Source organism: Astatotilapia calliptera, chromosome 20 (genome assembly GCF_964374335.1).
Source record: "Astatotilapia calliptera chromosome 20, fAstCal68.1, whole genome shotgun sequence".
Lineage (NCBI taxonomy): Eukaryota > Metazoa > Chordata > Actinopteri > Cichliformes > Cichlidae > Astatotilapia > Astatotilapia calliptera.
This window is the reverse complement of record NC_137441.1, coordinates 21,370,620-21,513,539: the sequence shown is the minus strand read 5'-3', so window position 1 is coordinate 21,513,539 and position 142,920 is coordinate 21,370,620. Positions and strand designations below refer to the sequence as shown.

General features: G+C 41.3%; 6 protein-coding genes and 2 long non-coding RNA genes across 12 annotated transcripts; 7 read left to right on the top strand and 1 right to left on the bottom strand.

Moving 5' to 3' along the window:
• The first annotated feature begins 339 nt into the window (after window positions 1-339).
• Window positions 340-2,673, top strand: LOC113014022 (uncharacterized). Its single transcript, XR_003270905.2, has 3 exons — window positions 340-799; window positions 911-959; window positions 2,524-2,673. It is a non-coding gene; the product is annotated as an uncharacterized LOC113014022 (long non-coding RNA).
• Window positions 2,674-2,767: 94 nt separating this feature from the next.
• LOC145423044 (uncharacterized) lies at window positions 2,768-5,045 on the top strand. The gene is made up of 2 exons (XR_013904163.1): window positions 2,768-2,977; window positions 3,920-5,045. It is a non-coding gene; the product is annotated as an uncharacterized LOC145423044 (long non-coding RNA).
• A 4,126-nt stretch (window positions 5,046-9,171) lies between these two features.
• Window positions 9,172-17,763, top strand: dpm1 (dolichyl-phosphate mannosyltransferase subunit 1, catalytic). The gene is made up of 9 exons (XM_026153972.2): window positions 9,172-9,399; window positions 9,612-9,711; window positions 9,900-9,933; window positions 10,021-10,097; window positions 12,305-12,330; window positions 13,375-13,470; window positions 13,587-13,655; window positions 13,808-13,922; window positions 17,308-17,763. The coding sequence occupies exons 1-9, from the start codon at window positions 9,269-9,271 to the stop codon at window positions 17,410-17,412; spliced, it is 753 nt and encodes a 250-aa protein (XP_026009757.1). The 5' UTR covers window positions 9,172-9,268; the 3' UTR covers window positions 17,413-17,763.
• A 1,818-nt stretch (window positions 17,764-19,581) lies between these two features.
• adnpb (activity-dependent neuroprotector homeobox b) lies at window positions 19,582-29,000 on the top strand. Of its 2 annotated transcripts, none has more exons than XM_026153971.2 (4): window positions 19,582-19,600; window positions 23,372-23,488; window positions 24,749-24,841; window positions 25,019-29,000. In XM_026153971.2, exons 2-4 carry the CDS (start codon window positions 23,381-23,383, stop codon window positions 27,989-27,991), a joined length of 3,174 nt encoding a protein of 1,057 aa, XP_026009756.1. In that variant the 5' UTR covers window positions 19,582-19,600; window positions 23,372-23,380; the 3' UTR covers window positions 27,992-29,000. The 2 variants fall into 2 exon arrangements, with proteins under 2 accessions (XP_026009756.1, XP_026009755.1); XM_026153970.2 differs by lacking the exon at window positions 19,582-19,600 and adding an exon at window positions 19,832-20,270.
• Window positions 29,001-40,820: 11,820 nt separating this feature from the next.
• pard6b (par-6 partitioning defective 6 homolog beta (C. elegans)) lies at window positions 40,821-60,532 on the top strand. Its single transcript, XM_026154347.2, has 3 exons — window positions 40,821-41,230; window positions 42,508-42,730; window positions 59,497-60,532. Exons 1-3 carry the CDS (start codon window positions 41,168-41,170, stop codon window positions 60,414-60,416), a joined length of 1,206 nt encoding a protein of 401 aa, XP_026010132.1. The 5' UTR covers window positions 40,821-41,167; the 3' UTR covers window positions 60,417-60,532.
• A 3,316-nt stretch (window positions 60,533-63,848) lies between these two features.
• On the top strand, window positions 63,849-88,668 carry arfgef2 (ADP-ribosylation factor guanine nucleotide-exchange factor 2 (brefeldin A-inhibited)). Of its 2 annotated transcripts, none has more exons than XM_026154156.2 (39): window positions 63,849-64,186; window positions 66,543-66,573; window positions 67,806-67,929; window positions 69,647-69,793; window positions 70,561-70,740; window positions 71,588-71,897; window positions 72,012-72,149; window positions 72,271-72,398; window positions 72,798-72,931; window positions 73,349-73,583; window positions 73,741-73,840; window positions 74,215-74,354; window positions 74,762-74,870; window positions 74,960-75,149; window positions 75,277-75,388; window positions 75,478-75,683; window positions 75,827-75,911; window positions 77,033-77,204; window positions 77,309-77,460; window positions 78,010-78,138; window positions 78,288-78,446; window positions 78,565-78,712; window positions 78,852-78,948; window positions 79,034-79,074; window positions 79,177-79,346; window positions 80,152-80,303; window positions 80,499-80,671; window positions 80,841-81,001; window positions 81,110-81,240; window positions 82,022-82,151; window positions 82,262-82,397; window positions 83,944-84,082; window positions 84,235-84,292; window positions 84,492-84,600; window positions 84,708-84,847; window positions 85,213-85,381; window positions 85,679-85,817; window positions 86,252-86,369; window positions 87,082-88,668. In XM_026154156.2, the coding sequence occupies exons 1-39, from the start codon at window positions 64,018-64,020 to the stop codon at window positions 87,250-87,252; spliced, it is 5,532 nt and encodes a 1,843-aa protein (XP_026009941.1). In that variant the 5' UTR covers window positions 63,849-64,017; the 3' UTR covers window positions 87,253-88,668. The 2 variants fall into 2 exon arrangements, with proteins under 2 accessions (XP_026009941.1, XP_080151510.1); XM_080295384.1 differs by having other exon boundaries at window positions 77,279-77,460.
• Window positions 88,669-89,387: 719 nt separating this feature from the next.
• Window positions 89,388-119,543, top strand: bcl2l1 (BCL2 like 1). Of its 2 annotated transcripts, none has more exons than XM_080295385.1 (3): window positions 89,388-89,570; window positions 93,333-94,106; window positions 118,652-119,543. In XM_080295385.1, the coding sequence occupies exons 2-3, from the start codon at window positions 93,549-93,551 to the stop codon at window positions 118,793-118,795; spliced, it is 702 nt and encodes a 233-aa protein (XP_080151511.1). In that variant the 5' UTR covers window positions 89,388-89,570; window positions 93,333-93,548; the 3' UTR covers window positions 118,796-119,543. The 2 variants fall into 2 exon arrangements, with proteins under 2 accessions (XP_080151511.1, XP_026009942.1); XM_026154157.2 differs by lacking the exon at window positions 89,388-89,570 and adding an exon at window positions 90,553-90,693.
• Window positions 119,544-125,104: 5,561 nt separating this feature from the next.
• Window positions 125,105-132,968, bottom strand: cox4i2 (cytochrome c oxidase subunit 4I2). 2 transcript variants are annotated; one of them, XM_026154662.2, is made up of 5 exons: window positions 132,717-132,968; window positions 127,040-127,133; window positions 126,108-126,272; window positions 125,883-126,014; window positions 125,105-125,504 (listed from the first exon to the last, which is right to left on the bottom strand). In XM_026154662.2, the coding sequence occupies exons 2-5, from the start codon at window positions 127,131-127,133 to the stop codon at window positions 125,371-125,373; spliced, it is 525 nt and encodes a 174-aa protein (XP_026010447.1). In that variant the 5' UTR covers window positions 132,717-132,968; the 3' UTR covers window positions 125,105-125,370. The 2 variants fall into 2 exon arrangements, with proteins under 2 accessions (XP_026010447.1, XP_026010448.1); XM_026154663.2 differs by lacking the exon at window positions 132,717-132,968 and adding an exon at window positions 127,209-127,349.
• Between the last annotated feature and the right edge of the window lie 9,952 nt (window positions 132,969-142,920).

Below are 142,920 nucleotides of genomic sequence, written 5' to 3'. Positions count from 1 at the left end.
TTGAAAGAGTAGTTCAAAAATGAAGATTCACAGGGCTTTTACTTTGAAATCCAAAATAAGATGGCCTTGATAGTGACAGGGCACAATTAGGGTACAAGGCTGTGTCATATAGATCTAACATTAGAGTTTGTAAAAAAAAAAAAAAAAAAAAAAGCCTAAATTATATGTTATTATGTTCTTAACATATCTGTTAATTCACTCGAAGTTGGCTTTTATTTTGAAATCCGGTTTCCACATCCATTCCCGTAATACTTTGAATACACAGGGAAGGTAAAACAAACTGGAGGCTGGCTTGACTGCAAGTCTCGAATTGGAGGCTGGCTTGACACAAGTTTTTATTTTAAGCATTCGGCCTCTCACAGTAATGCAAGTTAAACTAGCATGCGCGATTTGCTAAATATTAGCTGTGTCCAAATTCAGGGGCTGCATCCTTCGAATTGACTTGATCGCTAGTGCATGGGGAAAAAGAGCATAAACACGAGGTCAGAGGAAAAGGCAATGGCGGATAGTTATGAAAATTGCCTGTCGGACCTTTACCGCAACTACCAGCATCTTTATTGCATAGTGTGAAACACTGCTATTACATTTGGCAACAGATTGGATATTTATCTGTGAATTTTATATTGCAAGAGGTATTTATATGTATTTGTATTTTTTTTATACATTTGCAACAAAGTTTAAAAAAAAATCCACTGTGGAATTTTTATAAAATAATTTTGTCTGTTTTCTTTACCATAGTAACACCACAAAGAAAGCTGACCCCTTTTTCTGATTGTTTGTGCCTCCTCTTTAATACATGGTAAGCCTTTTACCATCATATATTTTTTATGATAGTTTTATGATTTAATCAAAGTGAAAAAAAGGTGCCAATAAAACTATCCTTAAAACTGCTTTTCTTTTTTTCTTTCAGTGACTTGTATGTGGCAGTGCAAGCGTTGTTCCATCAGGGAGAGTAGTAGGTACAAATTATTGAAACACTGTACAGGGCTCGCAAAATCGCTAGCCCGACGTCCCAGGGCTAGCGATTTTTCCAGTCGGGCTACCAAAATCTATCTCTGCCCTGCCCGTCGGGCTGTCATAGGAAGGAAAAATATATGTCAATGCTTCTGCATTCTTTCGGAAATGTAGCTGGGTAATTATGTCATTGGCATCGGTGAGCCACTGTCAATATGTGACATATTGAAATCGCGTTTGAATTCGCGCTTGTTTTTTGCTTTCACTTTGCAATCGCGACCTGTGTATAGAAAGCGACAGTACTGATTGGTGAGTGATGATAATTTGCGCACCAATTCCTCTGACATCGTCTTATCAATCGTTAGCTTACTATGCAAACATGACAAGTGAAATCTCCCGCAGCTTAAACATGTGAGAGGTTGATCGTGCAGAGAATCGCTGAGCGTTATGTGAGTGCGTGTGTAAAAGCAGCATTATTTGCTGAGCCAAATAAGACAGGTCAGGGTGAAGAAGTGACAGCCAAAGAAAAGCTTACCACAAAACGGAAAAGTTATGACAAATCAGACTATAAGGCAAAAAGAAAGTGCAGCTTTATGGTTTCATGGACAAAAGAATTTCTGTGGCTGCAACATGACGAGCTAAATAACCAGGGCTGCACATAAGTGGTCCGCAGGTGCGTATTTGCTGTCAAAATAAAAAACGCGCACAAGATAAGAAGTTGCAACGCGTGTTTGCATACATAAGATTTTCTGGAGGAGGACATATTTGTTTAGAACTCTTAAATATGTCGAAGAAGCTCCTTTAAGCAATTACTTTGGTTTTCCTCCACCTCCAAACAAATGTCAGAAGGAGTCCGAACCACAAAAGAAGCGCGTATTCTCGCAAAAGTGGTTGCAGGAGGTGAGCTGGCTTCAAACAAATGATGAACGCACAGATGTGGTGCAGAATGTGCCGTGAAAATCCCACTCTAGCGAACAAAAACAGTGCCTTTTATATGGATGCAAACGTGCGTTGCAACTTCTTATCTGTTGCGCGTCTTTTATTTTGACAGCGAATGCGCACATGCGGACCACTTATGTGCACCCGTGTAAATAACATGACGTTCTGCCGGGTGTGTTGTTGGTTTTCCCTCGATTTCTGAGTCGACAAGCGCCTTTGTTACTGGGACCAGTAATTTTAAGAAAGGCCCCCATTAGAAATGGATTATTGCTCAGTCTGCAATATCTTTCCCAGAACAAACACCAATTGCAAATAATATACTAAAAATAAACCTGAAAAATCTGTTTAGAACAGCATACTGTGTTGCAAAGAGTGAACTACCACTGGTGCAATTTAGCAGTCTTTGCAAACTTCAAAAAGCAAATGGCCTAGATCTTGGTTCCACTTGCCTCCTACTTGTGACTTTAGTGGAAATTTCAAATTCAGTATCTGACACAGACTGATTCATGTCCTACACAGACAGCACTGATGTCTGCATGGTCTTCTAAAAGCAGCTTTAGTCAGCTTAGATGTGAAGTGAGTGAAATATACAGTTGCGTTTTTAATCAATGTATTTGTTCTCTATTGCAGATTGAGAAGGAGTTTCTGCGAATCACCACAAAGCCTCTGCTATCTACTTTCTTTGCCGAGCTTGACCAATACGCGCCATGCTTAATGGAAATCTTTCTGACCAAAGGAGGGACACGTGGAAAGAAAATAAGAGGTCTCATGCTTGCCATCTCCAAGGTTTGTATTAGGATTGAGTAGACTTTGTCATAGGCAGCAAAAATAACTTTTATTTGGAGATGAAGTTGTCGATTTTGTTTCGGCTTAACAAGTGGTACATGCCAGGTTCTAACCTAAAGAATAATTATGCAAGTTAACTGATTACCCTAGCTTTAAGAAAAACAGACTGGTTTTGGCTCATATTATCTCCTCCTCCTCTCCAGCATGACAACATCGATACCAGACGAGCATGCATCTTGAAGTCTTTGTGCATCCACCTAAACGAAGACGTTAATAGAAGTTAATAAAGGAGGACTTGGTGAGTCATTGTGACAGCATGTTGTCTGTAACATTCTCATACAAATTGTGACGTTGCCTCAAATGCAAATCATTAAAATTAAAATTTTGAGATTAGCAACAAGACACCTGGTATTGGGGAAAGGATGTCTTGAATACCAAACAGTATTAAGCATTGCAATAAAGAATTTCTGGAATTTGGTATTGGAAGGAAAGAAATTTATGCATACTTAAACTTGATACACAAACATACAATGCATTTAACATGCATCAAGACAATATTGCTTTTGAATCTGTACTTGGATTAAAACAAGTCCTGTTGTTTTTTCATTGCTATGGCCATCAGTATTTGTAAATAGAAATGTCTATGAACTTTGAGCTGTTTAGTACTAACACTTCTATACCTGTTTTATTTTAACAGCTGAGTTAGCCTTTTCTCGAGTCCTGTCCCCCTAAGTTACTCTTGCTACGTCCGACAAACAAATGGTTTCCTTTGCGCACCAATGGGTACCCGAATGTGCGAGCAGACATGCTTCATAATGTTCGGTACATTTACCTGGGAATGGGGCCATACACACTGTTTAATCCATTCACGTTGTTTTTGACTTTGTGAATGGAAAGAACACAACTCCTCCAGACACAATCTCTCGGCGTATCGGTGGGCACACCGCTTCTCCATCTTGCTTGAGGTTAAGGTTTGTCAGACACAGTAACGATTGCTATAATGTGTAATTGGACAATGGCCCTTTCGGGGGAGGGGCCGGTGAGAGGTCAATTATGCCACCTCTTTTGACATGAGAGGTGTATTTTATAATTTATGTATTGGAGTAATTACTAACAACTACTTTAGTGGTGTAATTTTCTGTTTATTACTTTGACTACTTGGATTTTATGAACAGCATAGAAACAGTTGTTTAAACAATCTCTTAAATTTTACTTTGTTGTCTTATACTTTTTCATGTAGGATACGGACAGCGAGGCAAAAAGCTGCATGGAGCAAACTGTGATGGGGGTGTACGTCATCCAGAAGGAGGGTGCTGAACCTGAAGATGACCCAGAGGACATTGGTGTCCTGATTGAGGGTGTGGAGGCTAACACTGATTTGGGTAACATTGCACAAGCATGTGCTCTGTTGTTTGGACTCATATACTGTTTGAACCTGAGCTACCCACCAGAACTTAAATGCACCTTTGAAGTCCTCCAGAAGATACTTTTAAATTTTGATGGACAAAAGCTGTCTTCAAAGGTACAGTTTCTGAAAAACAAGCTTATGGGGTGAGAGCACTTGAAAATGACTGATAGGTCTTGAATGGTTCATTGGTGCAATGGTGATTTCCAATATATAATGTTAATATTTGAGTTGTTTATATTTTCTTTCATTTAAAAAAATTATTTTTTAAGTTTTTGGATTCTCTCTGTTGGGCAATTCACCTTTTATACAGCACTGCAGATGATTTTTGTTTGTCCTTATATAGATGGCTCAAAGTGGATCAGAAGTACTGACAGAAGTACTATGTTGTGTTTATGTATCAAGGTCCTGTAAAGTTTAAGACCACTGCCACCTGTTAAGTTCACTGTATTATTGTGTCCATTTTGCTTGCTAGCATGTTTTAAAACACAGCAAAACTATATTGCTAGCTGTGGAGGACTGCAACCAAAATTAAAAAAATAAATACAGAAATATAAAAATTGGTCAAACTAATAATTATTTCAATGAGATACACCAAACAAATATAGATTTTCATCAACTATGGAATTTTTTGTTGTTGTTGTATTGCCCCCAAAATATTTCTAATTATTTTATTTTATTTTTCCAAATTCACACAATTCTATTTTGTCACATGTTTTAACTTGCCAAGTGGGAGATGTATTTTTATCTTTTAGTTTAATTTTTTAGAATGCAGTCGATATATTGAGCAAATTTTGCATCTGTTTTTAGTTGTGGAAGCTTTGGTTCCAACATATTACCTATGTAAATAAGTATTCTAACGTTTTACCTTTTGAAGTGGCATAATGCTTGCAGGTGTACAAAAATGGTAAGCTTTTATATTGTCCACTAAATCCAGTTAATAAAGATAATGTTATCATAATCTGATTGTGACTTTTTTTTGTAAAGTAGTGGGTTTCTAAATGTGTAACAAATGTAAACAAATCTAATTGAAATAATTTGGTTGAAATGAGTGAAATCATTGCCTTGATTAACAAAGTAGTTGTTGAAACAACAAGATTTAATTCTGTTTTCCTAAACTTTTTAAATTGTGTAGAATGAATTAAAACAAATTTCACTCTACATACTTAAATAAATCACTTCAAATCAATGTAAGTATAGTATGTTGATCCAACGTAATCTGATTACATTAAACCACCAAATGCTAAATGATCGAAAAGGGTTTATTGTACTTGGTTAAATTGTGTGCAAAAAGGGTGCCATGATTAAATTGTGTTCATCCAACAACAGATTTTTTTGAGTGTATATTAGCTGTTAAATGGCATTTATTAATATGATTGGATTTGACTTTAAGGTTTGAATTATGGTATTTCAAAGCAGCAAAACATTGGATCCTGGTTAAGTTGTATTTGTTTGTCTGATTGTTGAATTGTTTCTGTATTATTTTGTGTATTTTTCTTATAAGATTCGCAAGGGAAATGGCAGGACCACTGGGTTGCTTCTCAGAAGAAGATAGTCATAATAATACTTGTTTTTGTTGTGGTATAAAACTGTATTGCCTGCTTACAGGGCCATCCTTTTTGTGAAGCAGATCGCTGATTCACATCAAGGTCCAGCGTGCTGCAACTTGTCATTTCAACTGCTACAGCAAATGAAGTCTTTTAAAAGTTAGTCGTTCTCCTGTACTTCAGAGAAGAAAACGAACACAGCAAGTACAAAAACCTTAACTCACCACTAGGTAAAGATCACCCTGAGTGGCTTTAACTTGCATTATTCAATATTACAATATTGACCAAATAAATATTATGTTTTATTGCAGCTTGAAAAACTAATGGCCTTGGCTACAAACCACTGCTGCTTTCTGGGAAGAAGAGCAAAAAAGGAGAAATCAGATGTGAAATATTAACCCCTGGCTGCAGACTTACAGCCTTTGTCAAGGAATCCCTTCAGAAGATGTGCTGATGTTATCAGTACTGTTGTGAAGGTAAGATTCAGATCCTGCATTTTTAAAGTTATGATTTATGTTTTTGGTGTAAAAAAAAAAAAAGTTTCTTATGTTTACCTGTTAGAAGACCATTTTAGTGTAAAACCAGAAATTAAATCATCAATTCTCCCGTTTTCACATAAGCCATCTTTAATGTCCTCTTCTCTGCCACTGTCACCAGAGTATCCAGCTTTATGCCAGCCACCTTGTTGATTAGTTTTTCCAGCCTGGATGAGTCCATCTTTGCTGTGCTGCTCCCCCAGCACACCACAGCATAGAATAGTACTCCAGCAACTGCCAACTGGTAAAACATCCTCAGGAGCTTCCTGCAGATGTTGAAAGACCTCAGTCTCCAGAGGAAGTACAGTCTGCTTTTTTTGCATGACCAGTCCAGTTTGTTGTCCACCCACAGCCCGAGGTATTGTACTAGTTGACCACCTCCATCTCCTCTCCCTCTATCTGAACTGGCAGTGGACCTGGTATGGACCTCCTAAAGTCCACAACCAGTGGTCTTTGAGGTGTTGAGTTGCAGGTGGTTTGTGGGACTCCATGTAACAAAATTCCTCAGAAGCCTCCTGTACTCCTCTACCTGAGCACCCTGTGGTGCTCCTGTGCTGCTGACCACAATGTCAGCCCTGATGTCCTTCAGCCTAATGTACTGTGGTCTGTTGGTGAGATTGTTGGCGATCCAAGCAACCTGGCAGGGGTCCACCTGCATCCTGTTCAGCTTTTCCTGGAGCAGACGGGGCCCTCAAAGGCACTCAAAGTCAAGAAACAGGATCCTGACCGTGCCTTTTCCCTTGTCCAGGCGTGAGCGGGCTGTGCTGCTTTCATCTCCTCTTTCACTTTGCTCCAGAAGGCCTCCTCCTTCATGTTGAGGACAGCTTTGACTTCCTGTGTTACCCACGGTTTTATTAGGATAACACCGTACCACCTTAGCAAGGGCGACCGCATCCACACAAAAGTTGACATAATAAGTATGACAGTGTGTCGCCGCCTCTGTCCTCACCATGTGGGATCAGAAGCACATCCCAGTCTGTGGTGTCATAGCAGTCTCTCAGAGCATCCTCCTTTTCTGGGGTCCATCTCCTAATGGAGCAGGTTGTGACAGGCTGCCTTTGGATGAGGAGTCCAAAGGCAATCTATCTATTGTATTGACATCATACCCTGCAGAATTAGAGACGAAGCAGCCGGGCTATGTAAAAAGCGTAAGGGGGCGTGTTCGCGGTCATGTCCAGAGACGCTCCACCACGAGTTACTACTGAGCAGACTCTGGCTCCAAAAGTGGAACATGGCAGCGCCCAGAAGCGGGATATTTTGGCTTCATTTTCCCCCAATGGGAGGAAGTGCTGTCGCATCATTCATCTTTTTATACAGTAATTGGTTAGGACCAATCAGCCAAACAGCAATCTTCTCCTTAAGGAATTTCAAAAATATACAAAACAATATATATAACTTCATAAGTCGACAAAATAAAATCCAGAAAAATCATGTCGCTTTTCAGATTCATGATTCTTTCGGTTGCGTCATGAAGATGTTTTTTTCAAGTTCAAGTTTATACATTTAACCTTAGGTTGAGGTCTTTCATGTTTCTTTAACAAAAAAAATCCGTATTCAGAAATCTCTCTTCTATATGATGGTATGTGTGTGGAAATGTGTATGCGTGTCTGTGTGTGTACAACGGATCACACAGCAAGCATTTGTTTGGCCTGCTAATATGGCGCCTCAAGCAAAAATCCTGGCCACGCCCCATCCCTTAAGATCCTGCTCCAAAGTCCTGTTAACCTACAGATCTACAAAGAAGACGCTGCACTTTTAACTCTGAGGGAGATGGAGAATGAGCCCATTTCCAAAAAAAGTGGAGTGTGTTCCTTTAAGTACTATATTGTCAAAAACTAAAGTGTACACACATACACACACATACCATCGAATGGAAGACAGATTTCTGAATGAGGATTTTGTTTTTGTTAAAGAGACATGAAAGTGTACATAAACAGTTGTATCTTGTTTACTGTATCACTGACAGATAATTAATTTCAAAGTAAAGTTAATGCTACATTATAGTGAGATATTTTGTAATGTGAAATACTGTAAGCAAATGAATAAACAACCTCATTCATGCTAGACCTTTGACTCAGATGTACATAAAACATTGTTACTTTTATTATTATTGTTATCATTATTATTATTTCACTAAATATATTTTAAATGATACTTTGATATACATTCTACTGTAAGGTTGTAAATGTATTTTCTTCGCCCTAAAATATCTTTTGAAATGTATTTTGGTCTGAAACTAATAAAGATCACACTAAAGTGATGGTTCATCATAGAAAGGAAGGCCTTCTCTGAATGAGACAAACTCAGAATCTGTGTCTTTCTTTTCTGGTTTAGAGACTTCAGGAACTTATTTTTTTCCATATATGATGATGATCATGATGAATGAATGCAGTACTGTAAGTGAAAGGCACTCTTGAGTTAAGAACACAGTATGGTATGTATTCCTCCCTCAGCTCCTTCCTCTCAGCTTGGCACCTATTCAGACACTCTTTGCACAGGAAGCTTTCTTTGACTAGGTAAAAGCTCTCTGAAATACTGACTGGTTTCTCAGTGGGTATCTTCTCAGCAATATTCCTGTCCATGTTGATACTCTCCAGCTACAAGTGGCAGCCGGGGCTGAATCTGTTATCAGAATGGCCAATGTGGCAGAGCTCCTTAATATATCTTAAGTCTATATACTGCAGAAATATACTAACCCTAAAGCTATAAAAACTATTGTTGTATGTGAAAAAAAAGAAAGAAGATCCTTCAATCACTTTACTCTCTGGCTTAATTAGATAAACTCCCCCCCCCCCCTCTCTAGCGTATGTGTATTGTATGTTCTGGCTAATGCTTGTTTGTTTGTTTGTTTGTTTGTTTGTTTCTCGTACACAATTTCTGGAAGTACAAAACCTTTAATGCAATACTGTTTAATTTTACTTTGTATTGTATTTAAAGATTAAATAAAGATCTTTAAAAAAAAACTGCACGAGATTAACGTTGCGTTTTTTGACATTTAGGTTCACACTCCACACCAGTTGGTGGCGGTAATGCACCATTTTGCTGTTTGCTAACCACCTATAAATAATATAAGGAAGAAGGAGCACAAGCTCAACGTCGCCATGGCAAGCAGGAAAACTTCCCGGCCAAACCGAGACAGCGGGGACAAATACTCAGTACTATTACCCACCTACAACGAAAGAGAAAACCTGCCTTTAATAGTGTGGCTGCTTGTCAAGTATTTCGGGGAAAGGTGAGTTACTGGGAACTAGCAAAGGCTTTCCGCTTGTGCTAGCTAACGGTGGAAGTCAATGATGAGCTGTCACTAAAGTAGTGTCAGCTGCTCGGCTTCAATGGGTCAGTGTAAGATTTCAAGAATATAAGAGCTGTAAGGGTAATGTTAAGCTTACTTATTGCTGCCGTATTCTTATATTTCATTTGCCTTTTGTTTTTGTTTTTTTGCAGTGGGTTTAACTACGAGATAATTGTTATTGACGACGGAAGCCCAGATGGGACACTGGAGGTGGCAGAACAGCTTCAGAAAGTCTATGGGGAGGACAAGATCGTAAGTATTAAAGCCGTAAAGATAGATATGTTACTTTAAGAAGTACCAACAGTACATCACGAAAGTTAGATACATTTATGAAATAAGAGCGCATTTTATATGTCATAACGTTGTTTTGCTTGGGAACTATTTGCCATAGTATTTACTGTCCATGCCAAAGGATTTACTTAAACTATTTTGTGTTTCAGCTGCTACGACCAAGAGCAAAAAAATTAGGCCTAGGTAAGTATTAAACTATGTCAAAATGAGTGTGTAAGCTTTAGTACATTTTGTTATCTGCTCATAAGAATGTTTGTCTTGCTTTCAAAGGCACTGCCTACATTCACGGCATGAAGCATGCTTCTGGGAACTTCATCATCATAATGGATGCAGATCTTTCCCATCATGTGAGTGGAGCATGTTTCAGTCATACTGTCTGTGTTCGTCTTTTAATTGCTTGACGACAGTAAGTGGTAAAATTCTACATGTCTAACTTACAGTCTCAACATCAACTCTTAAGGTTATCTTTCTGATTAAGAGGTTAATCGTATATCAGCAGTTACTTCTTTTAGATCGGCTGACAATTCGTTACCATTCCCTAAAGCAGGGGTCTCAAACTCGCAGCCCGGGAGCCACTTGCGTCCAGAGATGGGCAGTAACGCGTTACTTGTAACGTGTTACTGGTACTTCTTACTTGTAACGGGTTACAGTAATCCGATTACTTTTTTCAAGTAACGAGTAAAGGGATTACTATTGCAAAAACGGTCATTAGATTACCGTTACTTTCCCGTAGGAACGCTTCATTACTGCGTTATTAAAACGGTGATTGTTTTGCAAGAATGTCTCATGACAGTGACGTAAGCGAGTGCGACGTTCGTGACAACAGCTGTGTGCAGATCAACAATGGATAACATCGAGTGCGGGAGAGAGTATGAGCATGCAGCGTTTAAAGTGTGGAAGTACTGACCTTACTTTAAGTTTGATTCCATAAAAAGTGACAAAAACATTAGTGTCCATTGTGCATGGGAAGAAAACTTCTTTTTACAGCGAAAAAAGCCCCTAAACTTCCAAGCAAGCACTGAATGCGCTACCATGTAATGGGAAACTCACAGTGGAGATTCTTCCACTGAACGCTGCGGCACACCTGCACCAAGGCAAACCTCCGCCTAACCTACTCCTGCTTTACAGGTGAAAATGGAGCAAAAGGACCGCCAGTCTTTGACTTTATTTATTTTCTGCTGTGTTTTACTTGCATCTATTTGAAAGAATGAGTGTTAACACACAAAAAAAATTATTTTATGTGCTGGAATGTGCAGAAAATAGGTTTAAATATTAAACAAATTTCTTCCAATGTTGCATATAATTACATTTTTGCTTGATGCATAAAGTTAAAAGATTAAAACTAATAAAACAAGTTTTAAAAAGAGACTTTTCCATTTGATTACATTTTGTATGATGGATTATGTAGAAAAAGTTGAATTGGGCTGAAAGATCTATCGCTTTATCACCTATTCAGGTTCGTGTTTTTAAAAAGTAACTAAGTAATTAATTACTTTTGAAGATAAGTAATCAGTAAAGTAACGGGATTACCTTTTTGGGGGAAGTAATCAGTAGTTAGTTACTGAGTACTTTTTTCAAGTAACTTGACCAACACTGCTTGCGTCCCACGTCACCCCTATTTGCGGCCCCGTATATTGACGTGAAGAAATAGAATGCAGTTTGGCTCTTGAAGTTACTGTTTGTTGTTGAGTGTTAATATAATAAGTTTTTTAAAAAGCAAAAAACTATTGGGGCAATCGTGACTCCAGAGTTGGGAGTTCGCCTTGTAAGGTTGCCGGTTCGAGTCCCGGCTTGGACAGTCTCGGTCGTTGTGTCCTTGGGCAAGACACTTCACCCGTTGCCTACTGGTGGTGGTCAGAGGGCCCGGTGGCGCCAGTGTCCGGCAGCCTCGCCTCTGTCAGTGCGCCACAGGGTGGCTGTGGCTACAATGTAGCTTGCCATCACCAGTGTGTGAATGTGTGTGTGAATGGGTGGATGACTGGTTGTGTAAAGCGCTATACAAATACAGGCCATTTACCATTTAATATGCAGACAACAAGAGCGAGTATAAACATGTTCAGGGATTGATTGACTGTGTTAGTTCAGTGAGAGAGTTATTTGTAAAGAAAACAATTTTCACCAGCACTGAAGAACTAATGTGTGAACTTATGTCTGCTTATTTGGTAGGTCAATGAAGGGCTAAAAAAATGTGTATTCACATTTGCAGTTTTGTCTTGTTACACAATATTTGAAATTTAAAAAACAAACAAACGAAACACTACATTTTCAGAAATATTTGTGGGTGTTTTCAGGTTTGTTTGTTATTGTACTACTTGAACACTAAAGTGGCCCTCCAATGAAATGACCGTACCAGCAGTGGCCCACAGCTCATTTAAGTTTGAGACCTGCCCTGAAGCCTAAAACGTCAATTGTTCTTACCTACAAACCAGCAAGATACCAGGTTACTGGTATACATTCTGCCATTTCTAATGTGCCTAAAATGTTATGTACAACATGTTCTCTGTCTGCTATTTCTTGTCAGCAATAATCTTAATGTTTTTCTTTTCCATTTCAGCCCAAGTTTATCCCAGAGTTTATTCAGTAAGTGTCTCTGAATTCCCATTTCCTATATTTTTATTTCTGTAGAGCCAGACTTACCTGGCTGGATTTTAGGGACCAATGCCAGTGGTGATTTACAGGGAATAAAGAAAGAATCTACAATTGTGAAACCGGGGGGGGGGGAAGGCTGGGATATGGTGGACTGAAAATCAGTGGCGACAGAACTGCAAACACTGTGATGAAATATGAGGAAACTTGGATTTTTTTTTTTTTTTTTTTAAATTCTAATCATCATCAACATATGAGAAGTCAAGGTAGCGCTTGAGTGTCTACAGACACCAGTGAATCTGTGCATGGCTGCATGTTGTTTTTTTTAAGAATGCCAATGATTTTTAGGCTACATTTAAGGTGGTTACACCCAAATATTCACTTCTAAACTTCTCAGAATTGTACAAATTATGTTTTGGCACAACTCCAATAGGCACCAACAACACAAGCATGATGGAGAGGTTCAGCTGAATAACTGAAATCCATGTAGGTGTGATGTAGCAGTGAGCTGTGTGATGTAGCTGTGTGCTGCAGCAGCTACAGCATTTTGAATTTCATCACAAATTCTGCTTTAGAGTAATGTGCGCGCTGCCTTTATGTGAAGCCAATGCTCATCTACATTCTTTCTAATGGCCAGCAGGGGGCAGTTCTTTTGGATGCAAAAAGACTTGCTTTTGTACTGGGTCATAGGAAACCAAGCCTCACTGTCTGCATGTTGTGTATGAAAAGAGTAAAGTGTTGGTTCAGGTAACATATGTTGATACATACAGCACAGTCACAGAATAGCAAACAAGTGTTAATGTTAGACATAACCTGAGTAAATAAAAAAATTAATTGTTTGTTGATCTGACGGATGTAGAGAGAAAAACTTTGCACAGCACTGTTTGTCTGTCATAGCTCAGTATCAGCCAAATATTTCAGCTAACAAATACTAAATCAGCTCCAAGAGATTAATATTTGTTCAGTACCTCTGCCTCGGATGACAGTTTTTAGTGTCTTTCCTTTATTTCAAATACCTTTTTGTTTCTGTTATGTCAGGAAGCAGAAGGAAGGCAATTACGACCTGGTTTCTGGTACTCGATACCGAGGGAACGGAGGGGTTTACGGCTGGGACCTTCGCAGGAAACTCATCAGGTCACTACGGGTTAACACTTTGTAATCAGTTTCCACTCACCTAATAGGCAAGAGGCTGACGTTTTATATTTCTTCATTTTTTTTTTTTCTCCTCCCCTTCCTCCTCTTGTTCACAGTCGGGGGGCCAACTTTTTGGCTCAGGTATTGTTGAGACCTGGTGCTTCAGATCTCACAGGCAGCTTCAGGTAATTGGTGTTACTGTTGTGATGCTGTGAATTAAGTGCTACTGACTCTTACATTAGAGCTGTATTTTCTTTCACTACTGCTGTGTTTATTTTTATTTTTTTTTGTTATTGTTTATTTATTTTATTTATTTTCCTCCACTGACTGACTTCAGACTATACAAGAAAAAGGTGCTGGAGAGTCTTGTTGAGCAGTGTGTGTCCAAAGGCTACGTCTTTCAGATGGAAATGATCGTCCGAGCCAGACAACTCAACTACACAATCGGAGAGGTGAGGTTCTCTCTCTCTCTCTCTCTCTTTTTACTTTTTTTTTTTTTTTTTTTTTTTTTATTAATGTGTTTAATTTTCAGGTAGTTCAGTGTGAGAGAAATCATTTGTGTGTCATTCGTTCTCTTGTTTGTTTGTTTCTTTAAGTTGAGGATTAAAAATTGGGGATTAAAGAAAATGTGGGTTTTTTTTGTTATTCATGTCTTTTGAGTGCTTTTTTCCTCTTGATTTTATGCTAATAGAAAAATGAAAGCCAAGAAAACGATTTGATTCTCATATTTAATCAGTCTGATTTGTGTGAGCAGGAAGCTGCTGACTTGTTTAAAGGAGTAATAAGTATCTCTTCTTTTTTTTTTTTTTTTTTTTTTTAATGATTTACAGTTTTTGGCTTGCTATTGGGAGCTTTAAAACTGCATTCTGCTTCATTACTCACTTTTAGAAGTGCTGTAATAAATTTTAAAACCAGTTTTTAGGGCAATTTCACAGCTTTGTCTGTGTCCAGACCACATAGCTTCAAAACCAATATGCGTATATGGGTCATATACACACAGAAATAGACTTCATAGCATGTTTGAGACGTGTGTGTGTGTGTGTGTGTGTGGTTTTTTTTTTTTTTTTTTTTTTTTTTTTAAATATAGGATAGAGGTGCAATTTAAAAAAATAAAATAAAATCTGCATTAAATATCCTATTAGAGCAGGTGTAGCTTAAAAGCCACTACTCTTGCTAGAAGGTATACAGTGACATTTACGGGTTAGTCAGATGACAGTCGCTCTTTTTCTATGGCTCGATGACTGTGGTACTCATGCTGAAAACACTGTGTCCTCACTGATTTGTTTTACTTATAATATGCTGTAATTGTGATAGAAAGTCTCTTTATTTTATTTATTTATTTTTAGTCTGTGCTTTTGTTGTTATGTACTTTTGGCTATTTATTATTTCCCTAGGGATTTTCACAGTGGATAGAAGTGCATGAGTTCTACAGCAGAGGGGTATACTATGAAACAAGTTCAACACAGCCAGCTTTCATTGTGTTAAGTAGTGTGAAAAAAAATCTAAAACTGCTTTCAGCATGCTCACATAAAACGAGGTGTTTGACACGTCATGTGACTCTTCTGCTTACAAAGATCCCTTTGAATAACATTATTAGACGACGATGATGATGATGATGATAAATTGGTCATTTAAAATCTATAAAAACATAAGAGTGAAATGCAGCACTGTTGCAGATAATTTATGCTGTAGAAGTTATTAATCTTGGGATTTAGTGCACAGAGCAGTAAAATAAACATTTTAATTTAAGGGAATTATTTTAATGATGAGCGCGCCTTCGGTGCTGCTGTTTACTTCTGTTTTCCAGTAGCTGCAATTCCAGGAGTGTAAAATAGTTAGCAGTAGATCAGAATCAAATATAAAAACATTTAACTCCAAATTAATACATGCATTAATTCATTCCCATAACATGCACATAGGAAATGTGTTCTATATCCATAATAACTACTCTCAGCTCCTCCAATGTCAGAAAGAGTCACTGCAGCTTGTAGCTCCGCAATATGTGATTCTGCAGTTTTCTTTCCTAACACAACGAGAGAGGGATTTGAGTCTTTTGTTCAGCCTTTTTCCTGTTGAACAAGTGTGTTAACTGCTACACTGTGAAATCACCCAAGCAGAGGATCCATATTGCACTTAAAACATGACGTGAATAATAGAATCTGTGAAAATTTCCGGCAGTTTTAAACCGAAACCCTGAACACAACTCGCTCCCAAGCAGGTTGTGTGTTCAGCATAAGTTACCATGGTGATTTAGCCAGGTAAAAAGAGATCCACTTTCACCCACAGAAACCTCAGACTTTAAGCTCCAGATAGCTCGCTAAGAACTTGATTTTCCCTCTTATTACACCCCTCAAGAGTGCAGTAACTTGTACACTCCTTGAGGCTGACTTTGTGCCTCCTTCTGGTATCAAACCCATGATGTCCACACTATGGAGTCACTTCCTGTAGTTTAGGTAAAGTTAAATATTATCTCAGTGTTCATGTACCGTAAATCCCAGACTACAGAGCGCAAATGATTAAAAGCCGCATGCTCTAATTTTAGAAAGAGAATCAATTTTGTACTTGTACAGGCCGCACCGGTTTTTAAGCCGTATGCTTATTACACGTGAGGATTTTTAACATTTAATTTAATCTGTAAGGTAACATAAACATGGTAACATAAACGTTATGGTAACATACAAAAATACATACTGCAAGTGCTTTTTTTTTTTTTTTTTTTTTTTCCTCGAACAGCGCCTGTAACAGTATACGTACGTATCAGTAACGCGCTAATTACGTTGCTTATGGTTTTTTTTTTTATGGAACAGTGCACATACAACATTACAAAAATGTATACCGTATATATACTACTTATCAATTTTATTGGTCTACTGTTATCAGGCAAAATGTTTTTGGCCGCATGGAAAAAAAAAAAAAATGCATTAGCCGCACGTCAGTATAAGCCGCAGTGTTCACAGTGTGGGGGGGGGAAGTAGCGGCTTATGACCCAAAAACTACGGTAATTTCTTTTCTGAAAGCTTCATTTTTATTTCAGTTAAGATTTTTTTTTTTTTTTTTAATGCTTTTAGTTTTTGGTTCAGTTTTAGCCATCTATATTTACCATGTGCAGAGACAATTTGACACAGTTTCACATTTGTGAAGTTATTATTTTGTTATATTAAACATATAAAACAGGTCTAGGTCAAATGTGTATATGTGTATGTGTATGTATATCTATATATCTATATATCTATATATCTATATATCTATATATCTCTATATATCTATATATATATATATATATATATATATATAGATAGATAGATAGATAGATAGATAGATAGATAGATAGATAGATAGATATATATATATATATATATATATATATATATATATATATATATATATATATATATATATATATATATATATATATATATATATATATATATATATATATATATATATATATATATATATATATATATATATATATATATATATATATATGAAAAGCATACAAGAGTGAAAACACATAAGATCCCTTGAAAAATTATATAATGAAACTTGTATGTTTTGTATACTTACTAAAAAACTATATGAAAGTAATGAGAAAGTGGCCACTTTCATGAGTAAATCATATGTTTTTACTGTTTCTCTTCCATATGGGCACCTACAGACAGTTTTCTAGATATGAATAAAGTCTGCTTTTTAAGCTAAAGGAAGTGTTCAGAATAAATTAAACTAATGTTAACTCTTCTCTTAACTAGTGAATCCTCTGATTTTTTTTAATTTTATTTATTTATTTATTTATTTTTATTTTTTTCTTGTAAAACAAATCTGTTGTTCTTCCAACAGGTACCCATTTCCTTTGTGGACCGAGTTTATGGAGAGTCCAAACTAGGAGGGAATGAGATCGTATCGTACGCAAAGGGACTGCTCATGCTTTTTGCCACAACATGATCAGTTTGTAAAATCCACAGGCCTGTAGTCTTACTGTGTTTAATACAGTTCTATCAGAATTGTAATGAGGAAGGGGGGAAAAAAACTCCACTTGCCTGTGGTCAGACAGCAAATACCAAGGGAGACGTCTCTCCCTGTTAGGTGTAAATATAAAAGAAGTCCCTGTCAGTAGACCTTCAAGAATACAAAAGAAACATAGTGCTTTACATTCCCATCATCCTCTTTAATCAGTTTCTGGCAAAGCGTCTCATCACTCTGCATTAACAAGCTGTCACATGACTTAAAGTGCACACTGAAGTGCTCCACCTATGCTTGATTGTATAGAATTAAACTGTTTTTTTTATCACTGGCCTTGAGAGATTTTTTTTTTCCTTTTGGGATGCAGGCAGCTTCTCTTACTGATGTTCTTTAAGGAGTTTAAAGCCTGAAATAAACATGATTGTTTATTAATATTTTGGACACAGAACCTCCGAGATTTTTTAGTAAATTGGGTTTTTCCTGATAATTGTTGTAGTAGTGACTCTATACGGCCGTTATGGAAGTTTAACTCTGTCATTCTCAACAAATAAATATTTTTCTTCCCATTTCTTCATTGCATATTAGGGGGAAAAAAAGTTCCATTTGTAGATTGTTTACTGGTTTTCAGATTGCTGTAAATGCATTTAATCACAACACCATTAACCTTTTGGATTCCACTGTTATCACGCGAGTCTACTGACAAGTCTGCGTGTATTAGCAGAATGCTACCATTTAAAGAACAAAATGAGCTTCAGTGTGAGAAAAAGTCAAGGACATAAGTTGTTTCATTATGGAGAATGTCGCCAGTGCCCCCTGCAGGGCCCCCACTGAATTGCGACCAATTCCTGAACAACGGAGTTAACGGGAGGTGGAGTAACTACATCCAAACTTTTGGACCACCCTACAGTAACTCCGACCGTGTTCTCTTCAGAGGGTTAGGCTGATGAGGAGTTGATCAGTGATGGTGTTTGGCCACTGAGTAACCTTTTCCCTTGTGTTATTTAAATTTCAAGTAAAGGAATAATTTTGTGTTTTATTATTTTGTGTTGGTTTCTTTGTTTTACAAACATAACACTCATCATCCATATTTCCGTATACAGTTGGTCCTGTTAAAGAGGGACTATTAAAAAAAACCAAAACCTTTACCAAGTCTCTTCGAAAGTGTAGGCTTTTTTTTTATTAGTTAAAAACTCGAGTTGGGTTTCACATGCATAAAATCAAGAACTGTGTACACTGATCACAGCTCTGTGAGTGGTTCAATACTGTTGATCGCACATGTGGCTTTATTTTGAATCCGATATATAAAGAGAAGTAATTCTGGACTTCACTGATGTTTGAACCCCAGCTCTAAAACTACTTATTTAAACTGAAAACAGAAGCCAGATGTTGTGTCTCACCAGAGGCTTACCCAGACATATGGTAAGTAATAAGGTAATATGGTAAGGTTCATTGCTGGCCTTGAAACAGGAGTTTGGGGCATTCAATTATATCTCATAGTTCTCCCCCACTACGCTTTTACATACTGCTCCTGAGACTTTAATGGTCAAGCCTCTACAGCTCTGATATGCTACATGGTATAAATGTGCTTTAACTGGAAGAACACATTATTATTATTGCGTCTGCCCCTTGAAAACTAGCTCATAATGAACAACCCATTCCACAGCCTCAGCCAGTCAGGAGACTGAACATCAACACTTGACATTAAATATCACATGCAAGGCTGGCAAGCAGCTGCTGTATTGCATTGCCCTCCACAGCAAACCTGAATACAATAGAGTGGCATGAGTGTGAGTGACAGCGATGATGGGGTGAAAAGGTAGGATGTGCAAAAATCCACCCGACCTGATGGAGAACTTTTGCCTCACTTTATCCATGTGAACGCAGTGACACTCTGGACGAGTGCTGATAACAGAACTATTCTTTGGAGCAGCCTTTCTCCTGGCACTGTACAGGAAAGTAGTCCCGGCCACTTCGGTAGGCTCGGGCAGCTATAGTACAGCGCCACCTAACGTTGCCTCAGTCGTTCATGGCACTCCAGCTGAGTGCTGAGGCACTGTGTTCATCCGTCCCTCCACAAGGGAGGGGATGGGGTGGGGGACGCCAGATGTAGCCAGAATGCGCGTGCGCACTACTCCGGTGGAAACCTACTCCGGTAGGACGCCCGCTATCGGTGAGTTCCCGCAAATACTGTGTTGGGTTGTTTACCCCACACAGTCAGACACCAACACCAAATGCCTGCCGCAGGGTCTGATAGACGACACGGGTTTTCCTTTGAACATACATTTGGTTAATTGGTTAAGTTGATTGACAGACCAATCAAGAGTTTCTAATGAGCCGGCCTCGCGAGGTTCTCACAATTTATGCTAATCAAGTCGATGTCACTTCCGCCCCTTTTATTTGCGCCATTTTGGATAGGGCAGTTTCTAGGCTGAATGTGTATTGTCTGTCAGAGAAGAGAATGGGCAAAGCGTTATCGGCTAACAGGCACTCGTAGGTAGAGTTAAATGCGATTTATTTGAACGAGTAGTTGTTCCTCAAAAACAAGGCATGTGCCCACCCTCACCACTCCAGGGAATGGAGCTTTTAATTGTCTAATGAAGCTGCAAGGCTTTTCGCTCCCGTTGGCCGACCGGAGGGAAGAGGATAGCCCTTGTCGGCGAGGGACAGTCGGGTTTGGAGGATAGACTCGCGTTCGGTCGACTCGTTCTTCTGGCGAAGCAAGCTGTCACCTTAAAGGATATTGGCGGAGATATCCGAGCAAGTGAAAGTGTCTCTACATCGCCTCAGCCATCCTGAGGTGACACATTTCACTGAGACGGGAGCGCTGGATGTGAACGCAGGTAAACTTGTCTGTCTTAGTGTTCGGCGTTACCCTGAGGGAGTGAGAGTTTGCTGTTAGCCGTAGCTACCTGCGCTGATGCGGTGGGTGGCGATGAACTACAGCTAAGGTAACTTGGCTGTCGATATTCTGTTACTCCCTGTAAGGGGCGCAAGCTCAAGTTGAATTACTTGTCCAGTAGGTTTGTTTATAGCAGCCAACAAAAACTAAATGCAGATAGGTGTTGTTTGTGGTTAAATAAGGGCACAGAAGGTGGAACTATTATTATTGTTATTATTTCAGCCAGTGTTGTTAGTGCGAGTTTGGCTAGCCTAGCATGCTAACTTAGCGCGGTGTGTCCCCATTCTTTGTCAGTGACAGCATCTCCCTGCCAAATCGATTTGGATTTTGCCAGATGTTTATCACTGACACCAGCGTGGACCCAGCGCACGATTTATTTGTCTCCGTCGCTCATGACGCCGGGCTTGCTGGTCTTTGATGCGAAGAAGGCTCCTGGTGTCGAAAGTGTAGCTGTATTACTGGACACAGAGTTGTCTTCAACCCGGTATAGGCTGTGCATTTTACTTGTCTACAGCCGTACCCGAGATCATGCGGGTTTGCATTTGAAGCCTCAGAGATGATTAAAGCGTGATCAGAGGTCAGCCAGGTGAGAAGAGGGTTGTGATGCACTAGTAACGCTGAGAGGATGGCTGTCACTTGACTGGGACAAGAGTCAGGTTATGATCAGGAAATATCAGCCTTATATACATCTGTAATAGCAAGTGCTGCAGGCAAGCATCAAGTTCAATGATACAACTGTGCATTGAAAGCTTGAAAGCATCTCAAACTTTTTCTGGTGTCAGAGTGGACATGGATGTCACCAGAAGCTTCTGCCCTCATCCCTACATTGAATGTAGAAGTGTAAACAGCAGTTGGGAGACAGGTTTTTGTGTCCTGGTGAAGGACTGAGTGAGGAATTCTGTGGTTGAAGGCTTGAAGGCCTCCTGTTTTCTTCTCTTTTTTTTTTTTTACACCACCATGATTGGGTAGGGGGGCCTTTTTCTTCTCCCTGATCTGAGAAAAGCAGAGAGCTGCCTCCTATTGCCTTTCCTTCCTTTCCTCTTCCTTCTCTCCCTCCCTTCCCTCCTACTCAGCCTCTCCTGTTTCTTTCTTTTTTTTTTGTTGCTCCTTTTCTTACCCCCTTCACTTCTATCCATCGCCCACTCTCTCACCCTCTTCCATTTTCTCTCTCCCCTTTCAGCCTCTTCCCCGCCTTTCCTCACCCTCCCCTCTGAGCCTGTCTGTCCAACCTCCCTGCCTCCCCATCCCTTCCCCCTCTCCACTTCCGTCGCTCACTCTGTCCTCTCTGCTTTCCTATCATCTCTCTCCTCACACTCCTTCTACCCTCACTCACTCCCCCACCCTGCCTCTCACTCTCCCTCCTCCTTCTCCCTGCTCCCTCACCCACCACCACCTCATCCTCTCACACTCGCCCTCCCCCTTCCCTGATTTCTCTCGCTCCTTCTGTCCCTCCCCTTCCTCCCTTTCTACCCCCACCCCCCACTCCCCTTCTCCCACTGCAGACATATTGTAGAGGCTGCTGCTGACTCAATAGGAGGCGCCATTCTGTGATGGTATTGCGAGGCAGGGAGGAGAAAAAAGGGGGCAGGCAGAATATAGGGAGGCTTACATAATGGAATTCCTCTCTAGCGCCATCTACAAGTAATGGGCGGAAGCAGGATAGAGACACATAGAGGGGAAGTGGGCAGGGGTGTGTGAGGTTTGCATTCCCTTTTGCTCAGTTCCCACTGTAAGACCAATGTGAGGCAAGTAGAACTGTGGGGCTGCTGGGCGGATTGACAGAAAGGTCTCCTCACTGGACCAACAGATGGTAGAATCCACAGCCCCACTCAACTTGCGTTTTCTAGAAGGGGAAATAAGCTGAGGTGTTCACAGGAATTGTTTGGGAGTGTACTGTTTATTGTCGCTGAGCTGCCTTCATGCTGTTGTACATCAGTGACCTTTGACCTCAGTAGTTTGGAGCTTTGATTTGAGTAGATGCATCAGACTGTTTGGTAAATACATTAACAACACTTGTGTCCTTTGGCTGCCTCACTTTATTGATAAGTGATATTGATAATAACAGCTGGGAGGATCTGTGTGCTTCTGTCTTTGCATTAGCAATGACACTTCTAACTCGTTGAGCTCTGGCTCGCCTTGTGTAAGTTGTATCCTGGCATCCATGTGCATTCTTGTGCAAATGAATGAGATAAAGCAGGAACCCTGTTATGAAAAATCCCACAACTCGATGTCATTAGCTCTGCAAGGTAACATTTACATTTTGTTATTCTGGGGTCTGAAAAGGTTTTCTGGAAACATGTTTGCATCACCCTATTAACCTCTGTGAGAGAATAAAAGCTTTGCTGCTAGCTATTTCTGACAGAACTTGGTGGCATGTGTCAACGTAGAGAAAGCCCAAGTGTGAGTTATGAAAAAAAAAAAAAAATCATTACAGCCGAATTCCATTTACCTGCTCCAGTTGTGTGGTTCTTGTATTGTTTGCCCTGGCCTACTGGGGTATTTTAATAAAGCAGAGCTATTGCTCAGAGTATTGCTAACACCTCATGTGTTTTCTGCCCTGTCAAGATGAGTGTCCTCTGTGGAAACTGCCTTTGTAATTAAGACAGGGGTTAGTCTTAACTGAGTGACGAACATGCAGAAATTCCACAGGAAAAGTGAATCTTTTTAAGGACACAGGTTTAGTTGGGTCATTGAATTGTAGTGTCTTGCAGATGAGTCCATATAGTCACAATAAATCATATGAACATCTGCACAAAACTTTGCAGTCACAACTCGTTACCATGTCTCAGTAAAGTGATAATAAAGTCAAAATACAAAAAAAGACATTACTTTAACAGTTGAAAGCTGTGTTCTTCGTGTCTGAAAAGAAGTTTTGAACCCACAATCTTTTTTTAGGATTTATGAAAGGCAGGTTACATCACGTAAACTGTGCATTTCAGCTAACTGTTTATTCCCTGACCTTTGGCTTCAGTTACCAGACACCTGTCCAAAATCTGCCCTGCACCTGTTGATAGCATGGATGTGTTTGTGTTTTCTGTTCAGGCAGGCAGAATGTTCCAGCTCCCCGTCAATAACCTGGGCAGTCTGCGGAAAGCAAGGAAAAATGTCAAAAAGGTCCTCGGAGACATTGGCCTGGAGTTCTGTAGAGATCACCTAGAGGTGAGTGTGCAGGCTTTGGTGTTTTTTACAGTTACGCATGCAGCATCTATGTAGATAATTTCTTGAAGTATTAACTGGATTCTTAAAATAGTATTTGAAATAATATGATGGTAAGATTAGTTTACTCATTTTTTTTGACATGTCATTTCATTCAGGAGAAAGATGATCCTCGTCATTAAAAAAACAGTGCAGTGGTCAGAAAAACATCTCAAACTCCACATGCCTCAGTCAGTATGTTAAAGTTCATAACACTACAACTAGGAAACGATTGAGAAAGCTATGAGAAAGTCTCTTCTCTCTAAAGCAAATGCCTCACAACAGCTGTCTAGCACGGTGGTGGAGGGTTGATGATTTTGGCTTTTTTGCAACAATAGGACGTGGGCATCTTTAAGTCCCTTAGTCAGCCTTCAACTCCTCAATATATACCAACCTATTCTAGAGTCAAATCTGAGGCCTTCTGTCCAACTGTTAAAGCTAGGCAAAAACTGTGTCTTGATTCCTAGCAGATCAGGAAATCTACAGCAGAATGACTTAAAAATAATAGAATCAAGGTTCTGCAATGGCCCACTCAAAGTCTCGAGCTTAACCCAGTTTGAAATGCAGCAGTGTGACTTTTAAGAGAGCTGTGCATAAATGAATACCCACTAACTTCAGTGAATTGAAGCAACAGTGTAAAGAAGGGTGGGCGAAATTCTTCTACAAATATGTAAAAGAATGAAAAAGTCACAATGAAAACAATAAATAAAAGTGTGTGCAAACGATATCAAAAGCATCACCAACTGAGTTCTTTAGACACAGTTTGCAGTTACGTCACTAACTGCTGCATGCAGCTTGTAAGTTTAGGTGTAGGAAGCATAAAAAAACCTGCAAACTGTTGACCCTTGATTTTTTGTTTACTTTGTTTGTTAGTTCCCCCTCTAGCTACTGATGCAATACTGAGCAAGCTTTTTTCAGTCTGTACTGGACTAATATTGGGTCCAAATATCTGATTGGTAGATGATGATGATGATGAGAGACCTTAAAGTAAGTGTTTTTCAGATAACTGTAAAAGGGTGCAGTCACAGGTGTGAGTTACTTCAAATAAAATGGAAAACTCAAATCCTTCATCTAGTTAGTGTCTGATTGACATACAAGAAGGCAAAAATAACTTCTCCATATATACGTATCTGTTTCATTCTTTGTCTTGTGACAGTTTCAAGTATTGTTCTGCTGAGTGATTGAATCTTTTCACTTATTTATGTTAAATTCTTTGTTTGCTAGGACTATAAAGACTTCACTCCTCCTGAGGTGTATATAAAGCACACTAGCTGGGAGGATGTCTGTATGTGGGAACCATCGCATACCAAAGCCCAGGTGTGTGACATGTAATCACAACTTCTTTTGCACATATTGTAATATATTACTGTGATTTTTTTTTTTTTTCCTCCATTTTAAACACATGTATAATATATAATTATAATGATTTGTTTAAATCACAAAAACAACCTTTTTTTTTTTTTTTTTTTTGTCTCCTACCATCTCTCTCTCCAGGACTACCGCTCAAAACCTTTCTGCTGTTCTGGCTGCCTCTTCTCATCCAAGTACTTCTCTGCGTACAAAAGCCATTTCCGCAATGTACACAGCGAGGACTTTGAAAACAACATTCTGCTCAACTGCCCCTACTGCACTTACAATGGCAACAAAAAGACTCTGGAAACACACATTAAACTTTTCCACATGCCCAATAACACTGTGCGGCAGGGCCCCGGTGGTATGGCGGGAGCTGGTGGGATCATGATGAAGGACGGGCTGCTGAAGAGAAGCGGGGACAGTGTGGAACAGGCGGTGTACTACTGCAAAAAGTGCACCTACAGGGACCCTTTGTACAATGTAGTGCGAAAGCACATCTATCGGGAACACTTTCAGCAGGTGGCCCAGCCCTACATTGTGAAACCAGGAGACAAGGCTAATGCTCACAACGGTGGCACAGACGGTACTAACACGAACAACGTGAGCAGCAACCAGATTCACTGCAAGAAGTGTCTGTTTGTTCCACGGACCTATGAGGCACTAGTCCAACATGTCATTGAGGACCACGAGAGGATTGGTTACCAGGTCACTGCAATGATTGGACACACCAGCGTGATCGTCCCCCGTCCCAAACCCATCATCATGATGCCCCCAAAAACCCAAGGAGACAAAACCATCATTGGGATGGGCCCTAAAGGTGCAGTAATGGCTTCTACCAGGTCTCCTAGCTCACAGCAGCTGGGTCGACTTGTCATGGCATCAAAGACTGGTTTCAACTCTCAGAGTCTTCTGTCGGGATTGAAACACGATGCTATAGGATTAAAGGCTGGTACCACGCAGCCGTTCTCTATTGGCAGCCAGCAAGTTCGAGTTACTTTGCCTGGTAACGCCCAGGTTTCTGTGCCACAGCAGTCACACGCAGCAAAGCAGCTTATTTCTGGTGGCAGCCTACGGAGCCCAGTTATGCTCGGTGCTTCTTCCTCACTCAAATCAAACCCTCTTGGTTCACGTGTTCAAGCAGCAGCTACTACTGTAGCCTCTGTTACGGCTAAGAAAGGTGGCTCATCTGTCCTTGGCACATCCTATACCCAGAAGTGGAAAATCTGCACCATCTGCAATGAGCTCTTCCCGGAGAATGTATACAGTTCTCATTTTGAGAAGGAGCACAAAGCAGAGAAGGTGCCTGCTGTGGCCAACTACATCATGAAAATTCACAATTTCACCAGCAAGTGTCTGTACTGTAACCGCTATCTCCCCAGTGACACATTGTTAAACCACATGTTGATCCACGGTCTGTCTTGTCCACATTGCCGTGCAACCTTCAATGACGTTGAGAAGATGGTGGCCCACATGCGGCTGTCGCACCCAGATGAGAGAGTTGGCCCACGCACAGATTCTCCTCTGACTTTTGACCTCACTTTGCAGCAGGGTAATCCCAAAAACGTTCAGTTGATTGTTACTACATACAACATGAGAGATGCCCCTGAGGAGTCAGTGGCATTTCATGCTCAAAATAGCTCCTCTGTATCATCAGCCTTGTCTGCCTCGCTAATATCAGGTAAGAGGTTAATGCCTCAGCACCCACCCAAAACACCTTCAGGGGCTGCTGACAGTGTACCAGCAAAGATTGCCCCACAGGCATCTGTACCATACAAGAGGGATGTGGGCAAGACTTTATGTCCTCTTTGCTTCTCTATCCTTAAGGGCCCAATCTCAGACTCACTGGCCCACCATCTGAGAGAGAGGCATCAGGTCATACAAACAGTTCACCCAGTAGAAAAGAAACTGACTTACAAGTGTATTCACTGCTTGGGAGTTTATACAAGTAACATGACTGCCTCCACCATCACACTACATTTGGTGCACTGTCGAGGTGTAGGGAAGTCCCAGAATGGGCAAGATAGCCGGGCAGCCCATTCTTCTCGGGTCAGTCCGGCTCAGAGCAGTGCCCTCAAACGGGCCAGCTTTGATAGCTCTGAGGCTAGTGCACCAAAACGAAGGAGGCCAGGACCGCCTGGGGAAAGGGCCCACCCCAGGGATATCAATGGTCCGTCTGGATTTGTAGAAAACCCGGATGAACCTGTAGTCCTGGCACTTGACCCCAAAGGACACGAAAACCTGTCATACGAATCCAAGAAGGCATTTCTAACGCAGTATTTCAGTCGAGCACCATATCCTACACAAAGGGAGGTGGAGAAGCTGGCAGCCAGCCTGTGGCTGTGGAAGTCTGACATTGCCAGCCACTTTGTCAACACAAGGAGGAAGTGCGTACAGGAATGTGAAACCCAGGGCGCCAGCGTGTTGCTTGGGTTCAGTATGCATGAGCTCAGCAAAGTTAGCCACGAGCTGGCATTCGGTCAGGATGGCGTGTGCGAGGGCAGACGTGGCAAACGGCGGACATCTAGGATGCATATGGGACTATCGGAGCAGGCTCTGCAGAGACACAGGGAGCTTATAGCTGCTAATGGTGGCATAACTCCACTACCAAAAAGAAAGCCAGCTGCGAATGTGGAAGATACTAAAGCAAAGCCATCTGCCCCAAATCCCAACAGTGCCAGCAAAGACCAACCCAAGACAATCAACAGCACCTTACCACAGAAAATGCCTCTAGACCTCTCCGAACCTATAGCTATCGACTCTGACAGTGAGGAGGAAGAGCAGCAGGAGGATAACAAGGAAGCAGAGGGAGAGGTACATCTCCATGGTAACCAGCAGCTTACTGGAGCTAAGGAAAGAATGGAGCCAAGGACAAGGGCCAAGATTGTTTCAGATCTAGATGATCTCTCAGACGACGACGACGATGATGATGACGATGAGGATGACGACGATGAAGACGAAGGGGCGCACGTCGAGAATGGTTTTGGACCCACAGAGGGCTCAGGAAGACAGAGTGCTAAAGCAAGAGACACTCTACCCATCATCATTCCCAAGTTTGTCCCATCATCAGCAAGAAGCAGGAGAGACGCAGCCCAGCTGGGCAAGCAGCAGGTGTGACTGATAAAAAATCAAAAGACTCGCACACTCAAGAGAGGCACTTAAGATTTGATCGCCTCGCCTGAACTGAAGGACACTGCACAGCAACACTAGGCATCTGTGAAGGAGGGAGCGACAAGGAAACTCAAACACAAGCCATCCAATGACTTCTAAGGGCAGCAGCTAGGACTCATGTAAAGATTTGTGAACAAAGTTTAAATGTTGTTTTTTTTTTTTTGTTTGTTTTGTTTTCCCCCCAGAGCAGGGGAGGGAAGGTGTAAAGATACTGACGTTACACCAAACAAAGTTTTTTGCCTTCTATATACTTTAGTACTTTGGGGTGGAGTCCTAACGGTGATGTAGCCATTGAGCTTGGCTTAAAATACTGAGATGTTTTGAGGTCAGGCTTTGAAGCTGACCAACTAATCCATCATTTTTCATGTAGTTCTCCTCACATAGGTAGTGTAAATTTGTACAGTCTTTTAGACATGTTTGGACACATGATGCTGTACATGTACTCTTAAATATTTGCTATTACCTGTGTGTAAGGTAGCCTCATATGTTCTACATTGGTATGCTTAACATACAATAGGTGTTGCTTTGGTGGCTGGTATTTTCTGGTATGTTTATTTTTTAACCAAAACTAGTTTCTTTGCAAAATAATATATCTATAAATAAACGAACAGTTTTTTTGTTTGGATTTTAGATATTATTTTAATTTTTAATGAATTCTTTTGTGGAATGATAGTGGAAAGCAGCATTTCAGCCACTTTTTGCAGCCTCTTGCTCCTTATCCCTGACTGTACTGTACTTGCCTTCTATTTTCACAATTTTCACTCGATGTTTTGCTCCCCCTTCAAGACTGGACAGTAATCAGCAAATTGACATCCACAATAGTGAAAGCATTTTTTTTCCAAAAAAGATATTGTGTTTTATATGTGTTCTTTGAATTGTGTGTATTTGTTTTCATTTTCCACTTTAGCATTTATGAACAATAAAGTGCTGTAATTGTGCTTCTCAGACAGTCAAAGCGACACTGGTTTCTTTTTTCACATACTCGAGACTTTGAAGCTTTGAATGCATTTCTTCTTAAAAGGGATTTATTAAGCTTTATTTTCTGCCATATAATCTGACTGATGTAGAATTTTTAAGACCGATACCAGTATTTGTTACCAGTGGATATATGATTTTTCTTTAAGACAAATAATGTATCAAGTCTTACTGCATTGCATTTGTGTTATTTAGGAGTCCTTACCAAGGACTTGTGGCAAGAAGGATTGATTGTTGTGTTCCAAATATGTGTTACCAATGGAGAATTTGCTGAATGCCCTCTGCTGGACAAATTATGCAGTCACTAATAACATGGGTGAAGGGTGTTTCTCCCATCTTTATTTTTTAATTTTTTAATTCTTATTTATTGGTCAATTTAAAATTTCCAATAATGACACACTGGCACATGGCTAATATCAGCACGGCTGATGTATCAGTCAGGCTCTAAAATATACTGTTACAGTGGTGGAGCCTCATATTTAACATTGTTAAATTTTGAAATAATGGAGTCAGTGAGGCACAAGTGATCCCTGTGTTTCAGTATTTTTTTCTGCTGTTGGCTTAGTATGTCAGAGGGGATCTACCTGCTGTTCAAAGCTTTTGTTTTACAGGGGGCTTAAAGGGAGGAGATCCTAAGAGCTTGCATCAGGGCCTGCTATAACATAAGTAAGGCTTGTTTGAAACGGAAACTACTCCATGAATGAAAGTATGACGCTTCACTTCCTGTCTGATTTCTTAAAACTGACACAGGTGCTTCTTCCCGTGTGCTGTACTCTGCAATGTTTGGTGAGTTAGGGGGAAGAACTGGAGACACATCTTATTTTACTCAAGTTTCTGAACTTCCTTTGACAAATAGTTGGTATTTAACTCATGTAGCGGTCAAATCTTTGATTTAAAAAGGTGCTGTAGATGGACCATTATCAATACTAGCTAAAGGTCTGATGGTTAATGATGGATAAAATACTGTTAATGGTGCATTGATGGCTGTTTAGAAAAGCTGTTATGGGTATGGAACCCAGCAGGTTCAGCTGACATCAATCTGAATGGCCACTGGATTATTAGAGATAGAGAAAATTGTTCATTTTGTTTTCTTTTACCACTTCAGCCTGTCCATAAATGCAGTCTGGAAAGAAAATCGCTGCCAGTTCCCACAGTAAAACTGTAAGCTGGCATAAGTATCACTCTGTTCACTTGTACAGGCCACAAGCCACATATTACCCACTACTGAAATATATTGACCACACTGGACCAGGATTTAGGTCTCAATAAGAAATGTGAACTTGTGGTACATTTATAACGCACCAACATTTATGTACATTGCTCTATTGCTCTTTGGGTCGCTGTAACTTAATCAGATTTTCAATTGATTTGATTATGTTGTTATAATTCAGTGTTCTTCAAGGAAACTCCGGGTCATGACCACCTACTTAAACATGGTTGCAGACAAAGCATACCTACTCAGCAGGGCACTGTGCCCCAAAATGGTTCGGAGCCAGCGGCTCTGTGTCTATGCCTCAGTGGGCCAGAGCAGCTTTGGTGTGAACATGCTCAATAAATATACCAGTTTCCGGATGATTTTGGATATGAAGCACACGTACATATCACCTATGGTTGTGAGTTTCCTGATAAAGTAAGGTAACAGCAGACAATATATTCAGGCTAGCAGCTAAAGAAAAAAAATCCTTATTACACTAGCACAAAATATGACTGCCATGTTTTTATCCATTTCTAAATTTGTGGGTTACTGTCATGTGCTGACATCCTCTACATTAAGTTATCTAAAAAATAAATAAAGTGTGCAAGCTCCAGTGATAACAGTGAGACATCTGTCCACATAAACTGGATCTTATTTCAAAACATTTATCCAGTAAATATTTCTTTAGTCAGATCTTAAATATCTTAGTATATCCATTATCTTAATGAGGTTTGAATTCTGCTGTAATTTGAGAAAACAGTGGGGGTAATGTCATCCTAAAATAAAATCTTGTGGAAGAAACAGATTTATCCTCTGCATAGCATAAAGGGTGAGCACCTTGAAGTTAAGACAGGCTTTTTTTCTGGTGTGTTGCCAGAAATAGTTCCAGGAATATCCAGCATTGCTTGGTAACCATAAAATAATAATACAAAAAAATAAAATCACCAACAGAACCAGAGCTTTTTCTCTGGTGTCATAGGTGCAGTCAAACAATGATGTCATCAGTATGTTGTTGATTATAAAAACAAAACTGGGGCAGTTAGTGGTGTCATATCAAAGGATTTAACTGTGTTTTGATGGTAGGGTGACCCGGGGTGATGCCTCGTCACACAACTTAAGGGTATTGAATGTTCACCACTGGAAGAAAAAGATGAAACACAGTTCTCCATGTGAGGTGTTTGACAGCTACAATATACCTGTGTGCTCAGGCTGTACCAAGTAGATCCAGTCTGCATGTTACCATTAACTTGTTGTGGAAAAGCACTGGGAGCATTGCATTATTAACCCTCTGCACATTGGATGAGAGTTCTGCCAAAGCAGGGATCAATCAGATGGGACTTATTTAAATGTAGTGGGTCACAGTGCTCTACCAGTGCAGGCAAACTGAGGGAGATCAGATACATATATTCCCCCTCCCAAGTATTTCATTAAAATCCTATCCTTGATGCCCTGGGATGAGGAATCTAAAATGGAGGGAAATTACCCCAGTGCAAGAGGGAGAGAGAGACAAGACTCTCCTTGGCTGGCTAGTCAGTGTTGCTATGCTGTTGTAAGGAGTGAGGGAGAGGGAGGGAAGGAGAGGTGGTGGTGGGTTGGGGGGGGTCTGAAGGAGAGAGTAGAGAGAGAGGCCTAGCAGACTGTGGGGGAGGCGGAGGCCTCATCTGCAGTGCTGTGTGCAGAAGGAGCGTTTAACAGCCTTTCAGAGGGGGGAAGGGGAGGGGAAGGGAGGCGAGAGGGAGAAGAAGGGAATGGAAGGGGTGGGTGAAGGAGCTGGGGGGAGGGGATGTGAAGAAGAAAAAGAGAGTCACAGAGGGAGGAGAGGAAGGGCGAGGGTGATGGAGAAGTGGGAAGTAGAAACAGGGTAGGAAGTACTACGGGGGACGGGGGGGTAGCAAGGCAAGGTTATGCTGGTGGTGGTGGCGGTGTAGTGACTGGCGCCCCCTACAGCTGGAAGAGAAAGAGAGGGAGACCCTGTCTCTCTTCTCCAGCTGTCAGACACAAAGAGGTACTGGCTTCTGAGACAAAAAGAGCCCATCTACTTAACAGGAGGGAGGCGAATTGGCTGAACTGGCCACAGGTCAGTGGAACATTTTCTCCTACCTGACCTGCTGCCCATATCCACCTGAGCGGTGAGAGCATGAGAGACAGGAGAGAGAAGGAGGGAAAGGTGGGACAGGTTAGAGGTGGTGAGGTGAGGAGCAGAGGAGAAGGAACACGTGGGCAGGTTGGACTATAACAATAACTGCAATGAAGTTGTTAATGGCGCACCCTGTGGGAAACCTGCAGGAGCCAGTATGAGTTTCCCGACAATGAAAACAACATAGAAAAAGAAAAAGAGGTGGGCTGCTAAATAAGAGCAAAATATGTGAATATGCCAGTGGAAGTGATGCTCTTGATGTCGTGGGTGCAAGGTTTCATCTCGTTCATCCTCTGAATATTGCATGTCGCTAGAGGTCATCTGGAGCAAGGTGCCACACAAACTGGGACAATAACACCAGCAGATACAGAAAGAGAAAGAGAGAGAGGAGGCGGTGGAGTTGTGTAGATGGGAGGGGGGGCAGGCTCAAGAAAGGCCTTGCAGACTGCGGGGGAGACAAGAGGCCTCTTCTGCAGTGCTGGGTGATGGAGGCAGGGATGCGGGTGGGGGCTGGGGGGAGGACTGTGGGGTGTGAGAGACACAGAGAGATGCTTGCAGACTTGGCCCACGACTAGCGCCTTCTGCAGTCAGAACAGTTGTGCTACACACACACACACACACACACACACACACACACACACACACACACACACACACACACACACACGTGTACTGTAAGAGATTCAGGGAAAGAATACAGTGAAGTTATTGAGTAAGCAATGAGAAAAAAAATCAGACGAAAGCTCCCTGTTAATGAGGGAGAGAGGTCATCTACGCTGAGGCTGAGATCTGGAGTGACACGGATACAGGTGGCAAAAGAACAGCGAGTCAGCTTATATCTCATCTTGTTTTCCACTCTCTCTGTTGGATTTTCTCTCTTCTACGGTGGCCCTGAAAGGTCAAAGGTACTCTAACTTAAAAAAACACCCAGCAAACAGAAAAACATTGAAAAAAGGGACACAAAACACAGTGGAAGTGAATTTGGGGAGACAGCTGTGGTAAACAGCTAATAGCGTGCATCTACAGTAAAATATCAATGGTGCAATTAAAACAGATTATTTTGCGTCGTCTTCTCCCTCCCAACACTTCTTCTTCTGTAATCCTTCATGTGTTTCACCTCCATAGCTTTTCCATCATGTTAAAATCACTTCCATTGTGTTTTGCATGCTTTTGTGGTGTTTTTCTGTTTGCCAGTGTTTCATCCCTGTCACAGCTACAGTACTTTCCCCTGTTGTGTCCCCTTGTGTCTTGTCCCTTTAAATCAGATATGTCAAAAGCACTTCACACACTTTGATCTTAAATGGACTGAACCAGAGACACTTCCCTTTCTGTTAGTGGAAATGCTTTTAACTACGCATTTAACACCAATTAATAAAGTAAAAATCCAACAGTACTTCTCAGTTTTTTCTACACAATAAAGAAATGTTGCTGTAGTAAATGAAAGAAATATTTTAGCAAAAATAAAGGTTTAGAATTACGTTTCTCATTGCTCAAACTCCTGGAATATCAAAAGAGAACATTTTTGTTAGTTCACAGTCTCTTTGTTTTTCTACTGTGGACACATTGTAAAAAACTGAAATTTATATAGTCCATCACGGTGTCGTATGAATGGCTGTGGGGAGGTTCTTACTGAAATCTATGCAGTCTTTCACATATTCCAAATCCATCAAGTGGGACATAATGGTGTCCTTCCCAGGCCAATTCTGGCCCATGGGCCTCATGTTTGACACCCCTGCTTCAAATGAACCTTTTGATAATAAAAGTTCACCATCGTTTTTTCCCCCATGGAGTTACTCTTGTCTCCTTTTGGCTTCTCTTTTAACCTTATGAATAGTACTTTACAAAGCCTGCACCACCGAAGGCCCAAGGATATTTAATCATTAGTTATGTATAACTTTAAGGATTTATAGAAGGCTGAAGAGGTGAAAAATCTATATCACATAAAAATGAGAAAACAGAAATCTTTTTTTCCTCATACCTTTAATCACCTGTAACAAACTGAAGTTGATGCTCTATGACATCACAGTTGTTTGTATGAAGAGAGTGAAGAAAAATGTGCAAAACAGTGATTGTTTTTTTCTTCATAATTTCACCTCTGCCCAATAATAATGGTTATCAACAGTCCACAGTGGGCATATCAGGATTTTACATGTTTACATGACTCGTAGACACAAAGCAATCATAAATTCCATTCCCACTCAGAGTAAATGAATCCAAACTGTTCCTATATTAAGGAAGAAGGAATGTTCCTGGAGTGTTGGGCAGATTATTGCAGTATATTGCAAACAGCCTCCAATTTGCCTGTCAAAACATGAATGAAACTTTGCAGGATGTTGCATGAATGCGGCTGCAGAAACTCAGCGGATGACATCATCATCTCCCCTGAGAGAGGGAGAGAGAATCAGAGAAACCCAGCAGGCTGAGGGTCTACTGCTCTGCGGTGGCGTGTGCACTGAAGAGACTGAGAATGCCCTTGCTCGTCTGTGGGCCTCCTGCACAGTAAGACTTAAGTGGAGGAGCGGTGAGGAGCTTTTCTGCTCAGCGACAATGAGGCAGCTGCTGGCGCTGCTCGGTGGTGTAAAAAGGATGTCGGCTGCATCGCATGGCACATGTAGGTGCACGGGAGGGAGATGGTCTTTTGGGAGGTCTGACACAAAGATCTGTACACAGCTGGCAGGGGAGAGGGAGGTCCAAAAGGAGAGGGGTGATAAATAGGGCAACAGTCTACTGCTGAGTGTCTAGGGATTGAATTTTCTTAGCAAATGGGCAAGAAAATGCCTCCTTTTTTTAATTGTAAAGATGACATTGATTTCTTTGTTTGGTAACCAACAGTAAAAAGGTCAGAGGTCACAGCTTCCGGTCCTTATAGCAAGCAGCAGCAGAGTACAAAAAAGGGACAGGGTTAGAAATCTGTAGGTCAGCTCAGGTTTGGAGAAAAAATTAAGATAGGAACGTGAGCAGAGGATAGAAAGTGGTTATATGAAACAATAAAAGCTGAACATGGAGCTGCCAGGCATGAGGAGAAGAGGAAGAGCTCAGAGTAAAAGAGGATATGGAGAGAGTTGGTGTGACAGAGGATGACGTTAGGGGTCAGGGTGAGATGGAGACAAATAATCTGCTGTGGCAAACCCTAAAGGGATCGTCTGATCGAAGAAGAAAAAGAAGAAGCCTGTCAACGTTACTATCAGCTGTATGAATATTTTTTAACATCTTTTTTCTACTACTCAGTAGTAGGCCAATCGCTTGGTAATTTGCCTTTGTATTTATGAACCTTTGTATTTATGAAAAGATTAATCATTAAATTACATTAAGAAAGGCCATTTAAAAATGAGGTTTAAATGAAAATTAAATTAAATGGAAAAGTTTGTCAAGAGTTTGGGCTAGACCGCAGAGATATACCACAGTTAACATACTGCCACAGCAGGCGAAGACCTTGTTCCTAGCAGCAGGCTGTAATCCGTTGTTTGCATCCTTAAGAGCGATCCTGTGGTGCCTTTGAAGAGTCAGATCTTTTTTGTTGATGGCATTATGTGCTGTAGATGATAACATATTAAAAGTCTTCACAATTTTACATTGAGGAGCATTATTCTGAAACTGTTTCACAGTTTGTACAATTTTTGTTTGTTTGTTTGATGAACCTGTGCCCAGCTTCAATTTGAGTTGTTTTTTCATTGATATTAACGATAAGCTAATAATGGCACATCTTGTTAGCTCAAGATGATATGTTTTCTGTTCTATTATGAATTAAATCGGAAATTATTACTGTAAATCAGTGTGTTCTGTTTTATTTACATTTTTAACTATTAATTTTAACTAAACGTTAACCAAATAAATAACTCAATAAGGTAAAACTAATCCAAACCAAAACAAATACAGTAAAATACAATAAGCCCAGTACTGTGCAAAAGATCTGAGCCACCCCTCATTTCCCCACTTGTTTGGAAAGCCAGAAATATCAGTATTGACTCTACTGAAGCGTCAAAACCTCACAAACAACTGTATGTGTCAAATATGATACTGTAGGCGTCAAAGGCATTACGAGATGAAATAACAGATTCTATGTTATGGGTTGCAATGTAGAGAGTTATTGCACAAGGTATAGAAATTTTCCTGTATCTGTCCTTGTTGCAGTCAGTCAGTTAGAGAAAGTGCAGCACTAACTGTCCAGTATAGGTGCAGAGGGTGGCCAGGATTGTCCATTATGGACAGTTTGTTTGCTGACTGCCTCTGCACCATACCTGTCCAGTTTGCAGAAATAAACAGTGGCTGAAATACACGTTGATTTTTTTTTAAATTCTTTACAGTTAACAGTAAATTCTGAATTGCTTTTCTCTTTGTTTAACAGTAATTTAACTGATCTCTTCTTGGTTTGACCTTTTTAGCAGGTCAGAGCTAAAACCCTAACAGGGAGTGATTCCCTGGTTGCTCATTCCTCCTGATCTCCAACAATAAAGTCAATGTTGAACTGGTATCAGCAGGTGTACGATGGGTCAGGCAGTGAAACTCCTGCTGTCCTCCTCTCTGTCCCAACACGCACACGGGTTGACCTGTCCCCTCATAGCCTGCAGATGTCGCTGTTGAGACTACTTTCCAAAAAACAGAGAAATATTATTTAATAAATTAAATATTTAGTATTCCTCTTGTCTCTTCAAAGATAGCAGAATAGTAACTTCCTGCACCTTGTTGGACCCATCAAAGTGTTACATCATTTACTGTTTATTGGCTAAAAACGAGATATTTTGACCTAATAGCTATGCTAATATCAGCTAATATGATATGACAATATAACAGGTAAGAATGCTTTCTACTTCTTGTCAGTAATCTTGTTCTTACCAATAGCAACAGCAACAAAAAAAGAAGGAAAAAAAAAAGTACCTGACATCATATTTGTCTGTAGTAGTTGTATTTATGCAGGATCTTGATTGTCTTTAAAAATATATTTTCACCTATAAGAGAAAATGTTTTGTGTGACTTGCAAAACAGTCATGATAATCAGGAGTGTAGCACAACCCTGGGCTCTGGTCTTCATATGCTCTCTATTTTTATTCATATTCAGCCATGCATCTCTCTCAAACAAATAATTGAGCATGTACAACAATCTGTAATGGTCCTTAACGTAGCCAGAAGTGAACTTTTTACTGTCATGAACTGCAGGACTGACAACCCACATACAGACATTTAGAGGCAGAATGTAATAATTAAAATAAGCCTTTGTTATGGCTGGTAAAATTCCACCGGGAAAATAAACTAACACAAAACACAGATGGGAGGTGAACAGACACACAAGGGCTGAGGAGAAGACAGCGGTGTTTATGTGCGAAACTTATGAAAAGATAATCAGGGAATTGGAGCTGGAGGGTAGCAGGACACAGGTGAAAATAATCATAGACAATAAGATAGGGGGCAGGAAGTCAAATTAAACACAAAACACTAAAGTTAAGCAACTATTAAAAAAAACAAACCAAAACAGGGTTATACAGATACATGACAAAACTTAGAGGGAACTGACAGGAGGGTGAGAGGGAACAATGAGGGGAAAATGCAAACTGGAACTAACACTTAAAAGCTCTGCATAAATAAAAATCAAGGAATAACCTTTTTTTTAAAAAATGAATCAGTTATTTTTAGATGTTCATTCTTTGATTCTCAAAGTCCAAGAAAATCAGGGACCGTGACATCTACAATATGCTCAGAAGTGAGAAGACTTCTCTCCACATTTGTCATCAGATTGAAGCCTACAATTACTTTACTCTCCTCATTCTCCTCATCACCCTCAGGGTAACCTCCATTATGTTCTCTCTCTCTTTTCACTTCCATCATCCTCTATCACATCTTCTTGTTACACAGACAGACCCTCTACAAGAAGGAAGCACAAAGGACTGTTATTAGTCTTGTAACCTGCTCATGGCTTCATCCCGTTTTCAATCTTTTTGGTGCTAAAACATCAGAGGTCAAACCAGGTCATCAGAACACATGTAGCCACACAGTATTTCAGTAATACAGTGTGACTCAGTGGCTAGGAATACATTTAAATAACCTAAATGGTCTCTTTGAGACCCAAGACACAGCACAGCACTATTTCAAGGTGGTAGGAAGGAGATAGGAACTTAAATATAACCACTTGTTACAACCAAAGTTTGCAGAAGAGCATCTATGAATGCACAACACATTGGACCTTTCTGGACTATTGCAGCAAAAGACCACAAACTCATGTAAGCTAAGAACAGGTAATGGAGGCTACAGTTTGCATGTTTTCATTGTTAAAAAACAAACATTATCTGGTCTAATGAACCATGATTTCTGGTGAAAGGTTCAGATGATAGGATCACAAATGTGGTGTAAATGACACGAAAGCATGGATCCATCGTGATGTGGATCAGTCAGTCTGCTAACTGAGCATTGTTTAAATACCACAGCCTCACTGAGGGTTGTTGATGACCATCCCTTCACGACCACAGTGTACCCATCTTCTGGTGACTGGTTCCAGAAGGATAGTGGTCCACATCACAAAGTTTAAGTCATATCAAACTGGCTTGTTGAACCTGGCAGTGAGTTCACTGTACTCAAATGGCCTCGGCAGTCACCAGTTCCCAGTCCAATAGACCACATTAAACTGGGATGTGCTGAGTTTAATGTGGACCAATATCTCTGAGGAATTTTTCTGGACCTTTTTGAACCAAAGACACAAAGAATTAAGGCAAAATGAGGCTGCAGCACTACTAACAAGATATACAGACAATGTGGGAGTAAAACTTAGGTAGCTGCTCTCTGTTGTGTGGGAATATGTATATGGTTAAACCTATGATGGGTCCAATGAGGTTACAAGTGTGTAAAAGAAGAAAACCCATGTTTCAATAATTTTGATTTACAATTTTTTGTTGTTTTTAGTGGAACACCATCTGTACTGAAAAGCACATGACTGTATCATCACAAGCTACCCTGTATTTGCCTTCTGTTTTCCAGTCATGTGAAGAATCCTTTACCTACATGAAGCAGGTATTATACAGAAGGAGGAACTCCAACTATTTCTTACACACATATAAGCCTTGAAAAAAAAAGTTGTGTTTTGTGTCTTTCGGAGGACGATAAATCATTGCTGCTTTTTCCACTTAGTCAAATATGTGTATATTTCAGCTTCAAATCGAGACATTTGTAGTTTTAAAAACAAGGACATGCATCTCCCTTCGCAGTCTCTGTCTCCCTCTAGTGTCTACATGTAATATAGGAGCAAACGTCGAGATGCAAGTTTGTTATATGCTTAGTACAACTGTGCAAGTTATCATTTTTTTAATTTTCTGAACTAAAGTGAGTGCTTTTAGCTGAAAGCAGAATAGCAGAGGGAGGCATTTTTTCTTGTTATTTGATCAAGTACATGTGACTTCTAAAGTTGTTGTTGCTTTTTTGTTTGTTTGTTTGTTTGTTTGTTTGTTTTGAAATAGAGATGGATTTTAGGATTTTATTCATAGTCAAAATGTTACTCTGTAAAGTAACTTTAAAGGAATACTTTAGTCGTTTTCACTCACTGATAATAATCCTGCTAAGAATCATTTTGCTGTATTCAGCTAAAATAGTTCTTTAACTGTTTATACAATAAATTCCAAAAGTTCCAGAATGCCAGTTTCACTTTCAATTAAATATTTATTTCTAATACGTTTTTATGTCTTATGTAAAAAAAAAAAAAAAAGGGTGATGGCATTGCGTGATAATAGATGTCCTTCTCCAAAGATGAATGTTGTATAATGTAAAAGCTATGCTTTGTCTCGGAAACAATAATTAAGCATCACTAAGCCATGTAATAACGTCAGATGGGCTGTTTATACATTGTAAATTAATATGTCTACAACAACAAAACCTTGTAGACATTTATTATGATGGAATTCTTGGTCTGGGTCAAAACGGACCCGAAACATACCAGGCATGTATTTGCATTTACCGGGCAGGTAGCCAGCAGCTGCAGCAGGTACATATTGCTTTTGGCCATAAGATGTCACTATAAAATTAAAACAATCACAAGCCAGTGGCAGGAACTACAGTTTATTTTTTGTACCCATACTAATTTTACATACGCAGGTAACACTTCATTCAACTATCATAAAATCTCTGTTACACACTATCTATTAGTTTTTACCGAGTATAGTATAACTGTTTAAATGATTAATGCACACGATTTTAATTTAGGGTTTTTAGAGATATGGTCATCATTACGTTAATAGAGTGAGAAAGTGCAACATCAGTGCTTCAGTTAACATGATGGCAAAAAACCACGTAAAATGGGTATTTTGTTTATGAATGACATTAAAAACAAAAAATGAGGCATTACTGTTCATTATTGTTCGAGCTATTTGGAGCATGGTTGGCACACCGTGCCAGGACAGAGTGGGCTATTCCTGGTGAGGTGGAAGGTGCTCTTATTTTGAAGCCACAGAGTATTATAGAAACCATGCCTTTTATTTTGAAGTTCCGTATCTCCGGCTCTCCGGGCACGGGCAGGGAGAGAGAGTCGCAGGCAGAGGTAAGCCAGAGACGGTACGGTGTGGGGCTGTAGCTACGGTGTCAGCGGCAAGTATGAGAGGAGACAAGTTTACGAGCTGAAGCTGGCTGATTGACAGCCTCTGTCGCATTCTGTGGAGGGACCACTTGTACCGGCGGACGTCGAGAAGACGCGGTGTAGCCTGTGCGACTAAAAAAACCTAAACTAAACCTTTAAAAACAACTGGTGGACACACGGGGTTTGTGGATAGACGTTGGCAGCGGCGGCGGCAGGAGCAGGGAGAGAGTGTGAGTGCTTTGGCGGCGTTCCCGCTGCTAGAGAAACATGAACAAAAACCACCGAGTGCCGAGCAGCCGTTCTCTGAATGCAGTGGAGGTGAAGAGCAAGGTGGGTACGGACACTTATTTGTCAGGTATCCTTCCAGTGTTTGTACTCCAGACAACCTTCGTCCTCATTAAATCCACTCTTGCTAATTTAGCCTGCTAAAGAGGCTTGATAGCGGGTTATTATGAAGCAAGGCTTATAAACTTTAAGAGGAGCTAACAGTTTTGGTTTTTTTCCACTGTGACCACCCGAGAATTTGGTTACAATTCTTAAAACTTTATTGGTAACCGTGGCGTAGTTTTTTGGTCGTTTTACGTCTAAAGGCTAGCTAGTTTGTGACAAGGTGGAAGGTTTTTGTCAGCTGACTGCGCAGTGAGCCAGTGTCACCTGTCACAGCCTTCTCCGCCGTACTCTCCTGCTCGTTTACCGAGTACTGACTTCAAGTTTGACCCAACTCTTTAACTTAATCAAATCTGCGTGAAAAGTTTACTCAAATTACCAAAAGTTTATGTCAAATTACCTCGGTTAAAGGTGATAGTCGTTGCCTGTCGCGTTATTTGCCTGCGGTTACAGGTGTCACACGGCCTGCGTCAGGCTCGTGGCTCCATCCGCGCCCTGCTGAGGCTTGACCACACATAAGTGTAATGAATAATGACTATATTGTTCTAGAAGTTTTTGCACGCGTCGACACAAGCTGTCAAATATTTTCAGCTACAGCACTAATTTTGCCTCCCTACAGTAGTGCAATAACTATTGTTATTATTTACTCAGCTATCCCGGGTTATTTAAATTCTTTTGACTCTTCTGAGTTAAGATTGTCTTCCTTATGTCCCCAACCACTTATTAAATTAACTCTGCTTTGCACTGATGCATAAAATAACTGATTAAGCTGGGAGATCATCTTTTGTCAGCGCTGAGCAACAGTAACCACAACAGCTGGTACCTCTCACTAACGCTACCAATGAGGCATTGTGCTCTGTCTCAGCTACAGAGCTGCCTAAAGATTAGGCGTCCAGAGCCATTGATCCAGTCAGTCCACAGGCTTAAACAGGTAAACCAGCAACATGTTTGTGGGGATTGCTGAAAGCACACTGTCTTTGTAATAGCTGCAGGATAAATATTCTGTGAGGTAGCTTGATAAAAGCTTTATCTGCAAACCTAGAGATACACAAAACACGTGAATAATTTACCACACGTGGTGTGCTTTGGCTTACGCATCAGTACAAAGTAGGCTTATCAGGCACTGTTTCATACCCTGGTTTCGGCCATACGTCACACCTGTGTGTGTATTTGTGTGTTCATTTGCAATCACATGTGAACGCCTTTCTGCCCCATCCCAGTTTGGTGCAGAGTTTCGTCGGTTCTCTCTGGAACGGTCCAAGCCAGGCCGCTTCGATGAGTTCTACGGTCTCCTGCAGCACGTGCATCGCATCCCCAATGTGGAGCTGTTGGTGGGCTACGCTGACGTGCACGGTGACCTACTGCCCATCAACAATGACGACAATTACCACAAGGCCATCTCCACAGCCAACCCTCTACTCAGGCTGTTCCTCCAGAGGAAAGGTATGCACAGAGGAAGTGTTTGGACAAAGTGTCCCAAGTTTTCATTTGTTTGCTTGGTTACACCTGCTTTGCATTGGAAATGCAAATACAGTCATTAGCATTGAAAAGCACAGCTTAGAAATATGTGATAGGCTATTGACTATAGCTGTGACAGAGTTATAAAAACTTAAGTGTCACTTTACATTGTCAGTTTTTAGGCTACTTGTTGTATGTTTCCATGTTCAGCTAAACAAACTACTAAACCGCTGGCCTCTATTTTTTTCCTTATTGATTTCTAGTTAACTAAGGTTAGGGGCCTTTTCAATTCAATTCAATTTTATTTATATAGCGCCAAATCACAACAAAAGTTGAGAGGAAGAATGCACTTGAAATGAGGAGCTGAGCAAAACAACAAGAGTAGACGAATGGAGTTCACTTTGAGTTTGTCCAGTAGACTGTTCTGTATTGCAGCTTGGTAGCTGCATGGCAATTATTTTTTTACGTGTCTGACTGTTTTGGAAATACGGGTTTCAAGTATTTCGAGCAGTGTTTCTGTAAACACTGCTGCTGTAGTTTCTAACTTCCTTTGCTGGCTCTGGTGTAATCATTGCCAATATTTCTGCCATAATTGCTCTGCTTTTGCAGTTCCCCTTGTAGATAAGTTTTTTATCTTTTAGCTAATAAAGGAAGAAGTTGTGGCTGCTCTAAATTCATGCTCTCAAGTATGGCTTACCTTTATTTCATGTGTATGATTACTGCAGGTCTTACTATATCAACCTTGGTGTCTGATATTGGCATATTGCCAATTAACATGGCATTTACTGATGTCAGTGGTCGACATTAATATGTTCTGTCTCCAAGATTTCACACGAGCTAAGTGATTGTGTTACAAAAAACTGAAAGGGTCAGGGTTTTTTTTTTGTTGTTGTTATCATGGAGTAAATGAGGTATAAGCAAGAGCAAAAGTAAAGTAAATAGATTTGAAAACAAAATGCTGCTGTTGGCCCATAATTTCACAATCAGTGTATCCATAGTGATTACATAAACATGTTTCTGTCAGAGTATGCGTACAAAGGTTTAACCTCTCCTTTGATTTTGGAGTGTATTCCTAATCACTAAGTTGCTAAATGTGACCTGTTGAATGTGGGGAGGACCACAGGGTCTGCCTGTGCCTGTTGTGTTTAAGCCTGTGCCATATGACCCTATAGAAGCTAAGCCACTTTGTCAGAAGAAGATTAGTGGGGTCAGTGTGTATCGCTGCATGGGACTGTGTTTCAATTACATGCTCCAGACACTAGCCCCACACTGGGCTCACTGCTGCTCACATGAAAAACGCATGAAAACACCGCCTCGGCAGGAATCCCAGCCAGAACAAAAACAGAAGACAGACGCATTAATGCAGTCATAACCCCCCGCAGACCCCCTGACCTGAAACCCTGGTTTCCCTCCTGATTTGTCAGCAGGGAAACCCCCTTACTTTACCGTTAAGCACCAGTTGGTCTGAACATATAAAGCCGTGCATTGTGTGGAAGCAGCAAATTCGCAGCTTATAGATAATTTATTAAATCATATATCTGCAGGCACTGGATCTCATCTCTGATGATGGCTCTATAACAGGTTAATGGCTTGTCCATGTTGGGGCCAATGCGGAAGCTTTTTAACACTCAGTGCTTGTTTACCTGGAAAGCTTCTTACATCTTTTAGAACCCCGATCTTTTTGAAATGAGATGTCTTGTGTTCCATTTTGGATAAATAGTATTACTGAACTTAATGATCTTGTTACCATATCTGCATGTGACCCAACAGCCAAATGAAAAATCTTCATATGAACAGGTAGTTATAAATAGCATAAGGATCATGAGGTCATGATCCCTACCACAGTGTTTAGTTGTGTTTGTGTTTAGTGTACCTCACTGCATCAGTTCAGAAGTTTAGCAGTCCAGTCATCAGTTCAATTCGAATGCTATTAGACTTCCGTGTCCTTTAAGACTGCAACTGAGTAATTATGTAAATGTCTCAGTCAGATGTGATGTGATTGGTCATTATTGCATAAGAGCAAGGCTTCAGACAAAGTAGCAGTGGGGGCCAAATTATGTTCCAACTAGGCTGGTGTGGAATAGTGCAGTGAAATCCTGCTGAACTTGGACTGGGAAAGAAAACTTGGAGCTAAAAGAACAAAAAACTGCCCACAATCTCCACATTCAGGGATTTGGATGATTTGTGTGTTTATTTTAAAAGTGTGTCTAGTCTGTGCACTGTAGAGCTCATGCGTATAATGAGGGTTATTTTTGGCACTGAATTTTATTTGTCTCAGAGACTAAATCTAGGCTGTGTATACCCTAGGCTGGGCGCTTTAGGTTTCATCCACTCGTCAGCGTGCAGATGGTTCGATGGATACTAGGCTGCAACTGTATGTTGTTGTCTGGTTGTTAAATAATGGCTACATTGTTGTTTTTCTGCCTCTGTGCTATTCAGCCATTAATGTCTTATTGTTCACTGCTGAGAAATGGCTGAAATGTTTGTGCCTCTGTTTTTGACTACTGGTCATTTTTGAAATCGCTTCAACGCATAACAAATACAACCCAGCAGCACTGGGTATTCCCTGACACCCTCCACCCCCACCCCTCCATCTGTGAACAATGTGTTGATGACTGTTGGGCTGGCAGTGAGTTGTCCACTGTTTACTGGTTGTCATGGCACCCCTAAAGAGGCCTGCTCATAGGTGGATTAATGCTGCAAAGCATGCTGGGAGCATGATTGCTAGCATTTGCAAAGACTGTCTTTGTTGAGGTTTTTTGACGACTTCACTTGTTATTAATATATCTCATACAGTTGTAACTACTTAGAGGTGTGTCTCTCTCTCTCAGAGACTATGTATAAATGATAATGGGTAAAGTTGGGTTAAAGTGAGTGAGTTAGTGATTAATGCTATTAGTTGTTCTCATGTAAGCACTTTCTGTCTTGGTTGCTGACAAAGTGCAGCTTTTGGTTTCATTTAGGCTTTTTGTAGCATGTGCAGCCATGTAGGATGGTGCACTGTTCTGCTGGAGGAGACAGCTGCCATCAAGGAGTGTTGCTGCCATAAACAGGTGTGCCTGGTATGCACAATAATTAGATGGGTTGTATGTGCCAAATTAACAGTTTTATGAATGCCAGATTTCCCAGCAGAAACATTACACTCCAACCAGATAAGCAACAAGATAATCAGCCTGTTTCACATCACCTCTTAGTGGTTTTAATTCAGTGTGTAGCCTAGCCTGTACTACATTATTAACCTAATACCACCACTCTTATAAAGTAGTAAAACAAATTGTGCACTGATGTAGGTGTATTTGCAGTAAGACCGTTTTAGCCAGTACATCTGCCTGGATGCCTCATTATTGTAGCTCTGTTTTACATTTTCAGAAGCCCCAGGATGTTTCAGTCTTGAACTGCTCCAGTTTATAGTTGGGTTGCAACTTGCTCAACAAAATGATGTGCTATTTCAGTGGTTTTGTTGGCCTGTGTATATTGAGTTAGCATTATTATTAAATACTTCTTTTCAGGGAAACAGGAAAATGAGACACACGTTCAGCCTTGTGTTTAATTGTCTTTAAACATGGCTGACAGAAGAAGTTCTCCCTCAGTTTGACAACATGTTTGTCTGTATCAGTCATCCAGAACGCCTTTTGTGCTTGTATGCACACAACTTTCAGAGTGTCCAGGTCGTCATCCATGTAGCAGTAGCAGCTTTCAGGCAATCCCAGGGTGTGTGTTTGTTCAGTGATGTTGCTCACTGCTCTCACAGTTTCAGCTCCTAACTCTTATCCATTAACGTAAAGGGGAAAGGTATAGGGAGGGACAGAAATGACTGTATTTGTGTTTCCCAGCAGGGATTGCCTTTTAATTAGTAACCAGTGAATGAGTCACCCAGCCAGAGATGGAATATGTTCAGTGTGAAAGTACACCTAGCCTGCAAAACATGCAAAGTCTCTGAATATGATAAGAACTTGAACCTGAATCTGCTCGGCACTGACAGGGAGTGATAATGAAAGTGCACTGAGACAGACATGGAGTGGGAATGTGACATTCACAGAAGAAGAAAGGAGAGATAGACTAAGCATAGGATTTCAGATTAAGTAAGGACACCGCAACTAAAGAGATGCACTTTTACTGTGGGTTTGAATAGAAAGGATATGCTGAAGAGAGATATGGTGGCAGGTGTGAAGGATGCCATTTCCCTGAGGAGCTCTTTCTGTAAAAATAACAGAAATTAGCCACCCTTGATCTGGATGTGAGGTTTTCTACAGTGCATGATGTATTCCCCAGGATGCTGTCTGTGATGAGTGAGGGGATGATGAATTTGTAGATCTTAAGGAAGAATGTGTGGAGGAGGAGCAGAACTTGAGCTTAATAAGAGATTGGAGGATGAAAGAGAGAGGGACAGTAAACAGTACTAAAGAGGGAGTAATGTATAAGGCTTTGTTTGGGCAATGCATGTAATTAGAGATGTGGGGAGATGAGAGGGAGTAGTGTTAGTGCGATCGGAATGCAACAAGAGGTAGCAAGAGAGGGAATAAGTGAGTGAGGGAAGAGGATAGCGGGAATAGTATTAGTGAGGGAGGAATGTAGAGTGAGGCCCACGCTGGGGAGGGTGGGCGAGAGAGAAAGAAATGGAAAGGAAGAAGGGAGGAAGATTGAACGGAGGGGGGTTTGGTGGAATGTGGCCAGCTTCTGATCACGTCTGCTGGCTAGATTAGACAGGACAGCAGGCCAGGCTGGACCCTCAGCTCCACAGCTCAGCTCAGTCAACAAGGTAGACAGAGGAAGAGCAGAGAAAGGATAAGGAGATCAAATAAAAGTAAGCAGGGACATGGAGGACAGAAATGAGAGAGGTGAGCCAGATCCCTGCTCGGTCTCTCCTTTGAAACCTGACTGAATGAGACTATGCAGGCTGCAAGCAGATGGAGGAAGAGCAGTGGTGACAGCAGGAGGCCAGGCTCTGTTATATAGAGGCTGTCAGAATTCTCAGCTTAGGGTTGGTTAAGGAAGATGAATGAATAAATGAATGGGTAGAAGGAGGGAAGGAAATGTGTTGACTGCATGAGAAATATGAAGAAGGGAGAAACCGCACATTCAATTAGGAGAAGGAGTTGGATGACGGGGAGGGTGAGGGTTGGGGAGTTGGGAAAAGTGGACTGTTTACTGTTACAAACCACAAAGAGTAAACTGATATGGAGAGGTTATAACTGAACTGTACTAGTCGGAGAAAAGATCAGGGAGATACGCACACTGTGTTATGAGATGTGATTGAACTTTGTCGGCTTGGCACATTTTAGAAGTACGTGATGATATGTTGTAGTTGTTCTCATGAGTTGAAACAGAAACTTCAGACACGCGTGTTTGTTTATGGTTTTCAAATAATTTACACAAAGAGAGAGCAGTTATTTTTGTTATAATGTGAATACCATGGATGTACTATGAAATATGTTGTTTTCCACTCAATGTCAAGATAATTTCCCGGATAATTTATGATTTTTAGACTTTTAGTTTCACTTGCAAGCAGAAAGATGTGCTTTCCCGATTTTTAATTAAGCCATGTGTCCCCCTGGGCTTTAAACTACAGAGATATTGATCTGAAGCGTGATAACCAATATGCTTATCTGTGATTATTATTATTATTATTTAAAATCTCACCATTGTAGCATATTTACCCTGGCTATGTTCTGACATGCAGCTCCCAAAAGCTGTTGCCTAACCACCTTCACTGTTTGTATTCTTTCTTTCTTTCTTTCTTTCTTTCTTTCTTTCTTTCTTTCTTTCTTTCTTTCTTTCTTTCTTTCTTTCTTTCTTTCTTTCTTTCTAACAGAGTTATATGGAAGTGTTGATATTATAGGATAGGTATGAGTTAGGGGTGGGCGATATAAACGATATACGATAGAAACGATATAAATTTGGCCAACGATAGAGATTTTGACTATATCGCTCTATCGCGATAGCGCATGTTGATGATGTCATCAAGCTTCGCCTGTTTTGGCCGAAAGCATCGCAGCGGCTACAACCATTATCATCTGCAAATTATGGCGGGCGACAGTCATAGCAAAGAGATGAAGCACTTTTGAAATATGGGGAAAGCCAAAAACTGCGCTTCCTCCACTTCCGTAACATTGATTCATTAATGTTGAATTCTCTCGCAGCTGTTCTATTTCCATGTTGTTGCAGTATATTAATAACTAACCTCGTATTGTGGATGAATAATCTCAGTTGTTCTCCTGACTGAAGTTTGGCCCGTGTATAGCATCCTGCTATGCGATTGCATTTGTCCCTAACCACCAGAATCCCTCACGTTAACTTTTAATGAGTGGAAAAAAAGTTGGCGTTCATCCTCCAGCTTCACTGTGCTAATGTTATACTAACATAGCTGTGTCGCAAGCAATCACGTAGCACAACATTATATACCAGGTAGTCCAACTTCAGTAACCCTGCAAATGCCACTGCTGTTTAGTTTTCTGTCTTCATTTATGTTGGAAGTGGTAGCAGAGCTGTACGTTTTATTTAGGTTCAAAAATCTCTCAGTCAGAACATAGCGAGCTAACTTCCTGTTAACTTTAACTCCGTTAAATGTAATAAATTCTGTTTTCATGGATGACTGGATGTTAAACTTAATTGTTACACCCGATAAAGCAGCAACACTGATCATTTTATTAAAGATGAAAGACTTTAGACCGTTTTTAACTCTCGGTGTTCGTTTGACTTTGGGACCTGAAGATGACGGAGTTTTGGACCCAGATTACTCCGCGAAGCTCCTCACTACGGCAGCCGTAATGCTCTGACAATCCATCAAAACATTTTTAACAGATTTCTGCACGCCAAAATCGGTTTGAGGTCAGTAAGCACAACCAGAATTCATACATAAGGCACACTCTCGATTTTTGAGGTTTTAAGTGTGCCTTATAGTGTGGAAAATACGTTATACAGAAGAAAAGAATATATCGTGCTATATATCGTTACCGCACATGCTTCAAATTATATCGCGATATGAATTTTAGGTAATATCGCCCAGCCCTAGTATGAGTCTATCCTAAAATAACACTTGAATGACCATAACATAATGGAAGATTACATGTCATTTTTTCCCTGCACATGCTGACTGTAATGAGATCCCTTTGTAACATGATTCCAGCACAAACAATATTTCCCACAGATTGACTTTGAAAGGAGGTAGACTCACTTTTTTTATGTTATGAAATCATTCCATTTTTAAGTTTCTCTTTTAAGTAAATAGTCGCTAGATAACACTTTGTGAAACAACGAGCAGTGCAATCATCTGCTTCTCCAGTGAGTCTCTGACAAGCAAATTCCAAATCTCCACGTTTTGTCCTTGAAATGGTTTGTACTTTGTCACAGCATAGATTTTTGGCTTGTCATAGTAGAGAAAGTCAAATCATGACTAAAATTATTTGTGATTGGTCCCTTATTTTCATTTGAGCCAGCATAAACAGTCCCCAGACTCTGAAAGTGAATCAGCTGAATTCGTCACTTGTATTTTTCCTACAGTGAGATCTAAAACAGTCATCTGTAGAAAAAAGTCCCGTTTGAGGCCCTTATCTAATTTGATTCTAAGAATATATCCTGTTTATATGTTTATATATCCGGAACAGTCTGGACCTCCTCCACCCCACACCATTGAGGAACGCCGGTGGGGGAGGCGGCGGTGTCGGTCAGGACCGTATCCCAGCTGCCAGCTTCTCAATATGACGCTCAGTCTGGTCCTGCTTTTCTTCCCGCCGGCGACGTGACACCACCGCCTGCTCCTGTTGTGTGGCCGCGAGTTCAGCCACCATTCAGGCCAGCACCTTCCCTGGCTGACCCAGTCCTGGGTCTGCCGTGCCCCCTTTCTATGTTTCGGCACCACTGTAACAATCACACGGCAGACATATCCATAGTTTCATGCTTTTCAGTGTCTTGCTTTTATTATCACTCACGGTTGCTTGTTTACACACTGGCTGTAGCTTTTTAGCTCACAGCCACACACTCCAACAACAACAATAACCAGACCTTTTATGCTGGTGAGGCACGTTTGCAGATGCCGTGCAGGTGTGTCCATCGCCCCTGCAGCAGCACCATGGCCCGCCACAGAGACAAAGAAGGACTCAAGCTGAGAGATGGGCCGCAGTGACTAAGAGACATGTTGAGTGAGGGTAACAGGAATAACATCTGGAGGACAAGGTCAGGAGGTATTACAGGAAAGAGAGAGGCATCTGTGCCAGCACAAAATAAATTGATGGAATTGCTGAATGCTGCAGGAACAAGACCAAAGCACGCATACATGCATACTGAGAGTGTGTGAGCTGGCAAATAAAGTGTGTTAATTCTGCATTAAACCTATTAGTTGTACAGGGTGTGGGCCATTTATATGGATACACCGTAATAACATGGGAATGGTTGGTGATATTAAAGTCCTGTTTGTGGCACATTAGTATATGTGAGGGGGCAAACTCCTCAAGATGGGCGGTGACCATGGTGGCCATTTAGAAGTCGGCCATCTTGGATACAACTTTTGTTTTTTTCAATAGGAAGAGGGCCATGTGACACATCAAACTTACTGGTAATGTCACAAGACAAACAATGGTGTGCTTGGTTTCAATGTAACTTTATTCTTTCATGAGTTATTTACAAGTTTATAAAATGTGTTCAATGTGCTGCCCATTGTGTTGGATTGTCAATGCAACCCTCTTCTCCCACTCTTCACACACTGATAGCAACACCGCAGGAGAAATGCCAGCACAGGCCATTCCCATTTTATTACGGTGTATCCATATAAATGGCCCACCCTGTACATTGCTTCATTACAGCTGATTCCCCCTCCAGTTTTGGTCTTTTTGATAAATGGCTGCTGTCAAGACAGGGTAATAAAGCAGGGCTGATGTGTGTAATGGAGAATTCATGACAGATCGTATGAAAAGGCTTAGGAGCAGGCAGTCATGTTCATGACCGGAGTCTTTTAAATAATGGATCTAATAAGCAATTACTCAAATTGACAACTCAATTCTACATGAAGACTTCCTTTGCTCAAGCTCGCCTCATACCTCTACAAGTCTGCACAGCCTCCCTCCTTCTATTTCTTTCTCCTTCCCTATCAGCAGAATTAAGGCACTTTTTATCTGAGCTGTGCCAGGAAGGTATGCTCACCACACCAGGAATAGCAACCCTCTGGGAATTTACTCCTTTGAAAGTATTTTTTTTATCACCTCCTGTCCTCTTTGTGTTTTTTCTTCTCTTTTTCTGCATTTTGTGTCTCTCCTTCCTGCTTCTTTTTTCTGTTTTTGGCACCATCCCTGTTTTTTCTCATCTGTCCAAGTTCACACTGACACACACATCATGTACTCCCCCTCTCCTCCCCCTCTCTTGTATCGTTCTGTGTCGGGAACAACGCAGCACCAGCTGTGTGGTGAACATCCAGGCTTGTCATCAACAAACCTGACTGTTTCCAGAACACCACAACCTTCACCTGCTCGTCTTTTTCTTTGCGCTATTCTTACTCCTATCCTTGAGACATGCCATACGTTTTATATGGAGGGTTGGCTTGATGGACAGCACTTGTTAAACAGTTTTACTCTCATCTGAACCACTGATGAGTGCACAACTATCCTTTTAAAAGAATATAAACATAGAGCCAAAAGTGTTGGCTACAGTAACTGGACTGATGATGGCAGCTCTTGTAGCTCCTTCCTGATCTTGTTCTTCCACCCGAACATGGTGTCAGGTTTCCCTGACGCTGCACCTGGGACAACTAATACAAGGAAGTAATGGATTTAATGTCACTGTTGTAGCAGGGAAAGCCTCTTGTCCTCCAATAATGCTGGATAATCATAAGTATAGTCACTACTGAACAGGTCAGTATCATTAGAATAAATGCAGTAATGCTTTACTAAAGACAGAAGTACATTAATGTCCATAGAAAAAGGTGCAGCTCAACAGATGCACCGATGCATAATTGTGTAATATAGCCTATTGTTTTTCACCTGTTAGAGTCTATAATAACAATAATAATAAAGCTGGAAATTCTGGTGTGAGCGGATATGGCATGTTGTGATTGCCCACACATATCACTTCTGTGCGAGTAATACGGTCAATTTGAGAGTACAAAGGTGGAGCATGATAGATCCAGGGCATTTAAAAGTAGAGTGTTAGGGCAATGATGCAGTTGACCTGTGCGTGCCATTTGAAATGAGTGACCTCCTCTCCGTAGGCAGAGATGTCATAGTTCTTTCAGTGTCAGGATGAAGATGCATTCGTTGTTCACCCTGTGCGTGCTTGTGTGCGTTAGTTACATGCTACGGAGAGGGGTGACTGAGCATCACTGCATGTGTCCTCACTTGTGGCTATGTGCTGCTGGGTTGTCATTTTCTCCTCCACTGCTTCGCTTCCTTTGCTCCTCACTAACTCCATTCAGAGTGTGGGAAATCAAAGCAGCCACTGCATATTTGAAATACCTAACCTGTTCAGAGCCATGCCAAGTGTGGGGATAGTGATTATGCTTTCTATTCAGAGTTTGTGAATCATATCTCAAATATGAGCGCTGATACCAGTTAAACTGCATGATTACTGAGCAAGGAATAAAGCTAGGATAGCACCGGTTTGAAATTCTGGACCGACACTTGTCATACATTTCTAGTTTTGAGCCAGGGGAAGCAAAGAAGCTAGTAAAGAGCTGTTTTAAAATCTTGAACTTGTCTATTTATTGTTTTTTGTTTTTGTTTTTTTTAATCATGTGTGACGAACCCAACTGTTACCTTATGTTATGGAGAGAAGCAAAAAGGACTTGGGAGGACATTAAAAGAAACATTTTGATAGCTTAGCGTTAGGGACTCAGTGATGACTTAACTGGAAGTCGACAAGCCTTCACAAAGCTTTGAGCTGATATTTTTCATAATGGAACCATAAGCAGCTATAACTGACATCTTCCAAACATTTTCCCAGTATGGTTAGTGTTGGAGTCTGTCTGTGTAGTTCTTTGGCTGAGAATAGGAGATTGTGGGAAACCAACCAGTGGAGAGGCTACAGAAGCCCATTTACACACAAAATCTTCCAAAATCTAATGGTGCAGCTCAGTGGCCATAATGTTAAGTGGAATGTTGATTGGTTTAAATGGCTGGCTTGAACAGAAAGTGGAGTTTACCACAAAAATGAAGAGTGTCCTCTCTGCCTACAGGACCACCAAATCACAAACATCCGAGTAGCTCACATTACTGGTTGTTCCATGTATTTGTCACACGGCCACAGATGACAGCACACAGCTGCGCATGTTGATGTGGGTCTGTATGGCTTTGTGTTGCACTATGTTGCAAGGACCTCAACTTGATGCAAAAAAGAGTGTAGTGCCTAGAATATCCTCGTAGTTGAAAGATCATTCAGTAAAAAGCTAATATTCCTAGAGCATGACTGATATCAAAGATTTTTATGCTCCATAATGATATCTGACGATTTAATAATCACCAAAATATGTCTTTGGGCAAAGTACTGAACCCTGAGTTGTCCCTGATGCATCTGTCAGAGCGTTTGAACGTTAAGTTAAAGGTGCTTAGTGTTGTATGAATGCGTGTGAATAGATGAAATTTGAAATCTAAGGCTCAAACCAAGAACCCAAATATTCAAAGTTTTGACTGCCAAATCATCTTTTCTCATCATTTTAAAAATGCATACCCGTGGTATGTGAAGACTGAAAACTTGATCAACTTGGCAATGAATATACTAGCATGTGTTTCTCATTCCTGGCTGCACTGATTTATTGCCAATGTGTCCATAAATTTTATGAGTTTAAACAGCAGCCTTGTGATAAATATCTTCAGAAATCTGAACATTATAAAATATTTCTGTTTCCTGCCCTTATAGTCCACCTCCAATGGTTTAATCATTAGCCAAATCAGTCACATACCTCTACGCACTGGACCACTGTCAAGCTCAAAGTGTTTACCAAGGACTGAGGGAATAAAAGTGATGTATGCTCAACATATCGTTAGCTTCATAGCATAATTGCCTAAGTCATTTGACTAAGTCAATGACTTAGGCACTTATGCTATGAAGCTAACGATATGCAAACACACTCAACAGCAAACACAGAACTACCCTTCTGAATTTCTTAAATAAAGGAAGGAATGGAGAACTTTGGGATATGGGCGACAGACCCAAAATAGACCCAAACCCTTTGAAGCAGCTGTTCTAGACGTTGTCCTTCTTTAGGTATGCTCTAAATATTTAACTATACACTATTCCCCAAGCTCTGTGGTGAGTTGTTCTGGGCTAGCCAGTTGTAATTGTCGCTCAAGCTAATTATTATTATTTAAATTATTTCAACAGACATAAATATGATAATGCATTAGATTTTTAGATTTTTAATATACACCATATAACCCACTTAATATATGTATATACATAACATAATTTATTTTTTTTAAAAGTGTGGACATTTTGTAAAAAATGATTATTATGTTGACGTTATATCGGTATCTATGAGCTTATTTCCGAAGAATGCTCATTACCAGCTTTTTTTTCTTGAGCTCACAGTTAAAAACTATTCTTATATTTCTTATATGAGGGGAGTTATTATTTCATGTCAGTGCAAGCCTTAAAACATCAAACCCATCTGAGCCTAAACAGTAACACAGGAAATCACACACAATATTTTTTAAATACTTTTTAATAGTATTTTTTAATACTAATATCTGTACTTCTACTTAAGTACAGAATCTCTGTACTTTTTCCACCTCCGGTGACCTAATAATTTTAAAACTTGGTCATGTTTATTATAAACATCCACCTAATTGCTCGATTGAACAGTCTAAAACATGTTTTACCAAATCCTGATTTCTTGTTTTTTTTGCATATTTGTCACAATGAAACTTTCATGAAACTTAATTTTTTTTTAATATTAGATAGAGAACCTAAATAATACAAAATATGTTTTTTAAATGATGATTTCATTTTCATTTAAGTCGACAGGTTCTTTTTAAGTGATTTCTTGATACAGCAGGTCTGGCAGTAATCAGGCCTAGATCTGGCTAGTGAAATTGGTGGATAAGCTTTCCAAAAATATAGTTAATGACAGGTAATTCATCATTTAATAAAAGGGGGGAAATTACTTCTTTCACACAGAGCCATGTAGGTTTGGATAAAAACAAAATAGGACCTCCTTTTACCCCCATTACCTTATATATTATTGGTTTAGCAATACTCTATTAAAATTTGTTTTGATACCATCCATGTGGCATCAGGAAGTTTGTTCTTTTGAGTATTAAATTAGACTAATCTGGGAGTTTTACTCTAAAAATAAAAAGAACAATAGAAGATAAATTCCGTAAACATGAAATGCTGTGTAGTATATTGTCTTGCCTTTTGTGCCTGCTTGTGTTTTTGCAGATTCTTGCATATGTTGCATACTGGTGATCTCAGAAAGCGGTATGAGTGTCCACCATTTGATACCAAAATAGCGTTTCTTAGTTGTTCTGAGGGCCTGTGAGTGGCCCCGAGGGACCGCCATATTCTTTTTACTCAAATATAACTCTATTGTCAGGTCTGGTCCTTTCATATGGTGCAGATGGAGAGATGGTTTAGATGAAAAGAAGTCTAGAGAGAGTGAAATGAGATGTGGAGCTGCGCATGACTGCACTGCAAGAACAACCTCTGTGTCGGCTGTGCAGGGACGTGCATATATGCGCATGTGCAAGTGTTTCAAAACATCCATCTGTGCACTATTTGCATATTGCTCTTTGGAACAAGAACCTAGCACGCATGATGAAATGTGTTTTAGCATTTACCTAGTTCTTCGAAGAAAGCTGTATTTCTTCTTCATGTGGAAATGAGCCATAAGATCAAGCCTGGCAAAGATATAGTAAAAGTGTATACACTAACTCTTGCCTCATGGGAACTGAAACATAAGACAGCCACTCTTTCTCGGGACAGTCGATCCTTTGTTTTGGCTTTCGGGATGGAGAGGGGAGTGGTGAGGTGTGTACCTGTCAGAACCTGAGAAGCTGAATCCTTATCAGACACCCGAGTGGATTTTTTTCCCAGATTACTCAAATACATGTTCAGAGGGAGAAACAAACTGTGAGGGGAGAGGTATTCAGTGTAAGACTGACAGTTTTTTTCCCTTTTTTTTCTTTTCTTTTATTAATAGCGCTCTTTTATCTAAAAGCAGAGTTTACAAAGTGCTGTCAAAACAGGAAAAAATTATGAATTTGGAAAAGGTGGGCAAGTTAAAGACTCATTCAAAATAGAGATGATAAAAATATCACCAGAAACAGACAAAAATAGGGACTGGAGAAGAGGCGAAAGAAGAGTATGAAAGATGTTAATGTTTAGCTTCTTGTATACTGGTTAACTATTCGAGAGCCAAGGGTCATATTTTTCCCTCTGTTACCTTGGCCAGCCTTGGGCCTTGTTGTAATGCCACCCATGTCGGGACTTTTACGAAAAGGCAAGCATAAATAGTGCCATTAATGTTATTGTTTGTATTGTTTTTATTTTAAAAAATAAAGCCTAAAATATTTTTTTGCCATCTTTTGCTCCCCACGGCATTCAAAATGGTACTGAGTATTTTACTGGTTATCAAGTTTGAAATTATAGTACTGTTAAAAAAAACCCTACTCCACAGATGCCAAACTTATTTTACATAGAGGTTCACATGCAACCCACTTTGATCTTAAGTGGGCCAGACCTTTTAGTCTGTCACAAAGTTTAACCATGCATTTAACTCATTCACTGCCAGGGTTTTTGAGCATTTTTACTCATTTTTGAAGAGCCACAGAAAACTGTGTGTTATGATCACATAAACGCTGAACCTACCAAAATGAAGAACAGACTCTCTTCTTCCATCCAAAAAAAAAAGCTTGTTTCTACCATTTTCCGTTCTTTAGTAATCAGCTGTAGAAGAGAGGTGGGTTCCACCAAAAATGCCTGTTTTGACCAAAAAAAGGGAGAAAACGAGCTTTTTGTGAAAAATACATTTCAAGCAGTCTGATGTTCACTGACAAGCTGCCCGAGGTTGTATTCTAGCCCCTCCTATTGAAAACGTAATTGACGTCTATAGACATCAATGGCAGTGAATGAGTTAACTACCCATTGTAAAAAATAAAACGACAACAAAAAAACAAACCTGAAATTTCTATTTCTTAATTGTTTTCTGTTATATAATATATTATTTACTTTTTAATTACTTTGGTGATTCTGGCCCCTGGGTCTTGTATTTAGCATCCCTGCCCTACTCATTCCTGGTTGTGATTTTAAAAGTGATAACTTACCAAATTGTATCAAAAGAAAAAAAAAATTAATCTAGAGCTTGTCTAACATGCTAGTCTCCCATCAGTGTCCTTTCAAAGATCACAAGCATTTGCAGACAACCAGAAAAAGCTGCTGGCCTCAAAGCAAAGTTAAGCCTTCTTCCAAAGATAGTAGCTGACTGCAGTTACAGAATGGCAGTAGTTTAATGGATGGCACAAACAGGCAGAAAGGGAAGCTTATAGGTTGTAATGCTGTTTGCAATGCAAGGACAGTGATTGCTTTCACTTTGGTTTTAATTGAGCTCTGTTTTTAGATTTCATGAGGCAAGCAGTGCCTGTCTTGCTTGCCGTGGTGGAATTGTACTGCATTGTATGATGGTGACAGCCAAAACACAACAGTGTTTTTGTTTCAAATGTGACCTTTGTGTGATGTAAAAAGTTAGACGGTCAGCATTTGCTTTTTTGTAAGTGACATGATAACATTGATATAATTTAAGCCAGGAGATGCTTAGCTCGTCTTAGCTCAGCCTTGCTTAGCTTAATAGTTAAATATGCAACCTAACAAAAATTTGCCTACTAGCACTTTTAAAGTTTGTTAATTAAGATGTAATATTTTTTAAATTTATTTTTTGAACTTTGGTATGGATTGGATGGAGTCCAGGAAGTCACCACAGCAAGTAATCCATAGTGTAGCACCCCATACAAATGTGTACTACAACTTTAAGTCCCCAGCCTTTGTTCTAAACTCGCTGTGGATCAGGGCCTAGCCTACTGCAGTGCACTGACAGGGTCATGGCTGCTATGACTCCTAAAGCATCTTTATCATAGCAGTGGTGTGTGCATAATGAAATTAATGCATCCATTAATATTATAATTATAATTTAGAATTGCATGTTCTCTTTGCAAATTAATACAATAATTATTACATTACTATGAAAATTAAATTTCTTCCCTCCACTGGTGATAACAGCATAACTGAATGTAATGCTTTGTTGTATGCCTGTACTCTTCTTTGCTCATTTTAATAAGGGCACTCTATTTATTTATTTATTTTCAATGAAGATGCATATCCAAGGCTGAGAAAACAGATGCATGTTGACGATCTGATACCAAGAATATGCCGATTAAAATCTTGTGTGTAATATATTTTATCTACTCGGTTCATGAGATTGTATGCAGCATAAGTAAGCTCATTTGTGGGTGGCTGTGTGTCAGAGAGAGCTGATGGGAGTTGACTTGAGGTAGCTGCTGTGCCATTTTGCATCAGTACAACCTGAGGGGAGCTATAGGGATCAGTGTCTTGTGTATGTTTAGCACAGACGCCCTGCAGGTATGCCTCAGGCTGAGAGCAAATCATTATTCATTCTTCTAAACTGCATGATGCAACACTGTGTCAGCTTGAATAACAATTTGATGTGTAATGAGCCTAGTGTGGTATTACTGAAAAAATTAACCAGCTTTTATTAACATCCTCTTTGTTTCTCTGTTCCTCTTCTATTTCTCTACTTCCTGTCTTCTACTTAACAGAGGAAGCTGATCATGGAACATTTGGTACCGATTCCCTGACCAGGAAGAAGAACACTGTGCTTTCTGCGGTTCTTCTGCGGCCTGATCACAACAAGAAAAAACCTCCAGTGATAATCAGCCTCCCTAAAGACTTCCGGCCTGTATCGTCCATCATCGACGTCGACATCCTCCCAGAGACGCACCGACGTGTTCGTCTGTACAAGCACGGCCAGGAAAAACCACTGGGTTTCTACATCCGCGATGGTTCCAGTGTACGGGTCACCCCACAGGGCTTGGAGAAAGTCCCAGGAATATTCATCTCTCGCTTGGTGCCAGGCGGGCTTGCGGAGAGCACCGGCCTACTGGCGGTTAATGACGAAGTGCTGGAAGTGAATGGTATCGAGGTTGCTGGGAAGTCGCTGGATCAGGTGACAGACATGATGATCGCCAACAGCCACAACCTCATCATCACCGTAAAGCCTGCCAACCAGCGGAACAATATCGTTCGTAGTGGAGTAGGCGGAGGAGGGGGTGCAGCATCTGGTAGTTCAGGACGCTCATCAGACAGCGGCGCCAGTTACTACGGCTACTCGTCACACAGTGCTGCAGCCTCCATACCACCACACATCATCCAGAACTTCCCTGTTGGGGAGTTGGAGAGCGATGAAGATGAAGAGGACTTGGTAATCGAGGCTGGAGGCGAGGCTGAGCCAATCAGACATGTGGCCTCCAACCACAGCATGAGCTCACTGCCTCGTTACGAACCACACCTCAACCTCCGCACCGCCACCACTTCCACCTTCTCCATTAACACCAATGGGACCCTGCCCACCAGCGGCAGCAGTAGTTCCCTAAGCAACATCAAGGCTACAACGCCGTCCCCAGACAGAGCCATGGAGAGGGGGAGTTTGGAGGAGGACGGTACTGTTATAACGCTGTAGACTGGACATTCTGGACATTTTACACACTACACACTGGAGACCAGAGAAATAAACACTCTTGTACTTTAACACACATGGAGGGTTGATGGAGAAATCAAATAAAACCCAGGAACGTACAGTTCCATCTCACAGTGACTAAACCTGAGAAGCACAAACATACGTCTGCGTATTACATCTCGACCTACTAAATTTGTCCTTTCACATCAAACACTACACCCCCATACTTTGCTCTTCTGAATGCCAATGACCACATATTTGTGCCATAGCAGTGACAGCCCCCATTCCTGGTTCTGCAGCCACAAAAACAACAACAGAAAACCCCCCTGAAAATGTCCACTGTTTCTGTTTATTCTAAACGCACCTGTTTTTAATCCCATAACTGTTATTCCGCCGAACTTCCTTTAGCGGGCAGAGATAGGAAGCCCATCCATACCCATTACATATTTCCTCTTTTTAAGTCGTGCTAACAAGCTAATATCACCCGTAAAGCAAAAACACTGTTTTTTCTTTTTCTCTTGTCACTCTGAAGCATGCTTTGATCGCCTGCCTTCTCCCAGGTAACCACAGCATGAGTGCAGAATTTTCCCTCACAAGGCACAGCAAACAACTATGCTGAGCGCTGGAAAAAAAATACACACACACACACACATATATACACATAAAAAAAGACACCCAGCACGCCCCTGCGGGCGGTTTATCCTTCAAGCTCGGGTCCTCTACCAGAGGCCTGGGAGCTTGAGGGTCCTGCGCAGTATCTTAGCTGTTCCCAGGACTGCGCTCTTCTGGACAGAGATCTCATATATATATATATATATATATATATATATATATATATATATATATATATATATATATATATATATATATATATATATATAAAAATTATTTTTTTTGGGAGGAGAATCCCATATAGAAGAAGTATTGTTTTCTTTGTGCTGGCTCGGATGGCATTAAACACTGCTGTCTATACTTGATGTGACAATGACTGATAATGAAAGATTGGTGATTTTGATAAATATTTGCACATCTTGTCCTTGGGCTTTTCCTATCCTGTCTTTATTATTATTATTATTATTATTATTATTAATACTTGGATCCCGCAAGTGACAGTGCTGTTTTTTATTTGACCAGTTAGAAGTTGTTGGACTAGGAAATCTTCTAGTTAATTTCCCTGTTGTATTTCATTCATATTGAACTTTTGCTTATCACGACAAGGGCTATTTCCCCTGCTGCATGTATACAGAAGAAACGATGTGAATGGGATTTTTAATTTAGTTTGCAATAGTGTTCCCCTCTTCCTTCTTTTTGGACCATAACTCAGTACATCTAATCTCAGTGCCGTCTCATTGCAACATGTCTTGCTTTTCATTGTATTATTATTGAATTCAGTTAATCACTTAAGATAATGTAACTTAACAACTGTCTTTACAGTGGCTACTAAGGACCCCAAAGCACTTTACACAACCAGTCATCCACCCATTCACACACACATTCACACACTGGTGATGGCAAGCTACATTGTAGCCGCAGCTGCCCTGGGGCGCACTGACAGAGGCTGACATGAAGGAGTGGGTTAAAATGAATGGCTCACATAGTCAGAAGTGAAAAACTTCCTGGTTCCAAAGTACGCCCTTGTAGGACTGAGTCACGGTGAAACAAACACACACGCAAGGCAAAAGCTGATTCACTCTCTGTATTTGATAAAGGTGAGGCAGGGCTGGCTTGTGTACAGAATATCTTGGCCCTGACCTGCATTTTTGTGGTTTCAGTAGGATGATTTCTTGTCTGTAATGAACGTCCGTTTACTTTGATTTTTTTCTACCATTCAGTTTGAATTCACTCAGACATTTCACAATGTCTGAGTGAAGAAGTAACTCTCACAGTTCCTGTTCATAAAGCAGATCCACAACATTTATTGAAAGCACACTATAGATCCACCATTACCATTACAAGCTGCTGCCTCCCTGAAGTGAGAGCAGATGGTCTATTATTTCTTTCATTGATTTTTTTTTTTCCTGTTAAAAGTTTTAACCCTGACTTTAGCATGGATTTTATCTCACCCACAATATCATGGCTGGCACACACTGCACTTCCAGTGAAACACCACTGCACTAATGTTTATCATTTATAGCTCTGTTTATTGTTTATTACACAGTGAATCATTGACTAGAAACCTTCACACAGGTTGTGTATAACCACCCACTTGTTTATTGTAACTTATATGTGTAAGGTACTGTGTTTTGGGCCTTTTTATGGTACAGCACATGCTGGTGGGACTTGTCTTCTTTCATTCCCGATCTTAAAGCACAGCGATGAGTCGTACTTTGGATGGAAGGCTTTTAGAAGTCACTGTTAATTTATTTCCTCTACTTTTACCACAGGACACTGGGATTGTAACCACAGCAACATTTTTATTTATTCTCTAATCAGATGTCTGCATATTTTTCTTTCTTTGTACACATTTTATGACTTTATTTTTATAACTGATATATTGTTTATCTGTGATTGTTGTTTTTGGTCATAAATCTCACGGTACAGTAGATTTTTATTGTCCATTAGAGATGATTTCAGTAGGTGATTTTACGGTTCTGGCTGAAGCAACAGGAGAGTCTGTGCAAGACATGACACCATTATTGTTTTTGTTTTTTTTCATACTGTGAATTATGATTTCTGTGGAATAAAAACATGTATTAAAGCAACCTTGAAACAGGCTAAATGTTTTACTCTGTCAGAAATTTTTTAAGTGATCGAGCAATGATTGTTGCTTGCCAGATAAATTCTATGTTTTAGACTTGTAATGAAGATTGTCTGTCAGTATTTTCATATTGATGCTTTTATTTATCTATATATATACCTGTAACTGCTGATTGGAGGAACTGGATAAAATATAAAATAAACTAATATGTAGCAATAGTCAGTGGTTGGATTTTGTTGCGGCCTAAATCAAGGTTATGGAAGCTGGGGGGTCTGTCTACAAATAAAAACTGTTACAAGTGGCTGAATTTTTAACCAATTTGCAAGCAGGTCTTATTAAAAATTCAGTTGCTGTTACATCCTGCTTGGTTCTTGTTCCCTCCTGTGCTGCTCCAATTTAAAAAAAAAAAAAAAAAAAAAATCCTGAAGATGCCACTGACCTGCTTTTCAGGTAGTATGTGCGGTAGATGAACTGAGTAGCATTCATATAAATACTTTGTGGAGTTTGGGCGCCATCTGCAGGATATTCCAGGACGTGAGCGAGCTTAATATTCAACATTAAAATGAGTATTTTAACTTAAGTTACAGAACTCGAAGTCTTTGAAAACGGAATGTTTATCATTTATTATGTCTGATTCGAACAATATACATTTTTCTTCCATTGATATAACTCTATTTAACTAGGTTTGAGCGATTACCTGAGGTGCCGTTGTCAAAATCCACACAGCTGAGAATCACGTGATGTGACATGACGTGTACCCAGCATGGCGGCGCTGAGTTGAGGTAGCAGCTCTACTGGACGTACTGTGATAGCCTGGTTTTCATTAGCTTTTCCTTGTCACCTGCTAATTCGCAGGACCAGGCCGAAGATGACGGCCTGAGAGAGGAGCGGCAACAAGATCGAGAGATGCAACAACACCGGCCACCGCAGCAGCAGCAGTACTCGCAGTCGAAGGCAGAAAACAGCAAAACCAAGAGCATGTTTCTGTCCAGGGCGCTGGAGAAAATCCTCTCGGATAAGGAGGTGAAGAGGAGCCAGCACAGCCAGCTGCGTAAAGCCTGCCAGGTGGCGCTAGGTAAGTGGGTTTGTTATGAACATTGGCTCGCCGAGCCTTATGTTTCTGTCGCGTTTCATTGAAACATTTCGCTCTGAGGTCTGCCTTTATGGTAGAGATACCCAGTTAGCTAGCGTTAGCAACTGAATGGCCTTTATCGCCTGTTTGGTTCCCCGTTGATGTTTACAGACATATAATTATGTGTTGACACCATTCTCACTCCCAATTATAACCTTTGTTATGTTGATATCCGGCCACAGCCGCATTCTAAACGGGCATCGGCAGGGTAACATGCTAACGTAGCTAACTGACGTTAGCTAGTTGTAGCTAGGTTAGCTAGTTAAACAGACCAATCCCTGTGTTGTACGTAGCACTGTCAACTAGCCAGACAGCCTGGTCCGGCTCTACACGCACACACGCTACCTAACTCCAGGATATTCTGACGTTCGTTCTTTTCCATTCAACCCAGTCACAGATAGTGTTGCACACGCCGAGCTGTTTACTTAATTACGGCACTGCTGTGTGTATTTCAGCTCAGACTGCTCTGCCTGTTTGTGTGACAGTCAGCGACCAGTGTCTTATTGGACTTAAAGACATTAAAAGCTGCCCGGAGTGTGGTGTTGCTTTCTAAGGTGCTTGTCTCTGTCGGGTTTTTTTTTTGTTAGATCATTGAGAAATTGGGGAAACAACTTGTGCCACAATATTAGGGTGCAGGCAGTTTAAGGACGTGTTTGAGTGGTGGTGGGCGAGGCGGGGCTGCTCTGTGTGCTCTCTGTCCGTGTTTGACTCTCATATGTGACACTTGAACACAACACGTGTTCCCTCAACGCCTCACGGCTGTGTTTAGTGTGTTCCCGATATTCAGTCAATGTGGCCTTAGGCAAGTCTCATGAATACCTCAGTTTATTCTCCCTCACTGCCACAAATACCTTGTTCAGAAAGCTAAGCTGTCTTGCATTAGTTTATACAGTACTGTGCAAAAGTCTCGAGCCACCCCTCATTTCTTTATGTTTTGCATGGGAAATGGGTGCAGCAATTTATTTAAACTTACACAAACATAAATAAAAACTACAGGATATAAGGTGGAAACAGAGTTTGTGCAACTCTCATGAGCTTAAAAGTCACTATTTGCTATGACCATCTTTATTTTTCCACGCTCTCTCAACTCTCTTAGACGAGCTTTCTTGGCATTTCTCTAACCAGTCTTTGGGAATAATTGTCCAGGCTTCTTGAAGCGTATTCCTAAGCTCTTCTTTGGATGTTGGCTGCCTTTTGATCTCTTCTCTGTCAAGATCATCCCACATTCCGAAAATAATGTTTAGGTCGGGTTTTGTGGAGGCCAGTCTGTGACTGATAGTGTTCCATTGTTTGTTTTTCTGTCCTGATATGGGTAATTTGGCAGCCTTTTCCACTTAAACCAATTCTAATGAGGCTTCAGCAAACAGTAGGTGGATTAACTGAAGGGTTGGGGTCAGGTGTATCTCTCAGGTCTTGTGTCAGGTCTGTGCTGCAATTTCTCATTTTCTTAAGGACATTATTGTCAGATACTGTTTATTTTTTAGCCCTCCCACTTCTTTTGTCCTCTACTTGTCAACTTTCCTCAAATCCTTTAAGGACACAATGCACAACATGGTGAAATATGCAAAGTTTTTGGGTTATAGTTCTGTGGGAATTCCATTGTTGGTGCAATAATTCTTTATGTCTGTCAAACTGTGGTATCATTGGCATTTTTCATAGATTCCCCTAAAGAAATGAAAACAAATTGTGTTTTTGGTCCAATTTAAAACCGGTTCTTTGCTAAGTTGTCATGTGTAGACAAAAAGCTAGTTCATCCCTTGAGTTAGGTGCCTTCTTATGCTTGAATAAGTCACTGGTCAGTGTTAAGTGTCTTAACAAACAAAGGGTTCAGTGGTGGCTCAAAACTTTTGCACGGTACTGTATTTAATGATGAACTAGGTATGCTGAAAGAGACGAACGTTGTCAGCAGCAGCCACGTGACTAAAAAAGCGTGTGAGTATTATTCATACCTTTTTATATATTTATGTGTAGTACTAATTTATACACTTTGGAGGAATGAACTGGCCTCACATCACATTCTTACTGTGTGAAAAGGAAGGAGAATCACATGTTTTTGTCACCATTTAAAGTATATTAGTCTAGAATAGTGATTATGACATTTGTAGTGAGTGTTGCACATACTAATTTCCTGTGTGTAGCATATAATGCTACTACAATTTATGCTCAACTTAGTAACCCCTGGATCAAGAGTCACACTTATGTGCTGCGGCACGCAGCGGTGTGGTGTGGTGTGGCAGCAGTGTGCTGCAGAGCGTTCAGACCTCAGTAACATTTAATCTCCTGTGCTTTCCTCTAACAGATGAAATCAAGGAAGAATTGGAGAAACAAAAGTGAGTATTCCTAAATACAAAGCTTTCTTTTTCTCTGAAAGTTTTTTTCCTTCTTCTTGGTATTTTGGGTAAGAACTTGAAATAAGGATTGCTTGTGAATTTCATTGTGATTTGACTGCAATAGTAGGACTGCTTGTAAACAATGTATTTAAAAAATCTATTCCTTATGGTAAAAAGGCAACACATCAAATGTTAAAAGATGACATTTTATTGAAAGAAATATGGGAAGTGACCAGTTGTTTTCCAGTTTTTGCTTGGTACAGACTTTCAGCTCCTCAGTTGTTCAGGATTAATCCAACTGCACTCCATCATTTTGAAAAATAACCTCCACATTGATTGATCAGATCACAGGATGGTTTACTATTTTGTCCTGTTTGTCTCAAAGTAGCTCAGCCAACATTTCTGTTTTACTTTCTGGAAAAGCCTGCAGCCATGTTCATTTTCAAAAAGAGTCCATGTTGTGATTTCCACTGCAGGATTTCTGACCTACAAGGTCACAGCAATTTAATATTGTTGCTAACAGACTTCTTTGGATTCTTTGAATCTGTTGTTAATATTTTGCACTGTAGACGAGAAAATCCATAAAGAAACGTTTACTTTAATTTAGCAGTAAATACGTGGAGCATTGGATCTCCCTCTGTATTTACTTTTAAATGAATCAGCCTTTGTGGGATCCTGTCTTTATACCTAATCAGTTTACTTATTGCAGTTAACACAATTACTCCATCAGGGAAGTTTTTTTCTAAAGATCTGTGGAACTTGTCCAGTCCTTTAATGGCTCCGTCTCAGTTTATTGAAACATATTGCTGACATGAAATTCAGAGCAAGGGTGTGTTGGGACAACAAATAAAATCCTTGTTGTGTGTTTGATATGATGTCTTTTTTGCAGCTTTTTTTAAATATAGAGTTTGAATGATTTAGAAATCATTGCATTCTATTTTTATTTAGATTATGGGATAGTGTTTGCAATGCAATGTGCCTTCTGCCGTAGACGAGCCACCTGTTCGACTGAATGTCGTTGTGCTGTGAGAGTTCTGGACTATGATAATAGGACTGCAGAATAAGAGATTTGACATAACATTTGAATTATTCACATAATCTGTGTCATTATCATGAAGTTGAGGATCTCCAGCTTACACAGCTTACACTCTATACATTGCTTGTATAGAAATCTGCTCTTGATGCAGCTTTGCCAGGTCTCTCAGCTGTTTGCTCTCCTTTCCTTCCTCCAGGGATGGTACCGTGGTCCCGCCCAGAGCCAACTACATCGAGGCTGATAAATATGTGCTGCCTTTTGAGTTGGCGTGTCAGTCTAAGTCCCCCCGGATAGTTAGCACCTCTTTGGATTGTCTGCAGGTTAAAGTTCACTCTCTCTCGCACACTCACACACACAAACACCTGTCACTCTCACTCTTCTTGTGCTTATGCATTCAGTAAGTAAAACACAGCAAGGTTTTTTTAATGATTATATAACCCAACTGGAGGTTGCAAGGTAAAATCTTGAAACACCTGTCTGACATTTACGCAGAACAATGGCTCTGCATTCCACGCACACATGCACATGTGCCACGGAGATGGCATGGTATTTGTATAGCGCTTTTACTAGTCTCTAAGGACCCCAAAGCGCTTTACAGAACCAGTCATCCACCCATTCACACATACATTCACACACTGGTGATGGCAAGCTACATTGTAGCCACAGCCACCCTGGCTACAATGGCGAGGCTGCCGGACACTGGCGCCACCGGGCCCTCTGACCACCAGTAGGCAACGGGTGAAGTGTCTCGCCCAAGGACACAACGACCGAGACTGTCCAAGCCGGGGCTCGAACTCCCAAGGCGAACTCCCAACTCTTGAGCCACAATCAGAGATGTCAGGAGATTTTCATAGTAGCTACACTTGTATTGTTGTGCCAGCTGTAACCTGTGAAGTACGTTTACTCTGCTTTTGTGGAACAAAGGTACTGACTTGCAACAGCCTAAGCAAGCAAACACAGACTTCCTTTCTTTTTCTTTTTCTTTAAACTTGTTATGTGCTCTGAGTTATTGAGGTGCTAACATCATGTGAGGTATTTGGGCTCATGGTTGTGTCCAAAATATGACCCTTCACTCGTACACTGCTCGTACATACTGAGGTTTACTGCTTATTGATCAGTAACACAGGTTCTTAATTGCTACATTCAAATTAAATTGTGGACAGTAACGTGTAGATATAGAAGTGCTTAATGAACACAGACAGATTTTGAGAGAGAAAGGCATTTTGCTAGATAAACTGGTACTTTATTGATCCCAGGGGAAATTCCAGATTCTCCACAGCTCACATTTGACACAGGATCTCTGATCTATATTTATATATAGTTTAGAGTTCAAAGTGTGTGTAGATCTCTTTCAGTTGTAAACATTCATAGCTTCAGTCATTTTCAAATGTATTTGGAGCGTTACTGAGGAAAGGATGAACAGACCTGGGTTGATGTCTGTTCATCCGTCCATATACCAGTGGTTTGTATAAAGAGGTGGCTACATAAAGGTCCATATAGGGATCGAACTGTTCAATTCATGATAAATTAATGGTTAAATGAGAGATGGATAGATGGATATGTCTGCATTACAGAGCGACGCGCTATATCTACCTATTGGCAACCCAATTGATGGGGTAACGTTGTAGTTTTGGTGTTTTTGGTATTTAGAAAAAAAAGACAGTAGGAAAAAAGTAGATTTTGAAAACAAATAATTATCATTTCTAGCACAACTGCACTTCGTGCTTTCATAATAAATGATTAAATCCGTTTGTGAATATTTTAATCATTTAGCAAAAGAAAAACTACATTCGTTTGTGCCCCGCTGTCAGGATAGATTTTTAAATTCCACAATTTTCTTTTTTTTTTCTTTTATTTGTCTTTAGTTCAGTTTTTCATTTATATTTGCATACTATTTCAATGAGTCCTTGCACCCATTTCCCAATGAGGGGTGGCTCAAGACTTTTGGACAACACTGTATCCAAAAGGGGAATAACACTAACTCTAGCATTCCACACCCTGCCGCCCTGACCCACACACTCTCTCTCGCCACTGCAGAAGCTGATTGCTTACGGCCACATCACAGGCAACGCTCCGGACAGCAGAACTCCTGGGAAGAGGCTGATCGACCGACTGGTGGAAACCATCTGCAACTGCTTCCAGGGACCACAAACCGATGAGGGAGTCCAGCTACAGATCATCAAGGTATACCCAGTGCTTCACCTCACATCTGGCAGCCTTCAGATCATCCAGCTGTCGTTTTTGTTGTTTACTAACATGTCAGAGCCCAGACCGCCAAGCTCAAAGGCTTCTTTCTCTATGCTGTGTCTCTAATGTGAGTTAGGAGTAAGAGAGGATTGGTTATTGAGGTAAAACTGCAGACACATTTGTGTCTTCATCATTTCAGGATCAAAGAAAAGACAAAGATGAATAGAATACCTGCTGTTCCAAGTTTCCCCTAGCTTATTTAAACACTGTCAGATGTCTGTCATTATATTTTTTAAACTTATGTATCTGGACCGTTGTTATAGGAAAGATGATGTCAGCTCACCCATGATATGTCACACATCATTTTATATTTTCTCATCTTTCTTAATATTTGCGTTTTAGATGGTAGGTTATCATTGCTGCTGCTTGTTGAGGTTCCGCCCACCTCCTGAAATAAACATCCTGGTTGGTCATAAAGGACAAAGTCTACTGTAAGAAGGAATCTGTTTCATCACTGTTGACAAAAGGTTTATAGGACAGATTATCAGCATCTGTTTGCATAAACTGTAGAAGGAGCCTTGACCGTCATTACAGCCCATTTACACTGATCAAGTGAAACTGCCTTTAAAGATTTTAATTCTGCACCAAATATGGAGGAGACGAGTAGAGAAGCTGTAGTAGGGAAGTCCAGCGATGATTCAGCAGCATGGTCTGAATAAGACATCCTGTGTGATAAGTCTCAACTTCCTCTTCTGTCTGTGCAGGCCCTGCTGACAACGGTCACCTCCCCGCACATTGAGATCCACGAGGGCACAGTCCTCCTCACCGTCAGGACCTGCTACAACATCTACCTGGCCAGCCGCAACCTCATCAACCAGACCACGGCCAAGGCCACCCTCACCCAGATGCTCAACGTTATCTTCACCCGCATGGAAAACCAGGCTGTCAGTCTAACACTGTTACAAAGCGCTGCTGCTCATCATAAAACAGTTGCAGCCTGAAGTTCTAATCTTATTGTTCAAAAAGTAAAGTCTCTGTTAAACAGTGTAGGGCACTGTGTGCTTGCTTAAAGGATCACTGTACTGATTAGTGTTGGATTCACTGAAAATAAGTCATCATCACAGTTTTAATTATAGAAGCCTCAGCCTTACCTGCAGTAGTAACCAGAGTCCGTACAGTTAAGCCATGTGTACCTAATGAGCTGTAAACAGCTGTAACCTTGTCCTGTCTCAGGCAGGAACAGTAATTAGTCTGTAATAATTAGCTTCCAATTAGCTGCTCATTGGACAGGAAATTATATAGCACTTTTCTGGCCTTATTGACCACTCAAAGCACTTCAGACTACAAGCCACAGTGTAGAGTATTTTATTTATCCACTTTAACTACCTCAGATCCATTAAACTGCAGTCACAGGGAGAACATGAAAACTGAGCGCAGCCAGGAGATTTGAACATGGTCGCTGTGAGGGGACGGCGCAAACCGCTACACCACTGTACTGGCCAGAAAAACACGACCAAGACTTATACCATTACCCAAGCATTCATTTGTCCTACTTGTGGCAGACAGACAAAATAAACAATAAATATGAATATTAAATATATATATATAAATAAATAAAATGTCACATCTACTTTGATAACACTACATTCAATGCATTTAGACTCGACCACCTGAGACTGTTGCAACAGTTACTCTGTGTCAAAATGTCTAAATGTCTTAGCTTATCCAACCCGAGGATTGATAAGCTTGTGTAACTATAGGGAGTCCCTTCATCGTCTCCCTCCTCCACAGGCTTTGGAGGCTCAGGAGCAGGAGAAGGAGCGCCTACGTTTGCCCCAGCAAAATCCATCTCCTGTCCCAAGCAGCCGGAGGTCTGGCTCCCCCCGGTCTGACCATACGTCAACTCCTGAGCCACAGAACTCCCCATCCCCGGCAGCGAGTACTCCAGATCTCACCACCAATACCAGCAGCTCCACACACCCATCTCCAGCCCCTGATCTGGACCAGGACCAAGAGCCAGACACACCGTCAGTCAATGGAGAAGTCGAGAGTGAAAATACTCCACCTAATGGAGAAGCAGAGCAGGTCACACCATCAACAGGTTTGTGTAATAAAAGTCAAATCTAAGAAGCACTTCAAGAAAATCCTCAATGATTCAAACAGATTAGCTTCTTGAACCTTTGAATCTATAAATTCAGTTATCTCTTTATGTCAGATTCAGTGTTTGAGGAGGAGGGTGCTGAGACTTCTCCCACAGCAGCTCAGCAAGGTGACGAAGGGGACAAACCAGAGAGCAACTCGAACCCAGCAGAGAAGGGAGAGCAACAGCCAACACAGACCCATGTTGGAGCAGGTGGGATACTCCTCTAATATTCCTATTCTCTTTTTAGTGTATCCTGCATCTTCTGTTCTTCACAGTCTGCTCAGTTGTCATTGCAATGACCTGAAAACGTCTGTTCTGGCTTCTTCTCCAGGAGGCGAGCACCCACCGCACCCTGCCACCGAGCAGACAGAGGTGGCTCCCCCCAGAGTCAGAACAGAAGGTCAGCAGATGAATGGTATCATCGAGGACCGGTCTTCACTGTCCTCCACAGACATGCTGGTGAGCAGTGTCAGTGTCATCAGATGTTCATTAGTAGTGTGCAGTCTCGCTTAAAATCCGAGTGAATAGCATATTTCTTAATTCAGGAAAAAAAGTTAAGCAGTGTGACTGAAACAAACTAAATCGGAACCTCCATGTGTGCATTTACATCTTCTTAAAGCTTCTTGGGCCCTTTTCTCGACTTTGGGATTTTATTATGTTTCAGTTCGATTCTGCTTTTGGAGCTTTGTTTTAAAGTTGTTCCCTAAATGAAGCTATCATTTAAAACATTAATGTAGCATCTTGTGCTCTGCTTTGAGCCTCTTTTAGTATATAAAGGCTTGAGGCTAGACCAATTAGAGATTTTGTTGCCTTTAAGGTATGGTATAGAGTGTGATTAACTCTCTTCATCTGTCTCAGGATGCTGAGGGCCTGCAGGGACCCCACAACGCTGCTCGCTTCTCTCACATCCTGCAAAAAGATGCATTTCTGGTGTTCCGCTCTCTGTGTAAGCTTTCCATGAAGCCCCTTGCTGATGGCCCTCCAGACCCAAAGTGAGTCATTTTTATGACTTGACTGACATTGTCACATAATATTTTAACTTAACCTGGATGCTTGATTATGAATTTTAAGTTTATGTAATCCCCATGATGATATCATTAGATCCCCTGCCCTGACACTTTATTTAGCATCTACTTGCCACACTGTAGTTTGCCCAGAAAAATATCACCGCCTCTGGCTTCTGCAGAGTGAACTTACCCTTTTCCATCCTGCTGTGACCCTGTCTTCTCTAATTACTGTAACATTAGTTGCTGGGCCAGTCAGTGTGAATAGGGCAGAGTAAAATGAGCCCAGGTAGATTAAAGAGAAGGCGTCCTAGCCTTTATCAAATACCAGGTTGAGATGAACCCCTAAACTATACATCGTTTACGTGTATGAACTTGTGTCTTTACCCTTCCTCTAATCTGCAGGTCTCATGAGTTGCGGTCCAAGATTGTCTCCTTGCAGCTGCTGCTCTCCGTGCTGCAGGGCGCCGGGCCAGTGTTTCGCACCCACGAGATGTTTGTGAATGCCATCAAGCAGTATCTGTGTGTGGCACTGTCCAAAAATGGCGTCTCCTCTGTACCTGAGGTCTTCGAACTCTCATTGGCCATCTTCCTCACCCTGCTTTCCCACTTCAAAGTCCACTTGAAGATGCAGATTGAGGTAAAACACTTGGATAGTAATATGCATTGTCTCCTGGATTGAGTCGATTGGCACAAAAAATCTTCATTTAAAAGTTAATTTAATCACCTTGAAGGACATTTGTCCACAGCAGGTGCTATATCTTTAAAGCCTGAGTATCTCATTCTCCTCGATTCAGGTGTTTTTCCGAGAGATCTTTTTGACCATCCTGGAGACGTCGACCAGCTCCTTTGAGCACAAGTGGATGGTTATCCAGACGCTAACACGCATCTGTGCAGGTACAGGTCCACTGATACAAGTTCATTATACTTAAGTTCTATGACTAAGATGTAGTTGAAAGTCGCTTATTAACAAGAGCACAGGCTTGACATTTCTGTAACTGCAGAGAGCAGTAGGAAGTGGTAGCAGAAATGCAAGTCTCAAAATAGCCTTGATAAATGATGATTTGCCATTCTCTGGGTTTTTGTTACCTTTTCATCAAATGCAGAAATTTAGCTGCTATTTCAGTTGGCACTAATGAATTTAGCACAGCATTAGTTTAAGCATTTTATTGTAGCGAGGGGTTGCTCAAGGCAGTCCAGAATTTTTCAAGACATATGACATAAAAACCTTTTTGAAATGTTTTTCTTAATTCGTTTTGCCTTTCTCCCAGATGCTCAGTGTGTTGTTGACATATATGTAAACTACGACTGTGACCTGAATGCTGCCAACATTTTTGAGCGTCTTGTCAATGATCTGTCCAAGATCGCTCAGGGCAGGAGTGGTCAGGAGCTCGGGATGACACCCCTGCAGGTATGTGTGCACTGTGTTGCATTTCATTAGGATAATCTGTGCCAAAGTAGGATCTCTCTGCTTAGCAACACCTGAGTGTTTCAGAGTTATGTTTAACAGCCTAGTTATTAAAAATTGTAGTTGTAAGGAGGCAGAGCCATAGTGTTATTAGAGAAGAAGGATGTAGCCCATAGATGGCACCCATGGCGATGTAATGGATCAAGTGAAAAGTAGGGTCAGTTTCTCAAAGACTGTATTCACAGCTTGATTTGTCCCCTGCTGGCCATTAGTAAAATTGCAGGTATTTCAGACCCAGAAGCTTTATCCTCTGGACTTGGGTGTGTCCGGTCTATAGGATTTAGCTATAGCATTGCAGGCCATATTATATGAGCGTGTGACCATAATCATGAGCTTGTATTGTTCCACAGGAGCTGAGTCTACGTAAAAAGGGTTTGGAGTGTCTGGTGTCCATCCTTAAATGTATGGTGGAGTGGAGCAAAGACATGTATGTCAATCCAAACCTTCAAGCTAACTTGGGTAAGTGTTTTTTCCAAAGTGAATGTAGTAATAATGAAAATCAGAGTGGGTAGTTTAGATGCATTTATTCTTGTGCGTTGGGTTTGCAGGTCAGGAGCATCCGTCTGATAGCGAGGGGGCCGAGCTGAAGCTCCCAGAGCAGCTGGCGGGACGTCGGGACAGCATCAGCTCGCTGGATTCTACCATCTCTTCCAGTGTTGCTGTATCCCAGGCAGACCACCCAGAGCAGTACGAGGTCATAAAACAGCAGAAGGACATCATTGAGCACGGCATTGAACTGTGAGCTCTTTTTCTCAGCCTGCTTGTGGTTTAACATGCGAATGGACCTGCGTGCAATGTTTGCACTTCCCCTTGTTCTTGTCCACTCAAAAGTTTTGTTGATTTTTTTTATTTTATTTTCCTGCAGCTTCAACAAGAAGCCAAAGCGTGGTATCCAGTACCTGCAGGATCAGGGCATGCTGGGTCCTAAAGCTGAGGATATCGCCCAGTTCCTCCACCAGGAAGACAGACTGGACACAGTGAGGGTTACACAGATTTACAGACTTGCACACTTATTGCTGCATTCTTAATTCAAGTTAGTAAATCCCCATCGTCTGTGCATCCACAGACGCAGGTAGGCGAGTTCCTGGGAGAGAACATCAAGTTCAACAAAGAAGTGATGTACTGCTACGTGGACCAGCTGGATTTCTGTGGCCGGGACTTTGTCTCTGCACTTAGGATGTTCTTGGAAGGCTTCAGGCTGCCAGGGGAGGCCCAGAAGATCGACAGGCTGATGGAGAAGTTTGCTGCTCGGTACCTGGAGTGTAACCAGGGGTAAGAGCCACTGTTTCCTACTACTGTCACGGGTTGCTGTCAATATATTTGTGCTTGAAAGATTTACTTCTGTTTATTTCTGGAGTTTGCATTTAAATAGAACAGAGCAACCACTAAATGTTGGTATGCGTCCTCCTTTGCAGACAAACTCTGTTTGCCAGTGCCGACACTGCGTACGTGCTGGCATACTCAATCATTATGCTCACCACAGACCTGCATAGTCCTCAGGTGAGAACTGTTGATTCTTTTTGTGTCCTTGCACTCATATTATCACCAGTCATTGTCACACAGTCAATTTAACTGCTTGTGGTAAATGTTCATTAAGGACTTGGATCCCTTGTGTAGGCACTGAGGAGTAAGAGACAGTTTTGTGTTGTTGTTTATTGAAGGACAGCAAGGTTATCTGTGGAGAAAATGGAAGAAAAGAAGCATTACTCAACATTTTTAACATGTTATCAGGATTCAAAGCACAGAGGATCATGACCAGATTTTAAAACTCAAGCAAGCTGTCACTGTGAGCTGTCCCATCAAGCAGAGCCCAATCCTTTAGCTCGCAGAGCTCCGTTGTGTCATTGTAGTAGCATCATTCAAATGAATGTGGGTGCTGTGCCAGGCAGTGTCTGGTTTAATGCTGCCTTCATTAAATAGCTACCGCCCCAAATTATTGCTGCTGACAGACCGCCGTAACAGAGGAAACTAGGTTTGAAATTTAAACTCTGAGAGAAGCAGGCGAGAAATATGGTGTGCAGTGATGCATGCAGACTGAAGACTGAGAGCCAGAGACTGTAATACAGCATCAGACAAAGAAAACAAAGGTGTATTGTGTTTCCTGCAGAATCTGCTATAACTTACTCTTTTTTTTTTTTTTTAAATACCCTAATTGCAGACGAAAAAGTTATTTTTTTTAACTTCAGCCATAAACAGTCCACCACAGTGTAATCACTAAAACGTAATATTGTTTAAAATATACAATAAGGTTCTATTATTTCGAGTTTCAAGTTTTTCAGTCACTCTGTTGATCTGACATTCTGACTATTTAATGTTTTCTTATAGATATTCTCTAACTGGATGATCATTCTTAAAGTATCTTTTGCACTAATATTCAGACTGAATCTTTAGAAAGCACTTCCTCTAAGGTCACTGCTTCCAGATATGTATATGATGAAACTTGTTCATTTACATGAAAATTATTTTTGATGTTACATTTTAGTAACCGGTGACAGGCTTTGCAAATGTTCCCTGAAAAGTAGAAATAGTCTGTTCTTGTTAAGTTCTGTTTATATGCAATTAGATGTTCCTTTTAATGAATCCCTTCCTACTGTCTGCCCTGATCTTCTTTGTTTACATAGGTGAAGAACAAAATGACAAAAGAGCAGTACATTAAGATGAACCGAGGTATTAATGACAGTAAGGACCTGCCAGAGGAGTATCTGTCCTCCATATATGATGAAATTGCAGGCAAGAAGATAGCCATGAAGGAGAGCAAAGAGTTTTCAATCACTCCAAAGTCCACCAAGCAGAGTAAGTACTCCAGGATTACTCACCAAAATAGTAGAAACAGTAGTGACGCTTTATTGTTGTGCATTTTTAATCAGTCAGAAACATTAAAGTCGACCTTCCATCAGGTGTGGCCAGTGAGAAGCAGCGTCGTTTGCTCTACAACATGGAGATGGAACAGATGGCGAAGACCGCCAAAGCTCTAATGGAGGCGGTCAGCCATGCTCAGGCGCCCTTCTTCAGTGCTACACACCTGGAGCACGTCAGGCCCATGTTTAAGGTATTTCTAATTGATTCCTCATTTGCATAACCAAGGAAAAGTTGTCGTGTTGTTCTTGCTCAGTGGGAATATTCATTCAAGCATTCACATGCTGAGTTAGGAAATGAAATGTGGAACAGTTGACTTATAACATCAGCCAAAGCCAATCTAATCAATAAAGAATGAAGTTCCATGATTGCACTGAAAGTGTGCACAGCGAAGGTAGCACCGGTGGTACAATGCAAAATGCTCAGTGAGGTGAAAGGCCTAATTAACAAAAATGAAGCTTTAATGAAAACATCAGTCATCTGGACTGAGAATGTTCAATAAAGACACAAAAATTGTTTGTTGAAGCGCATTGTCATTACTGTGACCTAGCAGAAAACCAGATTTCAACCATCTTTCCGTGCTGATTCTTGCCAGATTTATATTTAACACCTTAAATTATATCAGACGATGCCCTGGAGCATTGGCACTAATATTGCAACTAGGATGAGGACTGTGAAATTAATAACAAGTAAGAAACTGATACAACTTGTAAAATGAGATGATACTTTGTGTGTGTTCCAGCTGGCATGGACCCCACTGCTGGCTGCATTCAGCGTGGGCCTGCAGGACTGCGACGACCCTGAGGTAGCATCACTGTGTCTGGAGGGCATTCGGTGTGCCATCAGGATCGCATGCATCTTCAGTATGCAGGTCTGCTCATGTTTACACACAGTTTGTAGAAAACTGTTCCAACTGGTTATATTTCACGTATGATCATATCTCTAATATTTCCTTTGGAAGCAATTCAGTGCAGGCAGCGTGAAAACACGAGTATGTGTTCACTCCCTTTCTGTCTGCAGTTGGAGCGAGATGCGTACGTTCAGGCTTTGGCCAGATTCACCCTCCTGACAGCCAGTTCCAGCATCACAGAGATGAAGCAGAAGAACATTGACACTATTAAGACTCTGATCACTGTGGCCCACACTGATGGAAACTACCTGGGCAACTCCTGGCATGAGGTGCGAATTAAAATTTCTTAACAAGCGACAGATGTAATTTAATGTCTGCATGTAGGCTGTTTCTTCGTAAATGTCTCTATAATGGTGTATTTTTATTGTTTTAATGCCTGTTTTGTAGATCTTGAGGTGTATTAGTCAGCTGGAGCTTGCCCAGTTGATTGGGACAGGGGTGAAGACGCGCTACATCTCAGGGGTGGTCCGGGACAGGGAAGGTGGCATCAAAGGCTTACCCTCCGGCACAGAGGAGTTCATGCCCCTGGGCCTGGGTAGGATACAATGGATTATGTAGAACATATGCTGCATTCAAACTGGGTCTTTAAAACATATTTTGGTGTGTCTATGGGCTGCCTGTGCGTGCGTGTGTGTGTATATATAAGTATGTGTTAAATGTCTTTGTTGTTGCAGGTAACCTGGTGGGAAGTCAAGATAAGAGACAAATGGCTCATATTCAGGAGTCAGTAGGAGAGACCAGCTCTCAGAGTGTGGTGGTAGCTGTAGACAGGTGAGTCAGAGTCTTCAGACACTGCACACACACATCATTTGTCCATTATAACGATTGAATGTTAAAACTACTTTGATGTTTGCAGGATCTTTACTGGTTCCACCAGATTAGATGGAAATGCCATCGGTGAGTGTGTCTTACTTTGCTGTGTAAATGATCCCCGTTTGGTTTTTCATGTTTGATGTAAAGAAAGTAATTCAAAGCACCTTCCCATTTAATTGTTTCCAGTGGACTTTGTGCGGTGGCTGTGTGCGGTGTCCATGGACGAGCTGGCCTCGGCACACCAGCCAAGGATGTTCAGCCTGCAGAAGATTGTGGAAATCTCCTACTACAACATGAACCGCATCAGGCTGCAGTGGTCCAGAATTTGGCAGGTCATAGGTGACCACTTCAACAAGGTCAGTGTCGCAAAGCATCCACAGAGCTGGAATTTCAAAATGTTTATCAAGTGCAGAGCCTTAAGGCTTGTCTTGAAGTGTCCTTTGGGTGGTGCTGCCATCATTCTGTGCACCGCCTTTTGTCCTGTATTGAACCCTTGATGACACAAATTTATTACCGCCACAGTTCTTGTTGTTTGCCTGCAAATTTTGTGTATCTACAGAATGTGCCGACAATGACGTTGTCTTTCGGTAGGACGGTTTTCAAGACTGACATTTGTCATTAATGACACTATGCACTGATATTACCCCCTAATCTCAGTCATTATATTAAGATCTGTTGCTTCAGAGTTGCACTCACAGCCACTTTATTAGGTACACCTGTTCAGTTGCTCGTTAATGCAAATAGCTAGGCAATCTCATGGCAGCAACTCAGTGGATTTAGATAACCCGCCGACATTCACAGCATCAGAATGGGAAGAAAGGTGATTTTAAGTGGCTTTCAGCAGGGCATTGTTGATGATGCCAGACAGCGTGGTCTCTAGGGTTTACGCTGAAAAAGAGGAAAATGTCCAGTGAGCGGTAGTTCTCTGGGTAAAAATGCCTTGATGATGATGATGTCAACGGTCAGAAAATGACCAGAGTAACTCAAACGTAACCACTTGCTACAACCGAGGTTTGCAGCAGAGCATCTCTAAATGCTCAACACATGAGACCTTGAAGTAGGTGGGTTCAGCAGCAGGTGCCAGTCCTGTCGTGTTTGCCACCATCAGTATTTTTGTAAAACAGAACTGAACTGATAGCTATCTATGGTGTGTCCTTGTAGGTGGGCTGTAACCCTAATGAGGATGTTGCCATCTTTGCTGTGGACTCACTAAGACAGCTGTCCATGAAGTTCTTGGAGAAGGGAGAGCTGGCTAACTTCCGTTTCCAGAAAGATTTCCTGAGGCCTTTTGAGCACATCATGAAGAAAAACAGGTAGCGAATGCTTCTATGGAGTCATGTGAAACTGTACTTTCTCGTTTTCATAAAAGGTTATTGAAGTAAGAAGGGTTCAGAGTGGTTTACATGAACCTCTTATATTCATCAGATATTATGGATAAAAGAGGAGTAGCAGTTTGCTTACTTGCTGTGAGGCTAACAGCTCTAACCCCCCCCCCCCCCCCCCCTCAGATCCCCCACTATCAGAGACATGGTGATCAGGTGTGTGGCTCAGATGGTAAACTCCCAGGCGGCAAACATCCGTTCAGGCTGGAAGAACATCTTCTCAGTGTTTCATCAGGCAGCGTCGGACCATGATGAGACTATAGTGGAGTTGGCCTTCCAGACCACTGGCCACATTGTCTGTGAGTATGTTTACTCAATAATAATAACAAGGTAGCAGGATGTTAACCATCCAAGTGCTCATCTGACAGAGACATGAGGTGTAAGTGCTGCTTTGACTTTAGTTGGAGAAGAGGGATTTCAGATCAGGACCTTATCATTCTTACTTTGCATGCTTTTGTCTTTTATCAGTGAACACCTTCCGGGAGCACTTTGCAGCTGCTATCGACTCCTTCCAGGATGCAGTGAAGTGCCTGTCAGAGTTTGTGTGCAATGCGGCTTTTCCTGACACCAGCATGGAGGCCATCAGACTCATCCGACACTGTGCTAAATACGTCTCTGACAGACCACAGGTGCTCACCGCCCGAGCTGGGAAAACACCAGTTTTGGTTCTTGACTCTGTTGTTTTATTTTTCCTTTTTTCCCCTCATTTCTTGACTTCCTGCTGTGTCCATGTGCAGGCCCTGAGGGAATACACGAGTGACGACATGAATGTTGCCCCTGGCGACCGGGTTTGGGTTCGCGGCTGGTTCCCTATCCTGTTTGAACTTTCTTGCATCATCAACCGCTGCAAGCTGGATGTCCGCACCAGGTCGTAGAGTTTGACCCAACTATAAAACGCACCCATAAATCTGTGCAGAGATCATGAAGATAAAATGCTCACTTTAACTCGACACCGAGCCCAGTCATACAAAAAAGAAAAAGAAAAAATTAATATAGCTGGCTGTTTTTCAGTGGTTACAATGCAATACTCTGTGTGCTAGTTGCTAAGGAAACAAGGCTTTTCACAGTCATACATTTTCCAAATGGTAAACAAATATAGACGAAAAATACAGTGCTCAGGGTGTAACGCACAGCTAACAGATCCACCCCAAACCTCCAGGAGTCAGAGCTGAATACTCGCTCTTTGGGCTTACAAAAACACACAAGACACTGCCAGGATTGTCACATGAATACAGACAAACCTTGAAGTCTATCGGGTACTTTTCTTTCTTTTTTAAATAACCAAATAAACATAGAGCCTCATTCCACCAATGACTTCTATTCTTTCGATAACTTGAGCCTACCAGTGAACAATACCCACACAGTTTTCAAGTAATGTGATGAAACATGAAGGAACACATGTGACTGTCAGACTGTCCATCAGATGGAGGTCATATATTTGCAAAGTACTTTAGATGTATAAATAAATGCTAAATGGAACAAACCAAGCCAAGTATTATTCTTTCTGTCACACTGCAGACCTTTACATAAAGACTCACAATGTTGGATCAGCTGTTTTAATGCATCTTTTGCACTTTATAGACAGTAACAGTTCTGTTCTGGTTGCGCCATGATGCAGTAAAACTGACGTTTACCGTTTCTCCCGACAGAGGTCTCACAGTCATGTTTGAGATTATGAAGAGTTACGGTCACACCTTCGAGAAGCACTGGTGGCACGACCTCTTCCGAATTGTCTTTCGCATCTTCGACAACATGAAGCTTCCCGAACAGCAGACAGAGGTCAGTGCTGTGTGTGATTTCAGCTGTTCAGCTATTTATGTACAGAGGAATTAAAGCAATAAAAAAAGTAAAAAAACAAAAACCCCTGCTCCTCTATTGTTTGCTTCCAGAAAACTGAGTGGATGACGACAACGTGTAACCATGCCCTGTATGCCATCTGTGACGTGTTCACACAGTTTTATGAGCCTCTCAGTGAAATCCTACTGGCTGACATTTTCACCCAACTCCAGTGGTGTGTCAGGCAAGGTAGGTGTTCATCATAGTCATCGCTCATTACACGCCTCTGTCCTGACAAACAACCTTTAAATGAGGCAGAGCGCTAACACCTGTTCTATTTTAGGTGTACAGGCTGGTGTCCTGATGATATATCTCACATGTTGGAAGAATACTAAGCGGTCAGAACATCTCTGCCCTCTGAAACAACATTTATTTTCTTTGGATTATTTTATTGATGAGGAAAAAAACTCTCCTAAAGCATACAAATACCAATCCATCTTCCAAGTTTTATCAACCATTTAAGAGTCACAAGGGGGCTGCAGCTTATCCCAGCTGTCATAGAGCGGCAGGGGGAACATTAATGAGTTGAACCTGTTTGGTTTGTCAGTATTATCCCCACCCTAAACTCCAACTAACTGAGAGTTCTGGGACTACACCCATAAAAATATAAAATTTTCAAGCTCTTCTACTCATGTACCTCTGCAAACGTTTCCAATAAGCTACCATCTCTGTCCAATTGATAGTTAGTAAACATCATCTGTTTCTGACCTGACCTTCAGGTCAACAGTGGTTACTTGTGATCAGAGCCAGGTCCAGCTGCAACCAGTAATGAGTTCTACTGTTAAAGTTCTGAGTTCTCCTGAACAGTAGAAAAGACACAAGGTGTATTTTGGCCACACCAACACAATCTCCATTCACTATGTGCCACTTGTTCATCAGATTAGGTTCCCTGTCTCTGTTCTCTTCCCTATGATTAAAATTTACCTTGAAGGGATTGCTGCTTTTTGGGAAATAGTGTTGGGATAGTGGTTAGCACTGTGGACACATAACAAAGTCAGTGGTTCAAGTCAGGGCAGTGGAGTTTGCATGTTCTCCCTGTGTCTCTGTGGGGGGTTCAGTGACATGCAGTTAGCGAGGACTGTCAAGACTGTAGCCTGCTTCTCACCCTACAGCAGCTGGGATAGACTGTCCAGAAATCCCGCGACCCAGAATTGGATAAGTGGAAGAGGATGGCTAGCAGTTTCAACTTAACAGGGATACAGTAGACTTTACAGAGGCATAAAGTGTAAAGGGTCAGAGTAGGACTTGCAGAAAGATGCCTGAAAACTAGCAGAGCTGCTGAAAGGCATCCATAGGTGCCAAAGAGAGTCTGCAAATCACATGGTTTTGAATTAATATAGTTTTGCGTTTTTTTTTTTCTCTCTAATGGACAGAGACTCAGAATTTTATGTTCTCAGCCCAGAGTTAGAGCAGGTGATATTTCAGTTATGTGTATGAACATGAATAAATGAAATAAAAGTGAGTCTTCTTTTTTGTATTTTTTTATTTATTTATTTATTTTTTATTAAAGAAAACTCATAAAAATGGTGGCACATAAAGAGGTGAGATGCAAACAAAGCTCCCCAGCCAGGCTCAAACTACAGTTGTCAACCTCTTAGGCCGCACAGGTTCACCTTGGAGCGGGCAGAATTTTCTCCTCAGTTTTTACTTCATGCACAGCTTTAAGGTTTTGACAGGCAGCGCACCAGTGTGTGTGAAGCACATGCGTTCTGAAGTTGTTCTGTCTTTTCTGCAGACAACGAGCAGCTGGCTCGGTCCGGGACAAACTGCCTGGAGAACCTGGTGATCCTGAATGGGGAGAAGTTCAGCCCTGAGGTGTGGGACATCACATGCTCCTGTATGCTGGAGATCTTCCAAAACACCAGCCCTCAAGCGTGAGTGCTGGTCCTCTATACTCAAGTTCAGTTGAAGTGTCAAAGATGGCATCACTGAGTTAATGGGGATTCACAACTTGGTGTATGTAAAAGTTACTCTTGTGTTTATGCTGTCACATGTTTGTGGTTTTTTGTTTTGCTTTCCAAACCAGTTTGTTGACTTGGCGACCGGCTGGACAGGATGAGGAAGCAGCTGACGCAAAACACTTTGTAAGAGGAAACAAAAAACCTCATCAAGTTCACCCTGTGACTAAACGATGACTATGCACAGCAGCAGCTCTGCGCATGCTTCATACAGTTTACTTTTAACCAATGAAAAGAACTCTCCTTTACACACAGTTTCCACTAAATCAGACACTAACCTGTGTCTGTGTTCATGGTGTATTTTGTCGCTCCTGTACATTTCCAGGATGCTGATTTCGACACTCAGTCACAGAGCAGCTACGACCGAGCGCTCTCCGAGAGAGGACACAGCCAGATGTCCAGTGACGACACCTGGAAAGGCAGAAGCAATGCCAGTGAGCACACGAGCGCATGCTTTTTTTATTCAATCTGTAAAATGAATAATCGCAGCATGAATTCCAGTGCTCATATCTCCACACCTTTATACTTTTCTCTGCTGCAGGAGTTTCAGACCAGAGGCTGTTTGCAGGCCTGCTGATCAAATGTGTCGTGCAGCTTGAATTAATACAGACCGTGGACAACATTGTCTTCTACCCAGCCACCAGCAAGAAGGAGGATGCTGATAATATGGCTGCTGCGCAGGTAAAGCTTGGCACCTCACCCACTCTATCAATGTGTCACTTTTTGGCGTAATCACAAAATCATAACCCGGAATGAGCTGAAGAGGTGAACCAAAGAAAAGAGAGTGAAAATGCATTACTGCTCTTCACCTTTACAATTTTAATATAAGGTGGAGCAGCCACAGACAAATGTTTCAGGAAAAAAATTGTTTTGTTAAAAATTTGTAGTTAGCTCGAATTCATCCAATTAAGTGTCTACGTAGTCCCAGATGGTTTCAGTAGGCCGCCAGTGGCCTAGGGACAAGAAATGACCAGTGTCCCCTTGTACAGCCTTATTTTTAAAACTATTATAAAATCATATATGCTAAAGTCTTTTCCTCCTGCCAGCGGGATGCTCTGGAGGAGTCGGAGGCTGAGTCGGGTCCAGATCAGGGCATGTACAGACACATGACGTCCGCACACCTCTTCAAGCTGCTGGACTGCCTGCTGGAGTCACACACCTTTGCTAAGGACTTCAACTCCAATAACGAACAGAGGACGGCACTCTGGAGGGCAGGTAAAAACCAAGGGAAAGCCCCCAGGATTCTCTGTCCTGTGCACGTTAGAGTTCAGAAGGTTCTTTGTTTATAGCTTTACATTAAATAGAGGAGAACTATCAGTAAATTGTGGGAAGAGTAATGTTATATCCAGCCCAGTGTTATTTTCACTTCCTTTGTTTGTTTGTTTTTGATAAACAATAGATATACAGAAAGGAAAGGCAGTGTGGAGGAAACCGTGATATGCAGTGAACACGTCTTAACTACAAGCCTCTGTTACTGCTTTAACAGCTGTCATCTCTCTGGTGACCTTTCAGGGTTTAAAGGGAAATCTAAGCCCAACTTACTGAAGCAGGAGACCAGCAGTCTGGCCTGCAGCCTCAGGATCTTGTTCAGGATGTACTCGGACCCTCAGCTGCAGGACTCGTGGCCTGACATCCAGACACGCCTGCTGCTGTGAGTGAAGCACTCTCCTGCACTTTCTCACAGTGTTTCCTGTGTGTCATCACCGGTTAAATGTTAAACCTTGGATAAATAAGCACCGAGTGTGTCACTGGCAGAAAGGGCAGCGCTGCTGTTTGTTCCTGTGTTTTGACACACAGCTCATACCTCATTATAAATTTATGAATGTACTCTGCGTGCGCATTTCGTGTAATATATTGGCACGCTAAAGCCGGGCACATATCACCTCGTCGTGTTTGTCGCTGTAAGAGATGACTCATGTATTGCATCAAGAACACACATGTGAGACGTTTATCATCATGATATAGCTGCTTCTACGATAAAGATGATGCGGATTGATAATCAGTTTCGTGTAGCAACGCTGATACTGACAGCTTTGTGTTTGTCATAATCGTCTATGTGCGTCTGTGTTGTGTCATCTCTCTCAGGGTGTGTAATGAAGCTCTGGGCTACTTCATCAGTCTGACCTCAGAGAGCCACAGAGAGGCTTGGAACAGCCTGCTGATGCTGCTGCTCACCAGGACTCTGCGGCTGCCCGATGACAAGGCAGGAACACACACACACACACACACACACACAGAGTACACCTCCAAATACACAATAGTAACAACTTGGGGAAAGAGTATTAGTAGTAGTTTAGTGTTAGATAAAGTATTTGTTCAGTAAAGCTTTACCTGTGCTACACTCCAACTCACGCTGCGTCCTCCCCACTGAATTGAATAACAATAAAAGTACAAAAAAAAATCAGTTCTTCCCAAGCAAAAATATGTTATTAGTTCAATCCTTTTGAATTCATGTCATTTTTGTGAGTACATATGAATTATGTATTTAGAGAATGTGCACAACGATTCATGGCAGCGCATGACTTGAGGTGCCTTTCCAGGTCATTTTAGACCAAAACCAGAACCGTGCAGCCACAAGTAGTAGGAAATGTTGGCGCCGTGCAGCCAGCCAACAAACCACTGCATCAACAAAAACTAGACCAGTATTGTTACAGTGGATTGGCCGGCACCGCTTTCTTATGCAATCCCTACTTTGCGTTTTGGGAAAGTTTCATAATTCCGTGAAATTGTTGTTAAAGGCAGGAAAAAACCAGGAACAAACATGCATCACTGTCGACATATTAATTAAACAGCCTGCTGTGAACGTAGTGGTCAGCAACCACCCCTCCTTTTGTATATTTTTCCAAATACACTTTTTTTTGGTTGGTTTTTTTGGTCATTTAGTCTTTAGTTAAATGTTCTCCTGTTTGTTCCAGTTCAAGCCTCACGCTTCCTGCTACTACCCCCACCTGTGTGAGATGATGCAGTTTGACCTGATCCCTGAGCTGCGGGCCGTCCTCAGGCGCTTCTTCCTGCGCATCGGCTCCGTCTTCCACATCGCTGCTGCTCATCCAGAGGGCGCGCCGGCCCGGACTCCCGCATCCTAAGAAGGCAGGTGAATAGGGAAACGGCGAGTGCTGGTGAGAAGGTGGACACAGCTCCCGAGAGACACTATACCTCTGATTGGATCGGATCACAGATGGCTGATAAAGACAAGCTTTCCTGCTGGGACTCTGCATTGAGTGTTCCTGTTTTTGGCTGCGCTCGGCAGCCAGAAACGCCTTCGCCCGGACCCCTGGCCGTCCTCTTTATCTCGGAAATGAACAGCACTGTGACCGGCACTCTCTGCTGACTGTAGTCATTTATCATCCCCCTGACTCTCATCTCGAAAAAACTGTAAACAAATAATTTATTGATATTATTGCAAACCCTTTCACAGATTTTGAGCGTTTTTTTTTCCTGCCTAATTTTTTAAATACTTTAAAACAAAAAGAAAAATGTCTATATGCTGAAAGGAAATGAAAAATCTCATTGAATTTGATTTCCTTGCATTTGTTCTAGTAAAAGATGAAATCTGGCCACCTGTGCCTGTTTGGGGAAAAGAAAAAAAGGTGATCTAATCAAAATAAGTTCCTTGTGTTAATGTCAATCCTGAAGCATTATTGAACTCTCATATCTGTGTTAATATCAAGGAGGTTGTTGAAAAGGCTGAACCTCACAGCTGCAGGAAAAACCCATCTGCGCCTCTTATAACACTATCAGCGTTCTTTAATTGGGAGATCTGTGTGACACGGCCATCCCGTCACGTTTGTCACCTCTTGCCTATCAATGAGATTTTACATATTTATTTGGCTCACTTTCTTTAGTTATTGTTTGGATAATTGCTGGTTTACAGTGTACGGATGGTTGATATACTGGCTGCTTCCCTCTGCTGTGCATTCCCTCGTGTGTTGACCCAGTCAGCCTTACACTGGGGTCGACTTCTCCTGGCTGTACAGTGGACTCATAAAACCTCCACACATCCATCAGTTGGACTAGAATACTAGAGTTGTCCATATCTTTATTTTTTACAGTGTGTTCAGGTATTAACATGACACAGTGTAACGACTTGCACTGGATGCCTAGAACTCCCTTTAGTGTTGACCCTCTTCCACATTAGTTTGACAGAGCAAAACCAAAACTTGCATCCACAGAGGCTCCAGCATCTCTGCATCCTGGATCATTTCGAGTTTGTTCCATGCCTTGTTTTTTAAAAGAAGGATGTATGTAATTATTTAAAGTGCATTTAAATATTTTTTGAAAAGCATTCCTTCCCTCGCAACTATGGATGTCTACTTCCCTAAATCTAGGGAATATATAAATATATATAAATATATACAGTAAATGAAAAAAAAAATACAGACTGTAAAGTTTTCAATGTAAGATACATAGAAATGAAAGTGATCTACGGTTCTATACATAATATTGTGATGTAATCTTCTAAGCATTTGGTGACGTAATCAATAAACCTGAGTTCTGATCTACTCCAGTGTCTGTTGCTGCAGTTTTAAAGCTGTTTAGAGGGTGACCAACACAGGTGGTACCACCTAACATTAAGCGCTGAGTTTGCTGACCTCCAGTTCTAATGGTAAGGGAAGCTGGTAATGCGGTGTGGAATGGAGTCGTCATTAAATTTGCTGTTATTGCACGTGCTTTTTATGATATGACCAAATAAAGCCAATTTAAACACTAAATGTTTTAAAACGTAGAAGTGTGTGGGTATATCAAGATGTCCACAGGGTGGCACTGCAATCAAACTGGTAGTCACCTTGAAGCCTGCTAGGCTTTGGGGTAACAAAGGTTACTATGGAGACCTCTCACGTCTTTTGTTATCTAAAGTGTAAAGATGCCTAACAGCTGCTACATGGGCCCTTTTATGAAAAACAAAAAACAAAGTAAAAAGAAATGAACCTTAAAGTTAATATGTAAACAATGAAATGTGTGATAGTTGCCATAAATAGTCGACTTAAATAATTTATGTCTGTGTGTCAGATGTGACGCTTCAGCAATACAACTAGCGCAGTTTTAGCAAGTTAGCGCTAATATTAGCCGGCTAGCGTTAGCTGATGCTTCCTACAAGCTAGCCTTGGCTAGCTCGTAGTTCACGCTGGGAAGCAACTCGAAAATCTCAGCGACACTGGCACGGCTCAGTTAATGCATTTGTGGCGGAGTGTTGACGTTAGAAAAAAGCAATGATCCCGCTAGTTGTAGTGAGGCTTGACTGGCACCGGTTACGTAGAAAGCGTAGCTGTGGGCGGATCTGCGGTAACCAGTAGCTGAGCTGGACCTCCTCCGCAAGACGGGCCAGCAATGACGGATAGGGTTGATCCAGCCGGGGTTTGGATTCTGAGCCACCAGACATGATTTTATGAAGACCACCCTACAAGTAAGAGTTCCTGCTCGATGTACAAGTGTAATTCTGATCCCTCTGCTGATGGCGTCGGTGAAATAACGTGAGGAGGAATGGCAGAGGGTGGATTTTCCTATCTGAATCCTGCGAGAGGAAAGAGGTCGACAGATTAGGGAAAAAACGCGCAGCGATACTTTCGTTCCCTCCACAAAGCTTTCGGGGTCAAATGTAATTCTGCTTTGTGCAAACTATACGTGTTCATTGTAGTAAAAGGGTTTGCCTCGGAAAATATATGTTTTTCAATCTTGCAGTCTGCGAATGTGCGACTACACGTATATGACAGTGACAGCCATGTTCACAAGCTGGCTACAGCCGCGTTAGTACAGGCGGAGCAGTCTCTGTCATAATGGCTTACTTAGGAATTTTAGTGTTGCAATGCTAATTGCGGGGGTGGTGTCGTCTATATAAAGCAGGGTGTTGTCGCAAAGTGGCATTTTTTCTAACGAGACGCGATTAAAGGTCTTGGAATGGAATTGTGTTGCGTTCACGGGATCCCCTACAGTTTTCATTAGAAACATCAAAATGTATGCGGAATACAGAGACAGAGTGGAGTTTATTTAAACTACGGTGAAAACCGGTACTTCAGGTTTGTTATTTATATGTAATTTATTGTGCTAAACGCGTTAAGGCAGATACATGAACAACTAGTGACAGTGCAAAGAAACGTCCCTTTCAATTGAATCGAATTGAAAAATGTAATAAATTGCATCGATCTTTCTAACGTGTTGTTAGCTGTTAACATTTAAAATATCTAACGCCTGGATTATCTCTAAGAGGTTACTGGAGCGAGTAATAGCATACGTGTACTGTTTTTAAGTCGTGCACGTACGAGAATTTTCGACACGATCGTGAACAGGCATCCATAAAAGCGTCGGTGTTACGCAATCGGGGGAGGGCTGTCCATGCAAAGAGAGGAGGGGGACGTAGGAGGATACGTGCAAATACAGTCCTGAGCACAAAGTACCTATCTTGTGTTCTGACAGCTTTTGTACACGTAAAGCGACAGACGGGCTTGTCTGACTGATTCGGGACGTTTTCACCGAGAGGATCCGTGTACGGAGAAGAGCACTCCCCCCGGGTTTGATATCAAGAGTTGCTGGTAAGACGCTCGGGAATGATCTTTAATTATTATATTTACATCTTTGACGGTGTTAAAACGCCACTTAATAATAAAAATGTAAATAATAATCAATATCCTGACGGTGGGGGAATTGACACAAGCTTTAAGTGCGCCACCAGAGGGAGTAGCATGTTTCAACACTGCTCTGACTGGTTAATGTGTAAAAGGACAGTTTAAATTCCACCGTAAAAACATCAGCAGTTTAACTGAAACAAGTTAATGTTTGAGTTAATGTCGCGTTCGGGCGCTACATTTGGTCACGACTCGCTGGTATTCCTTGAGGAGCTGTGTGGTGTTTACATCAGTGCTGGCCCATTAAAACCCGAGCCACGTGTAGGTAGCTGGGGACCATGTGGCCATTGTAAACACTGCTGCCTTGTGGGTCTTTATGTGCTGTAACGGGCTCTTTCTGTTACTTTTACCACCCAAATGCGGACTAAGTAGTCAGCTGGGTGTATTTCAGTGAGGTTTTTTTTGTGTATGTGTGTGTGTGTGTGGGGGGGGGGGGGGGCAGTTTCTGCCATAGCTCGGAGCCAGCTGACACTGTATCGTGCTTCTATTGTGCTGTTAGGAGTATATTGTATTATGTAATGACACCAGCGCTATTTGCATGGAACTCCTTCCCAGCGGTCGGCCACCCTGATTATTAGGTTCCGCCACGTATCAACGTAAATGTCAGTATTGCTACAGGAAAGGTCAGACTCCCTCACGATAAGCAGACAGTTTGGGATCACCGGCGGGTCACGTCCCTCCCACGTCTTTTTGTGTGTACCAGTGAGTGTGGTACGGTGACAGCAGAATACAGAAGGGGCTGACCAGTCAAATGCTCTCAGAGTCTTTGTTTCAGGGACCTAAACTCAATTTAGAGGCTTCAGGACGGGAACGGAAATAATTAATAAAGCAGTTTGTATTACTGAACATCGCTAATGTTATTAGGCTGCTGTCAGGGATGTGAAAGTAATAACTGAGGCTGCAGGAGCTTTTCTCCACGGACTTTCTTATTCACATATGAATTGTGATTTATTTATTTATTTCTGTTAATGTAACCTGACAAAAAAGCTGATATATCCTTGCCAGACTGTATTTTCCACAACCCAAATGTTTTTATTTGGAACAACTCCAGATATATTCAAATTTCTGTTATACATGTGAATAATAAAACATTCATTCCCCACATTATTGTTGCTGGAAATCGGTTTTGCCTAAAATGTTAACTGGAGAAGATTTGATTTGATAGAAACGGATGTTCATTTCCTCCTAACTTGGATATATTTCTAATCAAAGCTGCTTCTTCTTTTTTCTTTTTTTTTTTTGGGGGGGGGCTGTTACTCTTTAATATGGCTGATACTAATGTTTGAAATAAAATTTTGGCTGATAGCTAATACAAATATTTTGTTATTATTATTGTAACTTTTTGTTTGCATTTTGTTCCAGAAACACAAATTAATTTATCTTAATTTTTAAACTTAACGTTAACATAAAAAAACAACAACAACAAAACGCATGTTTTAAGGTTTGTCAGCTAAAGATAAGTATCGATATTGATATCTGTAAACTGATATGAGTCAACAAGGCCAATTCAAATATGAAGCTGATCTGTGGGTGCGTACCTGTTCGGTATGCTGACCTTTCTCCTCGGTGGTAGTTCACATGTTTTAAAAATTCCTTCGCTGACAAAGTAACCAAACATGTGTTTGACCTGTGCGTAACCTATCTGAGCAGAATGTTTTAAGTAAGAGCAGTTTGATACATCACTGCTTAAAAGAACCAAATTACTGAGGTTATTGCTGCATGTGTTTGCTAATAGTTTCCCAGAATTTGAGTTCAGAGGAAGTTTATGACATTTTGTATATTTAACAACGCTCAGGCTGTTTTTAATCAGCCGCTGAAACATAAACGTAAGTTAACTTGATGAGAACAAACCTGCCGGCGGAGAGTGGCAGCACGGCATCTCCCATACAGTTTTTATTACCACATTTTATTTTGCAGTTCAACACTGTCACCACACGTTCATGCTAAAGCTGTCAGAAGAGCCCATAATGCAAGCTCATATACATGCATCGTTAATGCTTTCTGCAACCTCCAATGCCAGTAATGAGGAGGAGGCTGGAAATATGACAGAGTCAGTTTTGTGTGAAGATTTAAGGGCACGTGTGTGAGCGAGAGAATAACGGAGTACTTGGAGATGGGATAAACAAGATGTGTGAAAGCTTCCCTCAGAGGTCAGAGGTCACTGATTAGGATGTCTACGTGGAGCTTCAAGCCAGACTGTCGTTCTGATCTCGCTTCACCTTCCTCACACCTCCTTTAACTTTGTCTCTCTCTTTCGCTCTCTGACACACGCGCACACACACACACACACACACGTGTGTGTACACACACATTCTCTCTGCTGTCGTCTCATTAATATCATCGCCATCTGCTTCATATGTAACAGCCCAATTAGAGAGACGCACTTTGACCCTACCTGTCCAAATTTAATTTGAAGGTTCACAGTCGTCCCTACGCTCTCCACTCTCCTTACACGGTCTCACACACACACACACACGCGCGCACGCACACGTAATCCTGGATATAAGCAATCCAGACTTTGACCTTTCATCGTTGTGTCTCTGCAGGGCCTGAGCTGTGCAGCCTTGTATAGGTTTGGTTTTCACCCCCCCAAGTGTCCCGTGGATATCAGCTGACCATGGTGGTCTGAGCAGAGAAAACGGGAGGAAAAAAAAAAGCCTGGCGCAGTGTGTGTACACTCTAACACAGCGAGGCTTGACCAGCAGAGAGAAGAGCCGGAGCAAAGAGGAGGGGAAAACAAAAAAAGCACATTTAAATACAAAATGTCTCAAAACAGAGAACTTGTGCTTTTCTACATAAGGTATAAACTCTCCCAGAGAAACTATCCTCTCAACCACATAGTACTCAACGAGCCTTCGAACAGGACTGATGGGGGGGCAGCGGGGTTGGATGAGGAACAGCGAATAGACACACACGCCAATGGGACTTTTAATGGCACGAGTCCCGGGACCCCACCGGCATCCCCGCAGCGGCGGCAGCAGCAGCCGCCATCAACGACGGACCTCGACGCAGTGAAGGAGGCGCTCCGGGACACGGCCAATGAGTTCGAGCTGCGATACGCTCGTGCCTTCAGCGACCTTCACAGCCAGCTGCACATCACGCCGGCCACGGCCTACCAAAGCTTCGAGAACGTGATGGACGAGGTGTTCCGGGACGGCGTTAACTGGGGCCGCATCGTAGGGCTTTTCGCGTTCGGCGGGGCACTGTGTGTCGAGTGCGTCGAGAAGGAGATGAGCCCCTTGGTGGGCAGGATCGTAGAGTGGATGACGGTCTACCTAGACAACCACATTCAGCCCTGGATCCAGAGCCAAGGAGGATGGGTGAGTCACACACACAGAAGCACGCATGCCATTTGCTTGTATAGCCTCTTTCATATAAGGGCTCTTTAACATTGCGGCCTTTAATTACACAGGCAAGGTAAGCTCAGGTCGCCAGCATGGAAAATTTCCTTGCTGCCACTTTTACTATGCAGTCAGGTGGAAAATAAGGTTAAAACCTGCCCTTACTTTTCCCATCTACGCCTGCTTTTGTTGCTATAGTGATAGCGGTGTTTTTGATCATATGTGCCGTTTCCCTGTCAAGAGCAGATTTGCTCCATTGTGCTAGTTGTGAGGCTTTCCTGCCTGTGTGGCTTGACCTCTAGAGGATCGTTTTGTTGTGTCTCGGTAATCTAACAAGTCGACATGAGACAGTGGCTGGCTCCATAACCTGCCAAGAAGAGACTTGAGATTGGATCTGATGAAGATGGAAATTGGAACACACGTGGCTTCAAGAAACATCTGTCTTTAAAAGCAGTAAAAACAAGCGTGCCTGTGTGGTCAGCAGCTAGTGCAGCTGTTTTCTAATTGATCAGCATCACGCTGCTCAATGAGCTGAATCGAAGTGGGAGATTAACAGCCTAAATCAGGGTTCTGGGAGTCTCCTGCTGCCTGCCTGGGGATCGAAGTTCTGTCATCACAGGGCAGGATAAAGTCCAAGGCTTTTACAGATAGCCCTTTTGTTTTGCTCTGGTCAGTTTATCGGCTCTGTGCTTTGTTTTTTTTTTGTTTTCTTTTTCGTTCTTCCACTCTCTGATCATTTTATCTGTGCAATTTTTTTTTTTTCTTCAGTTGTCTTTCACCGAGGCAGCTGCATGCAGATGAAAGCTCAGGTTCCCCCCCCTCCCTCCTCCTCGGGTTAGTTTTAAAGTCAGCCACACTGGTACGGACAGTACCAGCGTGTGTTTGTGTGTGCTCGTGCACACTTTGAGGACAGATAAGGTCAGCTCTTTCCCTTTGTCTCAGCTATTTGATGGTATGTAATAGAGCGGGAGAAGAGGGGCTGATTATATTTATACCAGTGCTCTATAACACCAGGTCAAAGGTCGACTCTATAAAAACCAACATCCCTGTGGCTGAAAAGCTTCCAAAAAAAACAACATGAAAGATCATTGCTCTGCTGTTTATACTGTAGATGTTAAAATATGCATTTCTTTCACCACCTTATCAAGTGGTGTCAGGTTATGGAAGCGACTGACAAGGATCTGATTTGTAAGAGCTTTGCTGCTTTTAAATGCTAATAATGCAATTATTTGACTATCTGCTGAGAGATCCAATGACAAAGCACCTGTAGGTCTGAGCTCAAAATGACACCTTTTTTTGTTTTGTTTTTTGTTTGTAGCCACGTGGTGTGGCACAATATCTCATTAGCTTCTTGATTGAGTGCTATGAAGTTTTCCGCACTCACTTCTTGCTCCCTGTCAAACTGCAATAATGTCGCAATATCCGATTTTATTTGACAGTTATAGCCAAACTCAGTCATGGAAACATTACTGTTTTTGTATCTATAGCTGAATGACACAGTGACCACTTGGACATTACGGTAGTTAATGACTACTGTCTCCTAAACTTATACAACGTCTAAGTGCGATCACTATTAACAACTGTTTTTCTCCAAATATGTAATCAAGTGTTAGTGGCTACTCGGTACGTGTTAGACGTTTATGGTGACGATAGATGAGCCGAGAGCTTACAGGTTAATCTGATGCTTCATCCGATTTTCACATCCTGACCGCAAATGGATGTTTTCAGTGTTGTCATCGCAGTCTTATCAACACATATGTCATGATCTCCATGATCTCATAGTCGAAATGATCCAGGCACCCCACGCTCACACTCTCAAACACGAAGGCATTTTGCTTAGCAACAAGTTAGACTAATTAGTTAAGATGCTGAAGATAGAAGCTTGCGGTTAGTGGCCTGCGTGTCAGTGTAACCTAGACTCGGAGATATGAATGACTTCATCTGAAATGTTCAATGGATGTCATCTGCCAGCACGGTTTCACTTCTGCCTGATGTTGAGCACATGATGCCACTTCCTTCCCTCTGTTCCCCCTTCTCTTCCATTTCTATAAGTCACTTTCATAATGGTGCTCCACTGGCTCGTTTAAGGGGGAAAAGAGCTGCTTTTGACATGTGTCCTGTGTAAGTTGCTTGTGAGCTGACACACTTTGAGTCGAGGTATTCATACTAAAACAAACTTCAGGAGGTGGTTTACCACTGCAGTTCTATCTTTTATGCCTCCCCCCTCCCTTTGTCACAGTGTCATTGCCTTCTTTTTGTGGGTTTGTCTGTTCAAAGACAGCCTACACTTTCCCTGAAACGCACCAGAGTCTCTGAGTAAAACCCACATGAGACTTTGTTTTTTTTTTTGTTTTTTTTTTTGGTCTTTCATTTCCCTCTTTTCTTCCTTTCCTCCCCTGACGCCTCCTCACAGGGATGAAGCACAAAACCGTTGGCAGATGTGGGTATAGCTGTGAGGCAGGTGTGCCCTTAGTGTTAGCTGATGAAATATTAGTCCGCCCTAAGCAGCAGCAAGGTCACTGTTTCAGTTTCACTCAGCAATCACTCTTTCTCATTATCTTATTATCGCACGTTTTTACTGTTTGGGAAGAACCAAACGGCTCAGGGTAGTTTCCCAAAAGTTGGGAATTTACAGCAGGTTTTAAAGCTTCAGGAACAGTCTCGCATTCATAAGACTAAACACTTATTATCAAAGCAGCTTGTTTTCCAGTAGTACTGTGCAGAAATGCAGCACAGTTTTGTGGATGGTCTATGATTTACACAGATTGTTTCAGTTTTTTTCCAAGAAAAATACTCAGTGACTTAAATATCAGTAGGGCTACTACAAAGAAAGTTCAGTATAGCCCGTCTCTTATCAGTGATAAGGTTTGTTTTTTGTTTGTTTTTATCACCCAGGATTTCTTTATCAGGCGACGTGTGCACTCCCATGAAAGGGGATTTCTGATCAGTAGTTTGACTCTTCTGCATAAAATAAAAAGCCAGCTAATTCAGACAGGTGACAGAGAGCTGTTAAGCAGGGTTTTTACTGCATATAAAAATTTAGTGACAACAAACCCAGGAGTGTTTTTAAAGTACTGTGAATTTCAAGTTGGATTTTAGTCACTCGAGCTTTAATGCATTTAAAAAAAAATCCATCTATGTAATGTCCAGTTTTGTGCTACGTTAGGTAACAGAAGTTATGTGCAGACTAATCCTGGCTATGACCACAGTCACCGTGTCGAGCCCATTTTGAGCCGGACAAACCAAGTTGGTGTGCAAACCAGGATCGCTCTCAGAAAATTGTAAAAGCACAAGTTAATATATAAACCTGACACATTTTGAAATAAACGAGATGTCACGCATGTCACACTGAGTGAAAATTAAACACTCCACCATCATTAGAGAGTAATCTTAGCAAGAATTGTTCTTTTTGCTTAAAAAAGTGAATAAATAAAATAATATCTTCAGCTTTGGTTCTGTGAAATAAGAAGTAGTAATTTTATAGACTGAAGTGTGAGAGTTGGAATCTGAATCGCTGCTTTTTAAAACGTTAATGCGAAGAAAACCTGTGACATTGTTTTGACCTGGTGGAATCAGCCGAGGTGCCAGTTTAAATATTGTAAAGTGAACGGTGTTTTGATCAAGTGTGGCTGTCATAAAAGCTGATAAAGCCTCAGCCTAAATGATCCCGCCGGAGCTTATTTTGGAGCCTCCTGTGTCCAGGACGCCGCGATATTTAATGGTAGCTCGGTGTGCGAGATAAATCCGTTCAGCCACAGCTTGTGGTTTTTAAAGAACAACAGGAGCAGAGCCATATATTGTCTGATAATAAACCTCCTTGGCAGACAGCAGCAGTAGAGACAGTGCTATCGACCTAATAATGCTGTTTCCAGCAGAGCAGGCAGTGGCAGTGATTACTCAGTGGAGATTGAGCCGCCTCAGGGTGGGGGTACAGGGTTATTACCAATTATAGATGAATAATATCTCAACCTGCTACTGGGGGAAACAATGTTTTTTTTTTTTTCTTTCTTTTTTTTTCCCTCCCTGACAGACTAATAAAGCCTAAACTCATTTAGAAGAACCATGTTGCCACAGTCTGGGGATGCTTGGCTGGAGCTGGATGGGTCGAGTGGGGGTGTATGCAGAGAAACTAAGGAAGCCCATTAGTCCAGTTGTTGTGCTTTGTACTTTTGACGTTTTTGCTAAGGTGAAGGAAAAGTTAACTACAAGAAAAATGAGCAGTGAAATCCTTACTTCAGCTTTGCTTTTTCTTTTTTTTAATCAGCCACTTATGGCTGTGCACACTATATGCCACGTTTTTCACTCGCACTTAAATGAAAGTCTGGCTTTTCTTATTGTGAACAAACCTCATCAGATCCTACTAACAAGAACCTAGTTTGTATCTACAGCCTGATGTAACGTGTAACCTCAGTGTTGTAAAGCTCTGTAATTGGACAAAAACAGTTATACACTGTTACAATTCTTACAGCTACTGTAGAAGTTCTTTGCCACAAATGTGTAGTATTACACTCAGTATATCACTCCCTCCACAATGAGCTGATGGTAAGTGACTTTTGTTAGAAACGTCAGCAGCCTTTTGTTTTAGAAATTTTTCTGGTAGCTATATATTTATTTATTTTAAGCAGCACAGAGACAGCAAAAAAACCCAGAACATAAAATGTAATAAATGTCGACCTTTGGAAGCAAAGGACAGATAATAAACTGCATGTTTTATGACAAAAAACTATTCTGAACTATCTCTTTTCTCAATTTTCTGTCAGAGCTGCCCGAATTATTCAGAAAAGGTCCTCAAGTAATTTCAGTCAGCTTTTCTTTGTCCTGAAGTGTTTATGTAATTATTTCTAGTTGTAGGGTTAGAATTTCTATTAGTTTTTTGGCACTAAAACAAACAAACTGACTTTCTTACAGTTTGTTTCTTTGTTATCATAAAAGTGGCCTTCTGAATACAAAAGCAGAAATAGCAGGGAGTTACAGGAAGGATATTCCTGTGCAGAAGTTCCTCTGTACGTGGTGGGATTGTCCCAAAACCTACAGACAGTCAAGACGTCGTTGTGTTTTTCTTTATTTTTCAGCCTCTTGATGAGAGATTGTTAATCACACACACAGTGTTGATGTATGTGATTATGAATGTAGGCTGTTGTAGAGTGGTTAGACACCGAGGCTGTAATTAAGGGTCCACAGAAGGTAAGCGCATTGACTTGTTTTGACTAGGGAAACACCTGAGTTGCCTTTGTGCTGCTCTCTCCTCTGCAGACTTACTTAACCCTCGGTCTCTCTCTCTGTAATTAACATGCACATAGGATACACAGTTACATCCACAGAGTCGTCTGTCAGACTGTCCTAATGTATTGGAGCAGGAAATCGCACCCTTGGGACCTAAGCTGGCTGCTTCAAAACCCCCAACCCCTCATCCACCCCCACCGCCACCCCCCCTTCCAACCTTGAGTATCTGTACCCTCCCTCTGTTTCCCTCCCGTGTCCTTCGTTCTCCTTTAAATGCACAGCTCCTTACGACAATTGAACTTTTTTTTTTGTCCCATATTTTTCCATCTGTGCCCTTCCTCCCCTTTTTGTCCTCCTTTTCACTCCTTTCCCTCCTCCTCGGCACCCAGCTACGTCCAGTCCAAAGACCACAGCAGCTAAACGTGTTCCAGCTCGCACATTGCCGCAAACCTCGTCAATCTCGCCATTAACCCTGTGCACCCGTGTTCCCGTGCTCGTCCTCCACATCACCCATAACATCATCATCAACACTATCGATTCCCTCCCACTTGATCCCGACTCACTCCCACCCCCTCCCACGCAGCTGCCACCGTTCCTTCATCTTCCTTCTTCTTTAACATCTCCCTCCACATCATCCTCCTCCTCCTCTCCGCTTTATCACTAATAGCTCACATGCGGCCAATTAAGAGACACGTTTTTATATTTTCGTGGCGCTTTCTTTGTTTTTTTGCATTAAGGATGGCGTTCTGCTCACGAAGCAAAGTTTCCAGGGACTGATGGGGTGTTTGTTTGTAAGCACACGTGTAGCGTGGGTGGTTGTTGTCTCATATATCGTATCGTTTTTATTGTATGGTGGCGCACTGCAGAGGGGAGGGGACGGCGCCAAGTCAGACTGGTCATGTGACTACCTCAGACAAAGAACCTGTGGCCACATAGACACAAACACAGAGGAAAATGGGCTATACTGGCTTTTTAGTTGTGCCCACAGGTACAGCGTTGCATCGCAGACAAAGCCTTCGCTGATATGAAAGCAACTTTGTCATTGTCACATTCTTTGACTTGTGACACACACAGAGACACCCCCCCCCTCCTTTTTTGGATCAATGGCGGGCACTTTTGTTGGACCGGCATCAATAACTGGCTTTTTGCAGTGGGCGGCTTTATGCAGATTGATCTCTGAATGTAGCTGCTCACCCGTGGACATGTCTCTATTGTTTCTGTGTGCATACGTTAAAGCTCGCGCATTAGTTTTTCATGATCTGTGACACCGGACGTGTGTGTTAGCGCGCGTGCTCGTAGTCAGTGGTGGGTGTCAGAATCACAGCTTGAGGATGGCAGCAAACAGATTGTATGATTCAGGCGCCACCAGCTCCATGACAGGAACATCAGACAGGGACCAGTTGTGTGTTTTTTGTTTTTTTTTTAAGTTGTCTGGCGCTTATGTTCGTGTGTGTGTGTGTGAAGTGGGGGGTTCTACTTGAAGAAAAAGGGCATGGAGGAGCTATTCTTGTGTTGTTGTGGTAGCCATGTCTGGGAGGGGGGGACTAAAAGCAGAATTATTTTGGTCAGTAATTGGGATCTGGATGATTTTATATCTAATCTTATATTTAGAGGACAATGGGGGAGCCGAAGCCAACAATCAGCCAACACCTCAGTGAAGCAGTAAAAAACACTCCCCGGGTTCAACTATGGAAAGACTTTTACTTCTTCTAGAACATAAGTGTCAAACTCTGGCCCGCGGGCTAAATTTGGCCTGCAGCCTAATTACATTTGGCCCGCGAAGCCATTATAACTGGCCTGATGGTATTATACAGCTAATATATATATTGTCTAGTATTAAGCTTTGCTTGTTCCATATTCAGTTTTTCAGCAAAACTTGTTTCAATTCAATTCAATTTTATTTATATAGCGCCAAATCACAACATAAGTCGCCTCAAGGCGCTTCATAGATACAGAGAAAAAAAACCAACAATCATATGACCCCCTATGAGCAAGCACTTTGGCAACAGTGGGAAGGAAAAACTCCATTTTAACAGGAAGAAACCTCCGGCAGAACCAGGCTCAGAGAGGGGCGGCCATCTGCTGCGACCGGGTCCATAAGAAAAGATTCATTCTTATATCTGGAGGAAGATTTTGTTTTTTCAATAAATATTAATGTTAGACCGCGACTTTGTTCCAGTTTTGAATTTTGGCCCACTGTGTATTTGAGTTTGACAATCCTGCTCTGGAAGGTTCTTGTTGACCAAAAGCTCTTTTTTTTTTCTTTTTTTTTTTTCATCAGCTTAAAATGTGAGATTCACAAAAAGAACTTCATACGAGCAATAAATCATTCAAAAAGTCATCTTTTATGGACGTTTTCTTGCTTTGCTTTGCTTTATTGTTGAAATCCAAGCCTGGGCTGTACCGTTGCTAATGCTTTTTGTGTTAGCTATCGTGTCTGAGTATTGATGGATATTTACCTCAGTTTGTGGAAGAGTGATAATTTCAGGCTTTCTACTTTCTCATCGTCTAACTAAGGAAAGAGAAAATATTTGAAAATTCTTCTTTGATTATTTTTATATAAACACACAGTGGCTATTTCATTAGCTACTCCTTGCTAGTACTAAGCTTTCAGAACTGCTTTAATCCTTCATGCAGAGATTCAACAAGGTGCTGAAAACATTGCTCAGATATTTTGCTCAATGTTGACGTGATAGTGCCACAGAGTTGCTGCAGATAGGTCAGCTGCACATCTTCGATTCCACCACATCCGAGAGGTGCTCAGTAAAGCCTAGAGACGGTTGAGTGGGAAAATCCTGGTAGATTGGGAGTTTCTAAAAAGCTCAGAGCAGCCTGCTTTGAGCTTCAGTAGATCCTCTTTACCATATCTACATCACAGCCCTCAAATTTCCAGAGTCACATTAACAATCTGCTACCACTGCAGTGGTTGTTTATTTATTTATTCATTTAATTTGCTGTGGAAAAAAATCAAAATAGAACAGAAAACCTAGTCAACAGCCACCAATCAAGGATTCTGGTTTAGATTCTTAAAAGCTATCTGATTGGTGGTTTAAGTATTTGCTTTAACAAGCAGTTGAACAGATATACCTAATGAAATGGCTTTATAATAGCTGAAAGAGCTAGTGTGTGTGTGTGTGTGTGTGTGTGTGTGTGTGTGTGTGTGTGTGTGTGTGTGTGTGTGTGTGTGTGTAACATCGGTTGGTCATGTGAGAGACGAGACCTGTGGCCCCGAGGCGTCTCACACACACACACACACAGGAAAACACAGCAGTGAGATATCAATACATGCTCCTAATGAATACACGTGCTGCATCTAGACTGCATCTGATTCTCTTTATCAGCGTCTTCTCTCTCTGATTTCGAAACCCAGACTGGTGTCACAGCAGCGAGGCATCTGTGTGTTCCATATCCAGACGCTGTTTATGTACACAGGACGGATATCCAGCTGTGTAATAGACGTGTGTGTGCGTGCGTCTATACTGCCAGCACTCTGCGGCACGCCGGGCTGTTAGAGCGGTTTTGCCAGACTGGTAGACATCAGACTGCCACTGTAGTGTGTCTCCAACTACCCACGCACCCCCCACCCACCCAAAACGCTGGCAGAATGAAGAAGCATGGACTTCTAGAGAGGCAAATGCAGACAGAGAGGAACATGAGGCTTGTGACTCAGCAAGACAAGGATGCGCATGAGATGCATGTAGGTCAGTAAGTTAAACGGGCTTTGTGGTGCAGTCTGTGCGCACCGTGATGGTTCTACACATGCACTTCGAGTGCATACGAGCAGAACAGCTGGATGTTTGCAGCGCTCGGTGGAGATGCTACATTCAGTTGCTCTACGTGCTGCTCCACTTCTGAGTGGCTTAGTGGGGAAATCAGGTCACAAGCAAACCCCCCCCCCCCCCTTCTCCCTACATCTTTCTCTCCAGTCTCCCCTCTCCTGCTGTCTGCTTGCCCCCTCAATTTGTAGGCCACTCTTCGTCTTATGTCAAACATATGTATATGAGAGAGAGAGACAGAGAGAGATGCATGGATGTATCTTATGTCTTTACATAGATCTAATATCTGCCTGCCTCTCTTCTCTCATTGCATTTCATCCCTCACCACCCTCCTCTCTTACTGCCTTTTTCCCCATTTCTCCCTCTCTCCGCTCATATCTGTGATGAGATTATGAGGCATATCATGGGATTAGCGAGACTCGTGGCATGTATTAAAGTGGGAGAGCTGAGGGACAGATAGCGAGGGTTGATGACTATTTCATGGTAATGTGGCACCCAATCTCATATAAGGCTAAATGATGATAAAGAGCATCAAGGCCATCGTCATTGTATTCATCACAGGTTTGTTTGAATGGCCTCAGGGGCTTAAAGCAATAGAGACGAAACCGTATCTGCATCAGCTCCGAAATATTAAAGAAAAAGGAGGAAAAAAATAAGAGGGAACAAAAACTTGGAGGCTTGGAGATATTCATCTCCAGGTTTCTTTCATGTAGGCAAACTTTCTGAAAGTGAGCAGTAAGTGATAGGAAGTGTGGTTTAAAGGAAAGCTGCCTCTGCCGCCACTTTCTCCTCTCTCCACATTCTTTTCTCATCATGGGTTTCCCATTTTTCTGTTTCCAGTCATTTTCATCAGCCTTTTTTTCCCCCTGCAGCCTGCTTCACCCTTGTTCGTGTGTTCTACTTTCCTGTTCTCTTATTTAGTTCTCTCCCACCCCCTGACTCCCTTTTTTGTCTTTTTGTTCCGTCTCAGTCTGTTACCTCCCTCGATTTCTGTCTCTTCCAGCTCTTCCGGACAGATGGCAGGTCTCAGGGTTACGGTGTGTTGTCTGGGTGGGGTGACGGCCTACAGGGCAGTGGGTTATATCAGCGAAGACATCCTGCCACGCCGTCTTTGCTTCCCTTACATCCTCTATCTCTGCCTTTACACTCTGCCAACCTTGCGTTCTCTCTGTCAGATGTACACACAAACGTTCTCGAGTCCTTGGCCTTCCTGTTGGGTCTCAGCGGTGTATACGTACAGTATGTGTATGCGTCTGCTGACAGAATGAGGTTTTGTGGAGAGAGACGGCCCCCAGAGTGGGGCAGGGAACAGATTGGAGTCTGAGCCTGCATGTCCTGACTCATTAATCTCTTCTTTAATTCATGGTCTCACCGCCGGCTCAACACGTGCGCACACATTTACAGACACGCACACACAGTGTCAGCTCCAAGGACCAAAAGAAGAAGGAAAAGTACATACAAGCACACTGGAGCTGGCACAACACCAGCGAGTGTCACGGCTAAAGGGTGCTTTAATGATTTAATTTCCTCATTTTTCTTGCTTGCTTCCTTTTTTGCTTGGAAATAATCCAGTACACCCCCCTCTCCCCAATTTAAACACTGCCACTGATGTCACATTGCAGCCAAGAACTTGAAGTTCAGTGGCTGAATCACTTCAGGAAGCTAAACATCCGTGCAGGTTACTCTCACTCTGGGACTGCTTTGTGTAAGCTGAGCATCAGTTTTCCGTAAGGCAGTGAAGAAAGAGTTTCTCTGTTAAACCTGACTTGCTTCAGAGCCTCGACAGTCAATTCCTGTCAAGCCATTGTTAAAAATGTTTCATTGCCTCAGAAAACAGAGTAGAGGGGAAACCACATCCAGAGCTGCTTAAGAAATCAAGAACAGATCCAGCCATATGAAACATCACGATTCGAATGGATGCGCCATTCCTCAGGAATCAGCAAGTGCAGCATATATTTTTCATATTTTCCTCTCACAGTGGGTCCATTTTCACGGTCTTGACTGTTAGCTCGAGAGGTCTATCTTTTTGGATTAAGATTGATTCCCTATTTCCTTGAATTATGCCTGTACTTTTTAGTATTATCCAGCTTCCTTGCTTGTGGAAACTGTGAGCTTCTGGCACCAGGCGTGAACTAAATCCCTAAGATCTAAATGCGTTTGGCTCTACAATAAAGCTTCCTGGTCATGTGGAATTTTTGGCAGCTGACCTGACTTTCTTATTCCTTGAAATGCCTTAGCAACTGTGATAAGGATGAAAACGGGAACGGAAGGCCTTGAGGAGGAACAGGAACTCATCGTGAGATGATGAAGACATTGATAAGGAGAAAGGAACAAGCAGTCACGTTGTTGACTTTTTTCCCCTTAACTGGACTCTCATTGCTGAGTATAAAGGTTCAAACTGACGGGATAAAAGTAGTATTCGCAATAATAAATGAACAGTCTAATCATATGATGATGATGACGACAGATTAGGACCAAAGTTGGGATGTTATGCTGAGTTTTAACTGTGAGATAATTTTTTATTTTGATAATACTGATAATGAATTGTAGATTTGTTGAAAGTGACGTAAGCACTGTGTGAAAAAGGACAGCACCCTCACTCTTTTCAATGGGCCACTGTGCTGATACAGAGGGGTCATAAAGGCAGCAGCCTACGAGAAAGAGGGAGATTTTCTGTTTGAGCACTACGCTTCCGTTCGCAGTACAAAATTGTAGCCAACAGGCTGTGAAAATCGGTGCTTTCAGTCCTTCACTGGTGAAATCATTTGCAAAACACTGTGTTATGGGTCTGCTTCCTGATAGGCTCAAAATGTCAGCACACAAAGTGCACACGCCTTGAACGTCAGAGATTTGCCAATACAGAGTACTGATCCAATAACAAGGGTTATTCTGTATTTGTAACTCAGAGGAATAAAAAGTCAAATCTGTTCAGTTTTGTCCATATGACTCCAAATCACAACAATATTTGGCTCAAGGTGCTTTTTATTGTAAGGCAAAGACCCTACAATAATAGGGAGAAAAAACCCAATAATCACATGACCCCCTATGAGCAGGCACTTGGCGACAGTGGGAAGGAAAACCTCCCTTTTAACAGGAAGAAACTTCCAGCAGAACCAGGCTCAGGGAGGGGCAGCCATCTGCCATGACTAATTACGGGGTGAGGGGAGGGAGATGAGTGTATACACACAGAGAGTGAACAGAGGTGAGTGAGGAAGCATAACTAAGAGGAGGTTCAGGTCACCTGATCCAGTTCTGAGTAGATGCTTTATCAAAAAGGAAAGTTTGAAACCTAATCTTAAAAATAGAGAGATGGTCTTTCTACTGAATCCGAACTGGGAGGCGGTTCCTAGGAAGAGTGTCCTGAAATATGAAGACTCTGCCTCCCATTCTACTTTTAGAAACTCTAGGAACAGCAGGTAAGATACCATTCTGAGAGCCAAGGGCTGTATTGGGGTGATACAGTACTACAAGGTCTTTAGGATAAGATGGGGCCTGGTTAGCAGGATTTTAAGTTTTATTCTGAGTTTAACAGGGAGCAAATGAAAAGCGGCCAATATGGGCCAAATCCATTCTCTCTTTCTGCAGTGGAGCTTTTCAGTCATGTCACACTTGGCATCATTATGCTTAACTTTTGCAAACATACAAAGAAAAGCTGTAAGCATCACAGCTGTGAAATCCCTCCAAACTGCTGACCCTTTCCTGTTAGCCTTTTGCATGTAAGCTGTGGTTGTAACAGTCCGTGGACTAGTGCGAGCACAGCACAGAGCTGAGAACTGAATTGTTAAACTAGTTGTCCCTGTAGTATAGTTAGCTAAATCCATTTACTGGATTGGTGCATCCCTTTTTTAAACATCATTTGAAATGAGGACCTGGCAGAGGTCGATCCTGATACTATATCTTTAACCTTTGGTCTGGTCACTGCTGCACAAACTGTGGTGAGCAGCTTTGAACACTTCATTTCTGAGAATTTGTATTGTTCATCTTTTCAGTGGTTAAAAGAGCCAGCGTGTCACACTGTAGTCCAGCACTTTTTGACTTAATAATTCGAACACAAAAATGTTCCATCTTAAGTTAGCTCAGTTCCAAAATGTTTTAGGCTTTCCTTAATAGAGCCATTCAGAGCAAAGTCACTCTAGTGTTATCTTACCTGTATGCTTAAGCATGCGTTTTTCGCATGTGCTACGTAGATGATAAGCAGGTGGTGTAGATTTCTCTTACTCTATACCTTTTAATCAAGAATATTGGGAATGGGCACTGCTTGTGTCATGTTCTTCCATCTCTGCAGAGGACTGTTTAAAATCTTTTTGCACATAGGTTTTTCTAGGAGAATGTCCTGGCAAAGGCCCCTTCCTAGCTGCTCTCTGAGCCTTTGCCCTGTGATGAAACGGATGTTTCAAAGGTTTTCGTTGCCAGAATAATGGACTGTGCTCTGGCAAACATTCACAGCTTAGAAGTACATTGAATTCAGGAGGTTTATCTGGCTCTTAGTTAATTTAGTGCTCTTTTTGATCTTGCCCAGTCACAGTGATTCTCTGATCCGCTCTGGGACGGTTTGTCACTAAGGCAGAGGTCCACTTTCACTTCCTGTACGTCAATCTGATGTAAACAATGTTAATGACATCATTCTGTTTCATCAGTACGAACAGCATGTCACATTTTAGTTGCCCTGTAAACAGCATTTCATCAGTCAGATCTGTCCAACAGTGACTTTACTCAATAAACAAAAACACATGAAAAAATGTGTTGCTGTACTCTGAGCCCAGAGAAATTGCAGTGTGTGTGTGTGTGTGTGCGTGTGCGCGCACGCATGTGCGCTCAAGGCCACACATTCGCGTGTCCACATTCCAACTTTTGCAACTTACAGGATGTGTTGCTCAGCTACAGCCAAGACCAGATGACTTCTTAAAGAGCATTAAGAGGCAGCTCTGCCTGTCTGTGACTCAGAGAGATCACCAGTCTGTTGCTCTGTAAGCTCTAAACAGTAATCTGGCTTTTGTTTTTCCCTTTTCAGCGTATTCAGTCACCACTCACTTGTCACTTTTACATTTCTCAGCTTTTCTGTTTTATGAATCACGTGATTCACTCATTAATGTTTCACGTGGAAACACGCCTCTTAAAGATGCGTCAGCCTCTGATTTAATGCAGCCTTTAAAAAAAGAACTGGTCTCTGTTTCCTTAACTTTCAATCTGCCTATTCATGTAAAGACTTCTGTTGATGTGCCCAGGAAGTAGGGCTGTGCGATATGACCAAAGTCTCATATCCCGAATTCTATCGTCCCAATAACGATATAAATCACAAAAATGTAACATTTTTTGTAAATTCTGTGAATCTCGGGCAGCTCGTCTTGCGGGAAGTGTTTCCAGCTGCGCGTCATGTAGCTGGAGTCGAGTGTTTTAACCGATGCATGAAACTATACATTTTTAGACATAAGTTGTAACAGCCGCCGTTTTCTTTGTGAGTATTTATTACACAGCGTGCTGCGGGGAAAAGCCTGTTCTAACGTTTGAGTCTAAGGTTTATTTTTTAGCACCTGGCGGTTCTTTTTTAATTCTCATCCGTAAATAATCTGCTCTTTCACGTGATTCAGTTTATTTTGAAAAGTCTCAACAAGATCTTGAGCTTTATTGTGAAAGGTTTATGTGGAACATAAGCAAGCGGACACGTGATGCTGTTACCGTCATTGTTGCTAACCACAACGCATAAAAACAGGCGCTTGTCCATCCATAGTGTGGTTATATAAGAGAAAGAGAGAACTTTGAGAAATGAATATAGCCACTACAGTGACCATCAAAACGATGAAAATATATTGCCGTAAACAGTTTATTGTGCGACACCACGAAACAAACGATAGCGTAAAATGAAACATAGACGTTTTTATATCGTCATCCGATATATATCGTCATATCGAACAGCCCTACCAGGAAGCACTCCTCACTTTTATTCTCACACTGACAAGCCTTTCTTAACACATGCTTGAAGAATTCTAAACATGCTCAGAGCAGTGCATAGTTATGTGTGTATGTATATCAGATATGTTTCTCAGGGTTTTGTTTTGAAGATGAGACTTGAATCCCAAATGTTTTACATCAGGATTTTTAACAAACAAAACCAAAAAAACAATAAAAAAAAAAAATCTACCCACATGTTCAGTCTCAAAAATGTTGCTGCGACAGGTTTTTCTCTTTTGCTATGATGCCCGGTTCCCCACAGAGTATGACCTTCTACAGACCCTGTAACTTTCCACTTTGGCTTATGTGCTTGTTTGTTCCATATCTCTGGGTGCTGCAAAGCTGGCTAATCTGAACTGTTTTTGTCCACACATTGCTTTCACAAACACTGCAACAGCACATATTTGTGTTTGTGTCTTTGTCAGCTTTCTGTCATAATAGAGAATTTTCCAGTTTGGCAAAGTACACTCCGTGGATTCCTCAATGCATGTGAATTGCACCTTCAGTCTTTTCTAGCGTCAGCATACTTTCGTCACAGTGGCCTTCTGTTCGTGCGTCAACCAATTGTGGTCAGTGTGGCGTGGATATCATGTGCTCTGTAGGTTACTAGAAAGTGCACCTCGCCAGATGAGTGAGCTGTCTAGATCAGAGGTTTAATCCACACTCACAGATGACCTGCTTGTTGTATTGAGATTGAACACATGGAGTTACAGGGTTATATTTATAAAACCAATAGTAGTATATAGTAATTAGGATAGTGATTTATAAAGTGTCAAAGAAGGTTCAGAATAGCATCACAGCAGTAATTTCCATGATATAGCAACACTGCACAATGGGTTCTCTGCATTTCCACTTCCAAACCATTAAAGCTCCATATATCCCAACACTTTCTACTGGGATTCATCTTCTTTTACTTCCTGAACCTGATAAAGTAACCGCACTCAGAAATAATTAATCTTTTTGGCTGTATCGCTATTCATTAACAGCCCTATTCTTTAAAAGCAGATTGCAGTTAACCGAAGTCTGTTTTCTTACTCCTCCTGATTCAAGTGCGTAATCCTAGCTACCATGGCCACTGTAAGACAAACAACTTTGGGTGCCATTGATCTGTAGTGAGTGTAGGCTGTCAGTCCATTCTTTACCCCAGCTGTCAATATGTGTCCACATCTATTTAGTCTGAAGGAGGCTGTAAAACTTTGCGATAGGAGTCCGATATGAGTCAATGAGTCTGTGAAGCTCACTTCAATTTGATGATATCGACACTGAGGAGAGAGAATGGTGGAGGAGAGCAGGTAAAATGAGAATGAGATGATAAAAATATACATGTGATGATGTTAGATGATCATATATGGCTTGAAAGAGCTATTTTATGATCTTTAGGTTAAAAGTAACTTATAAGACATACTATGCACGTGGTCGGTTTCTAGCCACAAATATAAAACGGTGATGGGCAAAACAGAAATGTCCATCTTGGCCACTGTATCAAGATGCTGGGGCAACATGGGGGGCTTCCACAAACCAGCGCCCACTCTGTGTATTTTGAATGCATTAATCCTAAATTCATGCGAATTAGTTTGTTAAAAGACATAATTACATACCAATCAATGTATATAGTTATTAATACATAATCTTTTTTGCTATTAAATAATCTAAAAAAATACTTACTTTACCTATAAATTAGGATCCCTTATTATATTTTGCATAGCACAAGATTTTCTTTTAGTGACTGGACTGCACTTTGTATTGGGAAATATCAGAAAAAGTTTGAGAACCACTGCTTTCAGGCAGCTTTCTTATGATTGATCACCCCTTGCAAACAGAAGTCAACAAGTCGGTGGGGCTGCAGTTCTTCCCTGTGCTTGAGTTAACATGTAAGAGAATCTGCTTCTTATGACATCATTAAGATATCTTTTCCTGTAGTTTAAGCATTTATAAATACCTTCTATTACTGTAAATAGTTGAGGTTTTAACACTTTCTGATAATATAACTTTGATATGGATATGAATGTATCACACAGTGATGCTATCGGCATTCAGTGTGACAGAATGATTAAACACGGGTCTGCTGATATTAAAACTAGATTTATTTTTTTTTCCAGTCCCCCCCAAGTTATTGTATTTCCATCTGTCTTCCGCCCTATTTTGTATAAAAAGGAAGTGAGTGTGAGGTGTTAATGTGCATCTGGTGTGTGTATGTTTATGCATGTGTGTCATGGTCAGGAGGTTTCGCCATCAGGGGATTTGAGCGTTGCAACTTGTTATGGTGCAACATCAGAGCAACCGACAAGTCAGAGCTGATGAATGGGAAGCTACTGCTAATGATCGGTAAAATGCTCCTTTCTCCACATGTAGTATTGGACCATTTATCAACTACAGAAGTGGACCTGCAGGTCCAGACACACTCACATATCACACACACTAATCAGCTGCTTCCCAGTAGCCTTGGTAACCAACTGCAGAATCTCTCTCTCCCTGTGATTCTTCACTTTGCCCTCCTTTTCTCTCTCTTATATCCAACCTTTTTTGCTTTCATGAGCTAATCCCCCCCATCCTTTCTTCCCAGCTAACGAAGAAAGGCAAAGTTAAAGACACAGGAAAAAGAAAGGGGGGGGGGGGGAACACAGACGAGGCCTGAAAGTACTCTGCAGGCCGCTGCCTAGCACCTGATTTCCTCCGGGAGCCACACAGAGATAAAGAAATAAAGGCGTGACCGTGTGAAAAGGAAAAAGGGGAGAGCAGATAAAGACAGGGTTTACCTGCCAGGTGGGACTTTAGGAGATTGAGTGTATCAAACCAGCAGCCCTGTCTTGACATGTGCACAGTAAATTGCATGATAATTCTGGTATAGAAATAAATCTGGACCCCCTCAGGCATTCAGTTGATGGCGTTTTAAAAGTAAAACGAGGATCTGCTCGCAGATGGAGCTAATGGAAAAGTCATGCTTTGAATTATGTGTTTGAATGCAAAGGTGTAGAGCAGCAGCTACAGCTGCAGGTGATTTATATTTGAATTGCGTGACCGCAGCATCCAGGTCCCTCTGATACCACTGCCACCCGTAGTAAGGCTGTGTTGTTGCTTGTGATTTATAGCATCACAGTCACTGTCTACAGTGGTTGGCCCGTACCCAGTGGTCCAGTGTCAGAGCACTAGTAGCTTGTTTTTTGTGTCAGTGTCAATGTATAAAAAAGGCATGTTTGGACCCACTTTTAAGAGTTTTTACAGGTACAGCAAGGATCACAAATTCTGAATTTACACTGCTACAGTAGAAAAATAAGAAGGGTTTTTACGTGTCTGTCCGTGTCCTTGTTTATCGCTTCTGAATCACTGATGACCAACCTGTCACCATCACTTCGAGAACACGTAAAGGTTTTTTTCTCTGGAAATGCAAATTACAGCTAAAGATCATCTGTACCACTTGATCTGACTCTTTTCCCAAGCCTGTAAGCACATCTCCCTGCATGCTGAACATGGTAGATTCAATTAGAGCCACCCCCGCGCTTGTTTTCCTCTGCTTTTGTGCTACGTCTGGTTATGATCTACATTTCTTTTATTGTCAGCAACTTCCATAAAAAGCAAACAACTGGCAATGAAATGATCTTGCTCCTCTGTCCCACAGGGGCCCATTGTTGTCCAAAAACTATAAAAATCATATCAGTCAGTGACACACGGTTGTACTGGCTGACATGTTCCTTCATTACTATGAACACACACATTGTGTTTTATTTTGGGTGAGTTTCACATGTGCAGCACATAACTTCTCAACTGAAAATAGTCCCCAACAATTGTGCTATTTTATTTTAAAAATAGCCAATTGCTTTTAGTACTGTTGCTGTATGTTTGCAGCAACAGTACCCATGCATTTTGGATTTTTAAATTCATGCCATTGCATTGTGTAGTCTTTAAACTAAGAGTTTTGTATGACATCCAGATATTGGCAACTTATGTTAGTGAAGACAAAGAGACAAAGGGAGGAGTTTAAATTTCTAGAGATGTGAAGATGGGACGAATATTTCCAAGTGATATGAGATGTATTATTAAAAAGTGGGCCAAAGACTGAGGCGTGGCACATATGATTGGAGTTGGCCATGCGTTTGTCATGCGTTTGGTGTGGTTTACGTAGACGGTGGTTTATGACACCAACTCTCTGCCATCTATAATCCAGTTTTGAGATCCCTTCCCAGACGCCTTAATGCCCACTCACATCCTGGGCCATCTGATCTCAGGAATTCGCATGATAAGGTGGGGCCAGGTTTCACAATGAACTCACCCGAAACTCTGGCTGATTGGGACCCACGCCCAGTTTCATACCTTGGCTCAGGTGATTAGAGGATCATCAGGGGGTCCTTTTGTCCCTCTGTGGGGGGATACTCCCACTAGGTTTATATCTGGGACTCTCCACCATTTGACCTTAGAACTGAAGAAGCTTCTCGGATGAGAGGTGAAACGTCTTCAAGTAACTTAAAGAAGTCCAGACGCTTTTCTTTGCAAGCTCCTTTGAGTACTGAAAGGTTGTTGGTTTGATCCCTGGCTGGCTGTATAAAAAGGTACTTGCATGTAGAAAAAAGTGTTTGTATGAATGTGTCAATGAGACATGTTTAAGTGCTAAAGTAGAGTAGAAAAGCACTATACAAGAACCTATCCATTTACCATCTTCCACTTTGATGTTTTACATAGCCTTTGTCAATGAAGCAAAGTCCAATTTAGCCCATCTGCAACTTTTTCTACCCATTATTGATCAGTGAAACAGTTTTTAAAAAAAATATTGAACATCAATGTCCGACTGGAGTGAAACAGCTGCAGTAGAACAATCAACCATAACTGAAGAAAAAACTGTAAATGTACTAATGCTGAGTGTAAGGCTGAATGTAACTAATGCTGAGTAATACTGAGAGAAACTACACAATCAGTCCAGGTTATTTCGTCAGGCACTCCCTGCACAGTGACTGGCATGTCTTGATGGCAGCTGTCATCAAAAGGTACAGCATTGTTCTCTACACCCACATTCTTCTCATTGTTCTGAGAGGCTTGACAGTAAGGGATGTGAAATGGCCAGACTGACCCATTCTTAAGAACGAATGAAAAGGCTCCATATTACATGATGTATCCCACTGTAATTACACTACGTCATTATTGACCCAAGTAGCATATATCACTCCCTCGTGGCCACTTTGCTTTACTTTTAAAGTAGCTCAGAGTGCTGAAGATCAACTTTGCTCGAGTGCACATTTTAGCCCAGCCCCTTGTATCTGTCCATGCTGTTATCTGTGGTTTGCGTTCTTGCTAACAGAAGGTCAGTTTTTTTTGTTTGTTTTTTTAAATCTTTTCTAAAAATGCGTCATATCAAGGCCTGTAGGAAGTCCTGGGTGAGGTCAGAAACAAGTATTTCATTCTTCTTGGCATGTTTTTCCGTCCCTAAAGAAGGTAGAGAGGGTGATACTGTTGGTATGCAGAGCTGTTTCAGTTGGTAACACATGACGAATGAGGCAGGTAGGATTCCAGTGAGCCTTTTAAACCTGCTTCTATTACAAATAGTTACACTTTTTATTTTTCAAATTCCACACATCATAGATCATTGTAACTGTGGTTCTATGCTGTGTGTTTATTTAGAGCAAAAGTATCAATGAAAATAGCTAACGTGAGCTGGGAATCGCACTCTCAGAGACCACAAACCACAGTGGTCCAATGTAAATAAATAGCACTGGTTACTTTCTGTACTGTTCAGATTTGTAACCCCAAAAAAAGTTTGTCTAGAATGTTTAAATTTGTGGAATAATTTTGTTGTTTACCTGGTCAGTTTAAGCAGTTAGCCTGCACAGCGTCATACTCCACCATATTGTACTCTGACTAATTCGGGAGTTTAATCTAGTTCGACTTGCTCTCTGAAAAGCTTTTTTTTATGGTATCTGGCCTGCTGCTTTACTTCACTTTTGTTATTGTTAACAAATCCTATCTAAAAGAGCAAAACAAACAATGTGTTAGTAGGTAATGCTTTGACTCTTTATCATGCTTTCTGGGTTCTCCCTCAAGCCTGTTTAATGAATAGACTTTAAGTACTTCACACCCAGATATACAATGATGAGTCATTTATCGTGAAAACTGTGCCCTGCAGGTTTTTTTTTCTTTTTTTAGCAAATATTGAGAAACATATCTTTTTTTACTGGACTCGCTTTTTAAATTGTTATTTGTAGCAAACTTGTTTACATGTGCTTTTGATGTTATAATACAACCTGTAGAAATCTACCAGTTATGCACACTTTTCCTATGGGATCAGTTTCAGGTCCACTAGTTTATTATACATCTCCTTTCCCTTGGACATATTGTCCATCTCATTTGAGAATACACTTTGATTGCTAATGATGATGATGCCAAACATTTACATTTTTAGACAGATTTGATTTCATCCACTTGTACTCCAACAATATCTGGACAAAGGCTTTCCAAAGATCTTGTAAATACCAAACATCTCAAATAGAGCATTCACTTTGTAGCATCCAGCCTCAGGATGCTCAGCTATGGTCAACTGCCACTTCAACACAGTTTGACCACTGTTTATAGAATTTATATCACTGGCTGATCGAAAGTGATGCTGTGCCTTTCAATGAATGTGTTAAGGTAGAGTAGTTAAAATGAAGTGTCTCAATTATGAAGTTTACATAAGGTTTGGAGCCAAAATGGAGAAAGCACTTAATACATGTCAATAGTAAAACATATAAATATTATCTATTGTCACACTGCATACTGTTGGAAATGGCTGCAAACCAGATTTTTTTCCTCCTGGAAACCTTCTGTTACATTTGTAGCAGACAGGACAAAGTCCCCGCTCCAGTGAATGACTTCATCGTAGAAACGTTTGGGCTATTTCAATAATGTGATTTCCTTGTTAATGTTACTTAAAACTTTTGGACCTCTGAGTTCCTTTTTTTGTTTGTTTGTAATGGTTCATCAGTGATGCATCATACACCAGACAGCAGTCCACGGGGCTCGCGATCAAACAGAATAGAAACTCAATGAATGACTCAGGATCTCTTCCTTCCCCTCCACTGCTCTCCATCACTCTCTACATTAGCCCATCCCTTCCTGGTTTCACTCTGATCCATATGATCTCTGATCCAGAAAGTGAAAGGGCTTCGGGGCATCAGCCTTAAAGGATTAAGGAGCTTTCAGACATGCATCTTCATTACCTTTATTGATCCAGTTGATATCAGATTTAATGAATTAACTTTGGTAGAGAGAGCTCTAAATCCCAGCTGATATCAACTCACTGCCCGAGAATAGTCTTTACTATTATCTGTTCAGTGAACCGCCTCTTCAAATAATGATCTGTTCGTTCACATTCAAACGTCACGAATTGAGATTAAAATACAACATTTTCCATATAACACAACATATAACCTTCTTCTGTTCTTGTTTAGATTTGTTGTTTCTATTTGGGGTTTTTTGTGGTGGTTTAGCAGTGCTACACCAGGACATGCCATTTTACTGAAAGGTTTACTGAAGATGAATAATAAATGGCTCAATGCTCAGCTTTATACACATAACCGCACTGTTAATGAATGTGTAGTGATCTCATATAGTGTAATCAGTGCACTGATATAATGGTCCTGTCATAGATGCATTATAGTGGAGATTAAATGAAAATACCTTTGCTTTGAGCACGCCCAGTGTGGCTATGTTGCCTCTTAAAAACAGAAGGCACAAACAAAAGCTGTAGTAAATGTAAAGCAGGTGGTTTTAATATTGGCTTGAGCATTGAGCAGTCCTTTTTATAGCATTGGTCTTAGTGACATTTTGTCTGTAATTTAGACTAAGTAGCAAAGAAACAATTGTCCAACAAGTAGCCTGACTCTATGAATATCCAGTTTACTGTTAACTACTTTGATTGCTGCTTTTCTTTTATATTTATCTGCAATCAGATATGATCATTAAACGCTGTCCAGCTAAAAGTTATTCTATAAACGGAGTGAATCAAATCTGGTGAATGATGCAGGTTTTTTTTTTTTTATCTTAAAGTCACACTTTACTGTGTGTGTGTGAACACCGTTCCGCTTATATTACATGTACAATACTGATAATAAATAAATGAATAAATAAAAATATACATATATAATCAAAGATACAATTTTGTTTTTGTAGGTTTTTAATTACTTTGATGCATTTCTCCATGCCTATGTGCATTTTATGCACATAAATTAGGCCATGTATAAGTCAAGGACTTTTATTATGAAAGGAAGTAACAGGAAGAAGTCCTTTCCAAGTATGTGTGGAACAAATCAGGTTTCCAGTACAGCTCAGGCAACGATGGGCATCTCATCAATCAGCCTGGAAAATGTTTGGCTTTAGAGCAGTCTGGCTCTGCAAGCTTCACTTTTTATCCTTCTTGGATTTGTTTGTACTGGTATGTAAATACCTTATAGGTGCAGTACTGCCACCTCCTGGAAGTAGTGGTGGGTTACATCAAGTCAGGCACTGATAAATAAGAGAGAAACTATATATTTTATAGCCTCTTAAATCCTGCATTCTGGTCCTCTTAGGTGTAAACTCATCTCGTCACTCCCTCTGAGGATTCCGTTTGTTTTAGAGATTTGTAAATTACTTTTCTACGTGCCACCGTGTGCCTGGCGTGTTCAGAAATTCAGAGAGTTGCTCTTTCAGTATGGTACAAAAACACCCTCCGTTTCCAGTGACAACACAAACTCTCTTATTTCACCTTAATAGTCTTTGTGTGTCACTGACTACATACAGAGTTTCCAGTAACAGCACCCCACACGCCACCCACCCAACCAACCACTCGCTGAATAGAGACCCCGTGTGCTGCCTTTCGTATTTACCTCTGACTAAGAATCAGACATATGAATGAGTCATTTTCACTTTTTCTCATTGAGTGCTCGCAATTTGGTCTTTGGCCTCTCATATCGTGCTTATTGAGGTGAAACACTGATGCTTCTGAACTGTGAACAACATGTAGCATCATCACCAGTGAGTCAGCTGAGAGGGATGAGGAATACTGATGGCTGTTATGGTTTGGATTAGAGCCTGACTGGCGCCTCCCTGTGGCAAGAAACCAGAAATTGTATGCTCCGGAGCAGCTCAATTCCAGGAAATGATTTCAGTGGGCGGCAATGTAGGCATGGCAGTCTGAGGACAACAGTGGGAAAGAATGTCAGTAACAACAACAGTGGTTCTGAGGGGATGCCAGAAAAGAGTGGACGACTTTGGGGGGAGGGGGGTTGTGGTTTATTTCCTTTTTTTTTTTTTTTTTTTTAATGTGGCATTACAGGTGTCTTTTAGGGGTTTTTTTTCTGTTGACCTACCTGTATGGAAATTTCCACATATGAGCGTGTGGGTGGTGATAGTCATAGCCAGCATTGGATGTCTCTGCAGCTTTTTGAGGCTGAGGGACCTTTATCAAAGGGAATTCACCTGATACTGTAGGGGTTTTTTTGTTTTGTTTTGTTTTTTAAATGGGGCATTTTTAGGAAGTGTGCATACTTGTCGGTTTTTCCACATGCATGTCAAAGAGTGCATCAGATGCCCTGCCATTAACCCTTTACACTCCGTCTTTGTCTCTCTTTCCAGGAGCGCTTCGCTGAAATCTTCGGGCAGGATGCGGCGGCTGAAAGCCGGAGGTCTCAGGAGAGTTTCAAGAAGTGGCTGCTGGTGGGGATGACGGTGGTGACAGGCGTTGTGGCGGGTGCGCTTATCGCGCAAAAACGCCTGTGAGCCCTCTCGCTCTCCAGTCGTCTCCTTCACAACCCTCAACATTTAGATGAAGGTCCAGTTCGTCTGATCATAGCTGCTGACGATGTTTACTCCCCTAACCCCTACCATCCTGCATCCCTCCCCCCCATCTGCTCCCACAGTGGACTAAGAATCCTCAAATGTTGAGAAGAAGAAAGAAGACAGATATTGAAAGACGTTTCGTTTTCCATTCTCCGAAACCAGTTGTTCCTTTCATTCCATTCTTCACTCGTTCCTACACCTTGTTTATATGTAATAGTTTTAACAAATTTGTTTCTCCATTTTCATCAACAGAACAAGCTGAAACCGATTCTAGTCTTACAGTTTAACCCAGACTTATCTAATGGCTCCAGATGTGTTGCTGTTGAAGCTTGTTTTTCCTACAGACGCCACAATCACAGCTCTGTAAAGCTCTGTATGTGCCATATGGAGAGCAAAGTCAGGGGAAAGTTTACTGTAAGTCTTTCGTAGTTTCCTGCAAGCCATCCTGATCACCGTCACATACAGCAACATAACCCATCACTTCACACATTGGGTTTTTTGGGGGGGGTTTCCCCCTTACCCTATCTTTCATGCCGGTTGGCTTGTGTATGAGCGCTAGATTAAACTGACTCATGCAGATTAGCGTCCACTAGTTTGTTGATGCGTGGTTTTTTGTTTTTGTGTGTTTTGTTTGTTTTGTTTTTTCTTTATTTCTCAACTATTAAAATCCCACCCCGACTGGTCTGTGCTTTATGGTCATAGTTGGCCTCAGTTCGACCATCGCGTGTGGCAGGTTGTCAGAATCAGTTCAACCACAGTTCATAGGAGCAGGGTGCCATGGCTCAGACGCTCAATGTTCACCATACAGTAGCTGAAGAATGCAGCCATTACTGTAGCAATTCATGCAATAGCTAGAGCTTCATTGTTTCCAGGCATGCTTTGGCTACACTGAAAGAAGTGTCTTTAATCTCACAGGGGACCTATCATGCATATGTCCTGTGGTGGTGCTCATATTAAATGGGGCTTCAAATTTAAGTGTGCGGAGTTTCAGAACATTTCGTCATCAGCTGACGCGATCAACATCTGTGCTCCTCCCACCATGAAAAATCAAAACACCAACATCTTTGCTATGATAGAGAAGTGGCCGACACCGCACAGTGAAAATGTTTCGAAACTCTTTCTCTCTGACGCGTGTAAACACATGATTGGCTAATAATTCTCCAGTTTCAGCTGCTGATTGGCTTTTTGGCGAGAGAGCCAGGGAAACAACATTAGCATCTCAGAATTCTCCCACAGATTTTTATCTGGGAATCTTTGAGTGCCATATCTCCTCCTCCATATAATGTTGCTGCTATTAGCACAGCAGCCACTCACATTCGCTGTTTAAACCTTGTGTTTACAAGAGGCAGCCAATCATAAAACTTCCCTGAAAGGAAGTGTAAGGGGGCTAAAATGGCATCAAAGCCCAGTATACGATCTAAGGACTGTGAGTCATGCCCTTAATAGGTCCACTTCAAGATTGTCATTGGGTGATATGTTTGGTACTACTTTGTTTGAACACCCCCTCCTCTATAAACAGTATAAAAAACGTCATATATTCTAACACTGCTGCAGTGTAATTCCTATGAGGCATCAGTAACAGGTGTATGAACAGTTAATCAGTAACTGACAATGTAACAGCTCACATGAACAAATCCTGTATGAATGAGTGCGACTGGCCTCATTCATACATGATCAAGATCCACTTACAAGGTTTCAACTACACTTCATGGCCGTCATCACATAGAGCAAAGATGGATTCGGCAGTTCAAAAATAATCATGTGGTAAGAGCTTAAATAACAAAAGTGTTGATATAAATGACCAAAAGCTCTGTATTTGACTTAATGACCCCTGCACAACACTGCTGGAGGTCTACCAGAATTGTTGACGCAGTTATCAGCGTGGCTCTAATAGCAGTCGTCTATTGCCTGTTCATACTCCAGGTGCAGATGCTTCACAGGATTTACAGCTACTTTATATTACTATAAAATTATGAATCAATTAAGGTGCAACTGGTTTGATGATTGTTACTGATCTAAAAGTCATTGGGTCCAACTTCTATAATGCTGCTTTTAATTAACTGACAATGAAAACAGCCCCTAGATGCAGCCATAACTTCTTAAAAATAGACCATTCGTTTAAGATTTATTTTTTTGGGAGGGGTGTAGATGAAAGTGTTTGAGTCATTTTCACAGATTATTTTGCAATAAAATCCTAATCATGAGCTGCACTGTTCAAACACACAGCTGTTTGTTTTTTTCCTCCCTATAGTTTATTTTCCCCACTGTGTCCTAATCAATTGTTATTTTTGAGCCTTTAGTCACATCTGACACTGATCGGTGACACACTTCATGCTTCGTGTTATCGTCACTGGAGCAAGCAGATTTATGTAGCAAACTGATGAAGCAGCTGTCCTTCAGGAGACGATGCGGTTCTGCTTCACGTCGTCTGCGAGCTAAAGAAATGTGTCTCACTTCGTGTTTGTGTACCATCTTGAGCAAATCAGCAGCTGTCAGCGGCTGTAGGAGCATGAAACTCAAAATCTAAACATTCATATCTCATCTCGCTCAATTCCAGTTATCCACAAACCCCTCCCACCCCTCTTTTTCCACCTCCTTCGTCCTCCCCAGACGCTTCAGAGCTGTCAAACCGCCATCCGTCTCTTCTCTTCCCCTCGCCATCCAGCTCCACCTCTTCCTCCCGCGGTCCCCCAGCTGTCACTGCACTTAGTCACGTGTGTCAGTCACAGCTGGCCCACCTGCTGCTTCGCAGACACATGCACGCACGTGCCAATCAGAGCCGGTCCACAGGAGATGGAGGAAGGGAAGGAGACACCTATCCATCTTTAATTTGAAGCTGAAGTCAGAAGAGTGTTTGTCGCCTGGCGTGTTGTGCACTAACAACTGCTCGATTAATTTACTGGGAAGGATGGGGTTGGGGTGGTGGTGGAGAAGGGAGTACACTCATTCCCGTTCCCAGAATCTTCTCACTGCTTCCAAATTTGATCTTATTCCAAACAGCCTCTCCCTCTCTCTGCTGAACAGTATGTCCTACAGCACAATAAAGCACTGTGGAGCTTTACAGGCGAGTGCTGTTTTCTCATCGAGGCACTACACTCAGCCACACCTAGTAAACATTAAAGGAACAGAGTGTAATGCAAACAAGAGAGGAAAAAAGGATTTGTGGTTGAGACATCCATCATGGTGTCCAGCTACCAGCTTTGCCTCCATGTTCAAAACAAGGACTCATCACTCACGTCACATATTGGCTCCTTTATGTTACCGTCCACATATTTTTCCTGTTAATGCCCTGATTTTTGACCTGGTTATGAATATTTCACCAAAATCACACAAAACGCATAGCCTGAATAATCAGTATCGTTTGGTTTGCTCGTGTTCTCCTCACCGCCTTGTTAGCCAGGGTATGTTCTCAAACATTCCAGTACAGTATATATCTATTTTTTTAGCCCCATCAAAAGCTCCTCACAGGCTTGTCCCTGCTGTCCGGGCCCCTGACTCTAACGAGCTCTTTTCTTACCCATTTATAGATGTGTGTGCGTGTGTGCGTGCGTGTGTGCGGGAGCATGTGTGTGAATTTCTTTCTGGCAGAAGGGAGGCACAAATGAAGGAAGTGTGACAGCATTGGCACGACCCCCCCACGTATATATGCTAGTTATTTAAGCTGATTAGAATAGTATTAGCTTAGTGAAATATTTAAAACAGACCTGATGGCTTTCAACTTTATTTATATTTGGTGTCAAAAAATAGAAAAAGGAAAAAAAAAAGCATAACTGTGCTCCTTCAAATGGCCTTAAATTCCATCGTTGCATCCATGTGCACTGTCAGTCGTGTTTTTTTTTTCTTTTCTTTAGGACTGTTGGACTGCTAGTAGATGAAAAGAAATGCAAACAAATCAAGAAAACATTTTCAAAAAAAGTTATCCGGTGTGTTCCTGTTGGGTCTAAATTAAAGTTTGCTGTCATGTCCAATGGTCACTTTGTATGTCTTTAGAATGCCAATGTAAAATTTGAAATGACACTGAACCTAATAAAGCCCGTTGTTGGAAGATATGCCGAGTCTCTTTTTCTGATGTCTTGGATAGTGGTGGGGAGTGTTGGAGCAGAGATGCCCGTGAACATATGCTGTTAAATATTCAGGGTATTTGCCAGAAGCTGAAATCAGCCAGAAGAAAGTTAATTTTATGCCACAAAAGACTGCTTAGTGGATGGGAGGAAATGGGAGTTGCGAAAATAAAGGTCAACCATGATGTACTGAGGCAATGGAGATTTCAGTCAAGCTTTTAGATCAACAGTGCTAAACTTCTAATATTAACTTTATTCACTAGCTAAATAGAAAGCTGTGGTTTCAAATGAGTCATTGCAATAGAAGAGTATAATAATATATATGTGTAGTCATCAGAGGGGCTGATGGCGCGATATGGCAGCCCCGCTTCTGTCAGTCTGTGCCAGGGCAGCTGTGACTACAACTGTAGCTTGCCTCCACCAGTGTGTGAATGTGACAGTGAATTGTAAAGCGCTTTGAGGGTCTTGAAAAGCGCTATATAAATGTAATCCATTATTATTATTATTATTATTATTATCAGTTGAGTTAAATAGTAAAACTTGGTATTTTGCCTGTGGACACTGACATGAGTCACGTTGTTCTCTCAGAGCCTGCAGGTGGATGCTGGGGTGGTGAAGGGGCTGACACAGCAGGCAGTGATAATATCTCAGATAAGAGATGCAAACTTCTGCTGCATAAATAGACAGCCGAGTCAGGGGAGTGCGTTGGTTATCTAATAAAACGAATATTACTGTTATTACTGTTATATTACTGTGTTAACTCAGATACGGTTAACCCCAAAGTTGTGAAACTCCTGTGTTACAGGTGCCGAAACATTAACCCTGTAATGCCATGTGTATCATATTTGCTACATGAGTTTCTGAGACTTCTGTCTCATCAACATGATACTTGCCTTAAAAACCTTAAAAAACATTTTGTCTAAAATTAACACTGTTGTTAACAAAAAGTTGCCAACAAAAACAAAACACCCAATGTATCAAATGCGATACAAAAAATATGTCATACATAACATGATATAGCAAAAAAAGAGGATTTTGTTACAAGGGTTAATAAACATTTCAGTTCCAAAAAAATAGAATTTTCTTGCTATGTTTTGATGGGTTGGGTCTTAGAGGGGTAAAGACAATCTGTAATAGAGTATAGCTCAATAAAATACATTACGAAATAGTTCAACAAAATCACATAAACTACAAATGTTAAAAGGGAAAAATATAAAAGAGTTTAGTGAGCCTGCTTGAACAAGGACAAACACGAACAGACAGCGCGTGATTAACACAGGTGAGAACAATCAGGGAATCAGGGGAAAACAGACAGACAGGAAGTAAAACTAATACCAGCCGTGAAAAAAAAAGTAACCTTCCATAACAGGCACCATCACAAAGAGCAGACAGAGGGAGGAAGAAACAGAACAAACTGAAGGAACTAAAGGTACTAAAAATCAAAAGACAGAATTGCAAAACTGAACGCATCACTAGAATAACCGTACAGCAAAATCAGGCATCATGACTCATTCATGAACTAAAACTCACCACAGGGAAATGATCTGAAAGTCAAACACGAGAAACCAAATTTCAAACAGAACAGCAATGAGCACGCACACAGTCAACTATCCAGTAATTCAAACATGAGCCACACAAAACCGGAAGACTCTGACAAGTCTGCTGTCAGGAAAAGCATATTGTGTTATTTCCTTAAACTGTAGCATCATGCCCAACATCCATGTATTCTTCAAGTATTGTTTTTGTTATGCAGAATCTCCATAGAAGAACTTACTAAAAGTACTTTTACCATATTTTAAACTGATGTGCAGTCTACATTTGCGAACGCAGCCTTCTAGAGCATTTTCTTAGCCAGCCTGATTGCCTGCATCTTTACAAGTTAGACAAAAGGCTCTCAAATACTGAGAATTTAGGCTTTTTGTTTTCATATTTGTCAAAATAAGTGAGTCTGCCAGTAGTCTTGCCTTATAAAAACAATCCTTTAAAACAATTATTGGACCCAGATTTACTTAAAGTCATTTCCTTTTAAAATGATTTCCACTGCTGGCAAAAACTGAAATCAGTCCATACCTTTAAGAATCTATTCATATCCCATAACCTCCGTGGTGGAGGTAAATATTCTTAGATGTTAATGGCACAGTTAAGTACTTACTATACACAGGACTCCACAATAAACACACCTGACACATGACAGACAAAAGCCAAGCTTTATTTTGTTACATCAGGACGGACAGAGTTATCCCTGTGACTGAAGGCTAAAGTGGCTTTAGAGGAAGATACTGTTTGGAAAGCTAGAGGTAACAGAGTACAATTCCCTAGAGAGGCTCCATCTTTCTAGTGGTTTTGACAGTTGTAACAGCATTCAAAAGCAATAGCAGCTTCCTATAGTCAAACTGAGCCACACTCAGGTAAAAGGTCCAGACTGTGCTACCTCAGCCCCCTGCCTAGCCCTCTTTATTTCCACTGGCCTTTTTCATAGTCCCACTTGGCAGAGATGCCCTGGATGGGGTTGATCTTCATGTCCAACATCCTCTTCAGCTGCTGGGACTTCCATTCGTCATCAAAGGTCCTGGGACGTGGAGGGTAGACTACAAGGACAAAAGAATGCAACTCACATGATGCTCCACACTCCAGTATCACCTGTAATTAACTTGCCAAACAAAACTTGCCAACTAAACAGTTGCATTATTAAAGCCTGATGTTCATCTAGCTGTGCCAGGCTCTGTTCAGGTCCTTTCTGGCCCAGCTGGTTTGACTCACTGGGAGATTAGAAAAGAGCCAGAGCCATCTTTAATGCTATTAGTTATTTCCTTAATGAAAGTCTGCTGAGAGAGAAAAAAAAAAATGACACTGAAGTGTGTGATGTTGACAAGAAAGGTTTGGTGTTCTCAGCCACAGGCATTGCTTGTGTTACGTTGCGAGAGAGACTGGTTTAACTTTTTCAGACCACAAAAGTCAGATTTTACCGTAGACACTCTGCCACCAGATCACTATGCCTGTGAAGCCCAGGAAGAAGAAAATGCCCCCAATGACCGTCTTCCACTCTGCTGTCTGCTGCTTCATCTCTGGGTAGGTCTTGCAGAACGTCAGCCGATACACTGCAGCAGGGGAGGAGGGGGGTAAGATGAGTGCATCAATAACACAGCACCCCCCCTTCTACTGAGCATAATGAGCTAAACTAAAGAACCTACAGGCAATCTTTTCTTCTTTAGTCAGCTGACCCCAGGGTCCTTTCTCCTTCTGCTTCAGGCTCTTGTCAGCATCAGTCAGGACATCTTTGTAGGGTTTGTCAGGCAGTGGGATGTCCACACGGTCCCAGTACATTGGCTGAGACATGTCCACTGACTCGGACACCTCTGGAGGCACAGATACAAAGATACTCAGCAGTGTACATTTGTCCCCCCTCACAACCCACTCCATCATTGATAAGCCCAGGTACCATCTTGTCTAGATGAGTGTGTAGTTATGAAAGTACATAAGCGCCATCTGCTGTTTAACTCAGTATACTGCATGATGGGAAACCCCCCACTAACAAATCACATTACTTGACTTAAATCCATAATTCCTTTGGATCACGTCTTTTCTATGGTGGCGATCTTCGTCAGTTTCGGCCATTACTAATATTAACAATATAAACTGCAGCCATTTTAGCATGAAATTTGTAAATTTTTGTAAATTTTTGTAGTAAATTGTAAATATTGTAAAACTTTTCTTCTGTCATTTAATGGTCGGGCATTGTACAGCTACAAGCATTTCACCCCCATGTCATACTGTGTATGGTTGTGTGTGTGTGTGTGTGACAAATAAAATTTGAATTTGAAATTGTTGGTAAACACTTCAGTTTTTATCAATAACTCTAAGCCTTAATTTACACCTGTGTTTGCCTACTTTTCAAATTCCACATCTCTGCCGTGATAGAAACTTCATATCTCCATGTTAGCTTAATATGTCTGAAATTGTTCTTTTTAAGTTTATGCTCTGAAAATTTAAGGTCTTGTCAGTATTTACCGTTTTTTGTGAGACAGAAAAAACTTTAGAGATGCCATTTTACTTATACTATTAAATAAAAGTAAGATTAAAATATTTATAGTGGACCTATAAATCCCCTTTGAACGATCTTCACCTTTGCTCGCCATCCTCGTGCTGCTGGTAGTCACGGCAGCTGTCGCGCGCCTGGCCAGGAGGCATCCCACGCGCCCAGTAGTCAAACGCAGCATCTAGAAACAGGTAAATGTACATTAACATCATTATGACTTTACCGGCATATAGTCATAGACACCGTAGAGACAAACCTCAGCGGTAACTTGAGTTACAGGTCAGTGACGGTTAAACACTGGAGTCTTTAGAGAGAAGAAAACACTCAGCAGGAGCCGTACAAACGCTGCTAGCAGGGTGAACACGGGTGTAATTGATAAATACAATTAGGCGCTGCACTGTGTAGTGTCACCGTCACTGCAGTGAGCCACGATGCACAGCACTAATACAATAAGGCCATAATTAGTGTCCTTAATTATGTTTACTCTGCAATGTCGCATTAACATCACTGCTATAAAACCTGGAAAAGAAAGAGTTTCATCTCTCTTTCCGACACAATATTTTTAACATTCGAGGGTACTAGTTAGCCTTACCCCCCAGCACCTGTCTAAACTAACCTATCTACCTACATAAAAACGTTTTTCTTAGAAGACATAATAACAATAAATATTTTTAAAGTGCTTTTGTGGATATTTTGTTGAGTCCATTTACATATAGGGGATTTTCACATACTTCACTGAGTTGACTGACTTGCCCCCCCAATGTAAAATTTTCTAGATCTGATACTAGAGTAATAGTAAGAAGCAGTATTAATTGTCATATAAGATAAGATAGCCTTTACTAGTCCCAGAGATGGGAAATTCACATTGTTACAGCAGCAGTGGTGGACGTGGCAGGAATAAATAAATAGATGCAGTATACCTAAGAACAACTATACTATGCAAACATAGAAGAAACTATACACTATACAAGGCAGAAGAAATATAATTTAGATATAAATAAATGTATTTATATGTATATATGATACAATAGTACAGTATGCTAATAGCAGCGGAACAGAATGTTTCACAGTGCGGTGGTTGGATGTCAGTGGCAGCAGGTATTGAATATTGCACACTAAAATCCAGGTAACTTCAGGATTAACTCTGGGTTTCCACTACTACCAGGGTGGCTCTCTTCTTACCTGGGAACATCACTGTGGTAACTGGGTTTTCAGTACTACCAAAGTGGTTCACTTGGGAACATCGCTATAGTAACGTAGGGTGCAAACCCAACCTGCTCCAGAGCATGTTAGGTTCTAGATCAGAGATTGGCAGATAAGAAATCAGTCTATTGACTAATCACTTCTCTTGTCATGGATGATCCCTCTGACCTATGTGCATTGATGATAGGAGAGTTTAAGCTTTTCAAGAGCATATAAAATCTTTGTGCATGCCTGATGAACAGTGGTATTGTAGATTATTAGATGCAGCTTTATTCCTTTATCTTGTCTGCATCAAACAATTTTACATCAGTTTTATTGTTCTGTAAGTATTTATGCATGATTCCTCATGACCGTTATTCAATAAAGACAGTGAAAAAACACCCTGACAGTCGATACACCTGGACATATGAATAGCAATATCTAAATTGAATACAGACTGCTGCTGTCCATTGATGGGCAACATTTTTTTCACTTGCTGTTACCTGGCACTAGAGCTGTACCATAAACAAATAATGAAGCCCAATTTTCCAGAACAGGGACAGAACTTTTAACTAACTAAAATAATAAAGTACATCCAACTTAGCTAATAATCTCTAGTGATCTAGCCTACATTAGCTAACATTTCTGACACTGTTTAGAAAGCAAAAATACACAGACACAGCAATGTCCCCACATTATCAGAGCACTTTGAAATGTTTGCTGTATTTCATGTAAAGTGTGTTTTAAATCTGCACCAGTGATTTAGGTCATGAAATTACCTCATCATCTTCTTTTTGCCACTGCAACAGAAGTCTTATTTATTAATGACAAGCCACACTGTTGAAGCAACAACACCTGTGTGACTGTGTGACTGCACTGTAACATCATGACAACAAGAACACAGAAGGGTTAAATCTGTTTTCATTCTATCCTGTACCATCTCTAGGAATGCAAAATGTCATAAAATATCAAAATAACACTTTGTTGTTAGTACTTTTACTATATCCCAAAAGGTTGATTTTTTTTCATCTGGATGTAGCATTTTCAGTGGGAGAAACATTTCGTCAGTCGTTCACCTGCAGGTTGGGGAAGCCTGTGTAAAAAGGTTAACATATGTTAACCTCTGGATTACACTAATAGTTAAAAAGTTAAGAGATAAAAAGACTTATGGGGATGTTAGTTCAGTTTATGTCTTCATACAAGGAAAAAGGGAACACCCCAGTTATATTTTGGTCTTTGTTATATCGTTCAGTGTTAAATCAGTATTTTCTAATTACACTTTACATCTTCCATGGCATTACTTAAAAAATACCACTAGGTGGCGCATAGCGGCCAGGAGGAGCGTAAACCCCCCTGGGAGGCAAATCTGCAGAATAAATCCTGCAGTTGAAACGTAAACAAGTTCATGATCTGTGCCTCTTTATGTCAATACACAGCTGCGGGATCTAGGATCGCACCCCTCCCAGGCACCTGTCACACCAGGGGGGCAACACCTGCAGTCAGCTGAGACTGAAGAAGTCACTTGGATGAGTGGCGAAACGTTTCTCCCACTGAAAACGCAACGTCCAGATGAACAGAATCAGCCTTTTGGGATTTACTTAACTGGATGTTTGAGTATGCATCAAGGTGCTTTTTATTATGGTTTATTATCTGGCAACTCTAAAGCAAAAGATAATGAGGTGGCCAGACCACCAAAAAGAGGATTTGGCACTCTTCCAAGCCACCTTTATAAAGCACTTAATGAGATTCACCTGATTCGTCTGATTCCCTGTTGCACATAACAAAGCAGAGACGGTATTTCTAGCTAGCTTTTAAATAACAATGTGCACATCAAACATTATGTAGCAGTAGTCTGAGCAATAGATATTTGAGATTCCTTAACTGTAATGAAAGTGTCTGCTTAAAATAGGTTAAAACTGGGCTAATAGAGTTTTTATATTGTCCAGATGAACAGGTTGTAATCTTTAATTACTTGTCAATAGATCTGCTATAATAGATTATCTGAAAGAAGTTAACTGGATGTATTCATGAAATTCTGGGTTGTTTATTAAACCAAGATGTTATAAGGTCAAGTCCTGTGAAACACTGGCAACATGTCCAGGGTGCACCCCACCTCTCTACCCCCATTACCCTGAATTGGATAAGCAGGAAAAAAAATGAATGGATGGATATAAGGTCAACAAGTACAAATAGGTGTCTTATTTTAGGTACTTGATGATTATGTGGACTTGCTCTACTGCATGTGGTTAAGAGAATGAAGTCATGTTCATGTTTGTCCATTTATCTGCTTTTCATCTGCTAAATAGTTCAACTTACTTTGGAAAATTGTGGCCAAGACGATTGAGCCTTTGCTTCAGGTTTCATGGCTAAAAGTATTTTGTTATATTGAAATCTGTGATTATTTATTTTGAATTATTCTTAGACACTACAATAGGTCATCCAACTAATTAGATTTGATGGTAACATTGCACATAATAATATTATTATTAATAATGAATATTAATTAGAAGGCACTGTACGCATGACATTATGATTGAGGCCTCACTGAAGGTTTGATCCTACAATTGCCCCTAATTCAAGCATAAAGTAGTACCTAGCTCAGTAGAGCTACCTGTGTTCCTTTTACACATAAATAGCTTAGCAAAGAGCCAACTTAAATTGTATCTTTAGGCATTTTGGTACTAGCACTATGTCAAAAATATTATGTTTCTTAACCCTTTAACTGTCTGACAGGCCTAGGTATAGATAAATAGAATTTTATCCCTGTCTGCCGAACCCAAACAGGGATTCTCAGGGAAGTGATTCTCAAAGTTATTAGCTGGAAGCTCGGCATGGTGTGCAGCATGTCCTTTAAAAGATTTTAGGAAACTGGACAAGTTGAGGATAGAAGTAGAATTAGCAGCCCTAAGCCCAGTTAAACAATATCTGATGAACAGTATCTGAAGTATTCTACTTAAGAAATGGAAATGATAAAAAGGATAAAATTTAAATAAAAAAAAGATGGAAAAGATAAAAAAACCTGAAAAAAACAGACGAGGACCCGAAATATAGCTTTTACCCTTAAACTGAACCACTAACTTTTTACTGAAGCCTCGCCAGAAATGGTCACAGTGGAAGGGTATTTGACAAGAAGCCATCGTTAAGGAAGGGAAATGGGGAGAAAAGGCAAATCATGTGAGTAAAGTCAGGACAGACGTGCAACAGTAAGTGTCTACATCCATCTGAGAAACATGGTGGAGGCTCTGTTATAGTCTGGGGCTACATTTCAGCCATTGGTGTTGGGGATTCTGTCACAATGATGAAATTATGAACACAGGAATATAACATCAGCTTTTGATCCACGCTCAGTGTAATTTGGGAAGTTTCTGATTGGCAATGGCTTCATTTTTCCAGCACAAATTAAATCATCCCAAAAACACTTCCAATGCAGTTTTTAAAAATATTATTTACTGTGTTTCCATGTGTGTTTGGATGTTTCAAAAATCGTTACATCTATTTCCTGTTTTGCTAACAAAATATATAGAAATGAGTTGTGGCTCAAGACTTCTGCACAGTGCTTTAACAGAAAGACACTAAGACAGAAATTAAGTCTGATCCTTGATAGTTAAAGTTTACCTAAACAAACTGTTACCTGGTATTATTTGCAGGGTCCATACCAGTGGCCTAGTTCATTTCAGATAATAACTACCTTTTAAAAGTATCTGTCCAATGAATTACATGTTTCTAAAATCTCTGTTAGGTGGCAAAGTCCCTACAAAGTATGTACCAAGTATGTCTGCACAGCATACACCCTCAATTTACACATTTATCTTTTTGAGGATTTTCACAGAGGAAATTCATTCCATAGCCCCTTATCATAACCATCACAATTACATCCCTACCCCTTACCCCAGCCTTTTCTCATTTCTAAACTGAACTCTAAACCAAATTGTAACACTCAAATAATGCATTGAAAGTCCGTGCCAAAGTGAGGTCGTGCCGCACTTTCCTAAAAACGCCCTCACTCTAATGGTATGTAATTTAAACTGGTCCTCACTCATATTGGCAAACCACTACTCAACACCCACCCCCATACACAGCAAGTGAAAATGGTGGAAATTGGCCATGAGTCAGTTGAAGTGTCTGAGCTGACCTTCTGCAAGGGCAGAGGTAAATGGAAACATTTAAACCGTGTTACAAACACATATTTGGAAAGAAATAAGAGACTCGGTTTTGCCTTTACAACACCGTTTCTTTCTGCAGAATAAAACTGACTCAAAGACCCACTGGCAAACAAAAAATTATACAGTTGCATCAACAAATCTTGAAGTTCAGTTTTTATTCTGCAAAAATAACCAGTAGTGCTGACTTACATTTAATTTGCATTAAAAGTGTGGGTTTTTTAGGCTGTTCATTTTGACACACTTCTAGAAATCTCTCAGCTCAATCTATGTTGCTTTTCTGCACGTCCGCCTCCTCTCCCTTGCAGTTTGGGGTTGTGTGAGCAGGGAGACTCGTCTATTATTTCATCTATTTCCTAAAGTGTTCCTTGCCAAACAACACTACAGCCTGTTTATTGGATCGGGCAAAGAAAGATACTCACAGTAGATGAATTAAAGCTGCAGCAGCAAAAAGCCAAATCTTGAGAGAAAAGGTCTCTTTAGAGCTTTCTTTCCCGTTTCGTCTCTGCCCTTATCGCCACATAACACTAAGCAGGAATCAGCTGGTGTGTGGGTGAGAGAGGCTGGATGGAAAGAAGAGTGTAGAGAGAAAGAGAGGGAGGGAGCTTAGACTGAGAGTGACCAAACTAGTGCAAGTAAACAATCGAGCAAAGCATGTGATAGGACTAGCAAAGAAGGGAGCCAGGCAGAGTTTAGACTGCAGAACAAAGGCAATACAAGGGCACATTACACTTCTGTTACTGACCCATCTCCATGTGCTTTCTTCACTGCTTACATTCAGCCAGAGTGGAGACTTTGGGCTCACATTTGTGGAGGTTACATTAGGACACACAGTGGGCTATCTTTTACAGTACAAAATGAGAGATGAGTGCTTGTATATGAACAGTCAGACAGAGATTTCGGGAAATAAAGGGTAAAGTTTCCACGATTTACCCCTAATTCATGCACAAGTGCACGCTGGCACCAGGTCCTCATTAATCTCATAGCTGTGACCAACTGCTACTGGGTTATATGTGGTGCACAAGCTGGTCAACAGTCTCCTATGTGCAGGCAGGAGGACAGGGGTCAAATAAGGACAGACTTTTCATAGTAACCTCACACTGCTCAGTTGTGTGAGTCTGCCAAAATACCTAGAACCCAAAATTCAGTTAAGGTGGTATTAACCTTTTAAACATTTCTTCATGAGGGGGTGGGGACATAAAAAGCACTTTTCAGTTAAACTCGACTTAAAAAAAGGAAAATAAAGCAGACATGTTGTTATTAAAAAGCAAGGGAGCTAGTCGGGAATGTTTCTTTCACTCATGTTGTTTTATATAACCCTAAGATTATACGCTTTGGTTCACTGACACTATCTGAGTTTATAGTCTGGGAAATGCAGGAAAAGCTGGCTGATAATGTAAGCCAGCCAGCATGGGTCAAAGTACAGCTAGAGTTATTTGCTAAGAAAGGAAATCTTGTCATAAATTATTATCCCATCTTTGTTTAGTGTTCCATCTAAGTAGATAAAGAATTTTAAATGCACTTTCCAGAGCGAAATCAAAAAGATAAACAAAGTAAAAAAGTGCCATTTTTCTCCTAAGTTTTGGAATTCAGCCAGGTGGTAGTGTGAGGCAGGAATGCAGAGTTGGGGGAACGTCCTGCCCATGCTGCTTCCTTCCCTACCATCTGTAGTCATAATCAAAGTACACTCTCTGTCAGTTCTAGAGTTTTGCATATCTGGACACAATAAAAAAGATCTAGTCGTTATCAAGTCTTAAAATTAGATAAATACAACATGAGATGAACAACAGCACATGCCACATTACACTGTGTCATCACTTAACAATAACTGAGCCAAAATGACAAAGCAGTGTGTGGAAAACCTGAGCACACTTAGTACAATAACTTTTAGAACAATAATTTTATGTAATTGTCTTTTGTATGACACTATCAGTCACTCAATTGAGTTAACTGAGTTATGCTCCACTTTCTTTAAGCCTCGCCACAATCAATGGCGGTCTGGACTTTCACTTGGCCACTGCAAGAAAAAAAGAAAGAAAAAAAAATATATATACTGCTACCTTTTCTACTGCTACCTTTTCAGTAGCAGTAGTTGCCTTCACAAGCAAATTTCAACACACAGTGTGGTTCCTAACATTCATCAACAAAACAGTTTAAAACATAAATAGAAAAGTCATATATTATTAAAGTGGGTGGCATTGTGGTTAGCACTGTTCTTTACAGAAAGAAGATCCTGAGTTCAATTCCACCATCAGGCCGGGCTCTTTCTGTGTGGAGTTTGCATGTTCTCCCCGTGTTTGTGTGGGTTCTGTCGGGGTACTCTGGCTTCCTCCCACAGTTCAAAGATATGCAGTTAGTTTAACTGGAAATCTAAATTGCCCTTAGGTGTGAGTGATTGTCTATGTGTTAGCCCTGTGACAGACTGGCGACCTGTCCAGGATGTAGTCTAAGGAGTTTGGAAAGAAAAGCCTCTGGACTTCTTTAAGTTGCTTGAAGACGTTTTACCTCTCATCCGAGAAGTTTCTTCAGTTCTAGGGTCCAATGGTGAAGAGTCCCAGTTGGGATAGGCTCCCACCCGCGACCCTGAAAAAGGATTAGCGGCAGAGAATGGATAGATGGATATTATTAAAGTAATCAGTATAGAACCTTAAAAACAAGAAGAGACTTTAAAGGGTTTTATTCTTAAAAAAAAATGATAATGGTAAATAAAAAACTGTAGTTGCAAATGATGGACTAACCTTTTACCCTTTTTGCTTTTAGGGGTAATACCAGATACACCCACTAGACAGCAGTACCACACAAACATCCTTAGACTAACGAACTGATCTCTTTATTTGTAACCATAGGTGAGTTTGAGCACCCATAAAAAGAGTCTAAACACCCCTAGGTTTCTTCATAGCACCACTAAAAACATAATAATCATAATAATGCATGTAGTATTAGTTTATGCCATTGTTTTTAACGGATTCATTATTGAATAAGACTTTTGTTGCTGTTGTTGTTTGCTATGTTTCATCAACTGAAACATAGCAAAAGTGCAAACTGTTCTGAACGTGGAGGTATTGCTGTGACTTATAAAGTGTCTACTTATTTATATTTGACTTTAGCTAGATCACTAGACATTAGTAGCATATTCTGTTTCATTGTTACATTAAACTTTTGGGTGGCAACACAAAGACTGAGAGGAGGATAGAGAGGGAGCAAAAAGAAACGAATGGACATGTCACATTCAAGAAATTATGTTTGTCCACATTCATGTGACAGACTACAATCTATTCTCCACTCTTGAAATTTTGAATACACAATGCTCTGTGTTGAGTCTGGACAATACAGGTTTGTATGAATTACAAAACATTTGTGTAAAACCGACTCTGTTACCAGTTCGCTCCTTGTCCAGCTGTGTGGAGAGGCAGGGTGATTTCCCACTGTCTTTGCTGAATAATGGTGCTGTAAGTGCTTAATGATTTGGTGGACTGCCTCTGCTGTATGTGGTTAAGAGACTGAAACAATGCTGTGTATGTTTGTCCTCTTTTCTTTCCTTGTTCTTTAACTTACTTTGGAAAATTCTAAAGGGCCCATCCTAAATCTAGTGAATAATATTGATTACTTACTATGAATTATTCTAAGACACTACAGTAGACCATCCAGCTAATTGGGTTGCTTCTAAATTTTGTATTTTGGGGCTTCGCCTTAAAATATAAAGTGCAACTGTTGTTGTAATATCAATCTATATAAATAAAATTGAATGGCGTTAAAGCCAACAATGTAATCTGTATGCAACTGAATCGAGATCTAAAGAGATTTGCAAACATAGTCTGTTAATATTAAGTTCAAAGCACTGTATGTGCAACATTATGGTTGATCCTAGAATCGACCCTGCTTGCATCATAATTACAAAATGAAAGCATTAAAAAAAGGCACGTTTGTCAGTTAGAGTTGAAACAAAGCCAAGTATTTATCTTGCTGGAACTGATCCAGGCCGTATTTCACTGGTGTATATAAGTTCCTTTTCAACCATTTAAAGCATTCAGCATTTGAGAATTCAGTCACAGCGTTTCGAGTTTCTGATTTAGCTGAATAAAAACAGGAATACTATTTTTAGAACTGGATGTGACAGAGATGAAGATGTTGACTGAAACATTTATGCCTGTAGCATAACTACAAGAAAAACCATCTGCACAGTCGTTCAGAACACCACATATGTAACCAGTTAAGTTCTCTTAAAGTAACTTTTGAATGCGTGACAAAACCTTTATTTTATGGTTTCATAATTCATGAACTCCAACGCAGCTTAGAAATACTGCTTATTTCCCTGAAGCTCATTGCCTGTCCTGTTTTTCTACATCAGTGTAATAGCTAACGCAGATGCGCCTGTGAGCGTTCAAGCTTCTCGTGTTGTCTGTCAGTGTCATTAAGCAGCCACATGCTGCCCGACCAGTAGGTTTCAGCTTTCAGTTCTCGAGAAGTATTTGAATCAAAGAAACGCATAAGTTTCAGATTTTCCATTTTTCAGCCAAAGCAACCTCACGGATGATAAAACTCTCGAAAATCAAGCTTGTGAGATGCATTTATCTCAGCAGACACAAAGCAGCTCTCTCAGTGACATTTAGCGAGGGTGCTGCGTCTGTCAAACGAAGGCAGCAGCTGGCAGTACAACACAAACACAGTAGGGCACGCGTCCCTGATTTAGTTATGGAAATGAGATGAGGACCGTGACGGGGCAGATATCCCCAAGCCTACCCCTTCGTTCCTACTCAAACACTTGTGCTTTATTTCCTTTGGGGTTTCACCTTGTTTTGACCCCCCCAACCCCACCCAGCCACCCTCTGCTGTCCCATTAGAATTGGAGATGTTGCTCCATCTCTCATGAGAAGCATTTGCCATCAGTCATTTCTTCTCTCCCCTTTGTCCACCACTAAGCCATCGTGCCTTTTTAGGACAATAAAGCAGCAGAAATCAGGGCTGAAGGGAGGGAATCAGCTTGGAGTCAATCTGGCACATTAACACACACAGACATCAACACGCCTCCTTAAAAACGGGCCTAACGGCAGATCTCTCAGCTGCCTACTCAAACATGTTTCCCATCTGATGTCCTGACAAAAGCCACACTCAGCACACTGATCTCAGACGGTAGCACTGACGCTCTTTGGAATTGATGGCAAGTGCCTTGTCATCAGTTATCATCTCCGTTTGTCAAGATGAGGGCTTCATCACATCTTTTTAATCAACTGAGTTTGCCCTGCAGGAAAGTGATTCTGGGAGTCACTCGCACCCTGTGATTCCTGCACTCTGTAAGTTATTTTGTTATTTTGACTTTTTTTCTTTCATTTCCTCATGTGCTATTGATCATATGTTATTGTGCGGAGCCGCAGGGCAGAGACCCACAAGGATCGAGGACTGAGCGTCTGCTCGTCAGTCACGAGCCACAAATGCGTCTACAACAAACTCTTAATTCCTTTAACACGGTGTATGTAGGTCACAGAAAGCAAGAACTCATTCTGATTCCGTGTGGCCTCAGATCTTTCTGCCACTGCCTGCCCTCGTGCTCTGTGTGTGTGCGAAAGCCTCAGACTCGTGCCTGGCTCTGTCTGTCACAGCTTACCCTCAGCGTGTCTCAACGTGTTTTATTTGGCCTTGTTCTTCCTGTATAACTTGTCTGGACCTTGGCAAAATATCACAGCGTGCGTTGGCACGTGAGTCTGCACGACTGTCCCCTCCACTTCTGCCCTTGCAACATTGTACATAACTGGGGCATACTCCCAATTGCCCCCACACTAGCAATATTGCTCGTGCTCGCTTTCACTTCCCAGTCCCTTCTGTAATATTGAGCCTTGCTGCTTTGGGTTGTATCGGTGAGCAGTGTGCCATCGCCCCCTCGTTGGCATCCCCTCAAAGAGAACACCAAAGCATGACTAAGGATGAAAGGGACTGGGATCAAGTGCTCGTTCTGCATGCATAATCCACATTAGTAGCCAAACATACGAGCTACATTTGATTTTTGGATCATTTACTGCAGTGCGTGCTGAGCTTAATTCTATATATTGCATCTGTTCATTTGCTACTCTTTAATTGGGTTGGAGTAAGCAAAATGGCCCTTTAGTCCTTCTCTCTCGCCGGATGTCTCAGCTCAGCCCTGCGGGAATGCATATGTTTCCAGACTAAATGGGGTATATAATCCCTCCACATTCTGGGTGTTGGACATGCTTAGAATATATCAACATTAGGCATCCAGCCAGCATGCCCGAACCACCTCAACTGACCCCTTTCAACACAAAGAAATAGACCCATTCTGAGTTACCTTATGACATGAGCTCCTCACACTCACATCTCTCCTGGTAAATAGGATGCAGCATCATGAAAATCTGTTATTATGACCTATATTTATATTTTGGAGTTAAATCAGCTCTAGCAGCAGTATGAATAATTGCAGGCAAAATTCTGTGAAATACATTTGACTGCTTGATTGATTATCTGTCCCCATCAGTCACTTGTCAGCTACAGTGGGGCAAAAAAGTATTTAGTCAGCCACCGATTGTGCAAGTTCCCCCACCTAAAATGATGACAGAGGTCAGTAATTTGCACCAGAGGTACACTTCAACTGTGAGAGACAGAATGTGAAAAAAAAATCCATGAATTCACATGGTAGGATTTGTAAAGAATTTATTCGTAAATCAGGGTGGAAAATAAGTATTTGGTCACCTCAAACAAGGAAAATCTCTGGCTCTCACAGACCTGTAACGTCTTCTGTAAGAAGCTTTTCTGTCCCCCACTCGTTACCTGTATGAATGGCACCTGTTTGAACTCATCATCTGTATAAAAGACACCTGTCCACAGCCTCAAACAGTCAGACTCCAAACTCCGCCATGGCCAAGACCAAAGAGCTTTCGAAGGACACCAGGAAAAGTATTGTAGACCTGCACCAGACTGGGAAGAGTGAATCTACAATAGGCAAGCAGCTTGGTGTGAAAAAAATCAACTGTGGGAGCAATCATCAGAAAATGGAAGACATACAAGACCACTGATAATCTCCCTCGATCTGGGGCTCCACGCAAGATCTCATCCCGTGGGGTCAAAATGATCATGAGAACGGTGAGCAAAGATCCCAGAACCACACGGGGGGACCTGGTGAATGACCTGCAGAGAGCTGGGACCAAAGTAACAAAGGTCACCATCAGTAACACACTACAACGGCAGGGAATCAAATCCCGCAGTGCCAGACGTGTTCCGCTGCTGAAGCCAGTACATGTCCAGGCCCGTCTGAAGTTTGCCAGAGAGCACATGGATGATACAGCAGAGGATTGGGAGAATGTCATGTGGTCAGATGAAACCAAAGTAGAACTTTTTGGTATAAACTCAACTCGTCGTGTTTGGAGGAAGAAGAATACTGAGTTGCATCCCAAGAACACCGTACCTACTGTGAAGCATGGGGGTGGAAACATCATGCTATGGGGCTGTTTTTCTGCCAAGGGGACAGGACGACTGATCCGTGTTAAGGACAGAATGAATGGGGCCATGTATCGTGAGATTTTGAGCCAAAACCTCCTTCCATCAGTGAGAACTTTGAAGATGAAACGAGGCTGGGTCTTCCAACATGACAATGATCCAAAACACACCGCCCGGGCAACCAAGGAGTGGCTCCGTAAGAAGCATTCGAAAGTCCTGGAGTGGCCTAGCCAGTCTCCAGACCTCAACCCCATAGAAAATCTGTGGCGGGAGTTGAAAGTCCGTGTTGCTCGGCGACAGCCCCAAAACATCACTGCTCTCGAGAAGATCTGCATGGAGGAATGGGCCAAAATACCAGCTACTGTGTGTGCAAACCTGGTAAAGACCTATAGTAAACGTTTGACCTCTGTTATTGCCAACAAAGGTTGTGTTACAAAGTATTGGGTTGTATTTTTGTTATTGACCAAATACTTATTTTCCACCCTGATTTACGAATAAATTCTTTACAAATCCTACCATGTGGATTCATGGATTTTTTTTTCACATTCTGTCTCTCACAGTTGAAGTGTACCTCTGGTGCAAATTACTGACCTCTGTCATCATTTTAGGTGGGGGAACTTGCACAATCGGTGGCTGACTAAATACTTTTTTGACCCACTGTATATATATGCATTAATTAGGTAGCAATGGATACAGACTTTGGCTTTAGGAAAAGGTCATATATTTAGCTTAGTCTAAGAAGCTTGACATATTTAGTTTAGCCTCACTGAGCTCAGAACTCAATAAGAATTCTAGTCTTTCAGTTTCTACACTTCTCTCTGTGCTTTTATAAGGCAGATTCACATAAAACCTGCCTTTTCACTGACCTTGTACACAATTGTGCCTCCTCTAAAGTTTGGTCTTTTGTTGCCTGAAACTTTGTAAATCCTCTCAGGGAAACTAGACTCCTTCTGTGTGTATTGTATCCTCTCGGCCTTGTCATAACGTTTCATCATAGATGAACATGTACACTGACAAATATCTTTGCTTCAGGGTCAGATTCCTCCTCAGGGCCATAGATTCGGAGGCCCCTGACCTCATCTCTTCTGCTTCCCAATGAACTGCAAAGCTTCACATTGGAAACAGCAGCAACATCTGAAAATAAAATGATCCTGAGGTCACTTTGCTCTTCACGTATACATTTCATACTTTGGCTGTATTCTTCAGTCCATAAAGAATAGACTTGACTTCCAGCTCAATGTCACCACATTCCCTGCTTACACTTTATCTCCTAAAATACATTGGCGACATGATCATGAGTTGTCTTACAGCCCGTACAGCATGATGACCCAGGACAGATTCTACATTTGACCCTGAGAGTTTCTTGTCCCTCTCAGTCCTAGGGAGGAGTTTCATTTTAACAGCATGTTTTAGTTTGAAATGAAAAAGATAATTTGATTCGTTTTAACTTAGAAATCAAACTCATCAGTAGCTTGTTCAGTAATGTGCTCCTCTCAGTTCACTCCCAAATTTCTAAAGTTAGTTCTGGTGTAGTGCGATAACATTGTTTCTGCAGGCTTTGTGCTGTCTTGATTTCATTGGGCAAGATCTCTCACCCACATTTTGTGGTTTGGCTATTTTCTCTCATCCAGGAAAGCTGATCCAGATTTGCTGTTTGTTTGTCCAAAAGGAAATCACACTGAGAGAATTCAAGTTACAGGAGCACATTCAAGTCGCCTTGAAATATATTTAAGTTACTACAAAAATCATCAAATGGAGGTGTTCTGTGAGTGTTCAGTCCCCAAGATATTACTGCCTGATGATAATTAATTTAATTAAACATGCTCATTGCGATTAGTTCAAATGCAACCAAAGCAACAGGGTTAATGGAATGCTAATATTCAGCACAATGCTTTAAACTCATAAGCATAGATTCATTCTTCTTTATAGGAAGTTTCTTAGAAGACTTTTATAAGAAGTACAGGTATGGAAAAATGCCAAATCTTCCCATAACTATTTATACTTGTACTGAGGCATACTCAACGTGCTGCAGTCCTCTGGTAGTCCCAGCTCAGAAAAAAATCACATTTGGAACATGAATACAAACCAAAACAGGAAACAAAGCAATTGCTGAGGTTTTTCACATTTTTTTGCAAAACCAACCGAGGCAGCAGTCTCCCTCGCTCAGCAGTCATGACCTCATGTTAGCATGTATGTGCAAGGACGATCATATGAACTGGTGTTTAAGTCTGGCCAAACAAGCAACCTTGCTCTCTTGACTTTCTTTGTGTGATACATAAAGGGTTGTCTACACTCCAAGACACTCATTCATCGTGCATCTCTGATGGTTGGTTGTTAGCAGACATTTTGGTATTAAGTTGCCTACAATGTAATATTTATCACCTTGCCAAAAGGCTGATTCTGTTCATCTGGGCGTAGCGTTTTCAGTGGAAAAACTCTTCAGTCTCAGCTGACTGCAGGTTTCCCCAACCTTATAAACGGTACATTGCACAGTGACTGAAACTAGCAGCACTGGGCTTTGATCGGTAGTTGTTGATCAATGGTCATGAGAATTTGCATATTAATGATTAAGGAACTGACCTCACAGCCCATTGTTCAGTCAGTTGTGCTAGTTTACTTACCTGGATGACTGAGCATGCATCACGACATTTATCACGGGGGCAGCACGGTGGCACGGTGGTTAGCACTGTTGCCGCACAGCAAGAAGGTCCTGAGTTCAATTCCAACATCAGGCCGGGGTCTTTCTGTGTGGAGTTTGCATGTTCTCCCCGTGTTTGCGTGGGTTCTCTCCGGGTACTCCGGCTTCCTCCCACCGTCCAAAGACATGCAGCTTGTGGGGATAGGTTAATTGGATAATCCAAATTGCCACTAGGTGTGAATGTGCGAATGAATGTGAGTGCGAATGATTGTCTGTCCCTGTGTGTTGGCCCTGCGACAGACTGGCGACCTGTCCAGGGTGTACCCCGCCTCTCGCCCTATGACAGCTGGGATAGGCTCCAGCGCCCCCCGCGACCCTGAAAAGGACAAGCGGAAGCGAATGGATGGATGGATGGATATAAGTCAGTGACTGTTATCCTTTGGTCTCAAATTAGTAGTTCCTCTTTCCTCAGAGTTGATTAAGTTTAACTCAGGACCTGACCACTTTGTCACCACTTGTTGTTTCTCCTGTCGCTGCTTGAAGTC

What these genes read in the sequence shown, in the direction of transcription:
- dpm1 (XM_026153972.2), top strand. Translation starts at nt 9,269, where the DNA reads ATGGCAAGCAGGAAAACTTCCCGGCCAAACCGAGACAGCGGGGACAAA. An exon ending in AGCAAAAAAATTAGGCCTAG is followed by an intron (nt 9,934 to 10,020) that starts GTAAGTATTAAA and finishes TTGCTTTCAAAG; the next exon opens with GCACTGCCTACATTCACGGC. An exon ending in TTTATCCCAGAGTTTATTCA is followed by an intron (nt 12,331 to 13,374) that starts GTAAGTGTCTCT and finishes CTGTTATGTCAG; the next exon opens with GAAGCAGAAGGAAGGCAATT.
- adnpb (XM_026153971.2), top strand. Translation starts at nt 23,381, where the DNA reads ATGTTCCAGCTCCCCGTCAATAACCTGGGCAGTCTGCGGAAAGCAAGG. An exon ending in TCTGTAGAGATCACCTAGAG is followed by an intron (nt 23,489 to 24,748) that starts GTGAGTGTGCAG and finishes TTTGTTTGCTAG; the next exon opens with GACTATAAAGACTTCACTCC. An exon ending in CATCGCATACCAAAGCCCAG is followed by an intron (nt 24,842 to 25,018) that starts GTGTGTGACATG and finishes CTCTCTCTCCAG; the next exon opens with GACTACCGCTCAAAACCTTT.
- pard6b (XM_026154347.2), top strand. Translation starts at nt 41,168, where the DNA reads ATGAACAAAAACCACCGAGTGCCGAGCAGCCGTTCTCTGAATGCAGTG. An exon ending in CAGTGGAGGTGAAGAGCAAG is followed by an intron (nt 41,231 to 42,507) that starts GTGGGTACGGAC and finishes GCCCCATCCCAG; the next exon opens with TTTGGTGCAGAGTTTCGTCG. An exon ending in GCTGTTCCTCCAGAGGAAAG is followed by an intron (nt 42,731 to 59,496) that starts GTATGCACAGAG and finishes TCTACTTAACAG; the next exon opens with AGGAAGCTGATCATGGAACA.
- arfgef2 (XM_080295384.1), top strand. Translation starts at nt 64,018, where the DNA reads ATGCAACAACACCGGCCACCGCAGCAGCAGCAGTACTCGCAGTCGAAG. An exon ending in CAGCTGACGCAAAACACTTT is followed by an intron (nt 84,293 to 84,491) that starts GTAAGAGGAAAC and finishes GTACATTTCCAG; the next exon opens with GATGCTGATTTCGACACTCA. An exon ending in TGCGGCTGCCCGATGACAAG is followed by an intron (nt 86,370 to 87,081) that starts GCAGGAACACAC and finishes TGTTTGTTCCAG; the next exon opens with TTCAAGCCTCACGCTTCCTG.
- bcl2l1 (XM_080295385.1), top strand. Translation starts at nt 93,549, where the DNA reads ATGTCTCAAAACAGAGAACTTGTGCTTTTCTACATAAGGTATAAACTC. An exon ending in TCCAGAGCCAAGGAGGATGG is followed by an intron (nt 94,107 to 118,651) that starts GTGAGTCACACA and finishes CTCTCTTTCCAG; the next exon opens with GAGCGCTTCGCTGAAATCTT.
- cox4i2 (XM_026154662.2), bottom strand. Translation starts at nt 127,133, where the DNA reads ATGCTGCGTTTGACTACTGGGCGCGTGGGATGCCTCCTGGCCAGGCGC. An exon ending in CACGAGGATGGCGAGCAAAG is followed by an intron (nt 126,273 to 127,039) that starts GTGAAGATCGTT and finishes CTGTGCCTCCAG; the next exon opens with AGGTGTCCGAGTCAGTGGAC. An exon ending in CTGGTGGCAGAGTGTCTACG is followed by an intron (nt 125,505 to 125,882) that starts GTAAAATCTGAC and finishes TTGTCCTTGTAG; the next exon opens with TCTACCCTCCACGTCCCAGG.